This window comes from Ruditapes philippinarum, unplaced genomic scaffold, assembly GCF_026571515.1.
Source record: "Ruditapes philippinarum isolate M1 unplaced genomic scaffold, ASM2657151v2 ctg5289_1_1_1_1, whole genome shotgun sequence".
NCBI classification, from domain to species: domain Eukaryota; kingdom Metazoa; phylum Mollusca; class Bivalvia; order Venerida; family Veneridae; genus Ruditapes; species Ruditapes philippinarum.
Window position 1 is genome coordinate 57,968 of NW_026853676.1, and position 133,243 is coordinate 191,210.

General features: G+C 32.0%; 5 protein-coding genes across 5 annotated transcripts; 2 read left to right on the forward strand and 3 right to left on the reverse strand.

The window, feature by feature from the left end:
* The first annotated feature begins 1,639 nt into the window (after window positions 1-1,639).
* LOC132737517 (tripartite motif-containing protein 59-like) lies at window positions 1,640-9,022 on the forward strand. Its single transcript, XM_060724814.1, has 5 exons — window positions 1,640-2,069; window positions 3,696-4,024; window positions 6,070-6,191; window positions 6,780-6,952; window positions 7,763-9,022. Exons 1-5 carry the CDS (start codon window positions 1,759-1,761, stop codon window positions 8,670-8,672), a joined length of 1,845 nt encoding a protein of 614 aa, XP_060580797.1. The 5' UTR covers window positions 1,640-1,758; the 3' UTR covers window positions 8,673-9,022.
* Window positions 9,023-11,738: 2,716 nt separating this feature from the next.
* Window positions 11,739-19,740, reverse strand: LOC132737519 (amiloride-sensitive amine oxidase [copper-containing]-like). Its single transcript, XM_060724816.1, has 6 exons — window positions 19,601-19,740; window positions 15,790-15,945; window positions 15,355-15,440; window positions 15,086-15,184; window positions 14,457-14,690; window positions 11,739-14,044 (listed from the first exon to the last, which is right to left on the reverse strand). Exons 2-6 carry the CDS (start codon window positions 15,916-15,918, stop codon window positions 12,088-12,090), a joined length of 2,505 nt encoding a protein of 834 aa, XP_060580799.1. The 5' UTR covers window positions 15,919-15,945; window positions 19,601-19,740; the 3' UTR covers window positions 11,739-12,087.
* Window positions 19,741-25,963: 6,223 nt separating this feature from the next.
* Window positions 25,964-35,586, reverse strand: LOC132737520 (amiloride-sensitive amine oxidase [copper-containing]-like). Its single transcript, XM_060724817.1, has 4 exons — window positions 35,338-35,586; window positions 29,850-30,010; window positions 29,296-29,529; window positions 25,964-28,447 (listed from the first exon to the last, which is right to left on the reverse strand). The coding sequence occupies exons 1-4, from the start codon at window positions 35,524-35,526 to the stop codon at window positions 26,491-26,493; spliced, it is 2,541 nt and encodes an 846-aa protein (XP_060580800.1). The 5' UTR covers window positions 35,527-35,586; the 3' UTR covers window positions 25,964-26,490.
* Window positions 35,587-42,120: 6,534 nt separating this feature from the next.
* On the reverse strand, window positions 42,121-82,440 carry LOC132737521 (multiple epidermal growth factor-like domains protein 6). Its single transcript, XM_060724819.1, is given in 27 exon segments — window positions 42,121-47,577; window positions 48,755-48,904; window positions 49,198-49,503; window positions 50,311-50,460; window positions 51,134-51,364; window positions 52,107-52,328; window positions 53,570-53,791; window positions 55,055-55,276; window positions 58,623-58,844; window positions 59,368-59,589; window positions 60,120-60,341; window positions 60,867-60,966; window positions 60,968-61,089; window positions 61,615-61,836; window positions 62,364-62,585; window positions 63,111-63,332; window positions 63,931-64,152; window positions 64,451-64,672; window positions 65,208-65,429; window positions 66,334-66,555; window positions 67,480-67,767; window positions 71,329-71,444; window positions 72,755-72,896; window positions 74,141-74,248; window positions 79,940-80,026; window positions 81,088-81,204; window positions 82,304-82,440. Coding segments are annotated over 25 exon segments (4,767 nt in total). The 5' UTR covers window positions 81,169-81,204; window positions 82,304-82,440; the 3' UTR covers window positions 42,121-47,577.
* A 4,922-nt stretch (window positions 82,441-87,362) lies between these two features.
* On the forward strand, window positions 87,363-99,547 carry LOC132737522 (SH3 domain-binding protein 5-like). Its single transcript, XM_060724820.1, has 7 exons — window positions 87,363-87,523; window positions 93,146-93,208; window positions 94,988-95,116; window positions 95,502-95,675; window positions 96,451-96,624; window positions 97,165-97,369; window positions 98,420-99,547. The coding sequence occupies exons 1-7, from the start codon at window positions 87,431-87,433 to the stop codon at window positions 98,923-98,925; spliced, it is 1,344 nt and encodes a 447-aa protein (XP_060580803.1). The 5' UTR covers window positions 87,363-87,430; the 3' UTR covers window positions 98,926-99,547.
* Window positions 99,548-133,243: the final 33,696 nt, after the last annotated feature.

Below are 133,243 nucleotides of genomic sequence, written 5' to 3' on the forward strand. Positions count from 1 at the left end.
GGCGACTATTTATTTTTTAAACTTCGCACCGCGCCCTCTCTTTTTCGAGTCCCCGCCCTCCATTTTATCTTGTTAATTCTCAGTTTTTTCCTCGGCGGGGTCACGGGACGAAAACACGAATGGCACAAATCAGCCACCATACAAAACACATTTTTTTGCTCATTTAGTTTTAACAAAGGTATAACCTGTATTCACCGCCTTAGTGGGGTAATCAGACATAAACCATATCAATTTACATATCCCCAATGAACATATTCCTTACAGAAACAAAAGGTCTCTCGTTAGAATGTCTCTTATTTTTCAGAACAGCTGAACTGTTAATAACAAGATCAGAGTATTATATTTGTTATAAAACAATACTTTCTCTCCATTTTTTTCCAATACAAGTGAAAGCTGGAACATAAGTATGTCACAAGTGAAAGTCTGGGATCTTATTGAAAATGGTCTTCTTAACAATATTTGAATAATAATAATAAAAATAAATGCATGCATGTAAAATAATAATAAAAAAACTAACCTTATAAAATGCGTAGTACGAAAAAGCAAAGCAGATTCATTTATATAATTATAGTAACTAGGTCTGTCACTGAACCATTTTTTCTAACATCAATGCAAATACACTTTAAAGCTACATGCCCCCAAACGAGGCAAAATACACGTATTTCAAGAAAACCAAACTTGAGAAAAATGTACTAAGATTCTGAGAGAAGTAAACGATTCAAGATTCAAGTAATACTATTTTTTATTATTATTATTGACATGTTATGTTCGATTAATGACTGAGATTTCTGTATTTGTTACCATATTTCTACAGCGTGACTAACGCAATAAGAGCTTTTTGTGTGCATATTTGGACCTCTTTTTGAGAAGTTACGTCGATTGTAAACGCCGCTTGAAATGTATTTATTATCATAAAAGTATGCATAAATCTGGAGGCATGCTGCTTTAAACAAGCGAATGCAAAGTTTATAACCTTAAATAAAATGCTTAGTATAGAGACTAATATCTGCATTATGACCCGCATGAGTGGCGTGAACTTTTTTATGCTTTCCTAACTCGGGCGTGTGCTCAGCCTAGCTGTCAATTGCAGGTATTCAGCTATACTTATGAAAATTTAAGTAAAAAAAAAAGAGAAATATATCAAGCATAATATATATATTACATATATAGCACTTGTCAGTAACATTCTATCATTTCCATTAAAACAGTTTTAAACAATAGTAAATGTAAACCCTAATGTGAAATGACATATCATGTCTTGAATGGCACCTTTTTACTAACGGTTTTTACGGTCCGATAAAGTTCCGGTAGGCAATAGAATTATTTAAGACACTTGATCAGTCTGAGACAATGATCTCTTATTGCAAATAGACTTAATATTGTAATAGTGAACCTTTACCCCAAATGGAAAATAGTGTAGACGGTTAAAGTACAAATATATAAAATACCATGCATGTTGCTAACAATAACATAACGTTTTTTTTCTATTCGAAAGTTTAATGCGTCTATTAAATGTATAAGAATCGAATTTTATAGCTTCACAAACAAAATGGATCTTAAAGTTTACATTTAAAACTATTTTACGTTTGTAAAGAAGTTCGTGTGGCATTTTTTTCATACAATGTCTTTTATACAAAGGTTTTATGTCACCTTTCTTAATTAACCCGAGGAAACATTAGATTTCTATTTATAAGGAATCTTTCTGTATAAATACAATAAGAATTTCGAATAATCTGGACTTTAATATATTACGTTACCATGGGAACTGGGGTATCAAAACCGAGGCGACAGCCAGAATTATTGCAATGTTCAATATGTTTTAATGTGTACAAAGTTCCACGGATGTTACCGTGTCAACACACGTTCTGTGAGAAATGTCTCCACACATATATCACACGGACAATGTCATTTGAAGCTGAGAAAACCGATTTCCCGTGCCCGATGTGCCGAGAAACTGTGACAATACCAAAACCGGATAAACCGCGCGAAAAGTGGGCAAAACTTTTCCCAAAGAATAGACTGATCATGTCTTTATTTGAAGGAGAGTTCGAACGCTCTGAATGCTGCAGGTAAAACTTGACTTTTTTATTAAGATTAAATTTGTTGATGTTATTCAGATACAACGCTGTTGTACTAGCAACGTATGTAAACGTATACATGTATTGTTAACTGTTTAAAGACCTATAAAGTTATTTTTTTCAAATCTTGAATCCAGATTTTGCTACTATATTCTGCCCCTTTGTGCAATTAGTACAGTTATAGTTTTATAGTTATCTAGTATTTCATATGAAAGTCATTTTTCTACTTGTATCTAAAGATAGTTTACATATTTAGCAATATTTTCTTCATGTTGAAAATACATTATTACAACATTATATAATATATAAAATATAAAGCACATATTTGCCCCTTTTACAGAATGAAGAATTTATTCATTTCTGAGGCTTCATGTGCCTTTAAAGATATACTATGCTCATCTTTGAGTAAAATATTTTTTATTGCAAAACATTATTGAAATTTGTATATGCCTTGTTTAAATAAAAGAATGTACAATCTGAAAAATTCCTTATGGGTCAAGTAAATCTGGCCCTTTCTGAAAAAAATGCCAGTTGTTTTTTTTAATGACATTATATATATGATTAAAAGCATTACATGTCTACTTTTGTGTTAAGTCAAACATGTTTATATTATATTTACACCCCCCCCCAAAAAAAAACCAACAAAAAAAAAAAAAAAAAAAAAACACCAAAACTGTGTAGCAATCATCAATATGTTCAAATATTAATATTGAGCTTAGTATATCTTAAATATTCTACCTAATGAGCACACCAAGATCATAAAAGAAATAAGTGGTGTTACATGTACAAAGCTATGTAACAAGTTTAAAAAGGAACGCTTAAAATCAGTATTATATCAGACCAAAATCAGTCTTAAATTATGACTTGTAATTAAACAGACCTTCACTAACGTAATCTTAAATACTCGTGTTATCTAAAGATATATTATACCACTGAACATAGGTCGTTTACACTTAGCAAGGTTTTGTTTTTGTTTTCCAAAACCGTTATCCATGTTACCTTTAGTGACATACTTAAGCGTTTTTTTGGAAAGAATATTTTAATTCTATTCTATTTTGCACTTATGAAATACATAAAATAAACATATATATTAAACATATATACATTTAATTCTAGCACTATGTACACAAGGAATGTGAATGGGCCCAAAGTTGTTTTAGTGTTATGTGGGCTCTCCGCTAGAAAATTTGAAATATAAGTTTCTGAAACGATTTCGAAATAAGTAAATATAGAAGCATCCTATGCATATACAGATACATGGAACAATGAAAAAAAAACATACACTTTACCAACTGTCGATAATATGAGTGATAATAAAAAACAAAAAACACATGCTATGTTTAGTTTTACGATGCACCAACACATTATAGGTCATATGGCAACAGGAAAGACAATTTTGGCTAACCTCGTGTCTTACAAAATTAAAGCAATACCAGTGATCAAAACCACTCATCTGATGGAGCTAAGCGATGCATAGACTCCAGTAATTAGGACCAATTTAGTCTTCATACGATCACGCAGGGATAAACGGTGGCTGCAATTCTTATGCCACAACCCTTTATGGCAACCAATTTGCCACAAAGGCTAAATTCATCTTAGGTTAATTCTCTTTTTCAGACTGCATCCTGGAAAAATGGTAGAGTTTTATTGCGAGAGCCATGTTGAGATCGGGTGCAGCACGTGTTTGATCACGCGACATAAAGGATGTGAGGTCATTCAGCTCGAAACGTTTATAAAGAGCGGAAAGTTCAAAAGAAGTTGCCAAAAGAATAATGACATGTTGCAACAGTATAAGAAACTGTTTGAAGACATGGTCGTGGAGGCCGGTCAAAATCTTGACTCCCTGGAGAAAGAGAAAGCCGATCTTATAGATGATGTTAAAGAAATGAGGACATCAATCGAAACTATGCTTAAAAATTTAGAAGAAAAAATACTAAGTGAAATAGGTAAGACTAGATATTTTAGAAATATCAATATTGCAATAAAAACAATGACTATGAGGACAATAAAATTTCCTAAGTTTACTATATAATCCGAAGTAGCGTTTTGTAGAATGACACTGAGGTAAAAAAAGAAAGAAAGACTGAAACATAAAAAATGTAATTCTTACTAAAATTTGTAATTCTTACATAGACCAAGTGAAGCATTTAAAATGGAAAAATTCTGCAAAGAATAATAAAGAAAAGGGCTCAGAATTAAATTGAAAATCGATTCCTTTTGCAATTTTAAGCAAAGTGTTGCAACGCTTTTTACTTTTGGGTCATTTTGCTCAATAAAAATGATCATTCTAGAAAAAGGGCATGAAGGAATGATCTGAATAATTTACACACAAGTTATATTTCCAGACCTACATTAAATGGTACAGAAATCTCGGAAAAGTATATTTATTGAGCTTTTAAAGTGTTATCAAATAGTGAAGTCATGGTGTATTATGTACATTCAACATACATATCTGTGTGGCATTGATGATATGTTTTAGTAAAAGTGCTGCCTTTTAATAATAATCACGTGTTGTAACAATATAATCACGTGTTGTAACAATATAATCACGTGTTGTAACTATATAATCACGTGTTGTAACAATAATCACGTGTTGTAACAATATAATCACGTGTTGAAGCAATAATCACGTGTGGTAACAATAATCACGTGTTGAAACAATAATCACGTGTGGTAACAATAATTACGTGTTGCATCAATAATCATGTGTTTAACAATAATCACTTGGTGCATAGTATATGGTTATAGTATCACTGAAGGCCTTTCGTTAAAATCTCATTAGCCTGTATATATTATCAGATAGGTAATTGCGTGTAAAATAATATTGAAACAAATAGGGGGTATTAAAATCATGAGAAAGTAATACCATTTACTCTCACTTAGATAAAATCATTGTTTTAGGATATCATCTTACTTAAATGTTTAAACTTGAGTGTACGACATGGTACTATATCTTTTCATGCATGCCTTTTGAAATAATTCTTTGCTCAATAACATGAATTTAGGGTGACCCGTTTTTAGTGTTTTGAAAACTTGCGGGTCAATTCTTTATTAATCAAAGCCAATCGCAACTTTTCGGCCCTTTCCGTCAGTCTTCGGATTATTGATAATATAGTCGACATGTTCCGACTGAATCAACGCAGTGAACCAGTCCGTCTGTCAAACTTTTCAAAATTTTATTATATATACCAATTTAAATTAAATTGAATAGTTTGAAACTCTCTTAAAAGTTTGCTTCGTACGAGAATTTTTTTTTTAGAATAATCGTTTGATACTATTTACATGCATACAGTTCCATCTGTAAATTGCAAGCACTTTCCCAAGTGGAACAGATTGAAATTAAACTTGCCTGACAATAATTGATTTAAAGACATACAAATTCAACATGAGTTATAGACTGGCGTTTTTATAGTGTTACTATATCAAATATGTTGTCTGCCGTTTATTATAAATTAAAGTGTGTTAATCATTAAAAAAGTAAGAAAAGGAACGGTTGTCCAAAACGTCAAAATTAAAATGTTTGTATGGCTTTTGTGATAGTTCATGAACTCCAATGTTCAGTACAAACTTTACTGTTGACTCTGCATAGCACCGGCTTAAAGATACAGTAACATTAAATCTGCAGGCCTAGATAAACCAGTTAAACTATGTCTAGAAAATCGAATTTGAGAAAAAGCACTAAGATTTGAAGAAAAGCAAAAAGACCCATGATAAAAATAATAATTTACCATGTTGCGTGTAATTTATGACCGATTATGCATTATTTTTCAGCAAATTTCTATTGCGTTACTAACGCAGTAAGGGCTATTTTTGCATATCCTCACCTCTTGTGGGTAATTTCATGAGTAGTAAATGCTGTTTGTAATGTGATAAATTATTTTCTTTGTTTTTCAACATTTTCATGAAAATAGGAAGCTGGAGGCGTACTGCTTTAAAGAAAGAAGTGATTTTTTTTCCTGCTACTTTTTCATTTTTTTTCTAACTATATTAGACGAGAAGTACAAGACAGAATGTGACAGTTTATGTGAAGTGACAGCTAGATGTAGGAAAGCTATCGCAGACATAAACAACTCTATAGAACAAGTTGCAGCTGCGCAGTCGGACATAAATATGGTATAGTAGCGCGTGAATCTCACGTGGTCCGTTACTTCCGGAAACTTTTGATGTAATGTTACAGTGATCAGTTCTGAAGCGTGACATACTCCCCATCCCGCTATATTGAAATTCGTCCTCGAATTTCTTAGGATCACTTTTATCTGAGCTATAGGCAGTCATGGGTCCCACTTTGGGCGCCACATGTCACAGGATGAGACAAATGTGCAGCCTGACTGTGACTCGAACCCGGCACCCTTGGAATACCGTTCCGCGGCTATACCGACTGAGTTATCCGGCCGCTAGTAAACATACCGTCTCTACAAAATAGTGAACAGTTCTATACCGTGACATAGCCACATCAACAAACACGTGTCTTTTTTGAAGAAAAATGTACTGTACAGATGCTTCAGTTGAACCCTTACCGGCGATTTGAATCCCCTCCCCTCGAAAAAAAAATCCCCACCATTCCCCGGGTGTAAAAATTGACTGGTTCACTATATACTTATAAGATACCTTAAAAATATATATCAAACATTATACGCCACTTCAGACCTTTCGTACTCATTTTATGTATAAAAAATGAATAAAATTGTTTGCTTTTTACAGGTGCAAAAAGCAGAAATTGTTATAACCGTCGAAGAGAAAATGGCAAATTTTGGAAAGAGTATTCGTAATGAGCATGACAACTTTAATTTTGTTACCATGGCAATTGGATATGACCCCGCTGTAGAAGACCTAAAACGAGGACTTGATAAGATTGGGGACATTAATATAGAAAGGTAGTTTTCATTATTTGTTGTTTTTCCTGCAGCTTACTACTTTTATCACAGTATGGTGGCTGATTTGGTACACTTTGTGCGTTGCGTTTTCGATAGCGACAACACTTCTTATATCAGTATCGTCTTTTCGTCTTGTCGCTAGCAAAACGCACCAAACGGCTCGGCTAGCAAAACGCACCAAACGGCTCGTTGTCACACTGTCGTCTTGTCGTCCGGTCGCTAGCGAAGCACACAAAACGGCACGTTGTCGTGCGGCGCGTTGTCGCGATGTCGCCCTGTCGTTTGGCTTATATAAAATATACAAATAGCCAATCATTCGATTTGAGCCGAGCAACAATGTGGCATCACAACAACACATCGTACAACAACGCGCCGTTTGGCGTGCATCGATAGCGACAGGAAAACAAGACGAAAGTGAGACAACGCGCCGTTTGACGTTTTGTCGTGCTGTTGCTTGCGACAATACGACGCACAATAGTGTTCAATATCAGCCACCATAACCTTTAGACAAACGATCGAGTCTTAATCAAATCAATAACAAAACCATTACTGTGCACTTGTTTGAAAGTATTTTCCTTCAGAAAATATATTTTTTATAAGTCGTTGTCAAAAGTATCAGATTTTCATTGGCTTGAGTTTGACGTAGCACCAATATTGTACTGGCCATATGCCCGTAAGCTAGCTGGATAGCTTTTTTCACTTGAAAGAATCCAAATTCACTGTACAAGTTGTTTGAAGTATCAGTCAATTTGGTTAATAATCTTCTATCTCTGTGAAAATCAATAATTTTGTGCGTATTTCCTATTGTAGAACCAAAAAGGAACACTTGTTACCAGGATTTGTACCAAAATCTCAAAACCAGGAAAAAGAGACCTCCAAACGACATAAAAGCAAACATGTTGTAAAGATGAGTGAACACTCTGCAAGTGGTCAAGAGGAGGCGTTCTTCTGTAACATCACGAGCACGTTAGTACTTCCGGATGGGCGTATTGTTTTAGCAGACGACAGTAATAGTAAACTTAAAATGATGAGTTCCCGCTTTAATGTTACGTATGACCTTATCTTGGATTCAAATCCGTTGAATATAGCCGCGGTTTCGGATACGGAAATTGCTGTGACTTTACCAGGAAAACGTGAAGTTTATTTCATAGACGTTGGGGTAGATAAATTTACTATGAAACGCAAAATAAGTACCAGGCTTGATTGTTGGGGCATTGATATTCTAGAAAATCTTGTAGTTGTAACTACTGGACGAGATGGGCATTCTATTATTGTGCTAGACATGAAAGGGAAAGAGTTGAATTCTTACCTCCTAACGGCGCATGCAGACGAGAACATAAGATGCCCAGTGTCAGTCGTTGCCGACAAACAGAAACGGCTGTTGTATGTTACATGTACGGGAGGTGCATGGAGTAAAGGATGTGTCGTCTGCATGGATATTGATGGCAAACTTCAGAGTATTTACAGTGACCCGGATATAGATACACCAAGAAGTGCTGCCATAGATAGACATGGCAAACTCTATATTTGTGGACTAGAATCCTCAACAGTTTACCAGTTTAATGAAAAAAATGAACCATTTCGAATATTTCCCTCCAAAAATGAACAAGTTGTAGGACCTTTACACTTGAATTTTATAAAGAACTATCATATACGGTTCTTGTTGACGGAAGTCGCCAGCGACACGATAAAGGTGTACGAGCTTCCGACAGCCAAATGATGACATGTTATTATTTGTTTGCTTTTTTTCTTATATATACTATACTAAATATACTATGCTCAAATTTTGATGTTTGAAAATATTGGTAACTACTACGCAGCTTCTTTGTAAATATGAAATAAGAATGAATTGGCTTCATTCAAAGTAGATATGTTATGTTTTAAACTCTATACACTTTTAGTGGTCATAATATTAGTATATAGTGTCATTAAAAAAAAACTTGCAGTTTTTTTTATGAAAAGACCAACTTCGCTTGACCTTTAATAGGGATTGCAGTTTCAATACAAAATTGAATATGTTTGTACTCAAATTAAAACCGTTCAGTAAGGAATTCATGAATTTCAATAAATTTCTTCAAAGATGAGCATAGTATATCTTTAAGCGCCAGTTTTGAAAAATAAAATTTCAGTCATTTTCCAGTGTAACGAAGTAAATTGACCTCCTAGACTCGTACAAGGACAGCTATTGCAAGTAAAATTTTAAAATTTTAGAAAACGTTTCTTCCTGTATAAAGCACATGTTGCTATGACGGTTTCGGCTCAAAGTAACTTTAGGTAGCACTAATTAAAGGGATGCAATAAGGTCCAGAAACCTAGAAACCTATAAAATTTGAATTTCTTACTTAGATATATTCTTGACCTCTTCAAACAGAAAGATATGCAAAGATAATTAAGAAATAAACTTAAAACGGTATTTTATTCTACTCTTAAACCTCTAAAAGGCCTATCACCGTGGGCTGCGTGAGCTTTACTCTATTCTCTTAGGTTACAACCGTGGGTTCTATTGCGTTCAAAACCCCTTAAATGGTCTATCACCTTAGGTTGCGTGACTTTTATTCTATTCTCAGAGTCTGTCACCGTGGGTTTTATTGCGTTAAGAACCCCTAAAAGGCCTATCACCGTGGGTTGTGTGAGCTCTACTGTATTCTTTGAGGCTGCCACCGCCTGTTTCATTGCGTTTAGAACCCCCCAAAAGGCCTATCACCGTGGGTTGTGTGAACTTTACTGTATTCTTTAAGGCTGCCACCGCCTGTTTCATTGCGTTTAGAACCCCCCCAAAGGCCTATCACCGCGGGTTGTGTGAGCTTTACTGTTTTCTCCGAGACTACCATCGTCGGCTTTGTTGCTTTAAGAACCCCCTAAAATGCATATCACCGTGGGGTTTGTGAGCTTCACTGTGTTTTCTGAGGCCGCCAACGCCAGTTTTATTGCGTTTTGAACCCCCTAAAAGTTCTGACACCATTGACTGTGTGAGCTCTACTGTTTTCTCTGAGGCTGCCACTGCCGGATTCACTGCGTTTAGAACCCCCCTAAAAAAGGTTATGTGAGCTTTTCTGTATTCTCTTAGGCTGTCGCCGCCGGTTTTTTTTTGCGTTAAGAACCCCTTAAAGGCCTATCGCCGTGGGTATTGTGAGCTTTACAGTATCATCTGTGGCTGCCACCGCCGGTTTTATTGCGTTAAGAACACCCTTAAAAGCCTATCGCTGTGGGTTGTGTGAGCTTTACTGTGTTCTCCACCGCCGTTCTTATTGCGTTAACAAACCCTAAAATGCCTGTTACCGACCGCGGGTTGTGTGAGCTTTACTGTATTCCATGAGGCTGCCACAACCGGTGTTATTGCATTAAGAACCCCCTAAAATGCTAGTCATCGTAGATTATGTGAGCTTTATTGTTTTCCCTGAGGCTTGCACCGACGGTTTTTATTGCGTTAAGATCCCCCTTAAAGGCCTATCACCGTGGGTTGTGTGAGATTTACTGCGATCTCTGAGGCTGCCACTGCTAGTTTTAGTGCGTTAAGAACCACCTTAAAGGCCTATCACCGTGGGTTGTGTGAGGTTTATTGCGAATTTTACATAAAAAATGTCTTAAGAAAAAGGTAGAACCATTTCGCACATTCGATATTGGTAGACTAAATTGTATCATTATCAAAAAAATAATGAACAACCTAATCCTATCCAGACCGCGTACAATGTTAGCTTATTGAAAAGTTAAATGCGTAAATACTGATCGTTCAATTATGACTATAACATGAAAAAATACATCGCGCCCATCAACTTCGTCTAAAAACTGATATGAAAAAACAGTAGCATTTCACTCAGTATTTATTAGAACATGAAATAGTCAACGAAGAATACATTAGAATTATATCTCGGTTTCTGTAAATCTAGAAAATCAGTAATAATTTACAGTGTCAGTAAAACTTAGAAACTCAATCACATTGATAGGATATGTATTCCCACAAATATTTATATGTTTTACATTACTGTAGTAGTAACATTATTGTCTTGAAACACTAACATTCCCATTGTAGGTGCATTAGAACATAGTGTTGAATAGCAATGCGGCGATTGTGAAAAATTTAACGCCTTGCATTCGTATGATATTATTTAATTCACAGCGACAAATCAAATCATCTAATTTCCTAACTTCCTCGAGAAAATCGGACAATCAACTACTTATTAAGTAGCTTGTTTACTTAATAACCATGATTAAAGAAGTCTTTTCTTTGAGATTTGAGGCTTCTGATCCCCTTTCAAAATTCCATTTTATTTAGTTCCGCCCATTGTTTTCTCGTTTAAAGCACACGCATATGCCGATTTTCATGGTATGGCAATTACGTGTCACATTGAAGGTTCCATGAGAACCGCCATATGAACACATCTAAAAGTTACCGTTCACGCCCCCTAGCACCGCAATACTGCTTAAACCGGTTCTAGGGGGCGTTGACGGTAACTTGCACATTCCATTACCGTCTATGAACAGGCTCGATCAAACCGAGCCTGCAACTATTTTCTATTTTGTGGTTTTGTACGTTCTTTACGGATTCTTTATTTCTTTCTAGTATTGAACCAGCAAAAAATAAGACAAAACAGTAATAAACTTTTTTAGTGAAAGATATAAACGAACACGATTACAACCAAAGTGTCTATATTAACCAGTAGTTCTATTTATGTTTTTCTCCATATTGGCACAATTATAAACGACATTAAATTTTGTCTCAAGAAATATCAATAACTTTGCAATTTCGTTAACTTTTATGTCAGTTAAAATACACCAAAACAACACATATTTCTTTAATCTTTACTAGTTTCGACTGTTGTCTTCATCAGAATAACGTACAAAGTCAACTTTTATGAACATACTCACTAAAATCGAGCAAGAAATGATATTCCTTTCTTTGTTCTTTACTCTGTACAGGCATAATCTTTAAATGTCAATTAATTAAATATTGAGAATAAAGTAAGATTGCAAATAGCTTATAAAGTCGTGTACTTATTTTTTTTCAAAGCTTACAATAGGAACAAAAAAATCCACAACAACAACAAACAAACAAACAAACTTATTGTCACCTTAATTCTTCTTTTGATAACCCTTTATAACCCTCTATTTTTCTTGAACTTTCGTTTTGGGAAAGGTCATTGTATTTTCTCTAGACATGGTGTGTATTTAGGTGGTCGTCCCGTTTTATTTAGTGTTTTTGTATCAAAATGCCCCTGAAGGTCAAACACTGGAGTTGTGTTGAAGAAATTAAACGGTTTGAGCATAAATGCGGCCTCAACACGGATTGTCATTGGTACATCTTCGGAAGTAGGTACATGCAAAAATCCAATTGATACCCAGTTTACAACATCGGTATTTCTAATGGACTCTCCATTTAGCATTTTCTCAAGGTCTTCAATAGGTTTGTCAAGTCTGTGTGTATCACTGGATGAATCCAGGTATTGTTCATCTTCTTTCCTCTTTGTAATGGCACAGTGATATTTCGTAAATGACAAAGCAGGCATTGCAGGATGGTTGTCTGAGAGCGTCTGTGCAGCAGTAGCTATTGGTTTTATTTCATATCCTCGCATGTTACCCCATTTATTTCTCTCATTTTCATTGACAATTACCCAGAATTCCGGTTCATCCATATTTATTCGTTTCCCGGTCTCATTTTCGACGAGTTCATATTCTATATATCTGGTCCAGTTATCAAGGAAATATTTTGGAGCTTCTGATACGTTAGGGACCTGGCTGCGTAAAGCGGAAAGAACATTGTTATTTTTCCAGTGAATAACTTCCATGGAATTATCTGTTCCAAGAACATCAAGATCAACTTTGAAACCAAACATGTGATCATGTATTTGTCCATGAGCATTCTCACCTACTCTGTACCCGAAAGCGTCTCTTCCTTTCTCTGATCCCATAAAAGGATTTTCATGATCCCAGAATGTTGCCTGAATTAGACCACTTGCTGTTACAATTGTGAATACCTTACCGTCAAGTTGGAAATGCCACTCAACTATATAATCATAATTTGCTATAGTAGATGATACACGGACGACAAGATAATTATTTCTAAGACCGCCTTGAAACTCATACGCTTTATGTCGCCAAAGAGCATTTTCCCCATCTGCTTCAAATACGCAGATGGATTTTGTTACAACAGGTGATGCGCCTGACGGTTCCCAGTGAGATGTTTCTAAAAGCGTTGCATGCTTAGGACAGTCAACAGATTTGATTATCCCGTTGTAATTTCCAATAGCGAAAGAAGAATCGGCATAAATTACATTCGTCTGCCCTGATGACCCACTTCCATATGTTAGTGCTATTTCATTTAAAGAAATCTCATAAGCTATTTTATTACCTTTAAATGATACCTCAAAGAGCCCAGGTCCACGAATCTGACCAGCAGTAACATCAAAGTTCCAGTCCATCCAATCTACATTATATCCTCGAATTATGTATCTTGGTCCATCGGGCTCATAGGTTCTAGGTGTAGATAAAAAGGAGTTACGTCTGAATGGTTGGTCCGTATCTCGATCTGGAAGATGACGATCAAGGACAGTTTCACGATACCCATCAGGTAATGTAAACTTTCGTAAGGAACCGTTTTGATAAGCGTTGAGCAAAGCAGTTGCGTTAGGGAATGGTCCTTGATTTAAATAGTAGAAGTCATAGATATACCATTGATGAAAGTCCGTTCCTGGACAATGTATGGTAGCTGATAAGGGTAAGAAATCAAGTTCAAGTAAATCCGCACCGTTTGGTGCTAAAGGATTTAACAAAGCAATGACCCGAGTCTCACGTTCATCAGCTAACGCTCCAGGTGGTCCATTCCAAAGCCAAAATTGTAAATCATTGTTTTCTCGTGGATAGTATGCGCCGTCAAAACTCTCTATAGTAAGTGGTTCGAGTATTTTTATTTCTTCGCTTAGCAACTGGATATAAAATCCATATTCTATATTGTCAAACGGACGACTATTAAATACAAGCTCTCCATCATTATATAGTTGTTCGGCTGTCATTATGTTTGCTCTGAGAGGCCCTACCTTATATTCCATATAATCTGGTACTGCACGAGCACCCCGTGCAACATGGACACGTGCATACCTAGAAACATTAATTTCAATGCAATAAAATTTGTCATTTCATTATTTATTACAACAACATAATTAATTCAGTTATTATGACGACCACAATCCACACCAGCATTAATATCTATAATATCCCCATTGTCATTAAGCCTATAATGTGTTAATATTATGAAAATTAGTTTAACACGATGTAAATCAATCCGTGCCAACAAGCCAACAGCATGATATCTTTATGCATCGTTTGAAGTTCTATGTTACTTTTCAGCCAAGTTAGTAGTTCAAATCAAACTAACATAAAAGTTTTTTATACAGATTATATCTATCACTATGAATTTTTTTATCTTTCCCTAAAAGAATGATAGAGAAACTAAAGGTAATTAAGAATGTCCCAAAAATCCGACTTTTTAAGTATACATGTTTATGTTTACCTTCCTGGATACTTTCCTTGTCCCGCTTTGTACTCGAGAACGGCAGTTTTATTGGGTAGATACAAATACATAAACGTAAGGAAGTTTATATTCAGAGATAGGCTCGACATGGCGGTTAAGTTGTCAGCATAGTTATTTGTGACCATGAAGTCATTTACTTTTATCATCTCGTCTGCTGTAAGTGGTGCGAAAATCTGTGGATCCTGACCATTCCATGGCTGCTTTGCTTTACCTCTAAAATATTGAGCAAATCACATGTCATTATTTATTGTTTGGTGATACTTTTTATATCGAACCATTTAACAACTAAGCAAAAACAATCAGAAATGTTTTCCTTCTAAGCATATTAAACAAATCATTTTTCAAGAGCATTTCGGATTCGAAATTTTGTATATAAGCGTTTTTTAAACCTCCTACACTATCGTACTAAAATAAACTTCTGTACTAATTATATTATAACTTTTTAAACATGATTTTATATTGGTATTAATAGCTTAAAATTATTAGCTTTTAAAGTCGTTTTCTTGCAATTTACTTTAGATTACAACAAAATAAGCATCATCAAGTAATATAAAGAGTGACACAAAAATGTAGATGTAGTCATAATGTTTTATAAAATGAAATTTTACTTTGGACACTTCTTGCACCGTTTTTCTGTACAGTTAAATGGATTTGAGCCCTGTATGTTGCTCTGATTATGAGTCTCCCTTTTCTTTGTACTCCTGAAACTAAAATAGGTAAACCATATATCATCATGCATTTCCTTTTCAATAGAAATGTCAGGTTATTAATGTAACGTATTTGAAAGCTAGAATTTAGTACACTATCTTTATTTAAAACTGAAATCATATAACTGTATTAATTGAAGATTGTTTGGGTTTGTTTGATGAAATCTCACTTATTTCTGCTATCAAATCCCTTGATTAAAACACGTTCTTGAGACGTTTGAATGGTCCTCTTTGATTGATGAAAGTCATCTACATCCTAAAAAAGTAAAGGAATAAATTGATTTGATGTCCTTAATTTGGTTTTGGTTTCTTACAAACTAATATTGACACTATTTGTAATGAAACAGGTAAGCAGAGAAAAAAAAACAGCTTAAACAAATAACAAAGACACTATTCACTCAAATAGAACTATATTCAAGTAATCTGTGAAAACAAAACTACCAAACATATTGAAACAAACGTTTACTTGAAAATATAAACAATTTTGCAGAATCATTAAAAGCCAGTCATAGTTACATGCAATGACAAGCCTTTGTTTATCACTTTCGTAATCATGATTACACTTAATGTAATAAAAATTAAGTATTTTTAAGGACTACCAGTACCTCTGACTCTGGTCCTCTATCAAAGGCATGCATTCCTACCATAATTCCAGCAAGGAAACCAATACAAAGTACGACAAATGTGTAGACATAGCTACGGTCCGTTGCTGCTTGTACTTTTAAGCTGGACATGACTTTATATTCTGTTTTTCGATTTACCTTGGGATATAAACAAGTTAAAGTACATAAGTTAGTTTTTTTTGTAAAACTTAATTATCTATAATATGCCAGAAATTAACAGCTGTTGCAACAATGATAAATAAGTTAATATGCGCCGTACATGCGATGATGTTATAAACACTATCTTATAGATTTTTGTTTATGTATTAATGTAAATTTCAATCTTTCTCAAAAGTAAAGACAGTAAAGTTTAACATATTTGTCCTCAAATTTCCAGAAAAGAAAAATCAGCATTGGGAAATCTGCGGGATTAAAACCAAAAAATATAGGCGGAAGTGAGGGGGGAAGAGAATCTACCAGTAGTCTCAAACAATTGTAATTCCAAACGCATTTGTTAAATCAAAATGAGTATGCTAAGTAAGAATATGTGTCTACAGATCAAACTGACCTTGGTAAAAAGAAATTCAACAACAATTATAAAAATAATCTTTCGACCTTTTTTTAGATTTGTGTTTCGACAACTATATTTGATACATATGATTCATATTTCCAAGACGCTTTCATTTAGTTCTTTTGCCAACCAGTTATTTTCTCGTAATAAGGGAACGACACAGCGCTGGCCTGACTGGATAGAGGACCATATGGAAATTATTTTCCTTTTTTTCATTTTTTTCTTCAATATATCAAGGCATCATTCATAAATTGAAAGAGGTAGAGCAACAAAAAGCATAGACCTTCACAATCATTATCATTATCATCGCAATCAACGTACTAATGCTCATAGAAAAGCCATCAACAACACATAAATAATTCTGTTATTATGCTGGCATGAAAAAAAAATAAAGAAAAAAAAAACGGGGAAAAAATAACTGAACAATAACAACTGAACTCTTCCTTCAAAGGGGCTTCAAATGTTTAAGTGTACCTTCTCAACACTAGACACACGGCAATGCGAAACGACATTAATAATATATGAAGTGTCGCTTCGCACTGCCGTGCGTCACTTTGTACGGTCAAGCGTCGCTTTGTGTTGTCGGTGTCGCAGTGTATGAAAAATGAACTAGATTAAGAACTGATTGCGATATTTTAAAATGCCACTTCGTATTGCCGAGTGTCGCACGTCAATCCGAAGCGATATTAATCATAATATATCGTTTTGCATTGTTGGTCATCGTTTCGCAATGTTGATTCACTTGCCACATTGTCGAGTGTAGCAGTCATCAGAAATACAGAGAATGATACTCGACATGACAAAGTGACATTGAGTCAATGCAATACTACGCTAGACGATGCAGAGAGACCATTGGTACTGCGAAGTGACAGGTTAATAATGTCGGGGTTTTTAAGCTTCATATTGTCAAGCGTAGTATCGCAATGTCTCTTCAACCCTAAACGCAATGAACGACATTCTAAATTACTCAATATGGCGACTTTATACGAGTATAGTTGCGCATTTGCGTACTTTATATAAATCTAGATTTTAACCCATTACTTCATATACACGCCTTTTAACGCCTTTTTCACCCCCCCCCCCTTTTTGTTGTCTCAAATGATGAAAAAATGCCTTATTTAGGCCCCAAACACTTGTTTTTGTTTGAGAAATGTTGTTAAAAAAAGTGACCTCTTTTTCGGCGCGGCCCCCCAACCAAAAGATACATCAGGGGGTTGCCAGAAGGGGGCTGTGCCCCCTTCTGTTTGGGGGGTTTGAAGGGGGGCGGAGTCCCCCTCATCGCCAAGAAAAAATTTGGACTTGTGAGAGGCTGTAAATAACCCCAGATTGATCATAAGGTAACGTGTAACCAACGCTGAAAAGCATTTGACTCTATCTCAATCCATTGAGAAAGTGCAGCACTTTGAAATCAATTTTGATGGAAAAAATCAACGCAAAATAGTGATTTTTGGCAATTTTGAGATGTCCCCTCGTTGCCATGGTAACAGAAAATTTAAGCCTGAGCATGTTGTTGCAAGTGCAATGGTCCAGTCAACATTTGTGCCAAGTTTGATTAGTGTTGAAGCAGTTTTTATAGTATTATAGCAATTTGAACTTGTAACGGGAGACTTTTCAATGAAAACAGCCATTTTTCACAAAATGCTCATGAAGTAATGGGTTAATGAAAAAAATAAAAAAATCTACAAAACAACAATTTTTCTTCAAATTTATATGACAGGCCATGTTTAAACATGAAAAAACGCGATTTAGGGTAATTTCAAGTATTTTCATCATTTTCAGTTAACCCATTACTTCATATACACGCTTTTTAACGCCTTTTTCACCCCCCCCCCTTTTTGTTGTCTCAAATGATGAAAAAATGCCTTATTTAGGCCCCAAACACTTGTTTTTGTTTGAGAAATGTTGTTAAAAAAAGTGACCTCTTTTTCGGCGCGGCCCCCAACCAAAAGATACATCAGGGGGTTGCCAGAAGGGGGCTGTGCCCCCTTCTGTTTGGAGGGTTTGAAGGGGGGCGGAGTCCCCCTCATCGCCAAGAAAAAATTTGGACTTGTGAGAGGCTGTAAATAACCCCAGATTGATCATAAGGTAACGTGTAACCAACGCTGAAAAGCATTTGACTCTATCTCAATCCATTGAGAAAGTGCAGCACTTTGAAATCAATTTTGATGGAAAAAATCAACGCAAAATAGTGATTTTTGGCAATTTTGAGATGTCCCCTCGTTGCCATGGTAACAGAAAATTTAAGCCTGAGCATGTTGTTGCAAGTGCAATGGTCCAGTCAACATTTGTGCCAAGTTTGATTAGTGTTGAAGCAGTTTTTATAGTATTATAGCAATTTGAACTTGTAACGGGAGACTTTTCAATGAAAACAGCCATTTTTCACAAAATGCTCATGAAGTAATGGGTTAAGACACAATAGATTTAATTATGATGATGATAAAAAAAATTATTAATTTGACAAGTTGTAGAAAATGTTCCCTGTGAACATATACAGGTATATAATATTGAGCAGATCCAAGGTTGCTATTACTGAAAGAAAGCCCATTAGGAATGCATTAAAGGACAATCGACAAAAAATCGCACATATTTCAATGTATGAAAATCGGTAAATTGTAGAATGGAAGATTTTGTTTGTTTGTTTGTTTCATTTTACGCCTTTTCCCAACAGTATTTCAGTCATATAGGCGGGTAGTTTCCTAACCATCGTTCCTGGAGAGTTACACCAGTACTAGACTACCTTCCTCCGCGCTAAACTACCAAAGCATCTCCCGGGGATCGAACCCACGCCAGAGAGGTAACTGGATTAGAAGTCATCGACTCTAACCCCTCGACCACGGAGGCGGTGTAGAATGGAAGAATACATGCGTACAAAAAATAGAATAAAGACAGAACATTGTCTATAATTGAGCCTACATAATATCTCGACAAAACAGTTAAATATTCTTAAAGTGATAGAGTTAACATAAAGACACAATCTAAAAAGAAACAATGAAAACAATGAAAAAATACAAAAAAAAAAACCAACAGATAAATATTAGCTCTAAACTAGAGCAACAAATACAATAAACAACAAATAAACAAACAGAAAACCAACAACAACCAAAACGCAACAATAACAACGAAAGAATAAAACACAAAGATCTGAAATATCTATAGGACGAGATCAAATCCTTTCTTATTAATTTGAGAGTACATGCTTGATGAATAGATATCAGGAATGAAACAAAATGACAAAAGAATTACCTTTGCGTTTTTCAACAAACACCAATTCTGCTTATAGAATTTCACTATTTAATCACATCAAATAATGTTTAAATAATGATTATTACTTGCATCGATGAAAACCTTGAGATATAAATGATGCGGCTTTGTATATGGATATCGGATGATAGCAATATTATATTTAACTTTTGTTGTTGTTTTTTTTTGCAACAGCCCCACATGGATATGTATTCAAATATACGAACAATAAAATAAACTAAAGACTCGGTTTCGGGGTCCCGTACGCCGCTTTTCATGGAATGGCACGTACATGTCACATTGAAGGTCCCATGATAATTAACATATCTGCGGAAGTCTTGTTGGCGTTCATAAGGATTTCTGTTTTGTGTTAAGCCTGGGCGTAGATTGCAGTTTATAGTCTAAGCTTCCGCCCACACTCCTTAGCTACGGCTTAATATAAAACCCACATTTGTCCATGAAAAGGGTGTTTGGAATTGAGTTTAATCTGCAGATGAGTTCCAAGGAATCTTCAACATGATTTGTCGAGCCATTACAGAAAACGTGACATATAGTTCCATAGTAAAAGCACGTGACTGCCTATATTATTCAACAATGGGACTGAATTATATTTAATTAAAGTGAGGGTTTTAGCGGTTTTGGAAAATCACATACAGACGTTAAAAGAAAAAATTAGAAGACATGCAATCTATTCTAAGGTTGATTAACAATTGCTAAAAAAGTAATACCAGAACCACTCAACGAGATACTCGATTTTATATTTGTTGTATCGAAGGCCTGTGGTATAACCAACAGATGTGCTTACAAAATATTATTAAACATGTACTTTAACATATCTGCACTAAAACATGCATAAAATAATTAATGAATGTTAATCAATAAATGTTGTTTAAAATATGTTTAAGGCGAGTATATTATAATATATTAGGTATGAATCATTACATTAAAGAAGAATACATAGCTAAAATTGTGTAAAATATAAATAATTTCTGATTATGTCTGCTTGACAAACAAGCCTGTATATAACGCCAACAAGAAACTCCTTCAGCTATTCGAGGGTTATCATAAAGGTCATTTCATCTTATTTCATACTAGAATAAGTTCTACATTTTCCACTTTTTGACACCAAAAAAACCCCCAAAAACATATAAATGTTATGACATAGAAAGGGCAATTGATAATGCAACAAAATATATTAAAAAGCAAAAAAACTTATTCAAAAGTCAAGATAGGCCGAGATGATGAAACAAATTAAACTTAAAGATAGACTACCAACATTGGGCCAATTACAGTTCAAAGCAATGAAAAAGTATACTCATTAATTTACAAAATCTGATCTTCACCTCCAAATACACTACACAAATGTACACAAACTAAGTAACAATAAATACAATACAAATCTATTACAATGCACATTACTTTTTGTGAATTTTCTTTCATTTTTGCAACACAACGTCATGTTTGAATATTTATTCAAATCTTTATACAATTCAAGTAAAAACATTCAAACATTTTCTAACTATACAAATTGTCAATATTCAAGAACAGAAAATTAGGGTAACGCAAGGTAACTTTGAATTGACCTTATCTATCTAGAGTTGATAGTCTTTCTTCATTTTCAGACAATCTCCTGCAAGATAAATTTCCAATTCATTCACAGAACAAGGTACCTGACAGGATCTGTTCTGTGTAGAAGATGGTAGGACGACGAAGAAACCATCTGAATTTTCCCTTTTGTTCTTTGTCCATGTTTGCTGCATCACTAGCAATGTAAATGATTTAAACTGAGATTTCCGAACAAGTTATAGCTTCTTTAATATATATTCAGGATTATATTTCGCCTGAATCTTGAACGGTTAAACATTATTATTTCTTACACAAGTTGTGAATAACGCGACAAGCAATTAAAAGTCATTTGGCAATAGGTCAATTGTGCATGTAAGATTAAACTCTATGTGTGTTAATTCAACTGGTGTTTAATTCCCATCTTCATTTTAGACACTATGTCATGCCGATATTTTGTACTTGGAACCAACTTTTAAGGGTTTGCTATTACCAAACTTACACTGACAAACATGAATACATGACGGTACTTATTAGCAAAAGTATATCATCAAACCTTGTTTTGAATGTTTTCAAATCTAGGTGAAATATTTTACACCTTGATCAGATTTAATAGAAACAAATAATCTCTAGTAGTGCACTATACAAGAATACAAGAACAAGACATGACAGAATGGTTAAATTCATGTATGATCATAATTCATACTAGTATGACAAAACAAAATAGAAATGATAACGTTATAACGAAATTTGAACAATTGAAGTTTTGAAGAGCCGTTTAAGTAAATAAATAAGGAAACAAACTGTGTGTGTATTTACGTTTATTTATACTCACCACCGGTTGCCCATATGGACGAGTCCTCCAGAAGAGTATTAGTAATTTTAGATTTTTTGGTGGATAGTGCAATTACAGATACAGAAAGATGCCCCAATTCCAGAAGCTTCTCCTGGTTCTTTAGCGTGCCAAGTGTTTAAGCACCCATACACGGGACCTCGATTTAAAGTCTCATCCGAAAGACTGATTAGTAATTTTAGTTGGCCAGTCCGGGCATCGAACCCACAATATCGAGATTTCAAGTCTTGCGCTCTAACCGATTGAGCTCTACGGGCTGGCTTGATTTTCTGAAAATAAAGTGATCCCTCGGAAACATAATTACATGGAAATTGCAGACTCGGTTTGATTGAGTCTGTAAGGTATAGGATAGTTTTAATCAACCAGTTTCATTTAATACGTATCATCATATTGATGTTGTAGCCAAACAGGATCTTAGAACAATTCTTACTTCGTCCCAAGAATTCCAACTACATGTATATACATAAATATTATATACCGATGGTTTGAATGATAGTTTGTTTTCGCAGTACGAAATCTGTTATTGTCATCCTCGCTGATCATTGTCTTGGAAGAATTTGGTCTGTCTATAGGCCAGGATTAAAAGGATTTAACAACATACCAAAAATACCAAAATAATGTCATTTTAGCATCACGTTTTTTTTTACTCGTACAAAAAGTAAGATAACTCAATGACTTATACTGAAATAATACAAAAGAGGTTGTCTCCCGTATCATTTACATTAGACTTCAAGACTGCAGTTACAGATTTATGTAAAGAAGCTGCCTAAAAACAGGGATGAAACTTCACATTTCTTTAAATCAGTAATGTATCTCTTGCATTTTTTCAGTTCATTGTTTTGTAGAGAAATTGTTTTATTAGATAACTTAGAAAGTTTTATAACACATGATTTGAAAAAATAACTATTTGGGATTCAATTGCAGGGGACAGGGACCTGAAGTAGGTCAATGGGTGAGAGTTTAGTCTTGGTGATACCATAAACTATTGGAAACATTATATTTAAAACCATAAACAGGGAAGCCCTTTGATCATTACATGACACTGATATACATTATGTTCTGCTTCATACTAATCATGTATACAATAAAGCACAACAGAGATTTCAAATCAGGAAACAAGATCAAATAAACAACTTATGTAAACTAATGAACTTTTAATTAAACAATAAGTGAATATAAACATTAGTTTATCGACTCGTTGATATAACTGTATACATAATTATATACTCCTGAATATTTTGCTAGATGATTATAAGAAGAAAGTTTGAAATCGTACTATAACAATGATTTTCAACAATTGATTCAGTTCTACTACTATTATCTAATATAAAAATAACTGTAAAGCTGTAACAAAAAACGTTCATGTTAAATGACATTATGCCCATCCAAGGGGGTACTTGTGAGCAAACATAGGAAAGTCACAAAAAGTTTATATCTTGCCGCCATAATTCCATGTCATGAATATGATATGTAACTCACATGGCCCAAGAAATTTTCTGTAAATATCCATTGCAATTTACCTGTAACATTCAATTTATAAAAAGAGTGGACAGTCTTTTACGCAAATAAGTTTTTCTCATCAGCATTTCCCAATATGAATTGTTAGACAATCATCATTTTTATGTTAGTCAGCCATCAAAATTAGTCATTATGACAATACATGGGTCAATTAAGATCACCTTCACAATGAAAACGAGCATAATGTCACTTTAACAAAAATGAATCAGCTAGAAAAATGGTAGATAAAGTTTACATGGACAAAATATAGCACAACTATGGTTTATTGAATAGGTAGGTAGATAAAAGTCTTTATAAAGATTAAAGAGATGATAATGGTCAATTATATAAAAAAAAAGACATAACATTAAAAAATGTAAACAAATTATACCCTAATACACTGAAAATAATTATATGTCATATGTAAACCATCATCTTCATAAAGTTATTTACGTTAACATCTGGTGGAAAAAGTTTTTTTGTACTTTTAAATTGGCGGACATAATCCGTCGCCTTTCGCAAGTTTCCGGTATGAATATTATTTTACTAATTTGCATATCGGCCGGTGCACATTCTCCTCTGAACTCGCCGTAGTTTTCTAACGGAATCTAAAATTCCCGGGCAAATATGTCATATTTCAAATTAGATCACGTGACACTGTTCATGTAATCCAACGAACTATGGAAACGATTTTAAGACCATTCGACCAAAATATATTTTAAATAGACCATTCTTAATATTATACAGCTATTTTTAGAACATGAACCAGAACGAGGCATAACTGGCAAGCTGATAAGCCATGGCAGTATAAGCTGTGTATACAATGAAATCGACTTATCTTTGGTTCCTAAAATTAATTTCTCATTTGTAGAGTTATATATTAATCAAGACAAAGTTAATCCCTCTATAAAGAATTCAATTATATTTATGAGGTATCCATTTATGGTTTAAGAGGTGAGTAAGAGAAGAGATTTTTTTTTTTTACTTTCGGTTTCAATTTTGCTGTCATAAAGATATTTCCTAACATAATATAAGGTTTATAGATATAAATCTGTGGTGTCTTGTATTATATAATCTTTGTTGTTCTGTTATTTATGGATTCTTGATGCCAACATAAAGGTAATTGCAAATTGAATCTTACAGATAAGCCCCTAATGACCTGTGGTAAATCTTTATCAGATGTGTATTGGGTGGATTATATCAAACATTTATTGACTCAGTTATATAGACCGTTTACTATAGTTTCTGCCTAGCCAAATTCTATGTATACATGTACTTTATGAATTTTAATTTGTACTTCCAATACTACCATTGCGCAATATAATTAAGGGAAATGCCATAGATTACAGAGAAAGAATGAATTTTCTTATTTATTTCAAAATTTTAATAAAGACTAAACTTTAATACTTCCTAATATTATATTGTTTTTATTATCCTTTTTTTATTGAAAACCAATTTAAATATACTTTTCTTCCTGTGTTTCTGTAGACCCATAAGATGTAGATGGTTGGCAATTGGTACTTGTTGCATTATCTTCTTCATCTTCATTATAGACAATGCTGAAAGATATATATTTTACCAAAACATATTATTTATTCAATATCAGTGAGAATTTAAATGATTTTTTTCTATATTAAAAGCAAATACATTTATTAAACATAAATAAGCATTATATTATATGTATTTAAATGAAATGATGAATATGTGTGTTAAATCAGTGACTTTATCATAAAAATTACCTATCAATGAGCATTTTCTTTGGTGAAAGAATTTTTCATATAAGTGGCCTTCTTAATTGGAGTTGTTTGTTCAACCAAATTAATCACTGGTGGAATAGAGCCATTTTTAAGTGGAGTCCAGTTGTAATCCTCAGTTTAAAATGTTTGGAACACACCACAGTAGATTCAGTGACCTAAAATATACAACATATATTTATAATAAGGAGTGATATGGTAACTATTAGTCAGCTTCAATCCTCTATTTGTAACATAAATTTGAACTGATAATAATTTACAATTTACAAGTTTAAATTGTTATAACTGTTAGATTAAAAGCAAGCAGTTCTCCCATTATTTTATTCTAAATATACAAAATCTGTATTTTTACAAAAATATTATTCTGTTCATAAAGTGGTCAAAGTTTACAAAATATTATTTTTAGGTGCTTACCTTTTACAATGACCCTTTATCCCTTCTTATCTTAGAAAATTAGTCATCCATAATTTGTTGTGTGTTTTTTTAATCTTTATCCTTTGGAATATGGTAAATTATATTTACCATCAGAATAGCACATTGGCACACAAAATGATAATAAGAACTTTTCTTTATAAACACCCGACATCGTGGCTATATAGTGAGATAAGAGTGGTCAGTGTGTTTACATTCGTGCCATTTAAACCTCGTTCTGGTTCTGGAATTCCAGGTATGCATATAATTTGAGAAGGGTCTATGACGATATTATAAACGCTTTTGTATTTTTGCGAAGTGTTTGACCAGTATTATCACTTTAAAAGAGTAAAACAATATAAAAAAGTATATTATTAATGTTATATTACTATACATGTATATTACTGGTGCAGATAATAATCAGAAATTTAAACTGTTGTTTAACATTTTTAAATGCAAAATTGTCCGTTGATTTTAAATAGATTTCAACTGGTTGCTATTCTTCCAATTGCCATACATGTAAAAGTTCACTCAACTAGCTTTAGTTATATCGTTTAAAGCAGCTTCGTCATAATGAGTATCTTAATTGTTACACGCGGAAATAAAGATATTTGAATAATAAGTTTTTTTACAAAACTTTGTCCGACATTGAATGGTTTTGTTTGCATATAATGCCATAGGGTTGAATTATTTGATAAACGCATTATACACGTAAATGATATATACACACTAACTCAATATACACTATAATAACACAATTAAAAACGGACAGAAAACAAATTATTTGGATGCACAAAAAAAGAAAACAAAAAGATTTAGTAGTTTGGCTCGAGACATGGAGTATGTTGAGGTGGTCTTTCGGTTTTATTGAGTGTTTTTGTATCAAAATATCCCTGCAGATCATAAACTGGAGTTTTATCAAAGAAATTGAAAGGTTTAAGAACAAATGCAGCCTGAACAGCGTTGGTCATCGGTAAATCTTCGGAGGTAGGTACGTGTAAAAATCCAACAGATACCCAATTAACAACATCTGTATTTCTAACAGACTCGCCATCTAGCATTTTCTCTAAGTCTTCTAAAGGTTTGTCAAGTCTTTGTGTGTCACTTGACGAATCCAGGTACTGTTCGTTCTCCTTTCTTTTTGTGATGGCACAGTGGTATTTTGTAAAAGACAAAGCAGACATTGCAGGATGATTTTCTGAAAGCGTCTGTGCAGCAGAAGAAATGGGTTTTATCTCATATCCCCTCATATTCCCCCATTTATTTCTCTCGTTTTCATTGACAATTACCCAATACTTCGGTTCATCCATATTTATTCGCTTTCCAGTTTCCTTTTCAACGATTTCATACTCTATATATCTGGTCCAGTTAGTAAGAAAATATGGTGGAACTTCTGACACACTTGGGACTTGGCTGCGTAAAGCGGAAAGAGCATCAGAATTTTTCCAATGTATAACTTCCATTGAATTATCTGTTCCTAAAATATCAAGATCAACTTTAAAACCAAACATGTGATCATGTATTTGTCCATGGGCATTGTCACCTACTCTGAATCCGAACGCATCTCTTCCTTTCTCGGATCCCATAAAAGGATTTTCATGATCCCAGAATGTTGCCTGAAGTAGTCCGCTTGCAGTAATGATTGTAAATATCTTCCCGTCAAGGTAAAAGTGCCACTCTATAATATAGTCATAGTTTACAACAGTGGAAGATATACGGACGACAAGGTAATTATTTCTGAGTCCGCCTTGAAACTCATAAGCCTTATGTCGCCAAAGAGCGCTTTGTCCGTCTGCTTCAAAAATGCAAATAGATTTCGATGAAGAAGGCGAAGCACTTGATTGTTGCCAAAAAACTGTTTCTAGAATTGTCGAATGCTCAGGACAGTCAACAGACTTAACAACTCCATTGTAATTCCCAATAGCGTATGAAGAGTCAGAATAAATAACATTTGTTTGCCCAGATGACCCACTTCCATATATAAGTGCAATTTCATTTAAAGAAATCTCATAAGCTATCTTATTGCCTTTAAATGATACTTCAAAGAGTCCAGGACCACGAAGCTGGCCAGCAGTGACATCAAAATTCCAGTCCATCCAATCAACATTATATCCTCGAATGCTGTATCTTGGTCCATCGGGTTCATATGTTCTTGGCGCAGATAAGAAAGAATTACGCCTGAATGGTTGGTCCGTATCCCGATCTGGAAGATGACGATCAAGGACAGTTTTACGGTACCCATCAGGTAATTTAAACTTACGTAAGGAACCGTTTTGGTAAGCAGTGAGCAAAGATGTGGCGTTAGGAAAAGGTCCTTGATTTAAGTAGTAGAAGTCATAGATATACCATTGATCAAAGTCCGTTCCTGGACAGTGTATGGTAGCCGATAGGGGTAGGAAGTCAAGTTCAAGGTAATCCATACCGTTTGGAGCTAACGGATTCAACAACGCAATGACTCTAGTCTCTCGTTCATCAGCTAACGCTCCGGGTGGTCCATTCCAAACCCAAAATTGTAAATCATTGTTCTCCCGTGGATAATATGCGCCGTCAAAACTTTCTTTAGTAAGTGGTTCGAGTATTTTGATTTCTTTGTTTAACAACTCAATATAAAGGCCATTTTCTATATCATCGTATGGACGACTATTAAATACAAGCTCTCCATCATTGTAAAGTTGTTCGACTGTCATTATAGCAGCTCCGAGAGGTCCGACCTTATATTCCATATAATCTGGAACAGCACGAGCACCCCGTGCAACATGAACACGAGCATACCTAAAGTTGAAATTTTAAAGTGATATAATATAAGGTATGTAATTAAGCTAAAATGTCTTAATATCATCACTTTTTTCTAATTAAGGATTGAAAAGTAATGCAGATATTGATTCATAGCACAAACGGCAAAACGGAAAATTTTGCAGGGTCGGTTTGAAGTAGGGCTTTTACATATTTTTGCAACATCTCTAACACCGCAAATATGCTTACCTGTTAACTAAAGTATCTATATCTTTTTGCAAATGAGTGCATTCAAACTTATCCAGTACATGAAAAAATAAGGCTTTTAAAAAATTGGTAATTGATACATAATTTGATTCTATATAGTCATATATTTAAAGATATTTTAAAATCAGTAGACTGTAACTTAGATATAAATGATGGCATGTAGATTAGACAATTTCGCTGCAGTTTTCAAACATTTTTATCAATTCTATTAAATATTTATTTATCATTTGCATAACACTCCATTACGTGTCAAAGTTAATATATGTACGAAACTAGAAATTTGTGCCTCAGTCAGGTCGCTTTAGCTAAAGATTAGCTAAAGAAAAGGTATTGTTCTGAATATTACAGCCGCCCAACAGCAAGACATATTGTTATGCCGTTTGGAAAATTCTGTACGCTACAAAAATATAATATTTGGTATATTCCAGCAGACAAATGTTGGTGTCATAAAATAATACCAAACGATAAAACTTTATTTTGATTATCAATAGAGGTCAAACGTTTGACCATTTTTATTTTCCGTTATGTGAAATACTTTAAAATATAAAATTGAAGAAATGTGTCCCGTTGATATTTCCAGATATCTACTAAAACTACACTGGGCAAGATTAAATACTAACCTCCCGGGATATGGACCTTTTCCAGCCTTGTAATCTAGAACAGCGTTTTTGTTTGGTAGAAACAAGTACATGAACGTGAGGAAATTTATCTTTAGTGAAACTTTTGACATGGTAGTTACATCGTCTGCATAATTATTTGTGATCATGAACTCATTGACCTTTTCCATCTCGTCTGCTGTGAGTGGTGCGAATATCTCTGGATCTTTGCCATCCCATGGTCGCCTTGCTGCACCCCTAAAAGTAATACGACGATAAAAATGAACTCAATATATATGATAGGTAATCTTGTTCACTTTTATGGGACAAATGTTTTTCTATATAGTTATGCCTTTGACTTTGATATAATAAGTTTGATAAGGACTTCAGTGTTGTCCTCGTAATAAATGGCAAAAAACAATCGTACATCTGAGTTAAGTATTGACTTAGTACTCCCTTTATTCACGTCGTTAAGCTGTTTAAAATTCGCCATATCCCATATCATTTTATTTGAATTAATTATTTTAAAACCTTTTCTTGAATGCTAATGAAATATTCCAGTTATGTTTAAATCATACTTTTTACAAGTTTGACAACTATCTGCGGATGTTGATGACGATGAAGACATGTGATCGGCTGTCGTCTTTCCTCTTCCAGTCGACTGGTGGGTAGTTGTTTTGGCGGCAGTTGTCGTCTGTTCTGTCTTACTTCCGCTTTGATATGAGGTGTCGGGAATATTCTGCAATTAAAGAAGTTAAGTAATATTCAATCGTTTAACCTATGTTAAGTAGAAATTGTTTTAGCACAAGGAAAAAAACCCGCACAGATCTTGCATAAATAGACCAAGTGAGATAAAACATACGGGAGTTCACTGCTATGGTACAGCAAGTTGAAAAAAATCATCAACACTATGGAGCCTATATAACTTAGATTTTGCGTCAATCTCACAATGGTATTGTTATGTAAGGCGAAATAATTAAAATATGTAATAATAACTCGTGAAAATAAATATATATATAGATAATCAAATGATCATATTAGCATCAGTATAGACAAAAAGAAACAAAAAGAAAACCAAGACAAACAAACAAAAAGCCCTATGAATTAAAACAGTACCCAAACAATAACCCAGTTACAAAGTTTTTAAAGTACTGCCCATTATTGAATCTCTAATAGGCCCGTAATAGGAAAATGTAGCGTGCCCGTTTAAATTGGTTAAGTAATAAACTTGCAGCATGATTTAGTGTTAGTTTTGTCATAAAAAGAATTAAACATTGGTAATTTTACCTAAAACAATTAATATGACCAATAATTATTAACATACCATAAATGGCTTTGAAATACCGAATTATTTACAGCAGCGGTAACCTTACAGAAGGGGAGCGTTTTGTAGGAAATGCGTATATTAGGCCTATTTAAGTATTTCACTTGCAACACGTTCAAGTAACACTTTTTTTTCAGCCCACAACATAGATGTATGAAGCGAGGGGTATAGATCCGTGAAACAAGTTATTTATATTTAAACCAAATTCATCCCTTTTATAAATACTTTGTTTAGATACAAATCGTTTTTACAAATTCAAACTAATCTTAACGAGCTTTATTTCATAAGCCGCCACATAGAAATCATATGTACTGTATAAATTGTCAAGTTAGCGACGCGGAAATATTGGGGAAAATTTCATTTAGCGTAAATATGAACCAACCTGTCATTAAATTCGACCCTTGCACAATTTGCTAATATTTCCTCACGCGAAATGTTTGGAATTCTTATTTCGTTAACTTTTCGTCACGCGGAAATATCAACTTGTACAGTATATATGCAAGCATATACAAGTGTCTCTTTTCCGAACAGTTGACCCGTAACAGATAAATTTTCATTTACATAAATCGTATCGAAAAAAATGATTGTTTGAACGTTGCATTTGAAAGTTCAACGAAAGGTCAAAAAGATACCATTCAAGATAAAATCAATGTAAAGATCATCTTAATATCTTTACTATGTGAATCTCAGCTTACTCATACCTAAAGCACGGATAGCTTAATAACAAATCTAACAAAGTTACAAAAGTGACAGAAATTATGATCAGGGTATATGACAAACTCCTTGCATCAGTTACTTCCATTGATCAGTACAGCAGCTGTGCCGACAAATGAACGAGAGATAACATTGGTATATAACTGCGTTCGTAAACATTTTACTGATGTTTGGTTTGTTTGACGTTATCGTTATCATTCGATCCTGATTTTATTTTTATTGGTTTATAAAACTAAAATTGATCATACTGTATTTTACTAAAATTAAATGGTACATAATCACATTTGTAAGAAGAAAATGCTGATTTGCACATAACCATATTTTGGGATGACAAATAACAAAACGAATTCAAAAATAACCGGATCAAAAAAGATCGGATCAAGTTAAGGATCAGGATCAATATTTGGATCAACTGTAAAATGCCTGTATCTTGTTAAATAACAATAAATTTATTCAAAAAATTCATAAACATGCTATTTTAAGTCCAATTCTATCAACATAATATTAGATATTAATTCTATAATGATAAACAATAGTGCATATTTGAATTTTTAAATTTGATTCTGATCTTAATCCTGAACTTAAAATCTTAGGGGACACGGGGCTTGAACTTGATCCTATTAAGATAAATTATTAAAAAATTACCGTATATTTACTGTGTTGGAAAAAATGTTGTTATTTTGGTTTGTATTTTACTTTTTACCTAAAAGATGCGTATGTGTGATAGATTACAAAGACATTCTATATTACAACTCCTTCCTCTTTCTAAAACCGACCAAACAATTATTGAAACAACTTTAATGTACTATTTGTAAATTATATAAAAATCTATTTCATTGAATATAGTTTTATTCACTTCAAATAGCATACACAAATGAAATATTTGTATTTATCACTGTTTACTAATATCTCATACAACATTTTGTGAGCGTGCATAAATGCTTTTATTACACTGCACGCATGTAACGTCGTTTTTCGTTGGATAATCGTGACTTTTATATAATCTACAATGATCTATATGCACGGTTTCGGTCGATTTGTGGAAAAAAATCTGATAAGTATGTATGTAGTCTATGCTGAATGGGGGCCCATCCGCCCGGTATGGCAGCTTTCGCTGTCGATTATGGACCCCGGACATGTCACCAGTCATGCCCTTAAAGAGATAATTTTGAAGCATAAAGTGGTGATGATTTACCTCCATGCGATTTCCACGGAGCATTAGCGAAGGATATGAATTTTGAGCCAAAAATAGGTCACTGTACGGCGGTCAATGAGAACCTAAATATACAGTAGCCTGAGACAATAATAAAAGGGTAGTTCAAGTTGCGATCTTTTTACGTCATCCAAAGTCTTCAAATTTTCTGCCGATGCCCTGTGCTCAGCAACGAGCACGCTCAGAAGAGAAGTTTTGTCTGATGAAGGAAGTTTGCAGTATTATAAATTCGTTATTATGATTCTCGACAGGTTTTTTGACCGTAAATAAATCTAAATAACTAATATTTTGATACTGCATACTAGTACTAACATCTCATCAAGTGTACAAGTACTAATATTAAATTTCACGTTTGTAACGTCGCTTTTCATTTGATAACCGTTATGTATGTATAGTTTTATATACACGGTTGTTGTCAATATATGAAGAAATGTCTATTTTTCTCTTAAAAAAAATGTATTATAAATTCGTTATCAAAGATTCTTGACAGGTTATATGGCCGTTGATAAACGGTTTCTTGCCTTATGTGTCGGGTTATATGTACAGACAATTGGGTCATGAAACCTGTCAAAATGTTAACAAATATTATAATACTGCACGTTTGTAACGTCACTTTTAGCGGCTCGGGTTATATATACAAACAACAGTTTATATATGACCATATAACCTGTCAAGAATCTTTATAACTAATAATATAACCTATTCTTGTAGTCAGGGTGAGGTGGCTTATTAGGAGACCGTACAATCTATTACAGTCGTTTTATAATTACGACATATATAAATATTCAACTTCCATGCGTATCTATTATACAAGTTAAATGCAAAAATTTACTAGATAGTGCTTTTAAATTATAAATGACGTGTTGCCCTAGATGTATTTAACATTTTTTGGTTAAGATCTACCTTATATATATAATCATGTCCAAAATAAGCAGAGGATTTCGCTCGCAACTTCATCAGTTTTATTGTTTAAAAATCTGGCACAAACTTAATATTATGAATTTTAAGTGATAAAGTGCAAACTTCTGTTCTCTGTCAGTAAACAAACAGATTTCGGATCTAAGAGCTGTTATAGTATATGATAGTATGTGTAAATTATTTATATTCGGATGGCACACAAGGGCTGTTAAAGTATTTGTAAATTATTTATCGGGGGTGTGGTACAGACAAAAATAATAAAAGAAATTAACTAATGACCATTACGCTATGCGTACCTATCTCGTTCACTGAATCGTTTGTTTATTGAGACAATGAAGAAAGATTTCGTACGTATTATATCTATTTTACTTATTTCTTATTAATTTTACGGAGTTAAACGTAAAACTGATAATATCAGTCACTGCTGTATAAGGTTCCGCTCTGACAAGATTTAAAGATGCTGAGAAAAAAAAACAACATCAACTTAAGTGTTTTACCTGTATCAGCCTTCACTAATTTTAATTTAAAATGTCATTTTATACAATTCGTATGCATCCTTAGAGTTGAATTACAGGGAGAATTTGTATACAAATGTATAAATATACAAATGTATAAATATTACACTTAGGCAAAGGTTGCACTTTTATCATTTCAAGAAAATAAAGGCATTAATATGACCTGTACTTTTATATGTTTATTGAATGGTTGATATTGTTACTAATTATACAAAACAACATAGTTGAGTACAATACTGAATTATATTGGACAAACACAAAGCTGTTAAACCTATATTGGGCGGAAAGTAGCCGAGTCCAATATAGGATTTGCAGCTGTACACGAGCGTATTATGACATCTTTACTACACCACAGTTATTATTATTATTATTTATCATTGCTATTGTTATTGCCATTGCCATTGTCATTGTCATTATTATTATAATTATTAATATCATTATTATTATTATTATGATAATTATTATTATTATTATTATTATGGGTTTTTAGAATCTGAGAATGAAAAAGAGGCTAAACGGAGTACAATAATCATAATTAGAAAATACAAACGTGTCTCGATAGGGAACATAAGTAATCTGATATGCATTGTTCTGACTGGACAAATGAAAACGAATGCTGCAAGACGGAGTACAAAAGTAATTTGATTAGAATTTTTTTACTAAAAAATGAAAACGAGGCTAGATAGAGTACAATAGTGATTTGATATGCACTGGGACAAGAAAATATTTTGTATTATATTGTATTTATGATTTTATATGTTATAAATTAAAAAGAGATATGAAAAAGTTATATAAAAAACACAAAAAACTCCCCAAAACAAATAACAACAAAACAACAACAACAACAAACAACAAAATGAAACACTTTTACCACGAACAACAACAACAAAATAAAAACAACAACAAACGCCCGACCCCCATACACCACAACCACCACCTACAACAACAATGAAAAAACCCTCGAACAACAAACAAAAAAATAACAAGCGACGGTAATGCGATATATAAAAATATAACTAAATTCGTTTGAAAATTTGAAATTCAAAGGACCAACTGTTTCCGCTAAAGCTGAGTTATATTTTAGAACTTCTTTGCTTTTTAGCCCAAAATAAGAAGAACTTAAAGAGTAAGAGGATCATATGATTATTTGGTCACGTGAGTGACACAATATCACACACCGATGAAACCCCTATATGTGTTTAAACTTCAGTTTGCATAATTTGATATGCTCACTAATATTCATCGAGTTGATATCGTTCAGACTAATGGACCGTCAACCATCGACCAAACCAAGGAATCTTAACTTGTATTAATAAATATTAATATTAGTATATTAATATTATTTGTTTTTATAATCCATTGTTTAAATGAGGTTTTCTTACCTTGCAATTAACTTCTGCATCTGGTCCACCATGGTATACATAAATTCCTACAAGGATTCCCGCTGTAAAGCCGATGGACACCAAAAGTACACCAACAATTTGAGCCCAGCAGAAGTCCCGCCGTGACATGCTCTCTCTCTGGTTCGATGACGACACTTTATATTCTTTCCAATGATTGTCGAACTCCATGTGATTTCAAAGATCCTTGCTTTACATGTTATCATTAACGTATAAAGTAAACAATTTATATAGCCTGCAGTTGTTCCGCTTGGAGAAGTTTATAAACATGGATATTTAGATATTTACAAGTGACATGTACCATACACCACGATGCTATTTTTTTCTTTTCTCAAATATCCGTGGACGGGGATTTGAAACATGAAAATAAAAGAAGCGTAGTGCAACGTTTGGACGACGAAAATGTCGTTAATTATCGACATGCTTTTGGTTTACAACGCAAGTACATTAATGTGAGAAAGCTTTTATGCCGGCTCGCCACGGCGAGCCGGTATTACGGTAGGATTTTACTCAGAAACAACCTAAAACTCCGAAGCTATCCAAAAATTTAATCGAAGCTTGGCTTCCAGCTTTCTACAAAATTTATCTATCAGGGCTAGGATCCAAAATTATTTAGCCAATCAAATTTAATCTTACATAGCGTCAAAAAACCTTCAATTTTCACGCCATTTTTAAAAATCAGCAAGTATTGTTTTGAGCGCAAAGATATATTGATGATTAAAATGTTTGTCTATATGAATTCTTTTCAATAAATCATATTTACACTGACTTCTGATTTAGCGATTTCACCTGTTTTCTTTGTAGTAAGTTTTCGTTTGGTTAATTAACATAAGTGTACATCTGGTTCTGTGCATTTTTTATTTTTCCTTTTTTCCGGTCATTTTATCCTTTCCGGTATTTAGTGTATGTATTTACTGGCCGGGATCCGGGACGCCCGGGATCCGGGATCGTATAAGATATGGAGGAAAAACCTAATGAACTATATTTGTGTTGATTGTTGTCGTAATGAAAGGCCATTAAACGTTAATTTTTTTATTGATATAATGAACGTTAAATTAATTTAACTTATAAATATAGATATATTTAGAGCTATTTATTAACAAACATAAAATGCGGAAATCACAATACTTATAATTATATGCCTAATTAATTGGAAAAATCAAAGACTATTTTCTTGAATTGGTCAAATCCCGGATCCCTATATGTTTTAAAACGATCCCAGCTTTTCTGAAAACTATATACTTGAACTGGCCAATCCGTGAGATCTATTACATTTTAATACGATCCGGCTTTTCTGAAAACTATATTCTTGAACTGGTCAATTCCCGGGATCCCTATATGTTTTAATAGGATCCCGGCTTATCTGAAAAACATCTTCTTAGACTGGTCAATTTCCGGGATCCCTATATTTTTTAATAGGATCCCGGCTTTTCTGGCTGAATTGAGTCAACTTGTGTTTACTTTAGGACTTGTGCCTCTCATTCCAATACTAAATAACATACATGTATTACAACTTAATTTTGTACAAAGAGACATCTTTATGAAATAAACCTATCTAACATTTTGTGGTCAAGGTCAACAGGCCATATAGTAAATGTGCATAGACATAGGTTCTTCATTCAATCTGTTTACATGCACCTTCATATATACTCATACTCATCTTGGTTAAACTGAGAAAACTTTATATGTCACTTTCAGTCAATGAGTTTAAGATTTTGAATTTTCTGGCCCGAATTCAAGTTTTGAATTTATTCTACTAAATAATTAACAAAATTTTCTTAAATTTACACAGGCCTGAACTTATATACACTGGCCATCGGGCACCGGGCCAGTGTTGACTTCACTTTTATTTTGATAAATAGTCTCTTCAGCTAACAGAACTGTCATTTTTACATTTAAACACACCCCTTGAAAAAAATTACGAAGCGAGTCGCTACTAGCTTTTTTAAAAGCTAACCTTGTTATTATTATTATTTCTTTATAAAATGAAAATAAAGCGTTTCTGGAACATGGAGCATAATGAGCCTTTTATATCATTATTTCCAACAAAAGTGACGCTGAAGGAAGGAAACTTTTCTCTCTTTTTTATAATATATATTGAAAAGATAAAGTGTTGACTATAACAGTAAGTACATCGAATGCGATAAATATGAAACACGAAGCCAAATTAATTTTATAAATTGTTGCTTAACAAAATAACACCGACAAGCAAATATGACTAACTTATTTACACTGCTCTATTAATTTTGATATGCGATAAGCCCTCGAAACATTTAGAGGTATGTATAAGCCATTAAATATGCATTCAATGTGTCCGTAAACAAGTTTAAATGTGCACAATATCATGTTAAGTACAGATCATTTTACATTTCTTCAATGTTAAAGTACTTTTATCTACAAAACATCGTCAGAACGTCTTAAAAAGAAATTGCGCGTATATAAAGTTTTCTTTACTGAATTGCATGTTTTAACACTGTAAAGTTTTACAACCTTTTAACTATGTGCATTTCATGAATGACTTTTTAACTCATATGAATTTTCTGAACAAGAAATTATGATTATTCAATAGCGCGGTAATCGGGTAGTTGTTTAGGGCCTTGGCTCTACCTAACGTATGCGGGAACCTTGTTTGACGTGATTCCATCTGGATTATCGGTGTATGGATTCGCTGATGACCATACTGCAACCAAACGTTTTAAACCGACTGAAGAAAATAGTGAAATTTCTGCAATCGCTGAATTAGAAAATGGTGCGATTGATATCAACAACTGGATGAACGCTAATAAACTCAAGATGAACTCATCGAAAACAGAATTCATAACATTTGGAAGTTCTCAACAACTCGAAAAGTGTCACCTAAAATCCATTTGTATTAACGGAGATAAGATCAACTCCGAGGAGTCCATTAGATATTTAGGCGCATTTCTAGACCAAACACTAAATTTCAAGGAACATGTCAAACGAAAGTGCCGTACTGCAATGTTAAACTATCTTAGAATAAAACGTATTCGAAAATACCTCACCAAAGAAGCAGCTGAAATACTAGTTATAGCACTCGTAATGTCACACTTGGATTATTGCAATGTCATTCTTTATGGTGTATCCGATTTTGAATTGAAAAAAAATGCAACGTATTCAAAACATGTGCGCTAAGTTAGTTCTGCAACGAAAGAAATTTGACAGTTCAAGGCAAGCATTGTTCGACCTTCACTGGCTGCCCATCAAATCTAGAATCGAATATAAAATTTTGACTTTTGTATACAATTGTTCAATCGGTCATGCTCCAAAATACCTGTCTGAACTCCTAACTAAACAAGTACCAAATACCCGACTACGTTCAACTAAAACCTCTGAGAACTGCTACGTTATTCCATTCAATAAAAGAAAAACATTTAGTGACAGAAGTTTCGGAACTATTGGTCCAAAATTGTGGAATCCGCTGCCATTAGAGTTGAAACAATCTAAGAATATTGATGTATTTAAGAGAAATCATAAAACACATTTTTTCAGAAAGTTTGAGTCACTTTTTTAAAATCTGAAATGAGATAAACATGAGTAACATATAACTGATGACTGACAGTGTGATGAATGTGCAATTTAAGTGAATGTTTTATTCTTTTTAATCTATTTGTAATCAAGTTACATGTATGTAAATAATCGTATCTTATGCTACATGTATATCAATCAGGTTTATCATTTTATGGTCTCTGAAATTTTTTAGAAATATGTTAATTGGAATTGTATGTAAAAGCTTTTATTTCATTTGATGTTGATCCACATATTCTTATGCATTCACAGTTTTATTCTTCTTGTTTATATGTACTGTACAACGCCGTTGAATTGAATATTGTTAAATAGAAACAGGCGTTTAATTAAATAAAAAGTTTCAAGTAAAAGTTTCATTAAGTATTATAGTTACGTCAATATTGAAAGAAACCAACGTTTGTTTTTTTTGCACAAAATGCAATATGAAACAAACTGAAACTGAGTATCATTTTTTTTTCTAAATTGTTTATAATGACCTTATAGGGAACACATGTTTACCTAGATATTTTTGCTAATGGCCTATTTCAAATAAAATTGTATCAATTATAATGCAATGGGCAAACAAAAAAGTAAGTGCTAACAGTTTACTTAGCAAAATTTGTATATTCAGTGATGCAACTAAGAGATGAATTTACTTAAAACTCATACGTTTGTTTAAAATTAAGTGCACTCAAAAATATGTTTATATGTAATTTGCAATTTATCATAATTTTCTGTACTTTGTATTGTACCGCCAAAATTTTACTTGGCGATTAACCTTTATGTGTTTTTGCAAACACATGTAAAATTAAACGCTGAATCAGCATTTCTTATACATTTAGTTTAAACATTATTATATTTGAAATACATGTGTATTTTCACTTGTAAAATGAATAACATTAAAAAAATTGATTACTGATTTTGCAGTTTTTATTTTTATATTTCTACTGCGTGACTAGCGCAGTTATCACATTTCTACTGCGTGACTAGCGCATTTATCACATTTCTACTGCGTGACAAGCGCAGTTATCATATTTCTACTGCGTGACTAGCGCAGATATCATATTTCTACTGCGTGACTAGCGCAGATATCATATTTCTACTGCGTGACTAGCGCACTTATCATATTTCTACTGCGTGACTAGCGCAGTAACCATATTTCTACAGCGTGGCTGGCGAGGTTATCATATTTTTACTGCGTGACTAGCGCAGTTATCATATTTCTACTGCGTGACTAGCGCAGTTATCATATTTCTACTACGTGACTAGCGCAGTTATCATATTTCTTCTGCGTGACTAGCGCAGTTATCACATTTCTTCTGCGTGACTAGCGCAGTTATCACATTTCGTCTGCGTGACTAGCGCAGTTATCACATTTCTACTGCGTGACTAGCGCATTTATCACATTTCTACTGCGTGACTAGCGCACTTATCATATTTCTACTGCGTGACTAGCGCATTTATCACATTTCTCCTGCGTGACTAGCGCACTCATCATATTTCTACTGCGTGACTAGCGCAGTTATCATATTTCTACTACGTGACTAACGCAGTTATCACATTTCTTCTGCGTGACTAGCGCATCCACACACTTCTACTGCAGTTAGGGCTATTTTTGCATATTCTGACCTTTTTTTCCGGTAATTCTACGTATGCATTGTATAAACAACATTCTATGTTCTTTTGACAATGTTTTACTTTTTAAAATATTTTGAAAAAAAAATCCTGGAAATCTGGAGAAATGCTGCTTTAAAACAATCTGCGAGTCTTCATTTATATAATATGGTCGAGCTTCTGCCTCAGTAAAACAATATAGTGCAATCGCTTTTGCTATTATATATGAAATTTCACTAAGGCTACTTCGCTTTATGATTCGTAATAAATGATTTAAAAACGGTTCGTGTATTATTTAAGATTTATATCGAATACAGCAATACCTCGATCATCATCATTATTGAAATCACCATATAATGCACAGAAGGGTATCTGAGGTCTTCCTCCACCAGTAAAGCTGGAACGTCGCCATATGGCCTATACTGTGTCGGTGTGACGTAAAATTCAATAAAACAAACAAACAAACAAAACCATCATGTCCATTATCATCAAAACCATTATCACCTCAATCATTATCAAAATCATTATCACTTCCATCATTTACATTATCATCATTGAAATCATTACAATAATCACCTAAATTACCCTTATCACTTAAATAATCATAAAAATCGTCATTACCTTCGTCATAATCATCTTCACGTTCCTTATCATGATCATGGAATAAATAAGCCTGAACTGCCTTTTCATTATGAAATCATCAACTGTATCATCATTATCAAATCATTATCACACTTAACATGCATCAGGATAATAAGTATCATCTCTCATCATCATCATCATCATCAGTACTTTCACCATCAAAATGATAATTAAAAGGTAGAACGTGACACTTTGCGAACTTTCGAGAAGCGTCTTGAAAATTGGCATGCATAAAGTTGATCATATTTTAGAATAGATTCCGTTAATTTAATTTCAATAGTTTTAGTCTTTTTTGTACACGTGAGGCCAAAATTGACCACCAAAGTCCGTTATGGAACATGACTTCGCTGCATTTTATTGGCAACTGTTACGGACACTACCACGCCACAGGCAGACAAACTATCTTAAATTGTATTGTATTCAATAGAAATTATGTTTTCCTTTATGCTTATATAAAAATTATCGTTTTACGCCGACAAATATTTGAAAAATGGAAAGAAAAATGTTATTTTTATGTAAAAATGACATTCAGTTTAGCTACAGACTGTTTTCGGTTTTAGAGTGGCTCAATCAAAAAATCCTGACTTTTTTTTAGATTTTCTACTAAATGTATACAAATATGGGGTCACCGACTCCAATTTTTCGGTACACGTGATTTTATTTCCGCCTGTCATTCCCCCTACTCAAATTTTTGCCATTATCAAACTCGATGCAATGCTATATAGCAAATAGAATAATAATAATACAATAGAAATGTCCCCGTAGGACAATTATGCCCCCATTTCATTTGCATTTTAACATGAAGGCATCAGTCAAATACATAGCTTTATAAACATAAAATATAATAATCTATTATTAGCACCAATGACCTTGACCCAAGTGATCCCTTACCAGTAAAGTGGACTTAAAAATAACATCACAACTCGATATTCCAAAGTACCTTTATTATCTGAGGCAAGCCACACAAAAAATACGGAATGTAAATTTATAAATTCATACATTTATTAATATAAATATATCAATATACCTCAAATATGAATCAAATATGACATCTTTACGAAATGGCATGTAGGCATACATGGAATCCACCAATTACACAAGAGAAAAACGTTCCTTAAAAAATTGAACCTGTGCACTATGTAACTTTCAAACCGGGATCATGTTAAAAGAACTTGTCACTTCATTTAAAGCAGCTTCTGCTTAACAAATGTTAGCGTAAGCATACATTTGGAAAGAAAAATATGTGAACTATTTGGTTGTCCATATACAAATGAAATAAGTTTGACAGTATTTTTATTCAAAATATTTTTTTTTCTCTAACCTTATACCGAAGATAAAAGTGATATTATTTGTTCAATTTCCAAATTTAAGAAACTGACATTTTCTACACTAATACCAAAAGCAAGAAAATTGAATTTTCTTCTCTGTCTTACTTTAATAAATATATTAACTCCAAATTTTGTTTCATATAAACCACTTGCAGTTCTCCCAGCACTGGAAAAAATTTAACTTGAAAAATTTGCCTTTCATCCCGCTGGCATACCAAATATAAGAAATTAAAATATATTATCTACTGAATGCTTATACCAAAGTTATTTAAAAATGTATTTCTTTATTTCCTTCAGAAAGGTAGGTAAATCTTATAATTCTTTACACTTATACCAAAGATAAGAAAATGATTGTCATGTACTTGTAGTATTCACATGTGTATACCCTTTTAAATGGAAGGTCTTATCAACCTTAACAAGTGGTGACAAGCAATTTAATAGGGTTCAAAAATATGGTACCAACTTAAAGTTAATCATAAAATCAACCTGTGTATAGGATGCGTTATCTGTACGTAAGATATTGAAACTTGAACCTAGATTACTGCAATATTTTCAAGTTTTAGGAAGCATACAATTAGGAAATCACTGTTCTTAGGTAGGTAACATACATTAAAAATGTGTAACCCTACAGGATATGTAAGCCTATATCACAGAATTTATAATGTAACGAGTTCCTGTAGGTTCATGTGTGTACGTGTGCGTGCGTGTATGCGCGCGTTTATGCTTACGTGTGCGTGTATTTTAGCGTGTATGCTTGCGTGTGTGCCTGTGTGTGTGTTTTTAGGCAAAATTCGAGCACATGTGCATGTGTAAGCAGTCGTTGTAATTTATTGCAAGAACCTTACACTCAAAAACCATATAAAACAATAATAAGCCATTGCTAAATTTACAGTTGTTTATTCTATCTATTGTACAAAGCTAAATTTAACTTAAACAAAGCAGGGACTATTTTAGGTGGATCACAAAACAAGCACTGCTAAGCATATACTAAGCACATTAGTTTATAAGTATTTATTTACATTAGACTTTGAAGCATGTTCCCCCCCCCCCCCAAAAAAAAAAAAACTGCATATTTGTACTGTTGTTGTTTTGACAACTGAACTATTTATATTATCTTAAAGTAGTCTTACTGCAATGATTTCCCGCCAAAAAAAAATCTTAACATTGGCCAATATCGTAAAATAAATCGGTCATTTCCAGAACGTTCTTTTACACAATCTTTGGTAGTCAATGATTTTAAACCGTTAATAACCGTAATCTAGTACATAACGATAAAGGATGGGCGATTGTAAATAAATTTTGAAAAAATTACGTTCCGGAAATAACCGATTTGCTACGATATTGGTCGATGTTAGATTTTTTTGGCTTGGCGAGATAGTATTACAGCATGACTACCTTAAGTTTACATAGCTGTATCAAATTTATAAAACAAATTCTATGAAGAAAACTTTAAGAATTTTGACAAGTTATATGACTGTGTACAAATGGTTGCGGTTATATTATCCCCGCGAACAGTTCAGGGTCTGGGGTTATAAAGAAATCCTCTATGCTCAAACTCAGATCTCAGGTATTTGATTGGTCAGAAACTACCATACAATGTTAAATGACCAATGAAAATCCTGAGATTTGAGACAGAACTCACAAAAAGTTTTATAACCTCAAGGTCAAGTTACAATAATTGTATATTTGGTTATATAAACTCTCAAATTATGTTTATAGCTTTTCTTCTTCTAAATGTGTACTGAATAATTACAAAATATCTATGATGAAATGTTAATACAACGTAAAATAACAGTTTTGATGTTTACAAGTTATAACTAATAAACTCACAGTTTAAGCAAGCACGAAAACCTTAAAATAAATATGAACAAACATAATACTCGTTTATACAGAAATGTACATGTATTAGAATTAAATCTAGCAGTTTTGATTTTATTAGGCATTTACATGTATGAGCTTCAAAATATTTCATCCAAATAGCTATTTGGTATTGAGACTATTTCAATAAAGAATCAACAAACAATATCAATTATGTAACCTTAACATTTTTTTGGATTTCTAAAGTGTCTAAAAATAAGTTCAATGTCTCAATATAAGTCAAATCTCTTAACAGTAGTCCAAATATAAGTCCAAAGTGAAATCCATTAGTTAGCATTAATCTAATATCTAAATCGTCACCATATTGCAAATATTTGCTTACTCCTATATTAAATTTGACAAAAGTTAGCCCGTAACTGCACTAAGGTGGCCAAATGTTAGTCAAATTCTTATATACTACTCCAATAATTGAGGAAAATGTGTGTCAAATGTTTATATACTTCTCCAATATTTGAGGAAAATGTTAGTCAAATTATTATACATTACGCCAATATTTGAGAAAATTGTTAGTCAAATTATAATACATTACTCCAATATTTGAGGAAAATGTTAGTCAAATTCTTATATACTACTCCAATAATTGAGGAAAATGTGAGTCAAATGTTTATACACTACTCCAATATTTGAGGAAAATGTTAGTCAAGTTTTTATACACTACTCCAATATTTGAGGAAAATGTTAGTCAAATTTTTATACACTACTCCAATATTTGAGGAAAATGTTAGTCAAAATTTTATACACTACTCCAATATTTGAGGAAAATGTTAGTCAAGTTTTTATACACTACTCCAATATTTGAGGAGGTAGCTTGATGACTAAACATCAATGTTTGATGTTAATCTGTATCAAAATATAAAAAAATAACATCATATCAACATACAACCTGACGAAAAAACATTTGTTGTGCTATATGCTTGTAAAATAATTAAAAAAAATCTAGTAACACAATAAACATCATACAAATACCTGTATTACATGATAACACCTGATCTTGTTGTTGTATATTATATCTAATCAAAACTTAAAGCTAAATGTGTTTGTGTTATTTCTGATTATGATTAGTCTTAATTATACATTTTTAACCCATTATATCAAAATTTTGTGATAATAAAACATATTAATATAAACAAACAACCTATATATCATTAATCTCAAATTTATCCTACAAATATGTAGTTTTTATCAACCTAAATATATGTAAAAGGGTGATCGTTCAAAAAAGTTGCTATTCATACATTCAAAGACTATATAAAATCATCTCACATATTTAAAAAAAACCTTTAACTTACTAAATTCAATATACTAATTGCTAAATGAAATGTGTGTGTAATGGATTTGAAACACTTTGTATTCGGAACAATCTTTTTAAAGTTGAAATTTTAAGCAGTCCTACAAAGCTGAATATAAAACAGTCCATTCAAAGTTAAATTTAGAACAGTTCATTTAAAGTTTTTTTTGGAACAGTCCATTTAAAGTTTAATTTGGAACAGTCCATTCAAAGTTGAAATTTGGAACATTCCAAAAAGTTTAATTTTGACCAGTCCATTCAAAGTTAAATTTGGTACAGTCCATTCAAAGTTAAATTTAGAACAGTCCATTTAAAAATTAATTTGGAACAGTCCATTGTAAGTTGAAATTTGGTAAGTCCATATTGTAATTACAAAACTTGAGCTGCCAACGGTATAGAGCCTGGTCTGCTAACACGGATGTGCAGGCTCACCTGACGCTATACTGGTGGCAAAGGCTGATCACCGTTTGATTTCAGCAAGTTAAGGTGTTATTTACCAAGATTAAACAAAGAATATGTCATACATAATGATATGGATTCAATTCTGTGATATATTTAACTATAGTTCACTGACACCTTATGATGTCTAGTTTCAGTGCCTTAGTTATTTACTTCAGGCTTTATGTCATTAATACATCAAACATTACGTGTTTCATTTTATAAAACAAAAGCAGTGAATCTAACAATATAAGTGAATAATAAATAACCATTGTAAGTTTTTTTGTTTGTTTGTTTCATTTTACGCCTTTTCCCAACAGTATTTCAGTCATATAGGCGGGTAGTTTCCTAACCATCGTTCCTGGAGAGTTACATCAGTACTAGACTACCTTCCTCCGTGCTAAACTACCAAAGCATCTCCCGGGGATCGAACCCACGCCAGAGAGGTAACTGGATTAGAAGTCATCGACTCTAACCCCTCGACCACGGAGGCGATTCTAATCTTATCTTAAGACAATAATCAAAATCTCTTTTTTCATTGAAAGTCTAAATCTTGAACTACTTCTACGTAATAAACGGTATGTTATAAAACTTTACATAATCTACTTAAGCCTTAATTAAAACTTGAAGTACAAAAATAAGAATAGCTTTAATTTATTGCAGAAATACATCAATATTACATGATATGTATTAAATGAAAAAAATGATGTAGCATCAAAACATTGTGACAATCATGTGGATATTTTTTTTCTTTTCAAATGCCCTTAAAAATCATAAATGCTTAAATTTTAATGAGACTGACACAGAAACACAAAAAAGTTTCTAAACATTTACATTATAAATTTAATCATTAGGAAAGATATCTTTACTAGTTTAAAAAATTTTACGTCCACTTATACTATTTTCAAACATTCTTAGAATTTTTTTTGTATGAAAACAATACAATACTATTGCACAAAATGTTGGAACCCTTTCAATTGTACAAAATTAGTTATATCTATGGCAATTGGATACAACACCAATAAAATTAACAGCTCTGACTTCCACTTTATGACATTTATTTCACCAACACATTCAACAGGAAAAAAATGTAAACCATAGTAACTTCCAGTCAAACATGACCATTGAATAACATTTTCTTTTCAAAGATTAATAAAGCGTTCTCTACAATTCTAAATCAGTACAAAAAATCTTAAATATTTTCTTAGAAAGACTTAATTTAGAAATTCTGTTGAGTGTCGGTATAAATGAAAGAAAAACAGAACACACTATGCATTATCCATAATTTAAATAGTCTTTTCAATGTTCTCCCAAAAGTGAGAAAATAATAAGCTCTTTTAAACCACTAAATTACAAAATTAATATATTACACAACTATGAAACATATCATGAAGTTTTGCCATTATTTCAGGTGGTCAGTTTACTGAGGTGTTCAGTTTGTGGAGTTAATCTCCATTGTTAAATTTATGTACAACACGGAATGGCGATAGTAGCTTAATCAGCTTCAACCTGGAATAAAAGAGATGCAATGTTAGAAACAGAAAGTTAATGTTATTATTTAAAATAAAGTTAAGTTTAGGTTCTGATCTACAACTGATACACAAACGTAAACGTTCTTTATTAAGGTGAATAGGTCAACAATGGGCACATATATTGATAAAAACTGTAAAACTGTATCATTTGGATATTCCATGTATTCTTATAAAATATTGCTTGAAAGAAAATATGCGGTAAAAGTTCCAAGTGACTTAGGATAAAGATTTATTTTAATGATTAGTAATAATATTTTGTTCTAGAACAATTTTTCATCTGCTATAAGTATATGTAATATCAGATCATCATGTATCCCAAATTAGTTAACAACATCCGTGTATAATTCGTTCGTGGTTTGTTGTTATCATAATAACTTAGCATCTAAATCTTACTTTTTTATATTATTTAAAAATGGTAATTTTATTTTGATTTCATTATTGTATGGTCGAATTTCGATGGAGTTGCGACACAGAATGTTTCTGTAAGTTATCAGAAATATTAATTGTGTGTAAATAGAATGTAACGGAACAAATATTATGCTGCTATTTCATGAAAGTTCTGAATCTTTTACCAATGATTTTGGCAATCATCATTCGCTCAAAAGGAATAATACCAACTGATTTCTGTCATACTGGCATTTTTAATATCCCCATGCATTTTCTCCCATTCTTGTAAAGTGGACATAAAACCCAATGGGACTCCCCATTGGGAGACCAAAACCCCAATGGGAGACAGGAAAACCCAATGGGAAGGCAAACTTTGAATGTCTCCCCTGCATTTAATTTTAAGGGTAGCTCTATTCAAAGGCAAGCTTTTACTTGACTCTTTCCCTATTATTGACTGGTCTTTAAAATTATTCTCTAAACAATCTAAAAAAAAGTAACTGAGTTTGCGCAAAATTGCGAATTGGAGGCTATTTTATGCGAAATTCAAACACTTATTTTGTAAAACTGCAGGCAGCAGAAATATAGCTTTATACATATAAAAGGATCCTTTACTTATACAGGGGGGCAAAGTGACTTATTTTGAAGGTAGTGAGTCACATGGATCTGCAACTGACTAATTCTAAAGGTAGTGAGTCACGTGGTTATGTAGTCTTTAGGCAATGACAAACAAGCCTTGTATGTAAAATTCTGATAAACGCAGGACTCACCTATGACACAGGAGCACCTCTTTTTGAGCCAAGTTTTCTGATGAAGTTTGATGAAGCTGTGTTAGTTTCAGGTATACGGCATATCCCTGGTTCCTCGTCACATATATATCCATGTGGACAGCAATGTTGATGATCATCACAACAAACCCCCTGTACAAACACCATAATAAATTGTTTAAATATGCCGTTTCGCTTTTTCTTTAGTTCATGATTTCCAAATACACTATAAGAAATGTATAGTTATAAGGAATAAAGGCAAGGAGGCAAATATTAATAAGCTCAAATAAAAAGCTTAAGTTTAAAGAAAGCTTTAAAAATTTAAGATTCAATTTCATTTAATTTGCATTTGTGAAAATACAACCTTTTTTAAACTGCCTCTTCAACAAAAGGTTGTATGTCATATGTCCTTGAAATGTTTGACCCTGTTTCATTATTATGCTTACATTTGGCATAGGGCAGCAGTTGTATCCACCTTTTCCATTCCCACAACAAGAATATCCATCTGGACATTTTGTTCCATCTGTACAAAATATATCACTTTCACTAACTCCTAAATTTGTCTCTTTATTCAGTACTGTATTTTCAATGTTTTTGACAATTTCAATATGTTTTGTATCCTGAGTGTTGTCATGGTGTCTATTTGTCCGTATCCATGGCAACTTGATAATTCCTTTGACGCATGCGCCAGCACCTATGTCACATCTGTAACTATGAGGACAGCAGTGTTGTCCATCATTGCAACAAACAGCCTGAAACATGGCAATATGTTTTGTCAATGTTATTAATTGTCTTCTTTGTCTTCAAGTTAAAGAAAAAAAAACAATTTGGTTTTAAATTCAACTTTGTAACTTTGTCATGGTGAATATTGCTCATAAATGCCGCCGAGATGATAAAACCATTCGCTTTAAAGAACTCTTTAAAAAACTTACAAAGAAGAAGCATCATTTTCAAAATCAATTTTGACATTTTGGGATGGTTCATTCATTTTTTAGTGTTGAAAATTGAGTAGGGCCTTATCAGTTCCTTCAGGGAGTAAAACATATTGACTTTTTACTGACACCTAAGATTAACATCTACAAAAACATGTTTGCAATAATTTTTCATCTTTTAACTTAGTACGACTTCATAACTTTTAAGGTTGTAGGTCCACCTATCAGGCGTTCCTGTATAACTAACAAGTTATTAGCATTCTCCATAACGTTTTGTTCTTGTTTTGCTTTAAGAAATGGTTAAGGGATTGATTTCTTATCACCTAGGTATATCAATGTTAAAATAGAACATGGCCGGGTTTTGTCTTTTTTTCTAGTTATTATACATACATTTATGTAACAATATGCCTTTATGTGACAAGGATCAACAAAATCTTTGTTTCTCCGATTCAAATCTACCGATTAAGTATATATAATACAGGAAATGGCAAAAATACTGAATGAATGTCAATTCATGCGTTGATGTGTAATAGTGCTATATCTTTGTTTTGATGCCAAGATTTAAAATAGTACGGATTTGATGAAGGAACCGTTTTTCTTAAGGCATATTGCGAAGTTCACACTTACATCAATCATTGGACAACAAATATATCCGCCAACTTTATTTTTACAGCAGGTGTTTTCAGCCGGGCAATATTTTTCATCCGGGCATTGGCCACCATTTTTTAGTTCTAGAGTAGTTGGATTTTTATCATTAGCTTTAGTAACACTATTTTTCTGAATAACAAAAAAAAAATTTTTATAGTTCTGTTGTACTTTACAATTAATGTTATACTTGTGTGTTTGAATTGCCCGGGGGTTTAATACATATTTTGGGTCAAACATGTCATATTCTTAGGGCTGATCCGCCTAATAGCCTTTCCTGTATAGCCAACCAGTAATTACCAATTTCTCCATACCGGTCTCGTTTTATCATAATGAGTTAGAGATTTATTTCTAATAAACTAATCATATTGATATAAAAAAAGAACATGACCTGGTCTCTTGCATCAAAGATAGTTTGGAAAGCAAATTATTCGGAATAATCTGCACTTAAAATAAATGTAAAGCAAATTGCTATAGAATAGCCCCGTTATGCATCTATTTTCTCTTTATGTTAACAACAAACACTGTTTAGTTTGTGAGGAAAAAGACATTTTACCACTGGTTCAAAAAGCATTATTATTATCCAAGTAGTCCATTGATCACACCTGACATCAGTATCCAAGAAGTCCATTGATCACACCTGATATCAGTATCTCAACTCGGGTCAAATTACATCATACATGTATTCAACAATTTCAATGTAATTAATAATAGGTATTATCAAGAACTCCACTGTTTTTTTCTGTATCGTGGAACCATTTAGTACTCTAGGATGAAAAAATGATTAATGATTAATTACACTTACATTTGGTAGGGGACAGCATCCATAGGATTTAACGCCATTGTTCATTTCACAACAGGTCTGACCATCTTGACATTCGGACCCATCAGGACAAATAACATCTTGAATATTCTCCATTGCTGGAGTCTTGACAAACCAGTCTAGCTGGATGTCATCACGGTTACATTTTCCTGAAGAAACATCACAAGTTGTCCCACTAGGACAACAATGTACACCATCCGAGCAACAAACTGCCTAAAAAGTATAAAATTTACGTTTTTCTAAACATCATAAACATGAACGATTGCTTAAGCCAACCAATGCGTCCTAATCCCGCACAATTGTCGATGTATTTAAATGTACATCAGTCAATAATAAAGGCAGTAGGAGTACATGGGGATTATCAAGACATATGTTAAAGCTTATGAATCTTATGTGTGGAACAATTCATGAGTAATATTGCAGGACTGACAGAATTTTATAAATAATAGGTAACAAAAACAGAAAAAAAAAACAGAAATCTAGATATGGACAATTGATGATATAGGAAATGTTTGGTAATATTTTGCTTTGAATACACCTTACAAATCAGCATTGATACAATATTAATTATAAAGACATTTGGCAAGTTATTCATCCGTAAAATACAGATCAGAATGTCAGGATTATATTGCAAACAACCATTATTACAGACATAAAATTCTCAATAATCTTCCAAGGGAATTTATAAAATAGCAGTTTTCTTTTTTGGGAAAATAATTGATTACTTTATATAGTACATGTTATGTATATTCTTTTTATAAATATCACATTTATCCAATGTAAAGCAACGTTACAAACATTTAGTGTAATAAATACATATGTAACAAAATTAAGCAAAACTAAAAGTGTATGGATTTTAATCTCAACAGCAATTCAACAGAGATTCATACAGTAATTTAACACTAGTGTTGTATCAAGTAGCCAATAAATGTATAAAATTTGATTGTTTATTTACACTTGGTAATGGACAACATCCCCACTGGCCTGATGACAGTTTACAACATGTGTTACCAGATGGACATTCATGAGCTGAATCACAACGAACATTTCCTACTTCTTTAGCAGGTTGTTTCACAAACCAGTCTATCTGAGTGCCAGCCTGGTTACATTTTCCTGAAGAAACATCACATGTTGTTCCACTAGGACAACAATGTACACCATCACTACAACACACTGCCTAGAAAGAAAGCAAATTTAACTTTTACTAAACCAAATAGAGAATTTTACAATGACATTATATTTAAAGGAATCCGCTGATGTTTTATCACATGATTGGGACTGGAAATATATTTTTGCGATTTGTGTACCATTTGGTGTAGGGCTAGACCAATAAGTTGCATGCAAATTTAAAGGCCATTACCTCGCCCCGCATTTTTAATGTGCAAATGACCTAAACATAACAGTTGTTGCAACGATTTTTGCTCAAATAAGCTAATAACCAACCAAAAATCGATTATAAATTTAATTCTACACTTAATTCTTGTTCATCATTTACAGATTTTTCAATTTGAAGTGCTTCAATTAACCTGTGTAAGAATTTCGATTTTTAAGGCTTTTAAACCTCAGTGGAGCTCCTTTAACTTAATCAAACAATGTCATCACAATCATAGAATTTGATGTATTTTCAAAAACGTCCCTTAAAAATAAAGAAAAATAAATTCAAATGTAAAAAAAGTATTTAATTTGGGAAGGGCAACCCCACTGGGCCCCGAGACAGTTTAAAAATTTTTTTACCAGTTGGACATTCATGAGCTGAACCAAAGAACATTTCCTACTTCTTTAGCAGGGTTTTTCATAAACCCGTCTATCTGGTGCAGCCCGGGTTACATTTTCCCGAGAAAAATCCACGTTTGGCCCCTGGACAAAGGTACACCTCCACAAACACTGCGTAATGTAAACATTTTCAAAACAAATTAAAAAAATTTACAAAATTAACATAATTCACACTTTAATTATTTTTAAACAAGGGATTAATGTAATTTTTGATGGTATTAAACAGAGATAAGGTTAAAACTGGTAAACTGCCAAACTTGAATGAAAACAAAATGTATTAAGTTTTATTTCACATCAAAACAGCAAAACCATTTAACTTTAAACAAGTGCTGTACTATTTGCTACTTTATTTACGTTTGACCGGCGTACCTGGCCAAGTGGTTAAGACGGTTGACATCAAACAAAATTTCCCCTCACCACTTTGGGTTCGAATCCTGACAGAGACTTTTGATTATTCTATGTTAGGGAGGCATCTGGCTAATTTTAGTAAAGTCGTTGGTTCTACTCAGGTGTCCGTTTGTGCATGAAATAATGCACAGAAGGGCACCAAAGGTCTTCCTCCGCAAGTAAAGCTGGAAAGACGCCAGATGACATATACTTTGTCAGTGAAACATAAAAACAAGTAAAACAAACAAACAACTTTACATTTGGTAATGGACAACATCCCCACTGGCCTGATGACAGTTTACAACATGTGTTACCAGATGGACATTCATGAGCTGAATCACAACGAACATTTCCTATTTCTTTAGCAGGTTGTTTCATAAACCAGTCTATCTGAGTGCCAGCCTGGTTACATTTTCCTGAAGAAACATCACATGTTGTTCCACTAGGACAACAGTGTACACCATCACTACAACACACTGCCTGTAATGTAACACATTTTCAATCAAAATATTAAATAATTTACAATATTAACAAATAATTACAGCACTTAATTATTTTTAAATCAAGGAGCATTAATGCCTAATTTAAAGCATGTGTATTAAGCAAAATTAAGCTTTAATTTTTGTAAAAGCCAAAATGAAAAAACAAAAGTTTAATTTTATTCACATCAAACAGCAAAAACCCCATAATTTAAACAAGTGCTGACTATTTGTACTTTTTTACGTTTGCCGGCGACCCGGCCCATGGTAAGACGGGTTTACATCAAACAAACTTTCCCTTTACCCCTTTGGGTTGATCCCACAGAGACTTTTGATTTTCATTTTGGGGAGGGTTGGCTATTTTTGTAAAGCGTTGGTTTTTCAGGTGCCTTTTTTTGCATAAAAAAATCACAAGGGCCCCAAAGGGGTTCCCCCGCAAATAAAACTGGAAAAAGCCAAGAATATATTGTCAGGGAAAATAAAACAAGTAAACAACAAAAACTTTTCATTTGTAAAGGCAACTCCCATGCCTGATGACAGTTACAACATGTGTACCAGATGGACATTCATGAGTTGGATCACAACGAACAATTCCTATTTCTTTAGCAGGTTGTTTCACAAACCAGTCTATCTGAGTGCCAGCCTGGTTACATTTTCCTGAAGAAACATCACATGTTGTTCCACTTGGACAACAATGTACACCATCACTACAACACACTGCCTAGAAAGAAAGCAAATTTAACTTTTACTAAACCAAATAGAGAATTTTACAATGACATTATATTATAGGGACTCCGCTGATATTTCTTCACATGACGGGACTGGAAATACATTTTTGCTATTTGTAAACCATTTGATATAGGGCTAGACCAATAACTCGCATGCAGATTTAAAGATTATTACCTCGCCCAACATTTCCAGAATAATTGTTTGTTATGTGCAAATGACGTAAACATGAAAGCTATTGCAACTGAATTTACAATATTTGCTTAAATAAGCTAAAAACCACACAAAAATCGATTATCAATTTAATTCCGAACTTAATTCTTGTTCATCCTTTGCAGATTTTTCAATTTGAAGGGCTTCAATTGACCTGTGTAAGAATTTCGATTTTTGTGTTCTTAAAGTCTTTTTTTACCTCAGGGGAGCTCCTTAAATTCTTTCAAACAATGTCCTCACAATCATAAAAGTTGATGTATTTATTCAAATTCAGTCTTAAATATCAAAGAAAAAATGAATTCAAATGTGAAAAAATGTGATTTACATTTGGTAATGGACAACATCCCCACTGGCCTGATGACAGCTTACAACATGTGTTACCAGATGGACATTCATGAGTTGAATCACAACGAACATTTCCTACTTCTTTAGCAGGTTGTTTCACAAACCAGTCTATCTGACTGCCAGCCTGGTTACATTTTCCTGAAGAAACATCACAAGTTGTTCCACTTGGACAACAATGTACACCATCACTACAACATACAGCCTTAAAGAAAAGAAAATAAACTTCTTTTTACTAAACCAATAAAGAAATATATATATCAAACTATGTAAAATTTTAGGGGCATCCCTGGCCGAGTGGTTAAGGTTGTTGACTTCAAACCACTTGCACCACATCGCTGTGGGTTCGAATCCCGACAGGGATTTTGGATTCTTTCATGTGAGGAAGCTATCCAGCTAGCTTACGGAATGTCTGTGGTTCTACTCAGGTGCCAGTTCGTGCCTGAAATAATGCACAGAAGGGCATCTGAGGTCTTCCTCTTCCAGTAACAAGAGGGCCATGATGGCCCTGAGGTAGCTCACCTGTATATAGGCCCCCCAACCCCCACCCCCCCCCCAACATGCAGGCCAATTTAACCCAAGGGCTTTTATTTTGCACAAAACTTGGTAGACACCCATAAGAAGATGTTTCATGCTAAACATCTAAGCTCTAGCTCATTGGGCTTTTTAAAAAGAAGATTTTTTTTTCAGTTTTTACTATACACATATAGTTAAAAACAATGACACCCTGGGGCCGGGCCAGTTTTGACCCAGGGCTTTTATTTGAACAAACTTTGTAGACACTTACTAGAAGATGTTTCATGTTTAATATCTAAACTCTAGCTATTTGGGTTTTTTCAAAGAAGATTTAAAGTTTTTGCTAAACACATATAAAGAAATCAATGACCCCCGGGGCGGGCCAATTTTGATCCAGGTCTTTTATTTGAACAAACTTTGTAGACACTCACTAAAAGATGTTTCATGCTTAATATCTTAACTCTAGCTATTTGGGTTTTTTTCAAAGAAGATTTTTTAAGTTTTTGCTATACACATATAAGGAAAATCAATGACCCCGGGGCAGTGCCAATTTTTGACCCCAGGGCTTTTATTTGAACAAACTTGGTAGACACCTATTAGAACATGTTTGATGCTCAATATCTTAGCCATAGCTCTTTGAGTTCTTTAAAAGAAGATTTTTTTAAGTTTTTACTATATGCATATAGGGAAAATCAATGACCCCCCGGGGCGGGGCCAATTTTGACCCAGGGCTTTTATTTGAACAAACTTGGTAGACACCCATTAGAACATGTTTCATGCTAAATATCTTTAGCTCTAGCTCTTTGGGTTCTTTAAAAGAAGATTTTTTAAGTTTTTACTATATGCATATTGGAAAATCAATGACCCCGGGGCGGGGCCAATTTTGACCCCAGGGCTTTTATTTGAACAAACTTGGTAGACACTCACTAGAAGATGTTTTAATGCCAAATATATAAGCTCTAGCTCTTTGAGTTCTTTAATAGAAGATTTTTTAAGTTTTTACTATATACATACAGGGAAAATCAATGACCCCCCGGGGCGGGGCCAATTTTGACCCCAGGGCTTTTATTTGAACAAACTTGGTAGACACCCATTAGAACATGTTTCATGCTAAAAATCTTAGCTCTAGCTCTTTGGGTTCTTTAAAAGAAGATTTTTTAAGCTTTTACTATATGCATATAGGGAAAATCAATGACCCCCCGGGGCGGGGCCAATTTTGACCCCAGGGCTTTTATTTGAACAAACTTGGTAGACACTCACTAGAAGATGTTTCATGCCAAATATCTAAGCTCTAGCTCTTTGAGTTCTTTTAAAGAAGATTTTTTAAGTTTTTACTATATGCATATAGGGAAAATCAATGACCCCCCGGGGCGGGGCCAATTTTGACCCCAGGGCTTTTATTTGAACAAACTTGGTAGACACCCATTAGAACATGTTTCATGCTAAATATCTTAGCTCTAGCTCTTTGGGTTCTTTAAAAGAAGATTTTTTAAGTTTTTACAATATGCATATAGGGAAAATCAATGACCCCCTAGGGCGGGGCCAATTTTGACCCCAGGGCTTTTATTTGAACAAACTTGGTAGACACTCACTAGAAAATGTTTCATGCCAAATATCTAAGCTCTAGCTCTTATGGTTTTTTAAAAGAAGATATTTAAAGTTTTTTCTTTCGGTTGCCATGGCAACCAGAGTTCTGCATGGAATTAAATTCTTTGAACAATTTTTAAAGGTGACCACCAAAGGAACATTCCTGTGAAGTTTGGATGAAATTGGCTTAGTGGTTTATGAGGAGATGTCATTTAAAGTAAAAGTTTACGGACGGACGGACGGACGACGGACGCCGGACGAAAAGCAATCACAAAAGCTCACCCTGTCACTTTGTGACAGGTGAGCTAAAAAGCTGGACCGTCGCGATATGACCTATACTGTGTTGATGTGACGTTAAACCCAAAAACAAACAAATGTAAAATTTTATAAAACAAAGTGTCTTTCCAGTCTCACACCTAGATATAATCATTTAAATCAAGTCTTACATATCAGTGAAAATAATGAATACCACATAATAATTAAAACTGAAAGTAAATTATTACAAGAACTGTCGGAGGACAGTAACGCTCGACTATTCGAAAAGTTGTCACAAGTGTGTTTCATTGAGTATAATAATGCTTACCTATATGAATACATAAAATTGTCCAAAAAGGTACAAAGGCTTGTTATTAAGATGTTTTATCGAGTTAATCACTGCTTTATTATTATAAAATGCATAAAATTGTTAAAAAAAGGCACAAAACCTACAGTAGTTATGGAGATATTTGCTTAACCAAGAATTTTTAAATAGAAAAAAGGGCATAATTATGCAAAAAAGCAAATCAAGAGTTATTGGACTTGTGCCAATCATGTTAGATAGTCACAGAGAACAAGTGTGTGAAGTTTCAAGCCATTCCCTTCAGTAGTTATGGAGATACCAGCTTGCATGCAAAAACTTAACCAAGAATTTCTAAGTCAAAAAAGGGGCATAATTATGCAAAAAAGAAATCAGAGTTATGGGACTTGCATCAATCATGTTAGATAATCACAGATAAACAAGTGTGTGAAGTTTCAATCCATTCCCTTCAGTAGTTATGGAGATACCAGCTTGCACGCAAAAACTTAACCACAGGGACACCAACGCCGACAAATGGGTGACTGCAATAGTCGAGCTAAAAATGTTACTTTATTTACTGTCAGCATCATCAAATCGTTCTTGTTCTTTAAATACTGAGCAAAGCATTAGTGACATAAATTGTTTTCCAAAAGAAGAAAACACCCTTTCTTATGAAATCATTGATAAACATTGGTATTTCTTTTAATTGGATTAAATTGTTATGGTTTAATATAAATCTATTTCATTTAAATTTCATTATTTTAAAGTTTGTCAACAAATACATTTACTTGTTTTCTTTGACCAATTGTTATTTATTGTAAATTTACATCAAGCAAAAAAAAATTACAAACATTTTAAAGGCGAAAGACAAAGATACAAGTATGTGATTTACATTTGGTATTGGACAACATCCCCATTGGCCTGATGACAGTTTACAACATGTGTTACCAGATGGACATTCATGAGTTGGATCACACTGAACATTTCCTACTAGTATTGCAGGTTGTTTCATAAACCAGTCTACTTGAATGTTGCCACGGTTACATTTGCCTGAAGAAACATCACAAGTTGTTCCACTTGGACAACAATGTACACCATCACTACAACATACAGCCTTAAAGAAAAGAAAATAAACATCTTTTTACTAAACCAAATAAAAAATATATATCAAACTATGTTAAATTTTATAAAACAAAGTGTCTTCCCAGTCTTACACCTGGATATAATCATTGAAATCAAGTCTTACATATCAGTGAAAATAATGAATACCACATAATAATAATTAAAACTGAAAGTAAATTATTTAAATGTTACTTTATTTACTGTCAGCATCATCAAATCGTTCTTGTTCTTTAAATACTGAGCAAAGCATTATTGACATAAATTGTTTTCCAAAGGAAGAAAACACCCTTTCTTATGAAATCATTGATAAACATTGGTATTTCTCTTAATTGGATTAAATTGTTATGGTTTAATGTAAATCCATTTCATTTAAATTTCATTATTTTAAAGTTTGTCAACAAATACATCAACTTGTTTTCTTTGACCAATTGTTATTTATTGTAAATTTACATCAAGCAAAAAAAAATTACAAACATTTTAAAGGCTAAAGACAAAGATACAAGTATGTGATTTACATTTGGTATTGGACAACATCCCCACTGGCCTGATGACAGTTTACAACATGTGTTACCAGATGGACATTCATGAGTTGAATCACACTGAACATTTCCAACTAGTATTGCAGGTTGTTTCATAAACCAGTCTACTTGAATGTTGCCACGGTTACATTTTCCTGAAGAAACATCACAAGTTGTTCCACTTGGACAACAATGTACACCATCACTACAACATACAGCCTTAAAGAAAAGAAAATAAACTTCTTTTTACTAAACCAAATAAAGAAATGTATATCAAACTATGTTAAATTTTATAAAACAAAGTGTCTTTCCAGTCTCACACCTAGATATAATCATTGAAATCAAGTCTTACATATCAGTGAAAATAATGAATACCACATAATAATAATTAAAACTGAAAGTAAATTATTTAAATGTTACTTTATTAACTGTCAGCTTCATCAAATCGTTCTTGTTCTTTAAATACTGAGCAAAGCATTAGTGACATAAATTGTTTTCCAAAGGATATAAAAACACCCTTTCTTATGAAATCATTGATAAAAATTGGTATTTCTTTTAATTGGATTAAATTGTTATGGTTTAATGTAAATCTATTTCATTTAAATTTCATTATTTTAAAGTTTGTCAACAAATACATTTACTTGTTTTCTTTGACCAATTGTTATTTATTGTAAATTTACATCAAGCAAAAAAAAAAAAATTACAAACATTTTAAAGGCTAAAGACAAAGATACAAGTATGTGATTTACATTTGGTATTGGACAACATCCCCACTGGCCTGATGACAGTTTACAACATGTGTTACCAGATGGACATTCATGAGTTGGATCACACTGAACATTTCCAACTAGTATTGCAGGTTGTTTCATAAACCAGTCTACTTGAATGTTGCCACGGTTACATTTTCCTGAAGAAACATCACAAGTTGTTCCACTTGGACAACAATGTACACCATCACTACAACATACAGCCTTAAAGAAAAGAAAATAAACATCTTTTTACTAAACCAAATAAAGAAATATATATCAAACTATGTTAAATTTTATAAAACAAAGTATCTTTCCAGTCTCACACCTAGATATAATCATTGAAATCAAGCCTTACATATCAGTGAAAATAATGAATACCACATAATAATAATTAAAACTGAAAGTAAATTATTTAAATGTTACTTTATTTACTGTCAGCATCATCAAATCGTTCTTGTTCTTTAAATACTGAGCAAAGCATTAGTGACATACATTGTTTTCCAAAGGAAGAAAACACCCTTTCTTATGAAATCATTGATAAAAATTGGTATTTCTCTTAATTTGATTAAATTGTTATGGTTTAATGTAAATCTATTTCATTTAAATTTCATTATTTTAAAGTTTGTCAACAAATACATCAACTTGTTTTCTTTGACCAATTGTTATTTATTGTAAATTTACATCAAGCAAAAAAAAAATTACAAACATTTTAAAGGCTAAAGACAAAGATACAAGTATGTGATTTACATTTGGTATTGGACAACATCCCCACTGGCCTGATGACAGTTTACAACATGTGTTACCAGATGGACATTCATGAGTTGAATCACACTGAACATTTCCTACTAGTCTTTGCAGGTTGTTTCATAAACCAGTCTACTTGAATGTTGCCACGGTTACATTTTCCTGAAGAAACATCACAAGTTGTTCCACTTGGACAACAATGTACACCATCACTACAACATACAGCCTTAAAGAAAAGAAAATAAACTTCTTTTTACTAAACCAAATAAAGAAATGTATATCAAACTATGTTAAATTTTATAAAACAAAGTGTCTTTCCAGTCTCACACCTAGAAATAATCATTGAAATCAAGTCTTACATATCAGTGAAAATAATGAATACCACATAATAATAATTAAAACTGAAAGTAAATTATTTAAATGTTACTTTATTTACTGTCAGCTTCATCAAATCGTTCTTGTTCTTTAAATACTGAGCAAAGCATTAGTGACATAAAATGTTTTCCAAAGGATAAAAAAACACCCTTTCTTATGAAATCATTGATAAACATTGGTATTTCTCTTAATTGGATTAAATTGTTATGGTTTAATGTAAATCTATTTCATTTAAATTTCATTATTTTAAAGTTTGTCAACAAATACATCAACTTGTTTTCTTTGACCAATTGTTATTTATTGTAAATTTACATTAAGCAAAAAAAAATACAAACATATTAAAGGCGAAAGACAAAGATACAAGTATGTGATTTACATTTGGTATTGGACAACATCCCCATTGGCCTGATGACAGTTTACAACATGTGTTACCAGATGGACATTCATGAGTTGAATCACACTGAACATTTCCTACTTCTTTAGCAGGTTGTTTCATAAACCAGTCTACTTGAATGTTGCCACGGTTACATTTTCCTGAAGAAACATCACAAGTTGTTCCACTTGGACAACAATGTACACCATCACTACAACATACAGCCTTAAAGAAAAGAAAATAAACTTCTTTTTACTAAACCAAATAAAGAAATGTATATCAAACTATGTTAAATTTTATAAAACAAAGTGTCTTTCCAGTCTCACACCTAGATATAATCATTGAAATCAAGTCTTACATATCAGTGAAAATAATGAATACCACATAATAATAATTAAAACTGAAAGTAAATTATTTAAATGTTACTTTATTAACTGTCAGCTTCATCAAATCGTTCTTGTTCTTTAAATACTGAGCAAAGCATTAGTGACATAAATTGTTTTCCAAAGGATATAAAAACACCCTTTCTTATGAAATCATTGATAAACATTGGTATTTCTTTTAATTGGATTAAATTGTTATGGTTTAATGTAAATCCATTTCATTTAAATTTCATTATTTTAAAGTTTGTCAACAAATACATCAACTTGTTTTCTTTGACCAATTGTTATTTATTGTAAATTTACATCAAGCAAAAAAAAATTTACAAACATTTTAAAGGCTAAAGACAAAGATACAAGTATGTGATTTACATTTGGTATTGGACAACATCCCCACTGGCCTGATGACAGTTTACAACATGTGTTACCAGATGGACATTCATGAGTTGGATCACACTGAACATTTCCAACTAGTATTGCAGGTTGTTTCATAAACCAGTCTACTTGAATGTTGCCACGGTTACATTTTCCTGAAGAAACATCACAAGTTGTTCCACTTGGACAACAATGTACACCATCACTACAACATACAGCCTTAAAGAAAAGAAAATAAACTTCTTTTTACTAAACCAAATAAAGAAATATATATCAAACTATGTTAAATTTTATAAAACAAAGTGTCTTTCCAGTCTCACACCTAGATATAATCATTGAAATCAAGTCTTACATATCAGTGAAAATAATGAATACCACATAATAATAATTAAAACTGAAAGTAAATTATTTAAATGTTACTTTATTTACTGTCAGCATCATCAAATAGTTCTTGTTCTTTAAATACTGAGCAAAGCATTAGTGACATAAATTGTTTTCCAAAGGAAGAAAACACCCTTTCTTATGAAATCATTGATAAACATTGGTATTTCTCTTAATTGGATTAAATTGTTATGGTTTAATGTAAATCTATTTCATTTAAATTTCATTATTTTAAAGTTTGTCAACAAATACATCAACTTGTTTTCTTTGACCAATTGTTATTTATTGTAAATTTACATCAAGCAAAAAAAAATTTACAAACATTTTAAAGGCTAAAGACAAAGATACAAGTATGTGATTTACATTTGGTATTGGACAACATCCCCACTGGCCTGATGACAGTTTACAACATGTGTTACCAGATGGACATTCATGAGTTGAATCACACTGAACATTTCCTACTTCTTTAGCAGGTTGTTTCACAAACCAGTCTACTTGAATGTTGCCACGGTTACATTTTCCTGAAGAAACATCACAAGTTGTTCCACTTGGACAACAATGTACACCATCACTACAACATACAGCCTTAAAGAAAAGAAAATAAACTTCTTTTTACTAAACCAAATAAAGAAATATATATCAAACTATGTTAAATTTTATAAAACAAAGTGTCTTTCCAGTCTCACACCTAGATATAATCATTGAAATCAAGTCTTACATATCAGTGAAAATAATGAATACCACATAATAATAATTAAAACTGAAAGTAAATTATTTAAATGTTACTTTATTAACTGTCAGCATCATCAAATCGTTCTTGTTCTTTAAATACTGAGCAAAGCATTAGTGACATAAATTGTTTTCCAAAGGAAAAAAACGCCCTTTCTTATGAAATCATTGATAAACATTGGTGTTAGCATAAGTGACATAAATTGTTTTCCAAAGGAAAAAAACACCCTTTCTTATGAAATCCTTGATCAACATTGGCATTGTTCTTAATTGGATTAAATTGTTATGGTTTAATGTAAATCTATTTCATTTAAATTTCATTATTTTAAAGTTTGTCAACAAATACATCAACTTGTTTTCTTTGACCAATTGTTATTTATTGTAAATTTACATCAAGCAAAAAAATTACAAACATTTTAAAGGCTAAAGACAAAGATACAAGTATGTGATTTACATTTGGTATTGGACAACATCCCCACTGGCCTGATGACAGTTTACAACATGTGTTACCAGTTGGACATTCATGAGTTGAATCACACTGAACATTTCCTACTTCTTTAGCAGGTTGTTTCACAAACCAGTCTATCTGAGTGCCAGCCTGGTTACATTTTCCTGAAGAAACATCACAAGTTGTTCCACTTGGACAACAATGTACACCATCACTACAGCACACTGCCTGCAACGTAATATATTTTTGAATCAACATATTTAATTGTTTACAGTCAAAATGAAGTATTAACAAATTATAAAAAAACACCTCATAATTTTTACATTGAAAGAGCATAAAAAATATCATTAATTTTATGTATTTTGTAGAAATTTTTACATGATTATGCTGCCAAATTTCAATGAAAAATAAACAGTATGAAAAGTAATTGAATCCTTTCCCAACACAACCCGTACTCTCAATTTTACACTAGTTGTGTCTAAATTAAAGCTGTCAATAATTGTATAATATTTTCTTATCTATTTACATTTGGTAATGGACAACAACCCCACTGGCCTGATGACAGTTTACAACATGTGTTTTCAGATGGACATTCATGAGTTGAATCACACTGAACATTTCCAACTAGTATTGCAGGTTGTTTCACAAACCAGTCTAGATGAATGTTGCCACGGTCACATTTTCCTGAAGACGGATCACAAGTTGTTCCGCTGGGACAACAATGTTCATGATCACTGCAGCACACTGCCTGTAACATAATACTGTTTTGAATCAACATATTCAATTATTTGCCATCAAAAATTATAACTGAAGAAATGTGACAATGCAACGAAACCAGGCTTTTAATTATTACCACTGTTGTAGTTTTGTTGTCATTGAAATATACAAGCAATGTACAGTATAACTTTGTGCATCAAAACAATGACAATGACCCTATGGGGCTCAACCTTCAACTCTCACTTTTGCGCAAAACAGGCAGACAAATGCGATGAAGCAGTTCCGCTTGTACAATTGAAAAAACGATTTCAAGGTGCATATATTACCTATTTTGAGATTTTTTCCAAAGAGGGCTGTGATGATATTAAGCTTCATTCACACTGTCAAGATTTAGGTGATATGGCAGTTTTCCATCTTTAAAGGAGCATAAGCAAACACCTTAGTATAACTGGGCATTAAAATTGAAACGGATATTCAGATCTCTACCAAAGCACATGACAAAATATGATCATTCTTAACATTTGGAGCAAGCGAATACAAAATAGTAAAATGTAAATTTTACTAACATTTGGCAGTGGACAACATCCCCACTGGCCTGATGCCAGCTTACAACATGTGTTTTCAGATGGACATTCATGAGTTGAATCACACTGAACATTTCCTACTTCTTTAGCAGGTTGTTTCACAAACCAGTCTATCTGACTGCCAGCCTGGTTACATTTTCCTGAAGAAACATCACAAGTTGTTCCACTAGGACAACAATGTACACCATCACTACAACAGTCTGCCTAAAATAAAATGAAAATCTAACATTCAGATAATGTATTCAGAAATATATGAAAGCATTATTTCTTTTTATAAACATATTTTCAACACCATCACAAGAGACAATACACACAATTATTCGGATTTAACTCATTACAGTGCTGGAACAGTAACTCTAGAAGCTTGCATAAATAATGATGATCACAAAGTAGAAATAAATCCCTTTTTTGATGACTCTTACATTTTTCATTCATGATTGTTTATAATCAGTGTGAGATCAATAAGACTTCTTAAAGTACATTGGCGGGCAAAATGAAGAGATCTCAGCATTTATATCATTCAAGCGTCTTGTCTGATATATACCGGAATACCCAGGGGCAAGATAAATGTCAGTTTTGCAGAGGCCAGCATTAGGTACATGTCAAATATCTTAACTCTAGGCATTGTACTTTCACTAAAAATAAGACTAAAATGTTTTTTTCTTATATAAAACTACGGACGGGACACAAAATGAAAACTACTAAAAGACAGACGGACGACTGAAATTTTTTGGACGTATCAAAAGTAAGGCTGCATGAGAAATGCAAACTATTATTTTTTACACAAGTAACTTTAAGATTGACCCCAGTGACCCCTAACATCAAAAAGATTTAGAGACCTATTGAAGGTACTAAGTATTGAAGGATATCATTAAAGAAGTTCAATAATTAGGAGAAATTTAAGATAAATCCAACTTGCCAGAATAGGTCCTATTTCAAAGGAATAAAAAGGGAAATAGCTGGGGGGGGGGGGGGAATGGATGGCACAATCATTTAACTTAGCAATATCATGTACATTGTTCTTTGTGTGGAATTAAGTCATTTGTACAGATAGATATCTAAAACTTCCAACAATGATTTTCAAAGCTTAACAGATATATGAACACACCTCTGGTAGTGGACAGCATCCCCACTGCCCAGACGACAGCTTACAGCATGTGTTTTTTGTTGGGCATTCGTGGCTTTCATCACATTTCACAACTTTTAATACAATAGCTGGCTGTTTCTGCAACCATGGTACCCTTTCTAGTCCTTTTACACAATTGCCTGAACTAGGCTCACATTTACTGCCTTTAGGACAACAATGTAATTTATCTTCACAACATTCAGCCTATAAAAAGTCAAATTCAAATATATCAATTGAAGGGTTACTTTGTCATGAAACAATAAGAAGCAAAATTCATTCTATAATAATAATTATTGGAATAATATTCTTAATAATAGGTACAATAATAAGAGACATCATCAAAGGTGAGTCAAACTCCCACCTACTACCTTTATACTAAATAAGGACAATTAAGGTACAGGTTTGCTACTGTATCAATTTAACAAAGATTTTCAAGTTTTTTACCAGTTGTATTTTACAGCATTTGTTCAAGAAGGCAGTGACTAAATCAACCAGCTATATTCTATATTTGTGGCTTTGAAGGAGATTTTAAAAATTTCACTTAATATATATATTCTGTGCCTTGAAGAGGCTAAATAAAATCCCAGTGGCCATGATTTTAAAAAATGTCCAAGGTCAACAAGGTCATGCTTGATGAAAAATAATCAAGTACTCTAAGGTCATGCAATTTGAAAGCAATTTTTACCTATACTAACTATATAAAACTATGTGCCCATAGGGCAAGACCATTTTGATCCCAGGGGCCATGATTTAAATAAAACATGGCAGAGATGTATTATGTTATGCCTCAGGCAAAATTTTAATGTTCTAGGCCTTGCGGTTATAAAGATTTTTTTTTTTACTTTTATATCTATCATTATATTTTATATTCTATCTTTATATCAAACTATGTACCCCTGGGGAGAAGCCAATTTGATTCCAGGGACCATAATGAAACTTGGCAGATGTCTACTAGGTTATGCCTCACGGATATGCAAAATATCAAAGCTGTGGTGTCATAAAAAGTTATGAATTAAATACACTAACCATAGTTATATTTTCTCCAATACCTGAATTATTGTAATGATATTTTGGGCGATTTTCATTGCAACCAGATGTTAGAATTTTTTACAATAATAATTGACTAACCTCTGGTTTAGGGCAACATCCCCATTCGTTATTGACCATCTTACAACAAGTGTTACCAGTAGGACAGACATGTTTATCATCACAATTAACCGAGCCAATCAAAGACAGTCTTGCTGCGTTGACTGGTTCTAGTTTACTACTCAAGGACTGTGATTTAACTTTCTGTTTTGGTACTTTCTCAACCCAGTCTACAAATTCACCAGTTATCCCTTTGTTACAGCGACCATGTGCCACGTCACATGTGGTGTTTGTTGGGCAACAATGTACTTCATCTGAGCAGCAAACAGCCTACAAAGATGTATGTGATACATGTGATCAATTTTAGAATTAAAACAGCATGCCTCTATATTCATGTTTTTTTTTTTCATAAAAATTTTGAAATTTTTTTTAAAAGTAAAACATTGTAAACGGCACTTTAAATCCATGCTGTAACTCATTTACTGATCAAAATATCTACATGTAATTCTAAATTGTATACTAAGTACTGGTATTCAAATAATTAAACTTAACTAGGTTCTGAAATATTGTCAAAACAAAAGTGAAACAGACAAATGCATGTTAAGTGTGGGCCAATAAAAGTCTGTGATTGAAATGATATTGAAATGAAACATACTGTAGAATTTGGTAAATAATCGAAATAAGGTTAAAATTATTTTAGTGATACTTTTATGTGCCTATATTAAGTATGCACTTTATAATACTTAAGCCAAATTATATGCACATATAATTGATATGTGCTTATAGAAAGTCAACGAGCACATATTTTTGATATATCTTAAGAAACCCCAATGCTTACCTGTAATCAGAAAATAAAAGAAAAATACAAATATTTGCAGTTAACTACTTTCTTTGCTGCATATATATACATAATGTGAAGCAAAATAATAATATATTGAAAATATTGTATTGTCTTATAGATTGTTCAAGCATTGTTCAGCTGTATCTTTTAACCACAATAAACAGAGTATATATTTTTATTCTACCAGTACATCTCTAACACTGTGTGGCATGCCACATAAAACTGCATCTCAAGATTAATTCTTTATATAGAAGTGCATTATCAATTTAGATGAATCTATTGATAGAAATGTACTTAGCTATTCAGATGAATCTATTTATAGAACTGTATTTAGCTATTCAGATAAATCTATTTATAGAACTGTATTGAGCTTTTCAGATGAATCTATTTATAGAACTTATCTAGCTATTCAGATGAATCTATTTATAGAACTGTATTAAGCTTCAGACGAATCTATTTATAGAACAGTAATTACCTATTCAGATGAATGTTTTTATAGAACTGCATTTAGCTTTGCAGCTGATTCATAGAACTGTATTTAACCATGCATTTGAGTCTTAAGCAAGATAAATAATTTAATTACTCTTGGTCTGGACTGAGAGTTAGAATATCTTAAGTCCCAGGTCTGGAAAATTACACATTAATGTGCTGGGTTTTTTTTAAATTTCTTTGGGTTATTTACATACTGCAATGCTTCAGAGAAGTAGGTTGTTCAGGGTAGTGCATGTTCAATTGCAAAAGAGTTAATAATGCTAATTAAAATGCCTTTTAACAAAATATCACTTTTTAACAATAATATTGCTGGTTTATAAAAGATAACTTATAAACAAATATCAAAGATTTTTATCAATTCATACAAGTCCATTAGGTACAAAAGGTAAGTCTGAGAAAGGTAGGAAACTAAAGATTAAAGTGACATTTCTGTACTTTATACATGTATAATCTTTTGTTCTTTTTGAAACCAAACCACATGTGTGATGACATGATTTTAACAATACAATACATCTGATAAAAGCAGATAATATTTAATGTACACATCTCGACCCTAATATTGTAACCTACATAGTATTTATTATTTTGTTATCTATGAAAAATTGACAGACACATGGTCTTTATTTACATATTGATATGAAGGTCCTGTACTTTTGACCCTGTAATATCGTAAATTATCTATACAAAGGGTAAAGTTGTGTCAGATTGGCAAGTATTATCTATACAATTAGGTAGGGTTGTGTCTGTTTATGGGTGCAGTAACTGAAGTTTCAATGACCTACATTAGCTATAGGGCAACAGGAGTATCCCTCCCTCGACCTACAACATGTCTGTCCGTCCGCACACTGGTGCTCGCCGTCAGGACATATAACTGACTCAACCTTGGCTGAAGCTTCTGAAACATGTATCATTGATGCATGTTTTAATATGTATCTTAATGTAAAAAATTAAACTTATTATTCTGAATTTAACTTTTGTACCTATGGTATGTCACTGTTGACTAGATGTTGATACAAATGACATATTAACTTCCTGAAATGATTAAACTTGATAATTACTTATTATAACTTTTTTTTTTTTTTGGTTTTTACCTCTCACCAACACTGTAAAGGTCAAATGGGCGAATGAAGGAATGGAGGAAGACCTCAGGTGCCCCTCTGTGCATTAAATAAGGCACAAAAGGGCATCTGGGGAGAAATATCAAATTCGTAAGCTAGCTGGATAGCTTTCTCAAATGTAGAATCTGACGACGGCTTGTATAGCTCAAACTTACAAGCGATGTGAGGCAAGTGATTTCAAGTCAATGACCTTAACCACTCTGCCTAAGATGCCCCCATCTTAACTTTTAGCGGTCAGTTAAGTATGCAGGTGTTTTACCTAGAATCCTATATCTACAGATAGGAAATGACATTATTTCCTAGAAAGATAAGCTGAAAGTATAAAAGGTAAAACACCAAAAAACCCTACACCTATTTATAGGAAATTAAATACAATATGCTCTTCACATTGACATCGATTTAAAGTGATGAATGAATCATAATTATAGATATAAGTTATCTGAATGAATCAAATATTTTTGAACAATTGCTAGATTACATCTTCGAACCTAAAGGTATATAAAAGCTTTTTTTCTAAGAATACATATTTGTATGCATTTTTATTGCATTAAAAAATATTTTCATTAATTTTGTAAGGTTTTAAATTTTGGAAAGTTTTTTTTTTTTAGAATTTTGCAAAGATTATCAAACAGTTTGATATCTAAACTATTCATTTTGCATGGTTATCAATGTCATGCTAACTTCATGCTGAGAAACCAAACAGGGAGAAAGCCTAAAACCTTAATGATGAAAGCCAGTGCTAGTATGTTTAAACAATAAAGAGATAATACTCTTATATGAAAAATTAAAATTCTGTGAAATTTTCAGCCTGATTTGACACTTTTCATTTTTTATAATTTTTCCAAATGAATTGCAAAAACAGAGTGAGCCAATAATATGAAAGTTTGCACAAAATTTATTAGTCCATACCTACATCAAAAGTTAACACAAATATTCCCAGTCCTTATATATTACTAAAGTCCTTTAAAATGTAGCAATGAACTATTTGTAAATCAATTCAATAACTTAAAGGGACTCCACTAAGGTTTTTTGACTTGACATGACTGGAAATAATTTTTTGAGATAAATGTTCTATTTGATGTAGGTCTATACCAATAACTTGTGTGCAAATCAGGTTAACAATAGCACAGAAACACAATTATCAATTTATTTCTGAGTATATCTTTATTATCTTTTGCATATCTGTCTGTTTTAAGTGCCCAGCAGATCTATGTAAAAATTCAATTTTTTACAGGCTTTTGGACCTCAGTGGAGTTCTTTTAAAACATCTTTCTTGGAACAGAATAGGACACAAACAAGACTAAAATACAATATGATTTGGGTTATGAACACTGCATGCAAGTCATTCTTTTGATTGAAACCTAGAACAAACAAAGTGTGTAAAGTGTTAGTAAGGCTACAGATAGCATGCAAAGATACACGACACTTCACATAACCTACATGAGGTAAGGGACAACACGAATATCCTTCTGCAGACTTGCAACATGTCTGTCCATCTTCACACTGGTGCTCCCCATCTGGGCAAATAACTGATTCAACTTTAAATAGAGTTTTGTCTGAAATAATTATTAGCATTCATAAAATGAAATATAAGCACTGATATATAAGGGGTGAGTGAAGCGTTACAGTTGTATAAAAATGTTTACCACATGTTTGACCAAGGTGGTCTTACAAATTTTTAAGGAGTTATTTCTCTGTATTTCTCTCATACTTAATTTAACAACAACCTTCATGACAAAGTGTACAACGTATTATGCATCAATCAATGATATTCCCAACTCAAAGCCCCTTTGCATAACCATTGAAATGACCCCAGTTTTTACCCTTTGTATGTCCCTAAAATATTGGGGGATAAGGTCCTGACTCTTTTGCCAGCCCAATAAGTGGCATTATACCCTCGTGATAGGTCCAACACCATTGGAACTTTAATGGGGTTTGATAATCCGGAAAGTTAATTCACTGATGCATTATATAAATGATATATTATAAATTCATTAATAAACCACTGAGAGCTAATATCTAGAATAACGCAACTGCATATCGAAGGTTGAATGCAAAACTGTTGTCAGTCCTTCTTTATTTCATATAAGTTACTGCAGTTTCATGGTCAACCCTTGATATGTGAGTATACAGTCTGGACAACATAAATATCCAACCAGCTTTATTAGACTATTTACCATTTACCTCTTAATATAAGTATTCTGATAAAAATACCTTAACTCTCAGGTTGCTGGGGGGGTGGGGGATTCTACCCATGTGACCAGTGCAGACCTAGGTCAGCTGGCATATCTAGGACAATTGATCATGGTCTGCACTGTCCAATACAAACAATGCATTCAGTCAAATTGAATACAAATTTTGAAATACCATAAAACTCCTAATAAATGCCCCTCCCGTCTCCCGTAATAAAGCCAACCCCCCCCCCCACCCCTGCTTTTTTATAAGGTAAAAATCTACTCATCAGTGCAGAACTCCTAATTTTATTCAAATCCTTCAGAATCCATTTCATTTTATAGTATAAGTAAACACACACAAAAATGTATCATATGAACTTTAAAACCTTAGCACTTTTTAATGATATTACCAACACTTGCTTACACTAGATGTATATACAATTATTTTTGAATTAGGAAAATAAGTGTTGAAATAATAGTCCCCCATTTTAGAAAATGTTTAGCCCCTGGGGGTGTTTAATAGGAATTTTACGGTATTCCCTGAAACTAAAAATGGTTTTATTTAGATTGACAAAAGTCTGTTTAAGATATTAAAGCCTTCATTTAGCAAATTTAATCATTTAATAGCCAATAGTCCATTCCAAAAATTATAATGGCTCGAGTTACAATACTATTTCCACGGCTAATCTTACCTTTTACAGGCTGTTCTAGAGTTATCCCTGCTGTTTTCTCGTACCATGGTATAGCTACAACACCACTAATACAAGCTTGTCTGACCTGATCACACCTTGTACGTGTTGGGCAGCAATGCCTCTTGTCTGGACAACAGCTTGCCTGTTATTGAAAATATACTTTTCTTTTACATACATAGAAGATATTCAAGTTTTTTTTTTTATAAGATTTATAGGATTAATTTTAATCAAGTGGTATGAAAATAAATATTTCATGAGTGGCTGTAGCCATGAGTGAAATATGATAATTTTCATACCACAAGATGAAAATAAATCCTGTTTTTATAGAAAAAAAAACTTAAATTTTCTGTTTATTATATACATTTTTCATTTTGATATTACAATTTGAAAGACTTCCCTTTAAATTGTGTGTATTGGCTTAATTTAGAAGAAAGTAAGTCTGTGAAAATATGGAAAATATGTTTCACCGCAGTGAAAAAAAAATTTCTTACAGTGAAAATATTGAAAATGAAAATATGCATATTATTTCATCATTTTTCTCAATATTTCCCATTTTTGTTAAGGGTTTTAGGTTGATCGAAAATGTATCAAATTAGACGAGACAGTCCTTCATATATTAACATTGTTTTTTTACAGTATTTATTTTATGTCTTTGTGTAATTGATAAAGTTACATTGTAAAATTATTTTTCACTCGCAAGTGGGAACAGTCAGGGGTACATTTTTGACTGTCTAAATCCAAAGGAATCACTTATCTTTTATAAAATATCAAAGTTTCAAAAAAAGGACTGTAAAAATATTTCTCCCGTTTAAAATTGGTGCAATTTTAACAAAGCTCTAAAAAAAAATTTTAAACAAACCGAAAAAGTTCATAATCCCTTTTTTCCCTTTTTAACTGTGGGGAAACCTTAAGGGGGGGGGGCCCTCCTTGATTAATTTCAGGCAGGGGGCGGGGCATCTGAAGGGAACCCCAAAAGGTTCTTTCAGCTAGCTGGTTAGCTTTCTCACATGAAAATATCTAAAATCCTTGGACACAGGCTGGACACAATAGGTCACCATGAGCATGTTGTGCTCAGGTGAGCTAAAGAACATCAGGGAGCCCAAAATATTGTCTCAATATCATCTCAAAACTAACTCATAATCATACAAAATGTTCGACTAACACAAACAGAGAAATCTGACATAATCTAGATTTAACATGTTTTCAATGTTTTCCTCTGTAAAACAGAATCTAAAGTTGTTAAAAAAATAAAATTTTTATCATTAAATCTAATTGTAATAAATCCATTTTGGCCTAGGATTATATTCTTATTGATTATTTTTCCTACTATTTCCAAAGCAAAAGCTAAAAGGGGATTTTTAAAATCAAAACAAAAGATCATATTACCATTGGTAGTGGACAACAACCATATCCAAGAGGGCTCGTCTGACAGCATGTGTTTCCATCCGGACAGGCCGTCTTTTTATCTGGACAAACAACTACATTATCTGATACCTGTACAAATATACAGAAAATATGTTGTTATATACCAATACAAAACAAGCTTTATTAGATCTACTATCATCGAGGAAGGTAATAATTTTGTTTTCTGGTTAGGTTTTAAGTCACCCAGGCACTCTAGGACCACATTCCTTTCTAAGCCATTCTTACAAATGTCAGATGCATTGATAAAAATATCATAGTCTAATCACAATGGATAATGTATCTAATTACTACAAGGAAAATATTTTCATAATCAACATAATTTTTTCAATTTTTTTTTCAAAACAGGGAAATAAAATGTTTATAAATGACACATACTGGTATATCAAAGTATAAATTTCAATGATTTTAATTTGCACCATTTAATAACTTTGTTATAGATATTTCCCTTCTTTTCATATAAATCTTCCTTGTTTAATACTTGAAATAGGAGTATTTGATATATTAGTCAGCGTCGAAATATTTCAACAGTATTTAAATAACACTACATTAGGTAAAATTGATAATAAAAAACGCATTTTTTGTAATTCATTTCTTTTTAACAATACCATCTTGTTAATATTTAAATTTTAAACACGAAAATTTGTAACCCTTTTCCTTTTGGATAAACTATATTTAGTGTTTTTAAATTATTTTTAAAAAAGAAAGAAGTTTGCTGTGTCATTAATTTATTATAAAGTTTCTCGATAGGTTATAAGGGCCGTATATAAATGGTTGCTTGCAATATAAACAAGCCACTATGAAAACAACCCTTGCAATCTATATAGGGCCATATAACCTATCAAAAACTGCTAACAACCATTTATATAGGACCATATAACCTGTCTAAAATATTTGTAACTAAAAATATACATGTATGATGCAAAATTATGAAATAATTTATAATTTCAATCAACAAGACTTAAAAAATTTATGGGGTTTTTTGACAGTTTAATTTTTATTTTTACATAAAAAATTGTTTTGTATTACAGTTTTTATATTGGGCCCATTAACCTGTCAAAATCAGTTATATCAAAAAAATAATTAACTTATTTTTTAAGTTTTTTAACATTGGGTAAAAAATTTTTTTTTAGCATATTAAAGAATTGGGTTTTTTTAAGTAAATAAAAAATAAAACCCTTTAAAAAGAATGGGGTTTTTTTCCCCGCCTAAATTTTTTGCTAATTTAAATAAAAAGAATTTAAAGGGAAAGGTATTTTTCCTAAAAATTTGGGCCCCAAAATTTATATAAGAATTAAAGGGAGTATTTTTCCCTCAATGCTATATATAAGAATTAAAGGGGTTTTTTCCCCTCAATACTATATACAGTAAACTCCGCTTATAACGAACTCACTGAGACATTCAAAACCTGTTCCTTATATCCGGAGTTCCTTGTAAGCATATAGCGAATTAGTTCCTTGTATCAGGAGTTTTTATAGCGAACAGATTTTAATTTAAAAAACAATGATTGTTTACCTTTTGTCCCCCCATTTTTGAAAAGAGCATTTGTTAAGAAAAAAAAATATTAGTCATTTATTTATATTTTAACACAATCCCCGAAGGATTTTTTGGAATTTAAAAAATCATTCTTTTTCGTTTTTTTTTACTCCCTATCTAAATTTAAACAAAATATTTTTTTTTTCTAAACTCTTTTCTTTTTTTTCTGATAAGAAAAAACAAATTTTGATTTTTCCTTTTCCTTTTATATTGAAATCTTTTTTTAAAATTTAAAGGGTAAACTTTTATAATGTAAGTATAGATTTTTTTCTTAATCAAGGTTTACTTTGCATTTTGCAATGGTCATGCTTGCAAGAATGCATGATTATTTAAAAACCGTTATAAATTTTTAATTATTTACTCAAGAAAAAATTTTAAAGAAAATAAATAAAAAAACCTTTTATTATTGAGTGAAAAGAGCTCATGCTAAAAATATCCTAAATAGAAAAACTATACAAATTCATTTGAATAGATGTATTGAAGTGCATACAACGATAAAACGGTACATTCGCCCAATTTCAATCCCGTGCGTTGAAATGCGGGATCTATTTACGGATGGTATAGCCAATAATTTTTGGAGTTCGTTATAAAAGTGTAATTTTTCTGTACTATTAACTAAATTGGGACTAAGAAATGAGTTTCTTATAAGCAATAACTCCTTATAACATGTTCGCTATAACCATATATTTTATAATTAAATAAAGAAGGGCAAAATTCAGGCAAAAAAAAATTGTTCCCTATAACCGGAAGTTCGCTGTAAACCGTGAAGTTCGCTGTAACCGTGGTTCGAAGTTACTGTATAAGAATTAAAGGTAATATTTTCCCCAGGAATGCTATACTATAAGAATTAAGAAGGTATTTTTTCCCTCAATGCTATATATAAGAAATTAAAGAGGCAATTTTTTCCCCTTCAATGCTATATATAAGAATTAAAGAGGCCATTATTTTCCCTACAATGCTATTTATATAAAGAATTAAAGGGGTATTTCCCTCGATATATAAGAAATTAAAGAGGTATTTTTCCCTCCATTCAGAATGCTATATATAAGAATTAATGAGGTGTTTTTTCCCTCAAATGCTAACATGTATATATAAAGAAATTAAAGGAGCATTTTCCCCAATAAGAATTAAAGAGGCATTTTTCCCCTCAATTGCTATATATAAGAATTTAAAGGGGTATTTTCCCCTCCCATAATATAATAAGGACAATGAAAAGATATTTCCCTCAATATTATACAAGAATTAAGAGGTATTTTTCCCCTCAATGCTATAAGTATAAGAATTAAAGGGGTATTTTTCCCTCAATACTATATATAAGAATTAAAGAGGTATTTTTCCCTCAATCAGAATGCTATATATATAAGAATTAAAGAGGTATTTTTCCCTCAATGCTATATATAAGAATTAAAGAGGCATTTTTTTCCCTCAATGCTATATATAAGAATTAAAAAGGCATTTTTCCCTCAATGCTATATATAAGAATTAAAGGGGTATTTTTTCCCTATATACTATATATAAGAACTGACAATGCAAAATTTTTCCCTCCATGCTATATATAAGAATTAAAAGAGTATTTTTTTCCCTCAATGCTATATATAAGCCATTAAAGAAGTAATTTTTCCCTCAATGCTTTATACAAGAATTAAAGAGGTATTTTTCCCTCAATGATATATATAAGAATTAAAGAGGTATTTTTCCCCTCAATGCTATATATAAGAATTCAAGAGGCATTTTCCCTCAATGCTATTTATAAGAATTAAAGGGGTATTTTCCCTCAATACTATATATAAAAATTAAAGAGGTGTTTTTCCCTCAATGCTATATATAAGAATTAAAGAGGCATTTTCCCTCAATGCTATATATAAGAATTAAAGAGGCATTTTTCCCTCAATGCTATATATAAGAATTAAAGGGGTATTTTCCCCTCAATACTATATATAAGAACTGACAATGCAAAGATTTCCCTCAATGCTATATATAAGAATTAAAGAGGTATTTTCCCCTCAATGCTATATATAAGAATTAAATGGGGTATTTTTCCCTCAATACTATATATAAGAATTAAAGAGGTATTTTTCCCTCAATCAGAATGCTATATATAAGAATTAAAGAGGCATTTTCCCTCAATGCTATATATAAGAATTAAAGAGGCATTTTTCCCTCAATGCTATATATAAGAATTAAAGGGGTATTTTCCCCTCAATACTATATATAAGAACTGACAATGCAAAGATTTCCCTCAATGCTATATATAAGAATTAAAGAGGTATTTTCCCCTCAATGCTATATATAAGAATTAAAGGGGTATTTTTCCCTCAATACTATATATAAGAATTAAAGAGGTATTTTTCCCTCAATCAGAATGCTATATATAAGAATTAAAGAGGTATTTTTCCCTCAATGCTATATATAAGAATTAAAGAGGCATTTTTCCCTCAATGCTATATATAAGAATTAAAGAGGCATTTTTCCCTCAATGCTATATATAAGAATTAAAGGGGTATTTTCCCCTCAATACTATATATAAGAACTGACAATGCAAAGATTTCCCTCAATGCTATATATAAGAATTAAAGGAGTATTTTCCCTCAATGCTATATATAAGCATTAAAGATGTATTTTTCCCTCAATGCTTATATACCAAGAATTAAAGAGGTATTTTTCCCTCAATGATATATATAAGAATTAAAGAGGTATTTTTCCCTCAATGCTATATAATAAGAATTAAAGAGATATTTTTCCCTCAATGCTATATATAAGAATTAAAGAGGCATTTTTCCCTCAATGCTATATATAAGAATTAAAGAGGTATTTTTCCCTCAATGCTATATATAAGAATTAAAGAGGCATTTTTCCCTCAATGCTATATATAAGAATTAAAGAGGCATTTTTCCCTCAATGCTATTTATAAGAATTAAAGGGGTATTTTCCCTCAATACTATATATAAGAATTAAAGAGGTATTTTTCCCTCAATCAGAATGCTATATATAAGAATTAAAGAGGTGTTTTTCCCTCAATGCTATATATAAGAATTAAAGAGGCATTTTCCCTCACTGCTATATATAAGAATTAAAGAGGCATTATTCCCTCAATGCTATATATAAGAATTAAAGGGTATTTTCCCCTCAATACTATATATAAGAACTGACAATGCAAAGATTTCCCTCAATGCTATATATAAGAATTAAAGAGGTATTTTCCCCTCAATGCTATATATAAGAATTAAAGAGGTATTTTTCCCCTCAATGCTATATATAAGAATTAAAGGGGTATTTTCCCTCAATACTATATATAAGAATTAAAGAGGTATTTTTCCCTCAATCAGAATGCTATATATAAGAATTAAAGAGGCATTTTCCCTCAATGCTATATATAAGAATTAAAGAGGCATTTTTCCCTCAATGCTATATATAAGAATTAAAGGGGTATTTTCCCCTCAATACTATATATAAGAACTGACAATGCAAAGATTTCCCTCAATGCTATATATAAGAATTAAAGAGGTATTTTCCCCTCAATGCTATATATAAGAATTAAAGGGGTATTTTTCCCTCAATACTATATATAAGAATTAAAGAGGTATTTTTCCCTCAATCAGAATGCTATATATAAGAATTAAAGAGGTATTTTTCCCTCAATGCTATATATAAGAATTAAAGAGGCATTTTTCCCCTCAATGCTATATATAAGAATTAAAGAGGCATTTTTCCCTCAATGCTATATATAAGAATTAAAGGGGTATTTTTCCCTATATATAAGAACTGACAATGCAAAGATTTCCCTCAATGCTATATATAAGAATTAAAGGAGTATTTTTCCCTCAATGCTATATATAAGCATTAAAGACGTATTTTTCCCTCAATGCTTTATACAAGAATTAAAGAGGTATTTTTCCCTCAACGATATATATAAGAATTAAAGAGGTATTTTTCCCCTCAATGCTATATATAAGAATTAAAGAGATATTTTTCCCTCAATGCTATATTTAAGAATTAAAGAGATATTTTTCCCTCAATGCTATATTTAAGAATTAAAGAGATATTTTCCCCTCAATGCTATATATAAGAATTAAAGAGATATTTTTCCCTCAATGCTATATATAAGAATTAAAGAGATATTTTTCCCTCAATGCTAAGAACTGACCAAGTAATGATGAGAAATTTCTTTTTCAATGTTATACATTGTATATATAAGAATTGTCAAAGTAATGAAAAAAGGTATTTTACTTTCAATGGAAGGTCTTCAATTTTCCTGTGACTTGTGAAATAATGTCTTGGTTCACCGAAACCAAATCCTTTTACTGGCTGTGCTTTCTGTGAAAAAATATAATAATAAGAAAATTAACATTTGACATGCTTCAACCAAGGTAATTCAATACAAATTTTATTTAACATTTCAGGCTATCCATTCAACATTTACAGGTATTAATTTGCAGTTGTACAACAAACCCACTGCTCATTCAGTGTGAACTGAAAGTAATTTATAATAATAGTTTTAGGAACCTTACCAATTATTATTATATAATTATACATAATTTATTAATTATATGTAATTTTCTACACTTGTTCAAAATTTTAAGTACCTGTAGTATGCAAATGTTTGTCTATTAACAGCAAAATTAGGAAAATACTAAATCTGAATTTAACAAGGTAATCTTTGTAAACCAGACATGGTTGCATCAACTGTGTAAAAATAATTGGCCCCCTCAAAAAGGCAAAGAAAGAAGATCTGAGTCAGCATATTTTCAGTGGGTATGTAGATACTTATTGGAATTTGCGAACCAATTTTCTTTTGAAGGCCACATGCACTTAATTTTAACTTAATATGTATCAAAAGAGATTTTTTTCAATTCTATGCTTAATTCAGGGGAGACAAAATCAATTGTCTGTATTGCTCAGATTATCCCATATCATGATCTAAAAGGGATAGGGGACCATGTAACTGACCAATGAAAACCCCGAGATTTGAGACAGAGTTAAGCAAAAGGTTTTATTATCTCAAGGCAAGGTTTGATAGTGATCCATCCACTGGTTCATGCCCATAAAAATCAGCGAATTTGCACTAAGTACTTTTTTCACTTTTAGGGGAATGGTGGCAGAGCACATAGAGAGGGGAAAACTGTGTTGCAGATAGGACAAGGATGGAAATTCAGAAATGGATTTAACAGTCCATTTTTTAATCAAATTGTGAAACAATACCATTATCCTTTTTGGATTCCCACCCCAACTGAACCCCCTTCCCCCACCCCATTTTTTTTCTTTTGCAGGGAATCTTTTTTGTTAAGAAATAAGGGAAAATATTATTGATTTGGGAGGGGCCGAAATGGCCATTGAAAAAACATTGTGCTCAGATTACTTATAATCTAGTCAGTTACCTGTAAATGTTGCTCTATTTCTTCCTGTATAAGTTTGTTGGACTTGAAAAAAAGCTTCTGGGCAGAGACAACACCCACCATCAATGTAGCCAGCAGCAACCAGTTATATTCCTTCAACTACAATCAGGCAAAACTTATTAATTTATATCCTTACCTCTCTTACTGTGTAGCCCTGTATATCATAAATGGAACTTGTTCAATTTTTTTTCAATCTGGACAAAACCATTCAAATTTTAAGGGACAATTACAAAATATACCGTATTATTATTGAAAGACCATCGCATGTGCCAAAAGCAGCGGATTCTGAGATATTTTTTATCCTGCTCTTGTCTATATCATCAGCTGGATGAAGCCTTGCCGGATAAAGTTATCTATCTCCAGTCATGATCACGTCACATGATGACGTCACATGTTTAGCAGCAAAACAAAACTACATATAGATGCCATTTTATCTGGGCAAAGTAAGAATGAAACCATTTAATTATCCTAAAAACATGATTAAAAGCAGGATAAATCAAATACATGGTTGATGTCGGGATGGAGAATGTTTATCCGGTTCGCTCCGAAAGTGAATCTTGGCTCGCTAAAGCTCGCCAAGATACACTTTCTCACTCACCGGATAAACATTCTCCATCCCGACATCAACCATATATTTTCTATGTCCTGGGTAGAGCCTAGAGGGGAGATACTGTTCATACACAAAACAGCACATTTATTTCAATGCACAGTTCAATTAGCTTGTGACAGGTTTGAAACCAGGTGGATAGACATTCTTAGATTACAAGTCTGGCATGTAAACCCCCAGGCCCACACAGGTTTGCCACATTCAATTCAGTCTAAGATATTACATGCAAGTTTTGAATTCACAATGTAGCTCATTTTCAATTCCTATTTTTGTTGTTGTTTTTCTATAGTGATTATATAAACCACAAGATCTATGTTGCAGTTTGTAATTCTTTCGCCTTTTAAAACTAGTACGTGCTGAGTTGTTTTGAACATTACACTATTACAATAAATCATTGAATATCAATTCCCCACCCACATCTTCTTGCACTGACACTGTGCACAATACCGGTGTAGACTTTCTATTTAAAATCTACTAAATTACTTTTTATCACAAACTTTGCATAACAATAATGACAAGCAAATTTATTTTACAACATTACTATAGAAGTAAAATTATGATATATTTCTTTATATTCAATGATTACTTTACCTTGTAGTTTCGGTATTGCAGTCTAGCAGAACCGTCTTGTGTTAATACAAAGTGAAGTCATATGACTAAAAATGCTTGGTCACGTGAATCACGTGGACAACATGAGCTTGCAATTTGATTGGTTCTATATTTAAGTCTACTTTTGGTTTCGATTTCAATAATAGCTGAACACCACTAAATATTTTCCTGTTTAGGTCTGACGACTATTTCTATAATGCATAAATCTGGCTGGGATATAGCTAAAAATTAAGTAATTAAATTCATTACAACTTTCATAAACGTTAATATTTTAATGTCTATTTTAAACACATTGACATTGAAAATTTGGACGTCAAAAGTGCAATACCTGACCTGTTATACTAGCTTTACACGGGGGAGGAAGTGTTACACGAAGGATGGAGTTCTTATGATAACTTGTTTGGAGTTCTTATCATGATAACTGTCACGGAGTTCCTGGAAAACGTTACGGATTTCTGTGGAAACTTTTCTATTTACTTGGTGTAAATCATTATGAAGCATAGTACGCGCATCATTTGCACACACATTTGGTTATATAACGGTGGTTTAGAGTGTATTTCAGTTCAAGAGATATTTTTCTTACCTCCGTTTCTTGTGGGTTTTTTTGTGTGTTTGTTTGTGTTTTTGGGTTTGTTTGATTGTTGTTGTTTTTTTCCATTTCATTGGAATGACTGAAAACATACTTGATGTAGAGCATTTACTTACTGTACAGGATAAAAATACGCTTTTAATTTAATATCTAAGCATGATTTCTTCATGTATACATTATTCCTGGCACTTAATTTTAGCTATATCCCAGCCAGATTTATGCATTATAGAAATAGTCGTCAGACCTAAACAGGAAAATATTTAGTGGTGTTCAGCTATTATTGAAATCGAAACCGAAAGAAACCAATAGAAAGTAAGCCTTTAATGGTGACTCACATATATTATTAAATTCGTACTTAAATTTCTATTGTCATATCATTGTCATAGTACTTTTTACGTTTCTATGACAAAATTGATACGTTTTAGAAATTAAGATATCCATTGAATATCTAAAGATGACACCCACCTCATTAAATTTAGATAGAGGTAATGCATACTACTTCCTTTTTTGCTGCAACCATTTACATGTAATTTGTTTCGGCAGACCGATAGCATAATTACTTTATGTTCTCTAGAACTGCCAGGAATAATGTATACATGAAGAAATCATGCTTAAATATTAAATTCAAAGCGTATTTTTATCCTGTAAGTAAATGCTCTACATCAAGTATGTTTTCAGTCATTCCAATGAAATGGAAAAAAACAACAATCAAACAAACCCAAAAACCCAAACAAACACAAAAAAAACACAAGAAACGGAGGTAAGAAAAATACCTCTTGAACTGAAATACACTCTAAACCACCGTTATATAACCAAATGTGTGTGCAAATGATGCGCGTACTATGCTTCATAATGATTTACACACTTATTGACTAATAAAATAGGCTTAAACGGGCCGTAATTTAGCACAAGAAACACACTTGCAGTAACAAAAGTTATCATAAGAACTCCAGGACATATTTTGAGTTATCACAAGAACTCCGTGACATTTGAAAAATCGGGTATAAATTTATTAGCTTGGGCTTTATGTTTGCAACTCTGCATTATAATTATGTAATTATGTATAGCAACGAAGAAGATCACAAATGATAAGGTCAATATGTACGAATGAGCAAGTAATTTGGAAATTTTACTCAAAACTACCAAATTGATTTATAAATAGGCGATGAAAAATGGAATAAAAGGTTTTTCTGGAACATTATACAATATGTAGGACAAGCTTAATTATCAAAGTTTAATTTAGCACCTCAAACTCCCCCATTTAAAGTTAAAATGACCATTTTTCACGTCAGTTCTCCAAGTAAATAGAAAAGTTTTCCACAGAAATCCGTAACGTTTTCCAGGAACTCCGTGACAGTTATCATAAGAACTCCTAACAAGTTATCATAAGAACTCCATCCTTCGTGTAACACTTCCTCCCCCGTGCTTAATCATTTGCAGAATAAACAATACCTAAAATATCCAAAACTTCAGCCTTTGCTGCTAAAATATTGTATCATGTTAAAGATAAAAAAAATAAGATAATTCAACTATAAACTGGATTAAATCAATAGCATTTACATATCTGTCAGGACACATGGTACTATAGTGTTGACAATTTAGGTAATTTTGATACCCTCCTCGACAGGCAACATTATTAGAAATAAACAAACTATTTTGTTAGTTAGGAGAAGAACCTAGTACTGAGTCAAATTTTCAGATCTCTAGGTTTGAAATTATGAAAACTGTACGGAAAAATGTTCAAAAAGTGTCCGGCTGATGGTCCCCGACAGACATAAATTTCTGTACTGTTCCTAAATTCAAATTATCGAACCTTGCAAAGAACATTATCAAAATACTTTTTTATCTGTGCACAATCTGGGTAGAAGTAAAAGTCTTCCTATGTGTAATTGATGAAACTGTATGTTCAAACTCAAGTACTAGATCAATTTGTCACATGACAAAGTTGTGAATGAATTAAACAATGAGAGATTACATTATCTCTCACAAAAAAGACTCAATCAAATTCAATTTTTACCAAGACATAAGGTAGACATTTTCGATTTTTGTTTTTATAGTAAAAGAGATTGTTTAAGACTGACTAACCATTCTGAGGCCTTATCTTTGATTTCTCGAGACCTGAGCAGGACAAGAGCATCACCAAAGCTGCACAAATTTAAACAACGTGTAATATACGGAACGAAGACACAGCAATATAGTAAATATAGTAGGACAAATGCATGCGAGATATAGGCCAAAAATATATTGAAAATAGAAAAGAGGTGTCTAATGTGGTTCAAGTACTAGTAAGACAAAGAAATAACAGAAATGAAAGAAAATAAAAAATAAATAAATAAACGTATGAAATGTAGGACAAATGTAGGATCATTAAGAGTATAAACATGAAAAAGGTGTATGCTAAGTCTTGAAAAAAATAGAACTTATGCCACTATTAAACACAACATATAAATGTAGAAATTGAAAAGAAGAAAAAGGGGGAAAAAAGATTATCAGCCACTTCCAGGGCTTTTCTGCTATTATCTACCAGACCATGAAGGTTATATGATGACCCAACCCCTCCTTCATCCCGGACAAGATTGACTTGTTTCTCTCCCATCTCAAACTTTCAACGGTGTCCTAACGATGCCTTCACCTCGGGTGGTCCCCGCTTGTAATGTGACGTAGGCTTCGAAAGTGTCACATTGAATTGTTCATGATAATGTGTTACTTATAGTGCTAAGTAAAACCCCTGTCACACTAGGGTGGCGTTCTCACGGCGTCCAAAAAAAATTAATAAAAAATCAGAACGCCGTAAGTGCGCAGTAAGGTCGAAAACATCGCCGCATCATCGCCAAAGCATCTGCATAGCATAGAACGCCGACCAACGGTCGGCATGCACAAAACAAACGCCGTTACTCGGTGTTCTGATAAGAGCGCAGTGTGATTGAAGTATTAACGTCGAAGAAACTCAGTAGCATCTCCTACAACGTTTGTACGGAGATTGTTCGGGATTTCTACCGCGCTTATACTGCGTGTGCTCGGCATGCTCAATTGCGCGCCATTGGTCGGCGTTCTATGCAATGCCACTACGGAGATGCTGCGGCGATTTTTACGATCTTACTGCGCTTTCCTCGGCGTTCTGAATTTTCATTGGACGCCGTGAGAAAGTCGCCCTAGTGTGACAGGGGTTGAAAAAGCTCGCTGAATGCAATGACGACCCTGGGTATTTCAGATGACGTCACACACGCATCACAAATCAAGGTACAGAAGTACAGATGTGCTCGCCCTCCGTTATTTTTTGTTTCTTTCAAACAGTATGTAATGCTTTTTAACAATGCTATTATTGACAGACTGCACTGCTTTCGGAGAATGAAGGGGAATACGGGGAAAATATTGTGAAATTGGTAAGTTCAATCATTAAAATGACCTGTACCATAACCCCCGCCACGGTTGGTCTTAGGTTTCCTGCATGAGTAGATGGAAAACATGGTTTGAACACTATGGTCTGTTGTTCTCACGATTGCTATACCATAAACAAATAAACGTGGAAGAAACGTGGAAAAACCGATATTCAGACGTATACCTATACAACAAATGCATATGTTTTCGTGCATGAACATCTACTGAAGCCACTGGGACTTTATAACATCCCTCGCCATGTTGGTTCGGGCTTCAAATGCATCTTCGTGCCTTAATTCCCGCTAGATAGGCGTTGTATTGAATTTTCTATAGTTCTAAATATAGCGCTCGTTTGATAATTACATTTCCCCTTATAGCGTTTGCATGATAACATTTTCCATGTTTCCTCTAACACATGCCGCGGTATTATTGTGTTGTAACATTACATTGTTATCATGTGAGAAAGTATCGACTGGGTATGTATATATAGATCTACCAACTGCTTTTATCTATCCGCCGCAACACTAATCTGTGTGACAGCTGAAGTTTACAGTCTCACATAGATATCAAATGCGATCAATCTCGCATTGTTCTCAAGATATTTTATTCATAAGTGATTTTGCGCGAATAAAGAGTGTTTTCTTCAATATCAGTTTTACAAATAATAGAGTCTTAAATAAGACTATAAATAAGAATTTTTAAAAGAAATATTTCCGCATATTTAGTATGTTTATTAAGTACTTAAATCGCAACTGGAGCATTCGACACCATATTTAATGGTTCAACATAAACGATCAGATGAAAATGGAGAAAATATTTTGATATTGATACAGCACAAAGTAATGATTTTTATGTATGTGCTAGTTTAATCAAAAAGTGATATTTAGTGCTTATCTATATCTGCACTGCCTATTGTACATGTGTTAATAGGGATTTACTGCAGCAAAAATGACCTTAACATTATGAATCTCAAACAAAAATTAAACATACACGCCAAAAGCTGTGTTATAAGTTGATACATAAAGATCGCGCATGTGCGGTTTTATATAATACATTTATAACATAAAATATTTACTATACTATGTGAGACTCTCACTTGTGAACTATCGTGATATGCCAGATTATTTAAATGATTGTAAACAATGGAAAGTAGCGCTTGTACGGACATGAAAACGGACAATAATCCGGACGGTTCGTCAGATGATGAGCATGACCAGCCGGATCCTAGGATACAGGTTCGAGCATTTTTGTTTTGCATATTTATTGATGTTTCATAGCATTTTAACTGTTATTATGTGTATTAAATCGATAAGTAATATCATTCGGCGATGTTTCGTTGTCGTTGCACGGGAACGCCCCCTTCCTGGTTTATATAATGAATTGTTTCACTATCTATAATGATAATGGACTAGATGTTTATCAGGGCCATTGTTTGTTGTCCATACATGTACAATAATAATATGTTTCAGTCAGTTCAGTCTTGAATAGAATGTGATGCAACTATCTTAAAGGCACATCATGCCTCTGAAATGATTTTTTTTTACTTTTTAAGAAAGTGCAAACTTGAATATTATAACATTTAAATAATGATTTAAGAGCGTGTTAACGTTATATAGATATTTGTAAACTGAAGAAAGTAGCGATATATGTAAAATAGATTGTAAAGAAAATAGCGAAATGTAAACAAAGAAGTATTCTGACTTCCATAAAAAAAATACTCAATCACTAGAACTGAAGACTCACTTTATGGAAACTATTAAAGGGCACCAAAAATAAAGAAACTTTTGAGAAATGGAAAATAATAAAAACATTTCGTAGACATAATGGGCCTTTAAAATAACTCGTGAAGCAACGGTTTTTTTTGGTAACATCACACCATGGTTTAATTTTAATGTTTACTTAAACGTGTGTCTGTTATTTTAATAGAAATTACTTACATGAAATTAAACTTTTATTTATTTGCATTCCTACTACAAAGTTGAATAGACTATGCTATTTTATTTGGTAAAGATTGCGTTCAATACAACATCTGCTCAAACAGTTATATAAATAATTACGGAAAACATATTTACACAATGACTCATATAAAAAATATCAATAGTATATACAGTGTTTCCTTTAAGCAGCATGTGTGAAGTGAACAAAATAAAAAAAATACAGAAATACACATTACAAACGAGTGAAACAATTCATAAAACTTACGTAAATTACAAAAAGAGGTCAGCATATGCAAACATAATCTTTATTGCGTTAGTCAAGCATTAGAAACATTTTGATTAATACAAATGTACTGCAAAATCAGTCATTAGTCGCACATAAAATAAATTATTTCTTGAATCATGATTATTTTTACTTTTTCCTAAAATTTTATCCAATTTGTATATATTTTTCTCAAGTTTGATTTTTCTTGAAATATTTTGGTTCATCTGGAGGCATGCAGCTTTAAATGGTTTAATTGGATATACAATTAATTTATGATATAATTGCATCAGCGTTGTAATATTTTTCTGTGTTTTATTTTTTGTCTACATGAATATAAACATATAAAGTACATGTATTGAGTAATTGCATAGACCACAGTCTACCACAAAGATAAACATTTTACCGCAATATCCGTAATCTGCTTAATTAACGAAACAACGTACATACAGTGTAATGTTAATAAAGCATGTATGCATATCTTTATAAATTATATAAATGATCGAAAAGAACAGAAGCTAAGGTTATTGCTTTCCGTGAAATTACACGCTTGTTGTTACCATGTAATGAATACTAATAATGTTACAGACGGAATATGTATCTAAATGTCAAACATGTGTGTATATATTTTACAGAATCTGAATTATTTTGTATTAGCGCCACATGATCCCAAACGGAAATTTGCATAGAAAACGTTTGCCTGTTCCGTATCAATTTATTTTCTTCGCGACAGTCGACGTGCGTATCTTGTGTTACTGTTGCGTCACAATTATATCGTGACATGTGTACACTCGTGCGTTTCTTGTTTTATTTTCGTGTCACATTTACTACGAGACACTCGTGCGTCTCTTGCTTTACTGTCGTGTCACATTTACTTCGCGACACTCGTGCATCTCGTTGTTTTGTTATCGTGTCACATTTAAGTTTGCGACATTCGTGCATCTCTTGTTTAAATGTCGTGTCACATTTACTTTGCGACACTCGTGCGTCTTTTGTTATACTGTTTTGTCACTTTTACTTCGCGTTCTCGTGCATCTCATTGTTTTGTTATCGTGTCTCATTAACTTTGTGACACTTATGCATCTCTTGGTTTTTCTATCGCGTCACATTTACTACGCGACACTCGTGCGTCTTTTGCTTTTCTCTCATGTAACATTTATTTCGCGACATTCGGGCATCTCTTGCGTCATTGTAATGTCATATATACTTTTCAGTACTACTTTATTTCTTTATTCATTTTGCTTTAGTCACAAATATGTCTTAAGCTCTCAACAGACGGTAGGATTTTGAAGTACAACACCAATTAAAACTAAGATGTACAGGCAAATCTCAATGTGTGAAGACTACTATTTAACCTTAAGTATAGATGTAAGAGATCCACACCGTACAATCAAATGGGCACACAGCTGTTCCAGCGTCCACAGCTGTACCAGTATATACATGTCGGCGCGGGGAATACAATTGACGTACAATAAATATTCATCTATTTTTAACATATCCAAACTGTATTCGAGTAAATCAATGTTATGGATTCATAGTCAACATCCAAAGAAGCATGCTAACAAATTTCTGGCCCAGTGAAAGCTTTACTTCACATGAATTTTGACTGAAAATAACCACACTATCCGATGAGATGCGGTATTTTTAGTTTGAAGTCACAAAAACTTATATTTTCTCATGATAATTAATCCTTTTTTCATACGATTCGTAAACGTCAACATTTTGTCATTAAATATTCAAAACCATACCTTCAAAAAAGCTTTTCTGTTAAAGTTATAAGGTATTTAAGTTTGAGTGTCATCAAAATTTTAGTAACGTCATCAGCTGTTCGCCTCTTTTTAATGATAACATCGACAGCAATGTATCGGCAAGGATGAATAACGCTGAAAGCTGTTCAAAGAAACAATTTTCAGAGCTTTTGTCCTACAGTAACTAGGAAAAAGTAAAACTTTTTGTTCATTTAAAATATTACTTTATTCATCATACTTTCTTATCATATTATTTTTGTTATTACTTTCTATCATTTGTTGTATCTTAGCTGAGAGGCCTTTATCTCCATTTATCGCACTGTATTTCAATATTGATATTGTTCATATGAATGAATGAGTGAGTGATTGAATGAATGAATGAATGAATGAATGAATGAATAAATAAATAAATGAACGAACGAATGAACAAACGAACTAATAATGCAATATACGTATATGTTAAAACAAATTGTCTGTAGAAAGTATATGAGTTGTAATATTCTAAAGATTACATATAATACATTCATTTTTCTTCCTATGCATGTCCTGTTGTTGTTGTTGTTGTTGTTGTTTTCTATTTCAGAAGGCCATATTGGAAATAAGATATATATGATTGTTATTGTATGTTATTAATGTATAACCTTCTTTAAATAAAGATACAAAATGTATTATTTTTATTATCATTATTATAATATAAAAAGGTAGCAAGATCTATTTATATGTTTCTGAAATGTTAAACTCAAAGAAAGTGAAGGCAAATTTAACGCTTACTACGAATACTCTGTATTATAACTAAATCCATCAAGTGTTATTATAAATAATGGCATATAGTAGACATGTCCCCTGCAGTAAATGGATGTGTAACCCGAGATGTCTGCCATATAAAATGATTTATATAAAAAATAAAAATTTGAATAATTTTTAAGAATGGTTATTATTTTTATTGCACTATACATTAAAACAGATTTCAAGGATAAATAACAACACGTTTTTCCATGCACTTTCATATCTCGGGTTACACAGCCATTCACTGCATAGGACTTGTCCATTATATGAATTATTTATAATAACATTTGATGGATGCCTTCATTTACAAGACTGAATATTCATATTAAGCGTTAAATTTGCCTTTGCCTTTTGACTTAAACATTTCATAAACCTATTACAGGAACTCCACTGAGGTTTATAAGCCTAAAAACATGAAATTTTATTATTTCATATAAAAAACATGAGCACTAAAACATCAATATTAATAAAATATAACCAAGAAATATATGAGAAATACATTGAAAATCATATGTTTGCGCTATTCTCAGTCCGATTTGAGTGAAAAGCGTTTAAACTCTTTTCAACTTTGGGTCATTTTTTCACTATTATAATATTCTGGAAAAACGGAACAAGCTAATGATCGGAAATTTTGCATATAAGTTATTAGTATAGATCTACATCAAATGGAGAAATAATCTCAAAAAAATATTTTCAGTCCCGTCATGTCAAAAAACCTTAGTGGGATCCCTTTAATAGGTTTTGCTACCTTTTTATATTGAAATACAGTGCGGTAAATGGAGATCAAGGTCTCTAACCTAAGATATAACAAATAATATAAAGTAATAAAAATAATATAATTAGAAAGTATCATGAATAAAGTAATATTCTAAATTAACAAAAAGTTTTACTCTTTCCTAGTGACTGTAGGACAAAAGCGCTGTTGTAAATACATGTAAATGTTTCTTTGAGCAGCTTTCAGCGTTATTCGTTCTTGCCGATGAATTGCTGTCGATGTTATCATTAAAAAGAGGCGAACAGCTGATGACGTTACTAAAATTTTGATGACACACAAACTTAAATACCTTATAACTTTAACAGAAAAGCTTTTTTGAAGGTATGGTTTTGAATGTTTAATGACAAAATGTTGACGTTTACGAATCGTATGAAAAAAGGATTAATTATCATGAGAAAATATAAGTTTTTGTGACTTCAAACTAAAAATACCGCATCTCATCGGATAGTGTGGTTATTTTCAGTCAAAATTCATGTGAAGTAAAGGTTGCACAGGGCCAGAAATTTGTTAGCATGCTCCTTTGGATGTTGACTATGAATCCATAGCATTGATTTACTCGAATACAGTTTGGATATGTTAAAAATAGATGAATATTTATTGTACGTCATTTGCATTCCCCGCGCCGACATGTATATTACTGGTACAGCTGTGGACGCTGGAACAGCTGCGTGCCCATTTGATTGTACGGTGTGAGATCGGACATGTTCTATTTTGAAAATCTTGTCGTACAGATTTCTACAGACCTCCCACAATGACAAGTAACAGATTACCAAATTATCTCCTGATAATGGGTGTAATGAATGAAATTCCAGAACAATTGGGTCTAAAAGTAAGATGGGGTAAAAATGATGTTGAAAAACTCTTCAGGAGACCCAAAGTTGTGTTTTGTTCGAATCCCATATTATTCCGAAAATGATTATGTCACGGTATTGAACTGTTCTCTAACATGTCTAATTAGGGGAGGGGAGGTAGTTTGTAGGCGGCTGGATAGCTTAGTCAGTAGAGCCGCAGTACGGTATTCCGAGGGTCCCAGGTTTGAATCTCGGTCATGCTTCACATTAAAATAAATATATATAATTTTTTTTAATGGAGGTGCTTCAATCATTACTCATGGCGAAAAAAGTATTTAGTGAGTAAAGTATGTAAAGGATCAATTGGGAGGGATCCTTTTTAGGGAAACATCAGATGATTCCTACAGTGTAGAATTACCGTCTGAATGCAAGTGTTGTATAACTTTGAAAAGTGTACATCTTATCTCTAATTAGTGGTGTACAACTAAATCCTACCGTCTGTTGAGGCCTTTAGTAATAACGAACTCATAATATTTTTTGTTTGTTTTTTTATTTCAGACGGAGCTAGATAAGTTAAACTCTGCCAGTGCAGACATAAACAGACTTGAAAATGAACTTGATGTTAGTATTTTACAGTATTTGTCCACCCATAAAAACACACAGGGTATAATATATACGTGTTTGCCTTTTTTTTTGTATTTAATAAGGAAAAATAATACAATACATGCATCTTATTTTCGTGTTTTCCCTGCAATTATTTTTCAAGTATGTGTAATTAAATTATGATAAGTAGAACGACACGATATAATCTCTTGTGAGAAATAAAAGATACACTTAAATATTAGTGAATTGTACGGTGGAATAAAGGGGACAAAGGAATTATTGTTTATTTACTACGTGCTCAGACAACACAATTTATGGCATAAAGTCTTTATTATTATTATTATTATTATTATTATTATTATTATTATTATTATTATTATTATTATTGTCCCTTTATGCCAACCGTAAAATAGTTTTGACACTGTTCTTAATGTAACATTCACGCCTCTTTGACATTTGTAATATAACGCAGTTTGTGATGAACAATTACTGGAAAAAAAGGTTGCAAATTGTAAACTTGTGTACGTTTATTTCGTATGACCTATAAATATTTACATTTTTCTCGCTTTAAATTGTCAAATTATTTGTAATTTGTAGAACAATTTATATAGATGATAGCAAGTTATGACCAACATAAAGTTTATATTTATATATATTTGTCGGTATAAACGAATTTTTGTTAGCCAATTTTTTGTACTTTTTTATGATTAACTTGTCCTAATTTGAATAATAAGCTAGTCTTTAACATATTGATATGAAGGCAAGAAAATTTTTTATTACGATGCAATGGTATCGTACTACGATTTTTCCAAAGTAATACGGGGAAGTCAAAGACCGGGCCCGCGAAGCGGGTCCGGGCTTTGGCTTGCCCGGCTATAGACTACACGTGAATATTTAAAAGAAAATCAAATAAAAAACAATTAAAAAATATATAGAATTCTATACCTATCAATGAAATTTTCAGTGTCAGTTCTAGTCGGGCGCCGCCATTTACAATGTATGTCAATGATAATAGGCGGGGTATTCCGATAACGGAACAAATCTCAACTTTTCGGATTAGTAATAATCGTCGAGTGTTCCGAGTGAAAACGGAAGCGGTGTATGTAATATCGAATGACACCTTTAAAACGGAAAGAATGAAAGGATTTTTTAACGACTTCCCCGTTCATAGGCTTTGCCTAATTTCATATTAGTTCACTTTCAATGTGTGTTTTTTCCCCTGTCATTTAACATTGAATGATATATAACTTTTCTATTAACAAATCGTCATAATACGGGGAAGTCAAAGACCGGGCCCGCGAAGCGGGTCCGGGCTTTGGCTTGCCCGGCTATAGACTACACGTGTATATTTAAAAGAAAATCAAATAAAAAACAATTAAAAAATATATAGAATTCTATACCTATCAATGAAATTTTCAGTGTCAGTTCTAGTCGGGCGCCGCCATTTACAATGTAACTCAATGATAATAGGCGGGGTATTCCGATAACGGAACAAATCTCAACTTTTCGGATAAATAATAATCGTCGAGTGTTCCGAGTGAAAACGGAAGCGGTGCATGTAATACCGAATGACACCTTTAAAACGGAAAGAATGAAAGGAATGTTTAACGACTTCCCCGTTCATAGGCCTTGCCTAATTTCATATTATTCGGTAAAAAAATAAGATAATCAGATCAAAAATAATCCATTAATTAAAACCATACTTACTTAATGCTCAAGTTAATTATTATTAGTTTATGTACGTCGATACTTGAAATTTACGATATGAAAAAGCCATAGTTCTGTTTTCTTTTGCAGGAGGCCAGGTCAAAATATCGCATTATCGTGTCAGGAACTTCCGGCCAAATGGAGATTATTGCAAAAGGCCGGAAAAAGAGTATCCAAAAAGCGCGGGAATACTACAAATTATCGTTGGATGCTAAACTGGTAGAAACACATTACTTTTATTACATTTAATTGATTTATGCGGTATTTGCGTAAACAGTTGAATTTGTTATCATTTTCATTTGTTGTTGCTCAGAAAATTATGTTGCTGTTTTTGTGGTCGTTTGTTTGTTTGTTTTGTTCTTTTCGGTACAAGTTCTGGTAGTTTTTCTTTTTAATAATATGATATGCTTAAAATGTCTGCTTATTTCTGAACATTTAACTGTTAGAGGAAGGGAAATAAGAGCTGCTCAAGTGAACTGTAAATATGTATAAGAAATTTCAGAAAAATTTGTACAAGCACCTGTCACTGATTTATTTAAATTAAAAAAATTCATTATATTATCTAATTAAATTGAAGATTTCATTATCTTTGTATCACATGAAGGCACAAAGTGAAGCGTTAAAGGCTGCACGACAATTCCAGACCGCTGTAAGCGTGTATAAGGCCGCACGGGAAACTGTGGCTCTAGCTGAAAGCAGGTTGACAGAAGACACGGGGACAACAGCCGCCCAGCTCACGTCTGCCTGGCAGGAAATGCTAAATCATGCCATCTCCAAGGTAACTAACGTTTAAATATAAACATTTTCCCAGCAGAAATTTTTGTAGGTTTCAAAATCTTATGTGTGACGTTTCCGGAAAGCTTAGTTTAATTAACTTGTTATTATTCAGTTGACTTGATATAAATTATTTTAATGAGTAACAATTGTTATAGCTGTTGTGAAACAGTGTTAAAGTAAACTACAATGTATGATATTAATATGATGTTATTGTAAAATTAACATGGCAATACTTTCCAAGCGTAACTTTAGTATTTAAAGCGGCAAGCCTCCAGATTAGCGAAAATATTTGAAGAAAATCAAACTTGAGCAAAATTTACTAAGATTTTAAGAAAGTAAAACGATTCAAGATTCAATTAATAATTTACAGGTTGTGTGCCATTAATGACTCGTTTTATGACATTTTTTACTATTTTTGCATATTTTGACCTCTTCTTTTTGGTAATTCACGGATATTGTAAAGGATAAATTACTTTCTTTGTTCACTTTACAATATTTTACTTTTAAGGCATGCTGCTTTAAGCGTTTATGATAGTAAAATTATACCGTTCCAATATCAATGTCGTAAAACTTGTCTCGTTTGATTACTGAGGAAAAGCGTTCTTTTAAATAAATATACTTTAAAGAATTGGTATATCACGTGGGTCTATTAAAAATATATGATTTAAGTACAAGATATGCTCCATTAAGAGATCGAAAAATTATTTTATCATCGGATAAGTATTTTTGAACAAGTTAGTTAACGTCTCATGGAATAACTTTACATTTTATTCTAGGTCACAGAGGCTGAAAAGGAAAGGGCAAAAAGTGAACAGAATCACCAACGGAGATCTGCGAAGTATGCCGAACTACAGTCGCAAATTCAAATTCTTGAGAAGAAATTTTCCCGCTCAATTAAAAAGGCGAAACCTTACTTCGAACTAAAAGCTGAACTTGATGTTAAACTTATGGTAAGTTAAAGGCACATAATGCAAAAAAAAACCCCAAAAAACGAGTACATTTTTACTTCTTTAGAAAGGGCAAATATAAGTATTATAGAATTTAGATAATGGTTTTGAGCATGTCAGATACTTGTTACCTGAAAAAAAGAGCACTGTCTTTGAAATTTTTTGTCATAAAAGTAGCAAAATGTAAAGAAATAGTTTTTTGACTTCCATACAAAATACTTATAATCACTATAACTTTACTTATTGCCAAAAGCAACAGAGTAAAAAGATGGACAAGATGATTGGCAAATGTGTTTTGAGACCTATAGATGTACACTAATTATAAAAAGCTTTTGAAAAAATAAAAGCATTTCTAAGGCATAATGGGCCTTTAATGAAACTATTTGAACTGTTTAATTGAAAAACACATATCACATTCTCTTTGATTTATATGCAAACACAGAACAGTACCTGTATATAGGTTGTATCACATAAGAAAATGCTTTAATATCTAATCTGTAGACAATGTTTAATCTGGTTCACTAAATGGTTTAATTTTTACAGCAACAGAAACAAAATGTGCTAGATTTACAAGCTGCAATCAGATGTTGTAAAATGAAGTATACAGAGTCACTGCGCAAACTCGAAAGTATTTCAGAAGAAATACACCAATCACGACGCGAGAAAATCTGGTCAAAAGTTCCCCGGATGCCAGGAGTCGGTGCAGACACAGATAGCATGACTTCCGGTATATCTGAAACCGACATGAGTAAGTGGAAAAAATAAAAACTTGGGTAAAATTGGCCAGTAAGACAGTATATTTTAGTGGTACTTAAAGTCCAAAAAACACCACTTGTGTCGGAATACATTTTTAAACTGAAATATCATATCTGAAACATAAACATGGCCTTTACAAGAATATGTATTTTATTTCGTTTTTGGTTTGGTTTGGCTTTACGTCTCACCAACACAATATAGGTGATATGGTCATATGGCGTCTTTGCATCTTTACTGGTGGAAGAAGACCTCCGGTGTCCCTACCATGCATTATTTCAGGCACGAATGAGTTGAACCACCGACGTTCAATATGCTAGCTGGATAGCTTCCTCAATTTTAGTATCATGTAAAAGTAATCATTATAAATTTTCTAGTATGAACATCATATCTTACCTTTATTATTAGAGTATGAAGTTGTGTTTAACGTGGCTGATAAACTAAGATTTTAGACTGAACTTTACTAAATCCCAATGGCTAATATTGAAAATGCATGTTTCATATAGTTAGTATATGCCGCTTATCAATTACGCATTACTTTGTATACAAATGAATAACTCACACGGAGTGTAAACATTTATATGTCATTTTCATATAAATACGGTTATCCTAATTTTCTTATTGCTTTTTTTAGTCAACGGCATGTTGTTTGCATATGTTTCAAGAACACATCGACATTTTGTCGAAGAACTTGGGCAAGTTAAGACAAATAGATACAGTAATGATACCTCTTGTGGCCGAGGGGTTGCCTTTAAGGGGTGAGACATCACGTCTATCCTCGCGTGATCATAAGAGGCGACTAAATGGGGTTGAATAACTGGAGTTTTTGCATCTCTTAGCTCCAGCAGGTGAGCTGTTTTTGACCCCTGGTGTTGCCTAAAGTTTGTAACCCCCAAGGTTAGCCAAAATCATCTTTCCTGTTTTGGTGCCATATTGCATTAGCTGTGTTGCTGCGCCGTAAATCAAACAAAACAACCAAAATTTGTGGTAAATTACGAATATGTATGATTCATAGAGGTTAAGAATATTACTTTACTATTTTTAGAATCAATGGCAAGTTGTGAATGGAATGATCTTGGTGATGATGAATTTGGAAGCACAACAGACGACGAAGTGTTTGATACACAATCAGAAGGTCAAAGAGAAACGCGAGCCAATACAGATTTACAGGATCGAATGGAACAGTTAGGTTTTAATGACAAACTACATGCACAGTTAGTTTGCAATAATTTTAAAAATGACGATAATAGTGAAAGAAACACTGAGGTTGTGGAGGGAAATATTGAATCCGATCAATGTGAGCCTAGTGAAGGAATAAACGTTGTCAATGAAAATGATAATAAATCAGGAGTTTCACGTGATACAGAAAATCAATTCATGTTAAATGATAAACCGACTTTAGATAGTATCAATACAAAATTGAATGACGTCAAAACGTGTATTATAAGTGAGGTAGATAAGACTGAAAGTGATAAGAATGAAACAGAAGAATATATTGGATGTGACATGCAATCTGTTGAACGCCCTTCTTTATCGGGAGAAGAAGATTAAAACGTATTGATTCTAAAAATTTAAAACTTATTTTTTACCTTGAATAGAGTATTTTTCTATTTGTATAGATATCATGTATATATATTTATAATACTGCATGTTTGTAACGTTGCTTTTCATTGAATAAGTTTATATAGTTTAATATACACGGCTGCTGTCAATTTACGTAGAAATATCCTTTTTTTCTCTAAAAAAAGCAAGTGTGCTGTATTAAATTTGTTCAAAAATCTTTAAAGTATATAGACTATATTAGCGTGACGATTATCCAATTAAAAGCGACGTTACAAACATGCAGTATTATAAACCTGTTAAGATACTTTCTGCGTAGATGATATTGTAAAAGACACTTTATATTTGTAGGGTAATAAATTGAAATACTTAGAAAATTAGTGATACAAATTTATGGACACTATTAATTTGACAGGGTTAAACAATGCTAGCGTAGGTTTATTTTAGTCATAGTACATGTAATCACCTTTGTTGTTTTATGAAATTTGAACAATGAATTGTTTATTTTTGTTATCCAAATGCGATTTTGGAAAAAAAATGTTTAAAGCATATTTTTGTATCAGGGCTTGTGCAATAAAAATAGAATATTAAAAATTGAATATTAAAACATTAACTAGTATGTGTTGTTACATGTTTATCTTTCCCTGGTATGTTGGATCATTTTACATTTGTAAATACAATGAAAAATTGACATGCTACTTTAAGTGGAGCTAGAATAATATAATAATAATAATATAATAATATAATATAATATGATAATAATAATATAATGTGACATACAATTCCCTGCATTCAAAACGTTTTATTATCATGAACTAAGGTTAAGGACCCGATATGTTATTATTTACTTAGGGTGTGTTCCACTTGTAAATATGCGCGTTTTGCTTCAATTTACATATTATTGAAATATGCATTGTTACTTATGTGATGGTACGTCACTTAAAAAGTATTGGTATCGAACACATTCGTAACAAATTATACCAGTTTTACATAAAGAATATGCGTATTTCTTTTCTATATTACGAGCTTTATTTCTATTACAAATTTGCGACACCAGTAACGCAGTTGCCCTATACGTTTTGGTTGTAACAAATGTGATGTGGTCAAGCACAACAGTTGTTGCTTTACTACTAGAAATATCACGTTGCAAACAAATTGACATGATGCCCCTCTGGGCCCGAAAACATCTGCAAGGATGACCGGTTTGTCAAGTTTGAACTCATACACGCTATGTACACGTTTAGGTTTGTCCACATATTGAACAAGGCTTTTTTCAAATAATTAAATTGTATGAGATGTTCCAAGCTGGTACTCGTATTTTTGACAGCACCATTTTTCATAACCATCTGTTTTATCTAGTTCGGATGGTATATAAACAGATTGTGTCCGTTTAAGTCCACACCTTATTTTTGTTTGAACACTCGGACAACCGTTTATCGTATGTTTTTTCATTGTTTTATTTTGTTTCTTTATTATTTTGATGCTTTTTACATTATGTTTAAACATAAAAATTTAATACTTCTTTACATTCTACATTACTACTATTTAAATGTAAAATAATTTGAGACGATGATTTTAAGTTTTTGACTCGTTTTTAAGTTAATTGACTTATAATTTTATGACTGTTGACAAAAATTCTTTCAAAGTTAAATACGGTTGCGTTAAAATGTCAGTATCAATATTATCTTGAAATTTCACTCACTTGTACTATAATCAGTTACGGTATTACAACCTTCAGACACACACACATCTAATAAAAAAAACAACGAAAAAATACACAATCATTTTTTAAACTATATTATTTTTTTGTAAAAAAGGACCATGCTTCGTTTTTGAAAAAAAAAAAACACACCAAAAAAACAATTTGCCGGGAAAAGTGAGCAAATCTAAAGCAAATAAGTAAATTCTTATTGTTCAAGTTTATAGCAACACTTATTGTCTCTCTTTCTAGTTTCACATAAAATGAAGTCGTTCATATGTTTGGCGGTACTGTTTACCGTCCTCGTAGCTGTTAACACACAGGATGCCAGTTGTAGAAACAAGTGTGGCGGAACCAGCCCGCGTCTTGGGAGCTGTTTCCGGGCGGATAATTTATGGCGATGGGACGGGTTCAGTTGCGAAAAAATGCCAGTAGGATGTTACAAAGTTAGAAGTAAAGACAACGCCTTCACTTCACCTCAAGCTTGTATGAAACTATGCGGAGTTTACGGCGGATTTTAGAGGTCCAACCGGCGATGACATTTACAGCGGTTCCAGAATACATGCTTATGGCACTATTTTCATTAAAAGTTTTGATACCTGTAGTTACTAAAGATTTTAATCATTTGAATTTCCTCTGTATATTTTATTTTGTTCAGTCATGTTTTTATCAATAAAGATATTGTCTAAATTTCTTTTGTATTTGTTAGTTTTAAATTTTTATTTGAATTTAATGAAAACCTGAAACGTATTTGGACGTACTTTTGAGCCTGCTTCATTTATTGAATTCTATTTTAACAACGCCATATATTCTTAAGTCTTGCTGAAGACTTCATAATAAATGCAATAACTCAAAAGAAACTATGCGTGCGACAATTTATTTGATCATATTAATCATCCCAGTTTGATATAAGTACGTTGATTACGTCTACGCCGTTACACATCGCACAAACATTCATTAACATATTGGCCTTATGTTTCGTTGTACTTTTTGTACTCATCTGAGCATTCAATAAACCACCAAATGTATAAAACATCTCTATTCCGCTTGGCAGCCAACAATTTTGTAAACGAAACCCATTCAGCTGTGCCCTTTTTGTATAGATTATTAACATTAGATATATCTATTACAAACATATACAAGAAAAGCATTGATGCAAAGCATCAAAGGGCGACGCCAAAAGAATTTGATCCAGGTTTGCACCTAAATACTTAACAAAAGATGTGTACTTTATAGCTAAGTACCATTTCATGTGACCTGGAGGCTTGGCCCAGTTTATGTTGAAACTTAAACCAAAAAGAATAGACTCTGTCTTGCAAAGATGCAAAGACAATTTATAGTCAATAAACCAATCTTAAGATTTACTTTACCAGATACATGGATACCTGAGTCATCATCATATAATGACAGGCACAAGTATCACACCTGAGAAGAAAAAATATGACCAGATTAATAAAAAATCTGTGTTCATCTTAAAAGTGTCAAAAACCAAAAAAAAATGTAAATAATGACCCCCTTTAAAAATATCCTATTAACTTAAAGTATATTTTTAAAGGGGGTCATCATTTACATTTGTTTTTGGTTTGTGACACTTTTAAGATGAACACAGGTTTTTTTATCAATCTGGTAATATTTTTTCTTCCCAGGTCTGATACTTGTGCCTGTGCATATAATAAAAGCTTATTGCTTAGGGTTGCAGACATGTCATTGACATATATTAGACATAAAAGAGGACCTAAAATGAACATCAGGGGAACACCATAGGTATTCAGAGAGAAGGAGTACCAGCCACATTCACCAGCTGCTATCAGAGATAAGACTTGAACCATGCAAGAATGTCATTACATATGGCAGATGCTTGAAGTTCCATGAAGAAGAAGAAAAAAGAACTCTTCATATGCAGTATAGTGTAATAAACTGTACCAAATGCTTTTTGTAGTTTTAAAAGTATCACGCAATACTGCCTTTGTCCATTTCAAATTAACATTTCAAATTAAATGCAATCTATTAAATGAATAAAACATGTGTCAGTTGAAAGCCACTTCTAAACCCTGACTGAAACTGCCTGACCATGACTCGAACCCATGACTTTCAGAAGACCAACTGAGCTATCCGGCCGGCTACACATTTTCTCTTTAATAATGAAACAGTTCTAAACCTAAACCTTTTTTTTTCCCCACTATATTGATTCATGTACTTGAATTTCTGATGTTTACAGAGCATAGTGAACTCATTAGATTATATAAAAATATTGACTTTAAAAATAGATAGATCTAATAAAAAAATAAATAATACCAATGCGACTTTTTTCTGTTTATGCTACGCTCGTTGATAAATCTCACATCCAACTGGTACGAGCGATCTATCTGACTTAGACCACAGCTGTTTTCTCTCGGCCAATTAGAGAGGCTTAAAAGTGTTTGATATATCCCACACATCAAAGTAAAATGTTTGATATAACTATTATGTTTGTATTCAACTGAAAGGAAAAACCCGCTATGGGGGCAAATTTCTATGTATATTGTAAAGTAATTAGTGTAATTCCCTTCTTAAAAACAAACAGATAGCAAAAGTCCTTTGACGAATTCATTTAGACATTTCATCATTTTACAAGAATAGTTACTGTATTTGTAAATAAGAAAAAAAAAACTAGCAATAATGAAGTGAAATGCGTTTATCTATCTACTAAAATCTTTATATGTATCTAAATTTTACGACGGCTTTTGTGCTAATATTTTCAGGCACTGTGATTTCAATAATCGCATCCTGAATTATGCCCGGCTCACTCTTAATAGCAGACACTGTAGATGTACTTCATTTACTGGTTTGGGAAGACGGTATTCCACTGGTGGGCAAGGGGGTGGAGTTTCCGAACGGTGACTGGGCTGCGGTTGCAACGCTAAGGAAATTCTATGCTTTAAGTCTTCAGAGGGACGTTTGTTATATTTTTTTCAGTTCATGAATGAAGTAAAAAAAAAGTCAATGCAGGATGTATATATATAAAGCATAAATAAATAAACGAATCTATACGTCAAGTAAAATATTTTCAACTTCAGCCGGACAACCAATAAATATGCTGAACCCTAGGGTTGTTTAAGCATTAAGGAAAACGTTTAATAAAAGTTACCTGCTCGTGTCTCCAACGAGCCCAATCTTGATAAGTAGCCATCGCCCATGATTTCTGTCTAAGAGTACATTACGGTAAGCAGTCTTGTTTCCAAGCGCATTGTACGGTGTTATATGTCATTGAATCCTTTAAATGAAAACAACAATATCTCCAAAGTTGCGAAATTATAATGTTATCACATTCAGAAATGTTAAATTCTTCCCAATTTTCTTCTGAGTGCACCTTTGCGATAGAATGTGAAATCTATCTATCATTCAATGGATTGTGTCTTCAGTAAAAAACTTATGAAAGAACATGAATTATGCCATTTTCTCGTGCATTTCTCTTTGTCTACAATAAGGCCATATCGATTGAATAAGAAATATTTGGATATCCCTATGTAATTCTAGGAGAAAAAAAACATTAGACACTTTAAATCTTCACCTTCACCAGAGAAAACTATCTGTGGTCTAATAACAAGGATATCACAAAATAAGAAATTCTTCGATATGTAACAGTAAATATTTAACAGTAAAAGCGTGGTATTGTTGAATTTTTCCAGAAAAACAAAATGGCCGCCGATTCAATAAGCTCACTTTGCACGGTCATCTCCAGAGAAATTTGAGCATCAGAAGATTTAAAGATGTATTATGTCCATAATTAAAAACATTTACAATTGCTACACAGTTTCTGTAAATATAAAAGAAACAGGTTTTGACTTCACACAAAGCAGATATGTTATGCTTAAAATTCTACACACTATAGGTGATCACAATATGAATATATCGTGAAATTAAAAATTTCTTTTAGAAAAAACCAAATTTACTTGAACTGTAATTGGAAACGAAGCTTCCAATAAAAGATTTATTCACACTTCATTCAAATAAGACATATTCGGTAAGAATGTTAAAGAATTCAATGAAAACCTTTGATTAAACTAGTTAACGCATGGATGAACATAGCATATCTTTGTAACAGAAAAAAATCATAACAGTTGAAGCTAACTGAGTCTTTTAATATGAGAAACTGAAACTTTTTCGACGGTCGAACGCTTTTTAATATGGCGGAAAATTAGAATTGGTAAGTGAAAAAACCCTACCATCTATAAACTATAAATCTCATTGGGACAAATAGTAATATACGTATAAGACCATTCTATAAAACCTGATTTTTAATCTGGCCAATAAGTCGAAGTAAAACATTCTGATAGAATCATTTTATTCTGTGTCGTAACCGGTTCAAACGAAACGCAACTCATTGTAGGTTTTACCTGTAGAATCCAGATAGTCTACTGTACTGATCTAGAAAATTAAAAACTCCGTTGAGGTCCAAAAGACTAGAAACATAAACTTTGTATTTTTTACAAAGGAAATCAAGGGCACTTAAATCAGCAAGATATGCGAACGATATTAAAGAAATATACTTGAAATAGATAGAAAATCTTATTTTTGTGATATTCTAAGCGTAGTTTGATAAAAAAGCGTTGCAAAGCTTTTCAATTGTAGATAGAATAATTATCCTAGAAAAACGAAGTGAGCTTAAAATTGGCACACAAGTTATTGTCTAATCCTTCACCAAATGAAACATCAATCTCGAAGTCCTGTTATGTCAAAAAACGCAGTAAGTCCGTTTAAAACAACGCGTGTATATATGTAGTGATTTTGCAATATTGCTTACTAATATTTATTTGATCAATCATTACCTTTTTAAACGCATGCTTTTAATAATGTTTATACGTGAAATATAAATTCAGTAATATCAAATAATGCTTTTTGGAACTTTCAATAATGATAATACTTCATTTGAGCATCCTTTTTATGATATAAAACTATAAAAATGAGATATAAGTTCCTCAAAGGCACATTATGCCACAAAAATATATTTTTAAAGGGAAAAATGAGTTTTATATAGTTTAAAATGGTTTAAAAGCATCTAAAATGTTTATCATCTGAAGTAAGTAGCACGGAATATGAAACGATTTGTCATATAAAGTAGCAGAATGAATAAAAGTAGTATTTTGACATCCATTCAAAATACTATAACTGTATCAATTGCCAAAAAGCAACTTCACGAATTCACGACTTCAACTTGACGAATAAACGATTTCAACTTCATGAATTCACGATTTCAACTTCACGAATTCACGATTTCAACTTGACGAATTCACGATTTAAACTTCACGAATTCACGATTCCAACTTGACGAACACGACTTCAACTTGACGAACACGATTTCAACTTCATGAATTCACGACTTCAACTTCACGAATTCACGATTTCAACTTCATGAATTCACGATTTCAACTTCACGATTTCAACTTCACGAATTCAAGATTTCAACTTGACGAACACGACTTCATCTTCATGAATTCACGATTTCAAATTCGCGATTTCCACTTCTCGAATTCAACTTTAAATGTCCCCATCGGTCTTTCGTAGAAAATAGTTAATTTGCCAGTTGCAATATTGTGAGCAAAAAGTTGACTGTTTACGTTTTCGCGGTAAGATATACCATTAAACATCAAAATTACGAAGAGTTTTAGGAATGAAATATTGGAAATACCAGACAATTATAAGAGTTTGGCAAGATACTGCCCAGGGTGAGGAAATGTGAAAAGTGACTAGACATGGTATAAGATTTATATGTTTGTCCTTTATTGAGTCCTTGATGAGATACTACCGTATATTTTTCTTTGAAAAATATCTTCTGAAAACGATGAGAAAAAAAACAGCAACAACTACCGCCACACCAAAAAACAACACTTTATTAATTTATATACTTTAAAATGAAGCATCGTGAAATATTGATGACATAAAATGTGAATTTTCATTTTTGATTGCACAAATTTAAGTGGAATTCTTTAAAGTTATAATGTCAAAAAATTGGAAAATGTATAATTATAATAAACAGCAAATTCAAGTTTTTTTTTCTCTATAATACAGGATTTAATTGCATCTTGTGACTATTGTGGTATGATAATTATCATATTTCACCCATGGCTACTGACATTCAAGAAATATTTTTCATACCACTTGTAAAAAATAAATCCTGTATTTATAGAAAAAAAGTTGAATATTGTCTATGTACAATGTCATCATTGTTTATGTATATTTGTACTCTTAATTTTAAGCGAATATTATTTATATCGGCTGTTCAATTACTCCTAACCAATTACACCGTTAATCTTGTGTCTTATGGTTGTAAAGCAAAATAAACATTTAAATAAAATGTACACATTATTTCCACAATTTTTAACTTTTTTTGCACAACCAAATTACACCATTGTTAAGAAATCTTATCTTAAAATAGACCAAAATAAAACTTCAAAAGGACTTGTAAAATGCTAATAATTTTGTGGAAATCTAACCACTTCTCGTTTCATTGTGAACGAACATATTTCAAATCTAAAAGTGCTACTTTACTAGTATTTTCTGATTGCAAGGTTGTGCACACTGAACTGACCTTGCCTTTGGAATAGTTACTAAAGTTAGATAAATAATGACCTCTATAAGCGCCGACAGTCCATAATTAATCAGTTGACAAAATTGTCATATAAAGATCGATGCTCCCTTTTGTTTAATCCCATATTATAGTGCTACTTACTCATTCGACCAAGGTATATTAACAAATGCACGTGACATCTTGAATGCAGCAGATGTGTGCTGATAATTGTCAGAGGTTAAAGCCATGTTCTCTAAAAAAAAAACAGAATGTTATATCAATTTCAAATAGTTTTTTGAAAAAAAGAAAGAAAAAAAAAAACAAATAAAAAAAACAAAAATAAAGAAAAAAAAAAAAAAAAAAAAACCCAACACCACCAAACCCCCCCCCCCCCAAAAAAAAAACAACAAAAAAAAACAACAAAAAAAACCAAACAAAACAAATTACACCATGATAATAAAATTTATGGCTTTTCTTTTGTTATTTGTTTGTTTTGTTTTGCTTCATTGTCTTTTTTTTCAGTTTTACGTTAATACGTTAATATTTCAAATACATTTTAGATACGCCGCGAAGGACTAGCGGACGGACGGACTGACGAAAGGACAAGCGGTGACGTATCTGTCGCCGCCTTTCCGGGGATACTATTTGATAACAAGCCATTCCATTTCATTAAAATTTGCAGTGTATTTGACGCGTTTAACGCTTGGCACTGGCTGCAGCAAAATTCTATGCGGTACACTAAATATCTATTAAATACTCTGTTTTATACATAATTTAGTTGCTAAATACAATGCAATAACACAAGTACTCACGCGAGTTTTAACGTTATATCTTTTGCACGGCTGTATTGAAACGACAAATTTAGCTTTTTCTAGGGGTAAATATTTCTACATGAACAATGCAAAAACGTATGAAATAAGCATGTTTTCCAGTACCGTCCAAGAACAGGCACAATTAAACCAAGCCTGCAACAATTACAATTCTTTCGTTTAAGTGTTCGTTAGCGATTTCGTTTTTCTCTGTCATAACAATCTAACAGTATTGCAAAGTTACAATAAAATTATTCCTCACCCTCTGGTTCTAGTGGTCATTCATCACTTAAACATGTATAAAAGTTCAAGTCATAGAAATGAATGGCATGTAATTATGATCGTTTTATTCGAACAAGCTGTTTCGAATAAATTAGGAGGACACAAGCTGATACATTTTGGCGCTACTATATATATAACCCCATCTCCTATAGCTTGTGTTCAGTCATCTTGGAACTCTGACAACTTCAGGTAAGTTTCGCTTATTGTTTTAAAATCATACAGACTCAATCAAACCGAGTCTGCAATTTTCATGTAATTTTGTTGTGATTAATCCTTCCGAGGGATCAAGGGTGCAATTTTCATGTAATTGTTTTGTGATTAATGCTTCCGAGGGACCAAGGGTGCAATTGTCATGTAATTTTATTGTGTTTAATGCTTCCGAGGGACCGAGTGTAAATTTGATAGGATTTAGCTTCTGAGGGATCCTCTTTTTATTGAAGAATTATCATTATTATTATTTTATTATTATTTTACTTCTTAATGATTATTTTTCTAACAATTCATTTGCATGCCCCCATAAACCAACAAATTTCAAGAAAAAAAAACTTTGAGAAAAATGTACTAAGATTTTAAGAAATTTTATAGTAAAAAAAACAAAACAAGTAATAGTTTTTATGTAGCATGCAATTAATTACTGACTTTGCAGTATTCATACCACACATATTTCTACTGCGCGGGCTTCTTTACATATTTAAATACTTGTTTCAAAAATTAGTAATTTACGTGACTTGAAAGTGCCGTTTGCAATGTGTAAATTGTTATCTTTGTTTACTTGAAAAACATTTTGTTAAAATAAACACATTTTCTTATTTATTATAAATTATTTAATAAAATATGCACTAATTATTTTGTTTATATTGCAGATAAAAATGAAGCAATTTCTAGCAATTATCCTGGTCGTTGCGCTTGCCATGAGTATGGTGGAATGTAACAGAAAGAAATGCGGGGGTAAAAGTCCAAAGATGGGCAACTGTAAGCGAGCTGATCACCTGTGGAGATACGACGGGTACAAATGTGTTAAAATGCCAGTTGGATGCTACACAGTACGCGACAAAGACAACGCTTTTACAAGTATGAAGAAATGTAACAAAGTTTGTGGTGCATACAAAGGGAAATAGTGACAATGTTTAACAAATTGGTGAATGTTAGAAAAATGAAAATGTATTTACTCATTCCAATATTTACCAATTGTTGGGTAAGATACGGTAAAAAGAAAGTAGAAATAAATTTGGAAAAATATGCTTTAAAACATTGTTGTATTTCTTCTTTTTGGTATGTTGTATAAAAGTACAATGTAGCAGGTTTTATAATAAACTCAGCACTGGCTTAGGAAAGAATATTATCAGACATTTAGTATGAGCCACCTAACGGAATACAGTTAATAAAGATGAATAGTTATGAAACGGTGAAAACCTTATTCCCCGAGGTATCAGGGATGACGTTTAGAACTATTGTCAGCGTTACAAAAATCGTATGGGGCATCTGTTTTAATATATGTATCTTACATTATTCATTTCTTAGGTTTATCTGCGAAAAATAGTTATAAATCAGTAAATTGTACCGCAAGTTAATAAAAGTAAACAATAGTTCTTAATAAAATTAAGACATTCAATGTCTGCCAAAGAATATATGACAAATATTTTCTACCTACGGCATGGTTCCATTATTTATTTATGATCACTAGATTGCTAATCATTTCTTATTGTATCCATTATTTCTCCTTAGGAAAAGGAACGCAAGTTTAGTTTGGTGGATATATAAGCTGCAGTATCATTTCCCATCTTTTCTAGATCAACGTGCCCTCGGCAAACATAAAGGGGAATAAAAACAATGCAATGCTATTTCATTTGAGGTTTCAAAGACATTGATGTCCCTTTGTCGTAGATATCGAAGATCGTAAAGTCTCCGGGTAGAGGACATAAATTTAGTTGGCAGACAAAAAAAAACAACAATTGAATGAGGAATAATATAAGCAATCTAATTACTAAACAAGTCGCTCACTTTTAAAAGTATAGAACCATTTTCACTAATTTTATCAGGAGATTTAAACAAATGCCATACATTGTCGTTTTTTAATCCGCTTTAGATTAAGTTTCTTTATCAAAAACCCCCTTGTGGGTTTATTGATGCAAGACAAGCAATTGAAACAATGTTATTGTTTGTATTTATTAGGCTTCAAAGACACTTTCATCATGAGTGCAAATAAAATATGCCTTATATGCGCATTTCTGTCGAGGCTCTCGTCCGTTCAATTCAATTGTAATTATATTTGTCTTTAAAACTTGAGCTTTCTACTCTCATGCTGCGGCAACGCTTTTACAAGTATGAAGAAATGTAACAAAGTTTGTGGTGCATACCATGGTTAAAAGTGACGATGTTTCACAAATAGTTAAATGTTAGAAAAATGAAAATATATATACTCATTCCAATATTTACTAAAGGTTGAAGTTCCTGTTATGATTTATTTTATTTAAAATCTTCGTTTATTGGTATACAAATGTTTTTCCACACAAGGTCCTTGGCCTCCTTGCTATGAGCTATCTATGAAAACGTTTCATTAGTTGTGATTTATATTGAGACAAACTATAAATCTTATATTTAAATTTCAAAAATAAAAACAAAACTGATGTTTCAATTTTACTACACTGATATATTAAGTGTCGAATATCGATTTCATATTCAACATTTTAGCAACTTTTGATTTTTCATAAGTTTTCATAGCAAAATTAATGCACATACAAATTCATCCTTTTTTAGAATAATATAAAAACTTTATTCAGATTGATAGCAATATTCAGAAGTTAAACAACACATAGAAAATAACATAGTATAGATTTGATCATTTAATGCTGCAAATACCATGCCTGCAAGTGTCATGCAAAGAGCGGTTTTTCACTTTTTGATACAAATGTAGGTTGAAACATCATATGAGCAATTATTAAAAGCACTTTAATTCTGATTCTCAGTTCCACAACAACCCTGAGTAAGACGTACTGACAGGCGACGAAACTCTTGTTTCCCTTAACAAGAAGCACTTACTAATGGCAACTAGGATAAACACTACTTTTTTTAATTGGTGATGGTTAATTCGTTCTCCAAAAACCCATATGAAGCCGTACATCCACTGAGGTCGGGCTATCAATTATTAGAAAAAATAATTAATTACAAATGTACACGATATTAACATGTACATGTATATGTTAACAAAAATTGAGAACAAGTGTAAATAAAAAAGTCTAAGGCAATTTTTAATATATCAGCTAAATAGTGGCCTTATGTTTCAATAAATTCTAGCACGATAAATGTGAAGTCAATGTATCTATTACATTGATTTAGTGTAATGATGGAGAGAAAATTGATTTTGGAATTATAAAAACAAAGTAATTACAAAACAAGCCTCTCAGAAATAAAACACCTATTTCATTCGGTTTTATCAGAAGATCTTAAGTCATCTAAAACTGCATCTATGGCTTCAGGTGATGCTACATATTTAGAACGATTATAAAAAGCACTTTAGTTTGGCTAGTTATCATAGATAGAGAAAGAAGGAAAATACGAAGATTTTCATACGTAGAAACTTACTTTGAAATAGGAGGGAGACTGTGTTAGTGTTCGTGTAGCTTAAAAATACGTAATATTAAAAGTGGATTTCTGTCGCATTTGGGTGACATTTGATGCCATCATCAATTTCCATTGTATCAGCATTGACCTTTTCTTTATCCCTAAGCTGTCTGTCACGTGTGGCAAATTTGATGAAACAACGAATTAATTAAGAAGTCTTTCAGAATGAATAAAATGAAGTACTTGGAGTTGTGAAATAAATAATACATCGTATTTGAAAGACACCACATTTAACTATAAACGTTATTTATGACACTTTGTTAATTCTATAGAGATTTCTTTCGACAATTTATACAACAAAGAGTTGGGGTTTTTGCTTAGGTTTTACACGATGTATAAGAATATGAGCTAGATCGGCAACATTGTTCTTTTTAATCAAGTCAAGTCAAATATTTTATTGGCAAAAACAAATACATGTTCATCGCCAAATAACCGTGGCGGTTATAACATATTTACATAACATAAGAAAAGTATGGTAAACAGTTAACATAACTACTACAAAATATCAATATGTCAGTATGAGTCACAGAAGAAAATAAAGAATATATTAATATGGAAACAAATACCTACATTCATAAAATCAACTGTTTGAGCTTCTCTTACACATAGCACAATAGATAAACTTAGCTAAATTAACAATTATTTTCTTTTGCAAAGATTGCATAATTGATATAAATTTATTAATGGTTGGCCAATGACAATAATACCGAGGAAAACATTGACCTCTCAATTCACTATAGAATGGACAAACTAATAAGAAATGATATTCGTTTTCTATTTGATTCATGTTACATTTAGTACATATACGTAAATTCCTATCAATATTTCTATATCTTCCTTCTTCTATTAACAATTTATGGGATGAACATCTAAACCTTGATAATGCTTTACGATGATTAATGTTATTTACAACATCTAAGTACTTTTCTTGAATAAAGTTAAATTTAAATAAATTGTAACTACATAATTTAGGAAAACTACTAAGCTCAGAACACCATTGTTGTAATTGCTGATCATAAATTCTTTGTATAATATTATTTAATTGGATGCTTGTAACATTAACATTGTTCCATAAATTTCCAAAACCTAAATCAGACAACATTTTCATGACGTTTTTTGTCCATGAATTAGTCACATTACCATTTGAATCTTTTATAAACATTATTTTAAAAAGTAGAGTATCAGGGGCTTTCATAATTCTATACCAAAATTTAACTATTCGAATTTTTCGATATACTGTCAAAGGAAATCTGCCAAATTCACCAAGTACTGCCGAAGTTGATGTTTGCGGACGAACGCCTAAAACTTGTTTCAAGAATTTTAAATGAACTTTAGCAATATCCGGCGAGTTATGAAAGCCCCACACCTCTGATCCATATGTCAAAATCGGTAAAATCATAGTATCAAAAAGTCTAACCTTTTCAGATACATTCAAGGAAATATAATCAAATAAAGAATTCAACGAAAACAATGCTTTTAATGCTTGGTTGGATAAAGACTTTTGAGCTTGATAAAAATTCCCATTAGATGACAAGGTAACACCAAGATATGTAAATGATTTAACAACTTTAAGACGTTCATTATTATAATAGACCTCTAAATCATCATTTCGATTACCGGTTTTGAAGGTCATAGCAACAGTTTTATTTACATTAACAACAATTCCCCAATTGTTACAATAATTATACAATTTGTTAAGAAGATGTTGTAGTCCTTCTTTAGAATAAGAAAATAAAACTGTGTCATCAGCAAATAATAAAAGAAATATTTGTATGTCGTCTATTGTGAAAGAGCCAACAGTATCATTAAGCAAGTCGCTGTGCATATCATTCACGAAAAATATGAATAAGAGAGGTGAGAGTGGCTCCCCTTGTTTTAAACCCATATAACTGTCGAAATAATCAGACAATCTTCCATTTGCTCTTACACATGACTTTACACAGGCATACATACTACGTAACATTTTTACAATTTTCAAAGATACTCCAATTTCAATCAATTTATACCAAATCCCATTTCTATACAAGAGATCAAAACATTTTTTAAAGTCTATAAATGCAGCATACATTTTTTTCTTTTCATGTTTTGTTATCCTATCTATAATAGAACTCAATACAAATATACAGTCAGTAGTGCTTTTATTGTTTCTAAAACCAAATTGAAAATCGTTTAACACGTGATTCCTTTCAGCCCATTTACGTAAACGAAAATCTAGAATAATTGAAAATAGTTTTGAAAATACACTGGTCAGAGTGATGCCTCTATAATTGTTCACATCATTATTATCCCCTTTTTTGGGCACAGGAACTATGATTCCCTTGCACCAAGATTCCGGGTATTCACCTGTATCAAAAATGTGATTAAATAATTTACAAAGTACAGGAGCTAAAATATTTTTACAGTGTATAAAAATTTCGGGTATAAGTAAATCAACCCCCGCACTCTTACCGCTTTTTAAAGAAGAAATTGCCCTAACAACGTCCTCATTTGTAAATTTAACATCAAGCTCTTCAATATTGGTAGAATCCATATCAATATTATTTATTCTTTCCTCAACAAAGTCGTTTTTGAAAAGATCTTCATAAGAATATAAATTTTTGAAGTGTTCATAAAATTCATCGGATGATATTTCATTCTTACTACATTTTTTTCGGAGCCTTTTGATTTCTTTCCAAAATTTCTGAGGTTGTTTTGAAGCTAAGGAAGCCATTTTCTTTTTCCATTTTAATAAGAATGATTTTGTATTAATAAAAAATTCATTTCGGTTTCATATTAGTAGACATTTATTCAGAAGTCTAACACAAGAGAGTTGTTTTTTATAATATTTAATAAATTTACATAATAATCATCAGTTTTCATATATCAATTGAAGAATTTTGTGTTCATTCTACAAAATTGAAAATAGAAGTAGGTCATCATTTAAGAGCTGAATATGTTAGTGACACTTAGTAGAATGAATGCGTAATGGGACACTATTTTACAGAAACGAAATTATTGGCCTGTTTAATAAGCTGAAATAATGTAAGTGATGTTTTACGTGTCTAAGAAATTTAACTAAAAAAACGGTCAATTAAACAATTATTGTAACCCATCAAAATAGTGGTCAGGGGAGGTAATAATTGCTATGTGAAATCATATATAGGGGAAATAATCATATATTTTTTAGAACCTTATTTGTCGCTTTCTTTGCAAGCAAGTTTTTTTTTCGGGTTTTCTCAGGACACTTCACTTCTGGAACCTCTATCTTAAATGAAATTTTCTATATGTCAGGAAATATTACCCAAATTTGTTTCCGGAAATAAACTAAAGAAGTAGATCATCATATAATTGAGTGTTTACTTAAGGGGTATTCTTACAAGTGTATTAAACTGATAAAGAAATTGTAAAAGAAGCGTATATTTCAAGGCCGGGCGATTGAGTACACAAAGCCTTTGTTAAATGGTTCTTTCGATAAGATTAATTGTTAAATGAAAATTATAATGCATCAAATTTTACTGATACAAAATTAAGTCATGTCGTATATACATTAATCAAAATGAGTATACTAAGATATTATAATTACGAACAATGAATAATTTCCTTTTTCAAACAATATTTATGAATGATTTTAATTAAAATGTAAGTGTTATTAAATGTGTCTTGGTCCTTATTTGGCTCATTGATAACATCGATACCAGCACTCACTTTAAGTTTTGAAAATTGAGTTCCGCTCAGACGTTTGTAAGTGCCGTTAGGGATGTCGCAATTTTTCATTATCCCTCATGCACAGACTCTGCAATTTTTATGAAATATTGTTAGACATTCCGAGGGATCACCATTCTTCAAAAAGGAAACCATAAAGATGATGCTTGGGCTACGTAATTAAGAAGTAAATTTCCATTTACATTTTTAATATACATTTATGTTATATTTTGATACATTAAATTATCTAAGGTAAAGTAAGTAATTTAGTTAACAATTTCTTTTAAATCAGTTATTATCAGTTTTTTGCAGACAATATATTCAAAAATAAATGTGCGATTTTTATATAAATATCTCATTAGGACCCTTAGACAGAATGAGTGATATGCTACAATTAATTAATGAAGGCGTTATAGAATTCCTCCCATAAAGCTTGTTTTGACGAATTCTCTCTTTGCCGTTGATACGAGTTCTGATGCCTTTATGCCGGGCTGTTATTGTAACAACGCATTGTTTGCAGTATCATAAATACTTTATCTGGAACGTACTCAATAAATTCTCTACAAGCTTGTCAATAAGAAGATTACGATGTCTGGAAAGAAACTTTAGGAAACAAAAAATATGTTAGCAATACCTAAAGCTTCCTTAAAAATATGCTACAAAAACTGTAGGATGAATGCCGTAATTTTATTTCTTTACATTGAGGATTTTTGTATAGGTCGACTGACTTTGATCAGCACTTCATAAACATGTTTTTGTTGCTCATCTTGGACTAAATGTTACACATATACTTAATGTGATTTAGGTCCTGACAAGTTTATTGCCTTAAATGGCTCAGTCGCTAGAAATTGATTCATCATTTAGACATGCTGCAATATTAAGTCAAGAAGACTGCTTTTTTCGAAAGAAGCTCTAAAAACCTCTTTCACACGATCAAGACTTAAGAGGACATAGCTTTCTTTTTGGGATCCAGTCACTTTAAGATTCTCTTTTTGACTTGTCTAGATTTTGGGAAGCAGACGTTTTTTTAAGATATCATTTATGAAGGGTAAATACTATTTTTGATTTTGCTACTTTCGTTGTAAACAGCCTTTCCATCATTATCATGAATACCTCAATATGCCCACTGGCCATTTCCAATATATCATACAAAACATTTCAGGTTTCCTTTTTTTCAAGTCCATATCAAATAACAAAATAACACGCCAACGCTGAATAGGTCTAAATATTGTGTTTCTCTCAGGCAAAAGAGTTATTATTTTGAGAGTTATTTCTTGTTTTTCAAAAGAATATTCTTATTCAATAAATGTCATTATTTATTATTTTTGTATATTGACGTTTCAATACCGTAAGTGAGTTATTTTTATGATACTTTGAGATGTCTGCGCTCTAAGATTACTTTCTATTAGTGGCATAACAGTTAATTGCTAAATATATTATCAACTTAAAGATATACTATGCTCAAATTTGATATTTGAAAATATTGAATATTGCTGCACAATCTTTTTTTTGAAATATTAAATAAACATGTTTTACTTCACACAAAGTAGATTTGTAATGCTTTAAATCGTAAACACTATTACTGGCCCAACCAATGGCAGTTTTTAAAGAAAGATCGCGCTTAACTTGACCTGTAGTAAGGAACGCAGATTCCCATACATAATTTATAGTAACGTTCATTTATTTATATAAAACATATTCGGTAAAGTTTTTATAGATTTCAACAAATTTCTGCAAAAAGTATTTTACTTACAGATGAGTATTGTATCTTTAAGATCAGAAAACACAATTTTTACAAAATTATTATTAACTTTACTTTTTAATTATTTTTGTAGGTGACGTATTGTTCAATTTCAGAAAATTTGTTTTCAAACTGCATCGAAATCAATCAAAGAATAACAGGAATAGACACAATGTCTAATTTCGAAAGTCTGTTACACATTGATTTATTCAAGGATTTATCTATCATTTGGTTTATTGTATGTAATTTAAGTCTTATTGATCAGTCTCGGAAAATGACCTTAGGAAAAGGTCACCGAATGTTGTAACTGTGTGACTGTTGGCGAAGGTGATGCTAAATGACATGTGGTGTAAAAAAGAAAGGGTATCATTAATTATTAAGAGTGAATATACAGACATAAAAATTTGCGAGAAAGGCTTCTTTACCGTTGTTAGATATTTTATATAATTATTTAGATTTTACTTAACTGAGACTGGTTTGAAAATGTTCATCATTTAACATAACTTGTTTATAAACAAGAAGGCATTGTGTATTTCTTTAAAGTTATCATGAATTTAATTGTTGTAATCTAACAATTTTTATCTATTTTTTTGCAATTATATCTAGAACAAAAACAGTTTCACGAATGATACTCGATGAAACAAGAGGGCCATGATGGCCCTGAAGTCGCTCACCTGTATATAGGCCCCCGTAGAGAGACCAGTTTAAACCCCAGGGCTTTTATTTGAACAAACTTGGTAGACACCCATTAGACGATATTTCATGCTAAACATCTAAGGTTTCTCTGGTCAAGTTTTTTCTTTACACATATAGTTAAAAACAATGACACACCTGGGGCAGGGCCAGTTTGGACCCCAGGGCTTTTATTTGAACAATCTTTGTAGACACTTTCTAGAAAATGTTTCATGCTTAATATCTGAACTCTAACTATTTGAGTTTTTTTAAAGAATTTTTTAAAAGTTTTTATTATACACATGTTAGGAAAATCAATGACCCCAGGGGCGGGGCTAATTTTGACCCAAGAGCTTTTATTTGAACAAATATCTTAGCTCTAGCTCTTTTTGTTCTTGAAATTTTAAAGAAGATTTTTAAGTTTTTACTATATACATATAGCGAAAATCATTGACCCCCAGGGCGAGGCCAATTTTGTTCCCAGGGCTTGTATTTGAACAAACTTGGTAGAAATCACTAGAAGATGTTTCATGCTGAATTTCTAAGCTCTTGCTCTTTGGGTTCTTTAAAAGAATGTTTTTTTTAAGTTTTTACTATATGAATATAGGGAAAAATCAATAACCCCCTGGGGCGGGGCCAACTTTTATTTGAACAAAATGGTAGACACTCACTAGAAGATGTTTCATGCCAAATATTTTAGCTCTAGCTCTTTGGGTTTTTTAGAAGAAGATATTTAAAGATTTTTTTCTTTTGGTTGCCATGGCAACCAGAGTTCTGCATGGAATTAAATTCTTTGTACAATTTTCAAAAGTGACCACAAAAGGAACATTCCTGTGAAGTTTTGATAAAATTGGCTTAGTGTTTTATGAGGAGAGTTCATTTAAAGTAAAAGTTTACAGACGACAGACAGACGACGGACGGACGACGGACGGACGGACGCCGGACGAAAAGCGATCACAAAAGCTTACCCTTTCACTTAGTTACAGGTGAGCTAATAAAACAGCACCTGTAAATAACATGATATTATCATGGGGATAAATATCAGTATTAAATATTACCTATATTCTTTTATAAATGCATTGTAATTATACCTTTATTAAATTTTATTCTGATTTCGACTTTCGCCTTCATAATTTGGGACGGTCTTGTAAAATTACTAATAAGTGTCTTGTAAAGGTAAATGTCCTAAATTTGCTTACGCTTTTTTTATATCATAATTGTAATATATACTTTGATAAATTTACACCTATACAAAGCATGTTTGGTGTAAGATCAAGACTGTACAGTATTAGACTGGTCCTATGAATATACCAGCTGATTCCTGAAATAATGCATAGATTGGTATTCAAGTTAAAGCTCGAACGTGTGCTTATGGCTATTTTAGCGAATGTATGACTTAGTACCCAACAAAAACAAGATAAAAAAGAAAATGAAATCTTTGAAAATAAATGTTCATAACAACTGGTGAAGATAAAAATTAATTAAAAAAATGTTTTTTCTACAAGGTGACTTTTATATGTGGTTTAACTGTGTCTTTTGGTGCATTCTATGAACTATATGATGACCATTGCTCTTATATTTAAATTAAATGACAAAATTGCATAAACAACACATAATATACTTTCACATCTTATATTTAGGAACAAATTAATAAAATTAAATTTATAAGATAAGACAAATGAAATGGGGAAAAATGGAATTATTTGTGGTATATCATATAAAAAAGAATCCTTCATTGTTATACATTTAATTGCCATTAACTATCCATTCACGATTAATATCTTTTTGTAAGATAATTTGTAAGAAAAAATGTATTATCACATATGATTTATCATGGCTATATTCGACAGAATGAGTGATATACTTCAAAACCTTATAGCTGACTAACAAAAGCACAGACATAAACCTTTCACAGTTAAGCTGTTATGTTGATGAAAAAGATTGTCGTTGCGTTTAAACCGATATATACATATATTAAGACTTCTGACGCTTTTATAGTAGATTGTTCAATAAAATTGATAGATTGTTTCCAGAAAAAAGAACATACCAGGAAATCGAGCAATAAATTGTCTGTTACGTATTCAATCAAACAATACCACCCGCTAAATATTTCTGTCAGGACTCAGAAGCACGGATATTGTCTCGGAAAAGTTCGGATTGTACCCAATGAATGTGAAATTGCAGAAGTAAAAGCAATTCTTTTTTATTTAGAAGTAATCTAAGAAATGACACAACTATTCTTTTTTAAGTGGCGATATTTTAACATCATTTAATGAATTTTTCTGTACCGTTTCATATGACATATATTTTTTAGATGCTTGTTATCTTCATTGTACTAAACATAATATCCTATAAGCTCTCATAAATATGCAGAAGGCAGGAAATCTTGTTCCGTCTGCGCTTTTTTTTGTAACCTGTAAACTATGGAATAGTTCTTAGATGAAGTTGATAAGTCATTGAATTTCAAATTTGTCTGCAGCTTAATCTTATATCTACTGATACATCAGATATGTTAAAAAGTATTCTAAAAGTGTGTCATCTTGTTATTCGTTTTCAAATCTATTTTAGCGCAAATATAATTTTGATACACAAAAAACTTGAATTGAAAACGAATGCTCCCAAATGTTAAAAGATCTTTTTTCATTTACCGATTGCTTTAGTCAAAATCTATTAATGTCCGTACTTCAGGTCGTGAAAAATGTATTGGGTATCAGAAATATATTAAAAAAAACAATATGTTCACTCCTTTTAAGATATTCTAACATCTCTTTATAACGGAAAATCTCAAGAAGTGTTGCATAATTCATTTTGTAACAAAATGAATTATTCTCCAAACATTAACATATGAATGTAAAAAATTGCATGGGATTGTTCGCTCCAGCGAGAGAATTTATTGAGAATAAGACTTAAAATGTAAAGACTCAATTACGTCTAAAAGCTAGAAATGTCGACACCAAATTCATTTTGGCTTTAAAACCAAATAATTGCAAAGACAGTGCATCAAAGATGGCATTGTGATTCTATAATCCGCTTATAGCTTGTTGAAAGAGTGAGTAAAAGTTTCGAACACAATTAAATATATGAGTCTGTAGTTTACAGCGTTGGAAAAAGTATGACAGTCTTCCATGCCATTGTGAGGAATGTTTCGTGAATATTCTGTTTATTTCATATATTATATTTTTAAGACCTTGTTCCCTTGAAATTTTGATCTATGTTTTATATGTTTTTAAAGTTCTGAAACGAAAACCAAAAGTATCAATAATTATTGATGTTTTGACGCATTTTTTCTTCTATAAACAATATGCATTAGCATATATACTCGTATGTTATTCTATAAAATATTGTTGTAACAAAAACAAAGCAAAACAAAAAAGTTAAAGCAAATTTTTTAATAATATTTTGCCGAATAAATTGTTACAAAAGTAATCTAAAATTTCCTATAACGACACTTTCTGCAAAAGCAGTAATGCATATTTCCTACTTCTTTTTGTCTACAGCTTTACCCCTGAACATTTGAGATTCAATTTAATCCGAAGTCTATTTAAGATACTAACGCTTTCTCGTCAAACATAAAGGGGAAGAAAGTCATGTCATACTATTTGATTTTAGCATTCAATGGCGCTGGAATTCCATGGGCGCTGGTATTGATAATTGTTTAATCGCTGTGTGTAGGGCATAAGTAAAAACACAATCGGTTAAGCAATGAAATAATAAGTTATTTGTTGAACAGTAGGTATAAAATAAAATTTGTTATTGCAAAGGATATGAAATGTTATTTATAGTTTAAAGAGACATTCTAATAAACTAAAATGATACTTGGAGTTTATATAAAGAATGATATATAACCCAAATGTTATAAAATCTTTTTCATTTCCCGAATATTTTTTTATCAAATTCTATAAATATCGGTACTTTAGATTGTAAAACATGTATTGGGTATCAGGAATATATTCAGTCAATCCTAATCAGCAAGATGTTCAGTATTATCGTCCTTTAAATCATCCTTCTTAAAATAATATGCTCACCTCATTAATTCTGGTGAAGTAGTAGTGAATATTTCCTAATTACGGCAACCTAATTACGGCATTGCTTTATTATTTATTCATCTTATTTCAGATGTCTTATTGTTGTCTGCAGCATTATCCGCAAGTCTTATTCAATAAAAATTAGAGGAACAATATAATCAACAGTCTCTTCCAGATACTAATGTGTTCTCGTCAAATATAAAAAGGAAAAAATCATTGCATACTCTTTGATTTTAGTTTTCAAAGACACCGGAATTCCTTAGACACAGGTATGAATAATTTCTAAAAAGAATGTTGGGGAGGACATAAATGAAAACACAATTGATTGAGGAATAAATAAGAATAGTTACACCTAAACCAGCCACTTAGACATAAAAAGATTATTCGGCATCAAAAGATTTAAACATATAATAAAACATTAGTTCGTCTTTAGAAAAAACCGCTTTCCTATCAGGTGATCTAAGGCCCTCCTCATTTTTCTATATGGGACTGAGTTATTAGATATATAAGATAATATTGTATGTTGGTGTTTAATTATCAACTTGAACGTAGATAAAATATGCCTTTTAGGTATATTTATGTGGTATTTTGTCATCATGAAGGCTCTCTTTATTTCATTGTGATAGTATATGCCTTTCAACTTTTCACTCTCTAGCTGCGGATTCCTAAACATAAAGAGACAATTGTAAGTTTGTGTCCAAACTTTATTTCCAGCGGTCATGTCATACAAAAATCATGTCATTCGTTTGTAGTTCCCAGAATTTTAATTTAAAAAAGTTTTCATTATTTGTATATTTTGCAATAAACACTCTACTATATTCGATTTATGGAAAGGTCAACAACTTTCGAATTGCATTTACTTAAAAAATCTTATTTTAAAAGTGTAAATGCTACATTTATAGACTACATCGGGCCTAAAATGATACAGAATGAACATTCCTGATTTCAATGTGTAAGACTTGTCTGTAAGATAATTTCTGAAAATTAAATTCACAATAGTATTTCCAATAGTTATCAAATCGATAGTTTCACAAATCAGGAAGAGTTTCTTAGTCCGTCCATTGTTGATATGAGCGAACATTAGAAGTACAGGCCCGGCATCATATACTTAGTTCCACAAGTTTGACAATGAACCGTTTGTGTCCCTTTTCAGAAGCACTGCCAAATGGCCCGTAGGATGTCTCCGACCTTTTTCATCAGATATGCTGAATTCGCTTTTTGAAACTCCAGTTGTACAGACATTGAGGTCGGGCTATCAATAATTTAAAATAATTATAATGATTACTAACAAATGTTTTAGTGCCAGCAGAAATGCAATGAAAAAGCTTTACGTTGTCATGAGACACTTTCTACAAGGAAAGCGTAGCTTGAAAACCAAAATCTTTATTTAATTAAGTCGTAGAAGATGTTTGTATATGTAACTTAATAACATAACATAAACTGCTGTATCGTCATGCAATATTTAATGAAGTTTATTTGCCTGTCTGGAAAATGTTAAGTAATTAGCCGGCAACTAAATATCATAAGAGGAAATGTACTTCTCAGAATTATGACTCATACAGACACATGAAATCCCTAAAACATATTCAATAATCTATCACTGGTTTTTTTATTATCGGTCTTAAATAAAGTTTTGCTTAAAAGAAGTTATCACCATATTTATAGTATATTTATCATTGAATGAAGTACTTGGAGTTGTTAAATAAATAATAAATTGTATTTGAAAGACGATAAGCGTTACTTACGACACCTTGTTAAATTCTGTAGATATTTCTTTAAACACATGATGCAACAAAAGTTTTCGTTTTTGCTGTTACTGTATCATATGAACAAAAACTTTCTTACAGAATAGCCATGAATAAGAAGATGAAAAAAAAATAAACTATGATATATGAAATGTGTTCGTTTTGATAATAATAAAAAAATTAAATAATCAATTCATTTCGGCTTTTAATAGAAGATAACTTTTCCGATGTCTTATAAGAGAGTATTTTAAAATATTTATATATTCTACACAATTAACATCAAATTTATATACAAATTAAACATACGTAATATTGTGTAGTTTTTAGAATCCTCTTTGAATTAGGCGAGCGTTTCAAAGCCCCTTGTTTCTCAATATAACTAGACTCAGTAATTAGAAATATAAGATGTTATTGAATGTTGAGGTAGATAAAATATGTCTTTTAAGTGCATTTCTGTCATATGTGTTAGTCAAGAAGGCTTTTGTCAGTTCAATATAATTATATGTTTCATCCATTTACCAAAATTGAATAAAGAAGTAGGCCACCTTTTAAGAGCTGTTGTTGATGACACTAAGTAGTATGAAGGAGTAACGAGACATTATTATACAGATATGAAATAATTTGCGTGTGTAATAAGCTGAAATGTTATTAGTGATGTTTTACATGTTTATTTAACTTACAACACGATCAATTAAACAATTATAATAACCCATCAAAATAACGATCAGGGGGAGGTAATAATTGTTATGTAAAAACATATATAAAGAGAAAATAATCATATATTATACACCTTTCTTGTGGCATTCTTTGCAAAAGGTTTTACGGGTTTTCTATCATTTGAAGTAGAACTCTTCTCTTCCGAAATATCTATCTTAATCAAATGTACTATATATCAGGAGACATTACCAAATATTGTTTCCGGAAATAAACTACAGAAGTAGATCATCGTATAATTGAGTGTTGAAGGGAAGTCAATTTAATGTTAGTTAACTGATGGGGATTCTTTACAAATGTAATAAACTTGTTAATCGAATTGTAAAAGAAGCGTGTTATTCAAGACCAAGTGCACAAAGCCTTTGTAAAATACCTCTTTTGATAACGTTAATTGATATAATAATGATTCAAATTTAATCATAATTTTTTTATTATTTCGGACTAGATATTTAACGAGTATGCTAAAATTTTAGAATCACGAACAATTAAGTATTTTTAAAAAAATAATTATGTATGATCTTATATCAAATCTAAGTTTTATCAAATGTCTTTTTTTCTGGTCCTCCGGGAGCATTGATTTTAGGACTTTTATGTGTTGAGAATTGAGTACCGCTCAAGCCGGTGCTAGTGGGCGTGAGAGATATGTTGCAAACTTTCATGAACATACTCATTAAACCGAGTCTGCAATGTTAATGAAATTTTGTTCTAAATAATGCTTCCGAGAAATTATTCATCATCCAGATTATTTTTAGAATATATTGCTGCCTTTAATTGAAGGGTAAATTAAGGTTCATAGGTTATATTCACTAACAATTTCAATATTTAATAATCAAGAATTAATCTAGAACAAAATAATTATTATCATCAAAACGAATTAAGTTTAGAAAAAATGAAACCTAACAGATGATACTAGGGCTACGTTTAGAAGAAAATTGCCTTCAGCTATTAAATTATACATCGATGTAGTTGTTCTCTAATGCCATGAATGCACTACATGTTTAGTTTAGGGTCATACATGTCATACGGTTCATGATTTTAAGAAAAATGTGAAGGAATTGTTTCTCCCGACACTTTCTTATTTAACTGTGTTAAATGGCTACATTACATACATTTAAAAAATGATTTTTTTCTTTAACATTTTAATCGGACTGAACTGTATAGTATCTGAAGTTTAATGTTTCTCATATAGTACAGAGACATTATGCTACTTTTTTCTTTGAGTTGAATTACGTATATATTTTAAAATATTGACTATTTAAATGATGGTTAACTAATAATTGATAATACGAGGATTGATCTAAAAACTCTTGGCCTGATGTACTTCCAGTAGTCAGAAAACCCAACTAATGGTCTTATTTTTCAATATAATCGCCCTCTACATCAATACACTGCCTATATAATGCATTCATTGCTTCCACGAAGCTTGGTTTTCAGGTTCGAAAAAAGGAAGAAGTAAGAGGGAACCAAGTCCGAAGAATAATGGGGATGGGGAAGAATTTCAAAGCCGCAGTCAGTTGCAGCAGCCATCTCAACTTGGCATGTGTGAGCTGGCGCATTGTTGTGCAGGAGCAGAACGCCTCGAGTCAGTTTGCCCCTCTTTTTACGTGCGATTTCTTGACGCTGACGTTTCAGGTACGACCATGCTCAAGGTAGTCATCATGATTATCCCCTGACTATCCCAAAATATGAAGCCATCATCTTCCCTGCTGATGGCACCCTATTGAACTTTTTCGGAGGGGTTGAGCCAGGGTGCTTCCACTGCATGCTCTGTTTTTTATTCTAGATCGAAGTGATGTACCCATTTTTCATCCTGAGTTACGATCCAGTCGATAAAATCAGGTTCATCCTCGTAGCGAGACAAAAGATATCTTGAAATGTCAATCCCGGTCCGTTTCTGGTCGCTGTCAACTGTCTGGGGAAACCTTTAACATGCCATAGACATCAGTCAGAATTGCATAAACTGAACCAAAGCTTTAACCGACTTCCCTATGAATGCTCAGCACGTCTCGCCCCCAGTCGCCATTACCAGATCGTGCACAGCTTCGGCAGTTTCACCGTTGGTGGCCTCTTTTGGCCTCCCAGGCCGCTCATCATCTCCACATGGGTTATTGGATACGTAATTTAATGAAGATGTTTAAAATTGTGACATAAATCTTGTTTTGACGGATTCTACTTGTTGTTGATATGAGTTTTAATGCCCTAATGTCAGGCTGTTAATGTAACAACGCAGTGTTTGCAGTATCATAAACACTTCATCTGGAACGTACTCAATAAATTCTCTACAATGTTGTCAATAAGAAGATTACGATGTCTGGACAGAATCTATAGAAATAAAAAAATTATGATAGCAATAGCTAAGCCTTTCTGAAACAATTTCTACCTAAATTGCAGTATTAAGGATGTAATTTTTTGCTTTACATAAAGGAGTTCTGTATAAGTCGAAACAATTTTAGCAGTACAAGAACTTGGGCATGTGTTGCTGCTTATCTTGGACGTTTTTTAGATATTAATGTTGCACAATTACTTGATGGTCAGCCTTTAGAAATTGCTTCACCATTTAGAAATGCTGCAACATTTGTTAAGCTGACTGTGTTGCGAAAGTAGACTGCTTTTTTATTAACACTTTATAGTCCAGTTTATATAACAAATGAGGTTATTTTAGATAGTTCTAATTTCCGAATTGATGTGCACTCACCGTATATTTATATTTATTTCATCTGTACTAAATGACACGTAATGACAGTGGCAATATGTTTGATAATGGCACATATAAAGGTCGTCGGCCATTTTCTATGCACTATTTTTTCAAGTTATAAGTACGTTGTGACTGTAACACTCTTTCGTGGCAATTATTTGATGTTTAAGACAACATTAAGTTTGGGTCATCATGTTTGTGTTAACAATACTAGCTTCTACAAAGATTTGACAACACGATAATTAAGTCGTTCCAATTTATTACTGCTTCCAATCAAATCTTTCTTCAACGCGGACAAACAGTCAATGACTAAGGTCATCACACTTTTAAATTAAAGATTTGAGAACTCATTTCTAATGAATAATAATTCATGAGATGAAACAGCTATTAGAATATTTTAAATGCTGAAAGCTAATAAGAATGCATACATGGAAAATAGTAATGAAATTATTGCAAACTATGAATAATTGAATATGTTCATGATATACAACACACTTTTCAATATAAAGTACAATTTTATATTATATTTAACTAAACTGTCTGGATGATATTTAATACCTGAGAGCAATGTCAATGCTTTACATTAAAGTAAATGTATTAGCACAGAATCATTACAATGTGACAGCAGTTTACAAAATTTTAATGATATTTCACTTCCAATGTGATAAATATATTTACAAATTCGAATTATTATAATTATTAAATTTTATTTTGATATTCAAATTATTATCAAAACACTTAATATTTATGGATAATGACATTTTTTTTTGCGGAAATGGCACCGTTAAATAAATAAGGGACATAAGGTTTAGCGAAGTTCTCATTTCAATTTCAATTAATTGCATGCCATTCAAATTGTCAATATGAACGTCTGTTTTTTGCAGTGCATTTTATTTCTATTCAATCAGACATAAGTTTGGATTTAAAATGATCTTGCAACGAATACCAAGATGACACACTTAGATAACGGTTACATATGTCTGATGTATTGTTATATACCGGATTTAGAGGCAGTCGAACTTGAAGTTCAATGACATATCAGCTTCATCTACAGATGATTGAATAGTTTATGGGTTACAAAACGCAGACAGAACAAGCCTTTCTGCCTATCACATATTTATGAAATTATTTAGGGTTTAATAATAACCCCAAGTCTGCAAAGAGTATGATTATGTTAATATATAAAATAGCCTAACACAATTCTGTAAATGTATTTCCAAACCATTCGGAGACAATTCCTACTGATTGCAAATATGTTCAACGAGTGATATTATTGTTATGTTGACTATGTAACAGACGATTTATTGTTTACTCTCCTGATCAAATGTTCTTGTTTCTGGAATCAATCAATCAATTTTATCGTAACAATCTGCTAAAAAGCGTCAGACGTAAGATATATCAGTTTAAACTCACCGGTAAATTTACCATCACAATAGCATAACACATCTTTTTATGAACATCTTATTACTGTGCCTTTGTCAGTCAGCATTAAAACAAATAACTGAGTCTGTCGAAAAAGGCTATGATAAGTAATGTGTATAAAAGCATTATTACATTTACTTTCATTATTACAAAAACAGATTATTTTTTATTTTATTTTTTGTGTCTTCAAGATTATGACAACGCAGATTTTAAGGGACTCCTGTTTTTTTTACATGGAGGGACTGAATAAATATATATATAAGAAAGAGCAGACAAAAGACATATTTTTGAATACATTGAATTTTGCCAAAAAGAACTACAATGAACCATACCTAAAGATCGCGAAAGTCATGAAAATGCTCGCTTACAAGAAAAGAAGAAAGTCTTAGAAAATGTTCGCTTCTCAAAAACGTAGGAAGTCGAATAACAAATGTTTAAAAGTGAACGGCGTCCAGGAATAGAACAAAAAAAAATAGGTTAGAATGCATATTGGGTGTTCTTCGTAAATGAGAAAGCTAAAAAGGAGTGGAGCTTGAGAAGCGACTGTAGCTTTCTTATTTACGAAGGACATCCAATATGCACTCTAACTACATTTAAATGTAACATTTATTATAATAATTCCTATAAAGTAGTTTTATTTATTAACTTGCCTTTATTCAAAACATCTGAGGAAAGCATGTATCTTGTGATGTAGGCCTATGTCACGCTTGAGGCAGTGTTGTTTAAAGAAGAACTGATTCAATAAAGGAAACGTTGACCCCGATTTACATCGATTCCGTTACACAACACTTTCATAAATGATAGAAAAAGAGTTATATGGCATATGAACTAAGAATTATATAGGATGTTTTAGATAATAAACAGAGTCTCCTTAGAAAAAATGAGATCAAAGATCAACAAGGCAAAGCAACATTATAAAGTAGCATAATATTTAAAAAAAAAAACACTCGATAAGATTAAGATAAGTTCTAAGAACATAAATGCAATTTTATGAGATAAAAAGTTAAAAAAACTTATTAGTTCGCGATTACCATTCGTATGGTTTGAATTTGTAGACAAATGAATTGTATGACACTAGCACTTGGTTCAAAATAAAAAATGTAAACTAACATTTATCAAAAGAACCATTTAATAAAGGTTTTATGTACTTTTACATGTGACATTGAATTACTCGAGTCTTTATCGGTTTATTACATTTGTAAAGAATCCTCATTAGTCAAGGCCATATTAGCTGCAAATAATCAGATAATCATGTCATGAGTTCTCATTTGCAATAAACAAAACGAAAATCATGTTTGCAAATCAAAATGTGTGAACACAAAATACTAGAAATGGATTGCGAGTTATTTGTTGACTTTGTTTATATTTGTTTGATCACTGGATGAACAATTATTCAATTAATATGAAAACTAGCTAATTCTTAATTTTTAATTGGTAACACATATACTGCAGAACTACAGTAATCTTATTGTTCATTCGTTTCCTGTTTAAGAAATTACATCTTTTTATCAGACTGTTAGATATAGATTTTCAGTGTAAGAAAGACAGAGTAAAACAAAAGTAAGCTACTTACAATAATTATTGATCCTTTATTTCCCAATCACAAACAACCTATAAGCTGACTAAACAGAAAATGTCTTACATTAGACTATTCCTTTTATAGTCAATTTGTCTTTCTTAACACCATATATTTTATTTATTTTACTCATCTAATTATACAGGCAACGTGAACCATCAGTGTATGCCGTATTAAGACAAAAATGCCTTCTGAAAGCTAAGGACTTTACTTTTACTACCATTAGCTGTCACTAGTTCTTCATTTTACAATGATGTTTGTCTTTAAATAATTTTTCAGACTTTTTCTGGGTAAAAATTATTTTTAAACTTAGGTAAGTGTATAGTAAGTAGTATGTACAAACAAAATTTTAAAATAGAATATCAATCATATTTTCCTCTGAAGTTTTTTCAAGGTGAAAACTGTTTGATTATGCTATGTTACAAAAGAAAGTCTATGTTTGATAGTTTTATTTCAGGAAATTTATGTAAATTATAACATGTCTGATAATTTTCTTACTTTGGCATATAATATCATTTACATTGCTTTTCCTATGTACACTTCTTGTACGGTATCTCAATATTGATATAAACCGCTATGTTTTAAAGAACTATGTTACAAATGGAATATAGTGTTTCGAAAAGATTTATGTATGTATTAACTCATAAAACTTTCGACAATAATTATTGCATAGCGAGCAAGAAAATGTTGCATAATTTGAATATACATTGTATTTCTATAAATATAATATTGTCATCATGATTTGTATATTATCATGAATGACTACCTTTTACGTTAATACAATCAGTCTGGTAAAGTTGACATTTATCAACCTAATTCAATGACTTTATTGTTGTCGAAGGAGCAGAATTATAATGATCATCTTTAAGGTCGTTTCCGTAAGACTTATATATGATAATTAAGTTGAAGATGGTAGAAAATACTATTTTTGGATGCGATAAGTAAATATCTAAAGCAATTTACATTTTTCGACTATGTATTTTGCGAAATACTCTCTTAGTGAAATATTCTATTGCTAGATAGATGACAATTGTAAAGTATACAGTGATGTAAAATACACTACGGATAATATTATATTTGTTTTTTTCTCTGGTTTACTTAATTTAATAGTAGTTATATATGAACCTCAAAAATGGGTACATGACATCTGTGTTAAAACATTAAACGACAGATTAAAGGCGAAAATAAAATTGGCTGACAAAATAATGATCCTTATGCAAAATCTTCAAACGTTTACAGTGAAACCATTGTCATATCACTTAAAATCAGATCATATATCTAGAAAAGTTTGTCAAAATTGTAATATCTTTCTCAACATATTTAATCTAATAAACGAACTCCATACTCATTCAAATTTTAATTTGATAGAATCTACAATCCTTTAAAGTTGATTCCTTTTTATTCATTTGCCCTTTTTAATTTGATATCATTTGCCATCCTTAAAAGTCGAGTCCCAGTGGTGCAATTCCTGCACTTATACGACGTTTTATAATCATTGCTACCACTCTTGATAATGTATTATGTATGTCGTGGGGGTCGGGGCAAAACAATTGTAATAGTTACAATCTGAAATAAAAGTGAGGGAAATGTGTTATTCTGTTATTTTTAAAGGCTGCATGATAATAATAGTAAAGTCAGTCAGAAATTTGAAGAAAAAAAATATGACTTTATGTTTTGTCAGCAAATCTTCTAGATCGGTTAAATAACGGATACATTGTCATGTAAAATTATGTGAATATGTTCAAAACAATACTAAAAAGTTTGTAAAATGTCTAAAAAAACATTATTCTCTGCATCGAAAATGAAAATAAAATTAAAGTTGAAATAAATATAACTCACTGTCTAACATTGTTTTTTGTTGTTTTTTTTATTTAGTATCCATGTGTTTATGATCTTTAAAAGTTGTCTCAAATTCATGCTACCAGTTGGAATTGAAAAAATAACACATCTGAAGATATTATTCATTGACAAGTTAATATTGAAAATATGTGATTTAAACTAGTATTTAAGGGTAGAATGAAAAAGAAAATCTGTAAGTCTGTCCCCTTGTGTTTTTTTACATAGGATTGTTTTTTTTATATCTCTTTAGAATTCTGTTTTGACGCTATGAAAATAACATATCATCTTACACAATAACAAAAAAAATATCCTATATATAAAGCACAAGCGTTGTTGATAATATTACTTTTAAGGATAATGCAAAACATTCAATGTTAGATATACTATAACTTCGGTGATAACTTCTTTTAAGCGAAACTTTATTTACGAGCGATAATAAGAAAACCGGTGATAGATTATGAATATGTTGTGAGACATAATTATGAGAAGTACATTTCTTCTGATGATATTTAGTTGCCGTCTAATTACTTAACATTTTCCAGACAGGCAAATAAACTTCATTATATATTGCATGATGAAACAGCAGTTTATGTTATGTTATGAAGTTATATATACAAACATCTTCTACGACTAAATTAAATAAAGATTTTGGTTTCCACGCTACGTTTTCCTTTTGAGAAAATGTCTTATGATAATGTATAGTGATATAGAAGCAGAAAAGCAAAATAAATTGTAAAGGGTATATTTTCGTACTTTTCACTAATGATTTTAACTTTAATAGATATTTCTGTGTATTGCAATGTCATATTATACAAAACAACAATAGGTTCAAACTATATGTCTACGGTAGAAAAATAAAAAAAAAACTTATCCAATAACAATACATTAAATGTCACCTTAATACCACAGAAATCCATATTTTACGTATTTTTTTATCTATATGAGTGAGGAATTGGCCTCCACTTTCTAAATTTCTACATAAACAAGTATCAAATTGTCCTAATTCCTCAGTCTGATAACTAGCTCAACTAAGTGGCCATTTATATTCTTACTTAATTTATATCTTATCCTTAAACCATAGAAGCAGTTTTAGGTATCTTAATCAATTCTGATGGAATATAATGAAATAGGCTGCATACCTTTATGTCTAGGAGGCTTGTTCTGTAATTGCATTGCTTTTTATAATTCCCCAATTAATAATATCTCCATTAGCAAACTAAATTTATGTCCTATAAACCGTG

What these genes read in the sequence shown, in the direction of transcription:
- LOC132737517 (XM_060724814.1), top strand. Translation starts at nt 1,759, where the DNA reads ATGGGAACTGGGGTATCAAAACCGAGGCGACAGCCAGAATTATTGCAA. An exon ending in AAAAATACTAAGTGAAATAG is followed by an intron (nt 4,025 to 6,069) that starts GTAAGACTAGAT and finishes TAACTATATTAG; the next exon opens with ACGAGAAGTACAAGACAGAA. An exon ending in CGCAGTCGGACATAAATATG is followed by an intron (nt 6,192 to 6,779) that starts GTATAGTAGCGC and finishes TGCTTTTTACAG; the next exon opens with GTGCAAAAAGCAGAAATTGT.
- LOC132737519 (XM_060724816.1), bottom strand. Translation starts at nt 15,918, where the DNA reads ATGTCCAGCTTAAAAGTACAAGCAGCAACGGACCGTAGCTATGTCTAC. An exon ending in ATAGAGGACCAGAGTCAGAG is followed by an intron (nt 15,441 to 15,789) that starts GTACTGGTAGTC and finishes TTACTTTTTTAG; the next exon opens with GATGTAGATGACTTTCATCA. An exon ending in GGATTTGATAGCAGAAATAA is followed by an intron (nt 15,185 to 15,354) that starts GTGAGATTTCAT and finishes TACCTATTTTAG; the next exon opens with TTTCAGGAGTACAAAGAAAA.
- LOC132737520 (XM_060724817.1), bottom strand. Translation starts at nt 35,526, where the DNA reads ATGGAGTTCGACAATCATTGGAAAGAATATAAAGTGTCGTCATCGAAC. An exon ending in ATGCAGAAGTTAATTGCAAG is followed by an intron (nt 30,011 to 35,337) that starts GTAAGAAAACCT and finishes CTTTAATTGCAG; the next exon opens with AATATTCCCGACACCTCATA. An exon ending in AGTTGTCAAACTTGTAAAAA is followed by an intron (nt 29,530 to 29,849) that starts GTATGATTTAAA and finishes TATTACTTTTAG; the next exon opens with GGGTGCAGCAAGGCGACCAT.
- LOC132737522 (XM_060724820.1), top strand. Translation starts at nt 87,431, where the DNA reads ATGGAAAGTAGCGCTTGTACGGACATGAAAACGGACAATAATCCGGAC. An exon ending in AACTTGATGTTAAACTTATG is followed by an intron (nt 96,625 to 97,164) that starts GTAAGTTAAAGG and finishes TAATTTTTACAG; the next exon opens with CAACAGAAACAAAATGTGCT. An exon ending in TATATCTGAAACCGACATGA is followed by an intron (nt 97,370 to 98,419) that starts GTAAGTGGAAAA and finishes TACTATTTTTAG; the next exon opens with AATCAATGGCAAGTTGTGAA.